At 41.2% G+C, this 118,711-nt stretch overlaps 6 protein-coding genes and 1 long non-coding RNA gene across 10 annotated transcripts; 3 read left to right on the forward strand and 4 right to left on the reverse strand.

Moving 5' to 3' along the window:
• Positions 1–533: 533 nt before the first annotated feature.
• LOC145430057 (uncharacterized) lies at positions 534–2,030 on the reverse strand. Its single transcript, XM_080304393.1, has 3 exons — positions 1,776–2,030; positions 959–1,059; positions 534–872 (listed from the first exon to the last, which is right to left on the reverse strand). The coding sequence occupies exons 1-3, from the start codon at positions 1,912–1,914 to the stop codon at positions 597–599; spliced, it is 516 nt and encodes a 171-aa protein (XP_080160519.1). The 5' UTR covers positions 1,915–2,030; the 3' UTR covers positions 534–596.
• Positions 1,920–17,816, forward strand: slc26a1 (solute carrier family 26 member 1). Of its 2 annotated transcripts, none has more exons than XM_026174184.2 (8): positions 1,920–2,073; positions 12,551–13,034; positions 13,122–13,328; positions 15,042–15,288; positions 15,393–15,624; positions 15,986–16,169; positions 16,650–16,937; positions 17,037–17,816. In XM_026174184.2, exons 2-8 carry the CDS (start codon positions 12,627–12,629, stop codon positions 17,616–17,618), a joined length of 2,148 nt encoding a protein of 715 aa, XP_026029969.2. In that variant the 5' UTR covers positions 1,920–2,073; positions 12,551–12,626; the 3' UTR covers positions 17,619–17,816. The 2 variants fall into 2 exon arrangements, with proteins under 2 accessions (XP_026029969.2, XP_026029968.2); XM_026174183.2 differs by lacking the exon at positions 1,920–2,073 and adding an exon at positions 7,921–8,054.
• Positions 17,817–25,829: 8,013 nt separating this feature from the next.
• paqr3b (progestin and adipoQ receptor family member IIIb) lies at positions 25,830–31,104 on the reverse strand. 2 transcript variants are annotated; one of them, XR_013910461.1, is made up of 7 exons: positions 30,908–31,104; positions 30,547–30,709; positions 29,102–29,257; positions 28,781–28,978; positions 28,539–28,629; positions 28,319–28,393; positions 26,165–26,292 (listed from the first exon to the last, which is right to left on the reverse strand). XR_013910461.1 is itself a non-coding variant. In XM_026174187.2 (6 exons), the coding sequence occupies exons 1-6, from the start codon at positions 31,102–31,104 to the stop codon at positions 26,150–26,152; spliced, it is 948 nt and encodes a 315-aa protein (XP_026029972.1). In that variant the 3' UTR covers positions 25,830–26,149. The 2 variants fall into 2 exon arrangements, 1 of the variants encoding a protein (XP_026029972.1); XM_026174187.2 differs by lacking the exon at positions 28,319–28,393 and having other exon boundaries at positions 25,830–26,292.
• Positions 31,065–52,580, forward strand: LOC113025926 (anthrax toxin receptor 2-like). Of its 2 annotated transcripts, none has more exons than XM_080304395.1 (17): positions 31,065–31,175; positions 39,519–39,590; positions 40,883–40,954; positions 41,060–41,141; positions 41,266–41,370; positions 42,075–42,143; positions 43,231–43,311; positions 43,409–43,469; positions 45,143–45,238; positions 45,988–46,057; positions 48,576–48,654; positions 48,845–48,940; positions 50,201–50,251; positions 51,141–51,236; positions 51,359–51,532; positions 51,613–51,693; positions 52,425–52,580. In XM_080304395.1, the coding sequence occupies exons 3-17, from the start codon at positions 40,890–40,892 to the stop codon at positions 52,461–52,463; spliced, it is 1,245 nt and encodes a 414-aa protein (XP_080160521.1). In that variant the 5' UTR covers positions 31,065–31,175; positions 39,519–39,590; positions 40,883–40,889; the 3' UTR covers positions 52,464–52,580. The 2 variants fall into 2 exon arrangements, with proteins under 2 accessions (XP_080160521.1, XP_080160520.1); XM_080304394.1 differs by lacking the exon at positions 31,065–31,175 and adding an exon at positions 33,992–34,305.
• Positions 52,581–53,508: 928 nt separating this feature from the next.
• On the reverse strand, positions 53,509–65,986 carry LOC113025928 (ras-GEF domain-containing family member 1B-B-like). The gene is made up of 14 exons (XM_026174188.2): positions 65,752–65,986; positions 59,878–60,417; positions 59,629–59,751; positions 59,088–59,225; positions 58,738–58,953; positions 58,486–58,560; positions 56,040–56,132; positions 55,782–55,884; positions 55,614–55,693; positions 55,359–55,454; positions 55,175–55,270; positions 54,860–54,983; positions 54,674–54,746; positions 53,509–54,563 (listed from the first exon to the last, which is right to left on the reverse strand). Exons 2-14 carry the CDS (start codon positions 60,409–60,411, stop codon positions 54,530–54,532), a joined length of 1,785 nt encoding a protein of 594 aa, XP_026029973.1. The 5' UTR covers positions 60,412–60,417; positions 65,752–65,986; the 3' UTR covers positions 53,509–54,529.
• Positions 65,987–81,721: 15,735 nt separating this feature from the next.
• Positions 81,722–87,812, reverse strand: LOC145429864 (uncharacterized). Its single transcript, XR_013910195.1, has 2 exons — positions 87,445–87,812; positions 81,722–81,940 (listed from the first exon to the last, which is right to left on the reverse strand). It is a non-coding gene; the product is annotated as an uncharacterized LOC145429864 (long non-coding RNA).
• A 2,604-nt stretch (positions 87,813–90,416) lies between these two features.
• LOC113025929 (chondroitin sulfate proteoglycan 4-like) lies at positions 90,417–114,110 on the forward strand. Its single transcript, XM_026174189.2, has 22 exons — positions 90,417–91,159; positions 94,337–94,500; positions 99,243–100,349; positions 100,449–100,859; positions 100,931–101,052; positions 101,707–101,815; positions 101,904–103,232; positions 103,342–103,434; positions 104,537–105,034; positions 105,140–105,268; positions 105,740–105,925; positions 106,006–106,188; positions 107,008–107,184; positions 107,402–107,600; positions 107,679–107,810; positions 108,959–109,137; positions 109,241–109,436; positions 109,528–109,699; positions 111,266–111,662; positions 111,773–111,925; positions 112,204–112,782; positions 112,928–114,110. The coding sequence occupies exons 1-22, from the start codon at positions 91,096–91,098 to the stop codon at positions 114,053–114,055; spliced, it is 7,707 nt and encodes a 2,568-aa protein (XP_026029974.2). The 5' UTR covers positions 90,417–91,095; the 3' UTR covers positions 114,056–114,110.
• Positions 114,111–118,711: the final 4,601 nt, after the last annotated feature.

Raw genomic sequence — 118,711 nt, forward strand, 5'->3', positions numbered from 1 at the left:
GTATCCTTCCGCCCATCTTAGAGCACGATCCCGTAATTTCCCTATGAAATAGGAAACCCGAGCGGCGTCGTCAACGAAGGTGCGCGGTGAGCGGCCGAATACCAGGTCGCACTGACGCAGGAACCCCGTGCAGCTCCCCGGATCCCCAGAAAAAGATTAGGGCTCTGGAGATGATGCGTCGCGAAAAATCAGCCCACTTTGGAGCGCGGAAGCCGAGGCGGGGGACGAAGCAGACGGCTGAGTGACTTGTGCGGGGACCGCGGGTTCGGGGGCGGGACGCGGCACGGGCGTGAGGTTAGCTTGTAGGGCTTCCAGGGCAGCAAAGATCTTAGCCTGTCCCTCACCAAGGTCTTTCTGCGAAGCCAGGAGATATTGAATGGATTGCTCGTGGTGACCTAGGATGGCGCCTTGTTTCTGAATGGCAGTCCGCTCTGCGTCTGCTGCGTCCATATTGTGGCCAGATCTTACTGTTACGGCCGAGAGGGCCAGGCAGTGGGTGTGGACTCAAATGCAGACACAGAGGGAGGCAAAACGGGCGTGAGCACAGAGTTTATTTACAGAGCTGAGCGAAGTTACAAAACAGAAAACTAAGAATGCTATAACCTATGCATGCTATGAACTGTGAAAGCTATGAGCGGAAAACTGTGAGGCAAGACTGTGAACGAGAAACTCTGAGGGCTGGATTCCACAGAGGGATCCGGGGGAATGGAGAAAGGGGGCAGCGGCTTGGAGGGAGGTGTGAAGTCAGCGTTGCAGATTTGGAGTGTCAATCGAGGAGGGAGTGTCCAGGGGGTTCCGGGTGAGGAGTGTCCAAAGCAGATCCAGAATAGGCTTGGAGTGGGGAGCTGAGCAGGGAGGCAGGCAGATGGGTCCTATGGCGAAAAAGGAAAGAAAACACGGTGAGGAGAAAAAACAGTAATCCAGAGTTCTCGCAAGGGCTTGGCGGCCTAGCACTAACATGTGTTAGCAGAAGATCTGGCAGGGGTCTGTCGTGAACGCTGGTCTTATATGCAGGTGACTTGATTGGAACCAGGTGTGGAAGCTGATTGGAGTCTCCGTCTGAAGGTGGAGCCCAGCAGAGTGGAAACACCCCGTAATCACCCGGACCATGACAAAAGCAAGAGAGAAGGGAGCTAAAACAGCTTGTTTCACATAGTGAATCACACTAATCACAACACTAAACTCTTAAAGCAGGAAATGAGCATAATTCTGCCCCTTTTCCAGATGATCATGAGAGGCACAGAATATTTTTATCTGTTATTTAAAACAGCGGTCCCCAACCCCCGGGCCTCAGACCGGTACCGGTCCGTGAGTCATTTGGTACCGGGCCGCGAGAGTTGAGGCTCAGGTGTGAAATGTATGGTTTTCAGGGTTTTTATCGGTTTTCAGCGTTATTTTGTTATCGTTTTTATCGTTTACTCGGTTTTCCTGGGTCTTTTCATGTGTGTTATGAATAAATCTTCTTTTTTTCGGTACCGGTACTAGTTTTATTTTGTTGTATTTATCCGCGACACCTTAAAGGCCAGTCCGTGAAAATATTGTCGGGCATAAACCGGTCCGTGGCGCAAAAAAGGTTGGAGACCGCTGATTTAAAAGACATCATTAATCGTTAAATTAATGACAGTGTAAATATGAGCTGTGTTTATGAGCTGAATAGGAAAGAACGGGATTTGTTTGTTCCCTTATGATAATACTGAAATATGATAAAATTTTATACTCAAAATGCATCATCTTTACTAATATGCACACACACGCACTAGCAGGAGCTTAGTTACCATGGTTTCCATCATCCACAGACAACGGTTCCTCTCTCTCACTCTCTCCTTCTCTCATATTCTCTCCCCATCCCCCCGCCAGGCTCTTCTCCACGGACAACAGGCTGCCAAGGACAAGAGGGGCTGCTGCTCCCATCATGCTTTGCAGTAGGAAGCAGGAAGAAGCCAGATATTGTCAGCAAGCAGCAAAGTGGACAACAGTACAGAGGAAAACAGACTGATAGTGAACGAGGAGGCAGGACTCAGGGAGTTATGGCCAGTGTTGCCTTCAGGACACATTCAAGCTCTTTCGCTCTGGGTAAGTCCTGCCTCACATTGCTTGTGTTTAACCAAGACTGTGTCCGAAAAGCATGATGAAGCATGTAGATGGTGGAGCAGGCTTGCAGACATATGCATGCTGCCGGTGGATTTAAAGGGGCAGTGCAGTAATCCTTTCAGATGGAAAAAGATAAGGGTCTTTACTGAAAGAGACAAACAAATGCTACAAGACTGAAGAAACTGTCACTTCAAAGACGAGTGCAATATCAACAGCGCAATAGTGACTGAGTGAAGATAAAGAAGCAAATTACCACATCTCACTGACAAATATGCCATTCAGTCTAGCATATAATGCATTGAGGGACACACCCACACACTTGCACACACAGAGAGACACAGTGTCCTTTACTGTGAATTTCAGCCCTATTTATTATCCCTTGCAGACTTATTTAGATAACAGCAACAAGCAGATAACAAACAATCTGTGCCAAAATTTGCATGTTTGTCCCTCAGGAACAATTAATCTGAAAAAAAAAAAAAAGCTACAGAATCTTAAAAAGTTTGACATATTCCAATTATGTTATCATTGCACTGTTTCACTGGAGAATTTCAACACCTGATTACATTTCTTTGGTCTTACTCTTGAAGGTTTTGACTATAACTACATCAAGTTTAGAGTTTTAAAAACTTCTTCAGAGCTCCTTTGTTGTTAAAACAACATATAAATACTATGATTTAGCCACCCCTCATTCACACCCCTGAGGCAGGGAGGACGTAATCGGTCATGTTTGTTTGTCTGTATGTTTGTTTGTTAGCAGTCTAGTGTGCTCAGTTTTTAAGATATGTTCAAACTTTGTCAGTAACAGCTCAAGCTGATTTAATTTTGGTGAAACCAATCAAGGTCACACCAAATGTGAAAATCAGTAAAAACATTATATTACCCACAGTGTTTTTATTCATTGTCTTCAAATTTAATGACAATATACTAGGCCGTGGGAGACATGAATACCCTGACGGGCTAAGCATTTGACCTTGAACTTCATTGTTAGTGAACAAGGTCAAAGTTCACCTAGACAAAAAAAATCGAGTAATCTATCACAAATATGGAGCGAGCATGTACAGCATGGAGAGAGCAACTCGGCTCCAATCACAGAGGTAAAGATAATAAAATACAACAATATGGTATGTAATGTTTCAAAGTCATGGGTCAGACAGCAACATGTTGTAATAAAAACAGACTAACGGCAGCATGTTGTAATAAAAACATCATAAACATCACTGTTTTAGTATAACTCTTGCCCTTCTGGGAGGGGCAGTGTGCACTCAGAGTGCTCTTGTGTCATTTTGTTTAGCTAAAGTGGGAAATAAGTACAAGGATTTTTCTAAAGGGCAAAATTACACGGAAATACGGTACATTATCCAAAAACAGAGTTTGTACATTGCTAACAAACTTGAAAGTCAGTATTTGGTTTGACCATCTTTATTCTTTAAACACAGCCTGAACCCTCTTTGGCAAGCTTTCTTGTAATTTCTTGAAGTCGTCTTCAGGAAAAGTTCTCCAGACTTCTTGAACAAACATTATAGCTTTTTAATTAATATTGACTGTCTTTTGTTCTGTTCTCTGTCAGCATGATCCCAAACTGCCTCAGTAATGTTCAGGTCCAGGCTGTGGGGAGGGAAGGATGATCTGATATCCTCGTGTTGGTGTTGTTCCCAGACCATCATGAAAATGTTGTTCCAGGTTCACCATTGCAAGTGACCAATCACATTGTTGTGACGTTATTCCTTTGCGTGCCAAGCCATTTGTGCATTTATGAAATTCCAATGTTGCAAGGACAATATCAATTCTGCTTACTGTTTATTAAAGGGTTAGGGTTAGGGTCAGGGTCAGTTGATCGGCGGACAGAGGCGGTTTCACGCAGCTTAAGTACAGTTTTTTGTTTTACGCCGGTTTTTCCCGAAGTCGCAAAAGTATGACGTCACAGGTGCCTTTTTGGTTTTGCTTTTACAGCTTTCGCGAAGCAGGTAACGCCTTGTCACAACTAACTTCTAGTTAGACTTGTATTTCTAACTGATCCACCTCATGTTGTGTAGCTTTCTTGATTTTATTCTTATTGGGCTACATGTTTATTTATTACATAGATTATACAGTACTCAAAATTCACCTTTTTATATAATTGAGTGTCTAATAATCTGGGCTGAAACCAATAAGAAAGTTACAGACTATATTTATATGAAGACTGGTTATACTTGCTCTATTTGATGTATTTTAACCATATATAGTACTTATTACAGAAGTAACACCTGCATACGTGTGAAGAAATTGCTTTGATTTTGCCACCCCATCTGATTTCCATGCCACCCTAAGAAAGTTTCTCTAGATCCGCCCCGGTGTCCAGTCTTTTTTCTTGTTTCTTAAGGTCATGAATGTCAGATACTGTTCATCTGCTACAGATAGTTTTAGGCCTGCCACTTTCTTTGACATTATTTGGAGATTGAACAAAAAGAAAAGTGACCAAATTGAGAATGTTTGTAACAAAGTTCCTAAAGATATAATTTAAAATTGGTTCTTTTTATGTGTAGAAACAACACTGGTTAGACTCAGGTGTGTTTTTTAAGTTTGAATGATTCAAATGTCAGTGATAAGTAGCTTAACAAACAAATCGGTTTCCTCTGAAAATTATCAGTGCAAAGATTGGATTGAAAGTCAGTGAAAAAGCAGCCAATGTTTAAAGAAGAACTCTGAAGGACCTTCAGAAAGCCTGCTCACAACCATTTTTAAAAATCACAAGAAAGTCTGGCTCCTTGGAAGCAAAATATAAAGAAATGAAGGGTTGCTCAAGAAGAGTTTTTTTTGCACAGCACTGTAATTGTCGTAACACATGTTTTATGTTGATTGTTAGCATTAGGTCCTGTACAGCTACATTTGGACATTTAACATTTATTGGATGCCAATTTATTCCTGTGGAATTCTGTGGATTTCATGTACTCAATGCATGAAGGCTCTGTTACCCTTGGCTTAACTCTCTCATAATTAATTCATTATTATTAGTAGTATTAGTATTTTATTTAACAGGATAACACAGATTCAAATAACCAATCCATGAACGCCACCAGGTATTTTGGAATCATCAGATAACCTGACGGTCATGTCTTTGAACAGCTTTAAACCTAGAGTCTTCTTACTATGAGATGACAGACTGATGATTTGTTTTATTGGTTTACTTATGTAACTATCATAAGTACACTATCAGTTTCATAAGGTTACTTAGTGTTTTCTTTATTCTACTCCATGGTAAAGTGCTTTTACCAATTGCTTTTCCCCCCATTATCGTTTTTCTCATTAATGATATCCTCGGGTTTGTTCAGTCCACATTTAGATAGAAATTCTTCATTCAAAATGGGCTTAATAGTTTTGGCCCCTCGTGCCCTGCCAAGCATTTATCTTCATATTAGAAACCCTCGGTCACAGGTGCAACAGAAACAGCAAAACATCCCTGGAGGCTGTTTGGATGTTGAATTTAGCTATGTGACAAAGTGTGGCTATTAAATGGTTTTATTAGCAGTATGTCATGTTCAGCTTTCTGTTTTGTCTACCCAATTGTATTGAGGTTTACAGTCCTACATTGATGTAATAAAATAGTTTGCAGAGTCTGAAATGTAGCTTTTGTTTGGGTTTTTTTTGGCAATTTCTGTGATCTCACCTTGGGGTAGATTTGCTGGGACATCCACACCTGGGAAGACTGGCAACTATTTTGAATATTTTTCACCTGTCAGTTTAGATAAATTTAGACACACCCGAATGTCTGTGTAAGCATGGGCCATTAATTGCCAATATTCCCCTTTTCATACTCCCAAGACACATACAGCAACTGAACGCTGGTACTGTCAAACTCACGATCTGTTAATCATTTGATCGATTAATCAAGGTCCTACGAAAACGTTATTTTTCCCAATATTCTATAAAATGTTTTTCTACTCTGTGAACTCAAATCACTTTTTACTACATTTAAGGTTCAACCATTCATACAGAACTTCTGTGCCATCAAACACCTGTCATATTCAGACTCTGTATCTTGTCCATGGAAACTTTAAAATGCAAAGCGAACCACTAATTTGATCAGAAGACTAGCTGAGACCAAGAAAAAGCGACAGGTACAAGCATCAATGACAATTGATACTGTGATTATCTGATTAGGTCAGAAACATCATTTAGAGCAGGACCGGGCTGGCTTGCAAATGCACGGCAGCATTAAGACAGCTTAAATATTGGACCTAAATTAGATTCACCAAGTGGATGTGTGAAAAGGCATCAGGACAGCTGTTAGCTGATGTGCAATAACGCTGAGATCAGTTGGTGTCCCAGGATTGTGATTGAGTTTATTTAATAAATGCTTAATGCCACACTTGCAGACTCTGTACAATGCAATTCACCAATGTTTCATAAACATCTCACATGCAAAGGCTTATTGGAATGAGCTGCTAATATAAAACAGATTAAGCTGAAATATAACAACTGCTCATCCACACGACCTCACACTTCACAGTGCACTGCCTTGGAATATAGTGATGAGGTATGAAGTGGAACAGCTGCATAGCTGTTAAGAAATGCTGGTTTAACCTGTTAAAGTGTAATAAGCTCAGTGCAAAGATACCAGGACTGTTTTCCTGATCGTTTTAGAAAGATTTTAACCAGAGTAACCGAGTAATTTCATTTGAGCCTGGAGCAACTCTCACAGTCCCCCATCAGGCGAGATCGCCTTTAAAAAGCTACTGATTCAATCAGTAACACAGCTACTGAGTCAGTATAGGTTCCTCAGCTTGTAAAGGGCTGGTGTGTCACAGTTTCTCTGCAATATTCAGTCAATGCACTAAAACAAAGTTTTCAGTGTTCGTGCGCACTGCTGCGAAATGTTAGGTTGGCACATTTTGACTGCTGAATTTGTTTTTCCACCTCCCAGGTGCCTTTTTGGTTTTGCTTTTACAGCTTTCGCGAAGCAGGTAACGCCTTGTAAAACAGTATGTATATGTTTATTTTCATCAAGATCTCTGACAAATGTAGGCAAAGTGTTGCCTTCCCTTCTCTAGTGACAGGGATTCACAATCTCTGTGGAAGATTTACATGCTAATGAAGCAATTTGACACCTGCAGTTGCCTATGACTTGAAAAAAACACATGTAAATTGGTTAGTAAGATACTAATGCCTTTTTATCCGGAAGCACAAATACCATATTTATTGTAAATCCTAATTAAATGTGCTTTGATGAAAAAAAAATACTACCATGTCAGATTTTTCTTTATATTACACAATACTGAATTATTTTTAAATGATTATATGTGTGTCTATTAAGAACTTTAATCAATTACCGAACCTTGTACCTTATAAAATAGCTGATATAACCTCAGATTAGATTAAGGTGCTAATTCATTAATACGCTATTGGTGCAATGTTACTCATTCTGTGTGTGCTTTGTGTTTTTTAATCCAGTCATATAGGAACAAATCATTGTTTAAATCATTATGCAAAGACCACTTAACTCACAGGTGACATGAGTTTATTTTAAGGAAAGCTGTTTCCCAGCAGCAATTCTCTGCTTGTCACACCTTAGGTTCTGTTTGCCTTGTAATCCACTCTGTCTACAAGATATATTTAAATACTATGGATATGTTGACACAGAGTCTAGGTCCATTTTAACATTGCAAACACAATCACGGCCCGAGCCATCCAACAGAGTGGATAAACACTGTGATCCAGTAAAAAATTGACTCAATTTAACCTCTTGCCAACAAACACACTTGCATATAAATACAAGACCCACCCACTCCCAGCTATCAACCCAGTAGGGAGGGAACAAAGCGCTGCTCTTATCTCACCATATACATTCAGCTCTCACATCGACTGGTCTGACTGCTTGCATGACATCTGAGATTTGAGGACAGGAAGAGAAAAATACACTCAGAGTTGACTTAAATATGACACAGTGAAGACGGCTATTTGTAGTTGTGCCAGTGACTCTACAGGTGAGTGCATTATTAAATTTCACTGACTGGAACTTTTCTATGAATTTGGATTTGGACGTAGAGGAAATTCTGGCTTTGAAAGCTGAGTTTGTTTTTCACTGGGAAGCACAGTTCAAAGTTGTTCTTTATAGTGAGAGTAGTTAGTCTGCAGGGAACAGATGTCTGTGTTATTTCAGGAGTTTTTGTAATTATTTATTCCCCATTTGCAAAGGTTTTGAACACCACAGAGAAAGGTGTTTTATTTAGTTCCACCCATTTCAGATTAGAGATGTTTCAGCGGTATTAATGATAAATTACACCTACTGCGCTAAGCTGGCATGGAGCGGTTGTGTGACAATTTAGCTTACTCAGTGTTTTTCTCTCTAGATCAGCGGTCCCCAACCTTTTTTGCGCCACGGACCAGTTTATGCCCGACATTATTTGCACGGACCGGCCTTTAAGGTGTCGCGGATAAATACAACAAAATAAAACTAGTACCGGTACCGAAGAAAAGAAGATTTATTCATAACACACGTGAAAAGACCCAGGAAAACCGAGTTAACGATAAAAATGATAACAAAATAACGCTAAAAACTGATAAAAACCCTGAAAACCATACATTTCACACCTGAGCCTCAACTCTCGCGGCCCGGTACCAAACGACTCACGGACCGGTACCGGTCCGAGGCCCGGGGGTTGGGGACCGCTGCTCTAGATGTTATCCTCGCTGTCATTTTTGACATCACATCTGTGTGAAACAATTCTGGAGCCTGACTTAAACGAGTGTAATGACTTGCAAAAATGCCGGTTCTCTGACTTGAGGTTAGCTTCAAAACAAGTTGCCTGCAGAAGGACTGTTGGCTTTGGAAGACCTCAGATTTAGTGCTCATTATGTGGAATGCCACATTTTCTATCTGTGTACTTTAGGTCACTGCAATACTATGAAAGTTTCTGCGTATGCACATAATATGCAGACCTGGCATAATTTAGTCACTTTTTGTGGTATACACAAATTTATATTTTGAGATTAAATGACAGCTGGGATGGACTCCAAGGTGAATTCTAAGCAGCTGAGAAGTGCTTTCATCACATGATTAAAGGCAGAAAACTTTGATTAGAAACGGCTGACTGTCACACCTTCAATCAGTTGGTTTCGGTGCTTTTCGGGGCTGACACTGAACTAAATGAACTAAATTTGTTTGGGTCCTCAGTGTGAGTTCTATTCCTCAAAGCAGTTAATCTTTACAGATTGTATCTGCTGGCGGGGGTGAGCTACCAAGCAAACAGCAAGCCAGCTCTTGATTTCTTTTTATGTGTTTTTTGTCAATGAGAACGGTCACAATTTATCTCCTGTCACTTCTATCAGTTAGAAACTTCAGGTGAGATTTATGATACCCACATGAACATAGACTTGTTTGTTGCTTCAAAGGAGCCGATTCTGTGCTGCCTGAACAGTTTTTGCTCGCTAAACAAAACTACCCAGAGACAGCGAGTTTAATAAAAAGCAACATAAAAGTTAAATATGAGCAAAACTAATCAGAAACAAAAACAGCAAATATATAAAAGATAAACAATTCCTATCAAGCCATTGACTACATAACAGCCAGCGCTGCCACAGGAAGTCTACAGTAAATCACAGCACATGTCAGCGTTCTGATGGCACAGACAGATTATATGTCACTTGGTTTTTTTTATGGTTTCTGAGACATGTTATCTTAGCTGCAGCGCTGCTGCTACTGTATTGTTGAACACCAGGAATGTGCTGACAAGTTAATATCTATATATAAATTATACTCGGTGCAACTGTAATGGCTTTTAAAAGCTAGTTGAACATTATGTGTTTACAAGCGACAAAGCTCTGATAATCTTCCCTAGATATTTAGAACAAAAAGGTTTTTTAAAAATTAGAGGTTTGGTTAATTTAACACTTCAGTAAATAGTATTGAGGCTTCATTCCAATAAATGTCAAGACCTATGCAGTCAAAATGCTGAGTAACTAATAAGCCTGTAAAACTGTGAAATCATAATGCTTTGCTTATAGGTCAGAGCTGATCCTGATCCTGATGACATTGAAGGAAGAAAAATCAAACATAGAGTGGCCTACTAATACACCTAGCTCAAAAAACCCTGTCCTCCACATAGTCCTCATTTATGAAATAGCTAGCCAGCGATAATGGACCGTCTGCTGCTTAAGAAGCAATGATTAAAAAGGGACAATACAGTTTAATTATGATTTATTGCAGCGGTCCCTCGAGTTATGTTCTAAAAATAACCCGCAATGAGTGAAATCTGCGAAGTAGCCAGTTTTATTTTTTACAATTACTATAGCTGTCTTAAGGCTGTAAAACCCCTCACTACACACTTTATACACTTTTCTCAGACAGGCATGAACATTTTCACACTTTCTCTCGTTTAAACACTCTCAAAGTTCAAACCTTGTAGAAAAATAAGTCCAGTATTATAGAATGAAACCAAAGGCATCTGCAGGTGACGACGTTTCGTCGACCTTTTTGTTTTTGTTGGGGAGAAAACTTACAAGCATACAGTACAGCACTTCAGAATCACACTGTTTAACCAGGTGAGCTATAGCAGCATCTGTATAGATAGTGGATAATTTTTTTCATTCATCCCTGTCACCAAAAACAGTACCTAAAGCATTTTTTTTTTTGTTTAATTTGACTTATTTTGAGTTAGTTATTGTATGTGGTGTAATAGTTAGCCCATCAACCACCTCGTGACCTTCTGTGCTTTGGGACAAATATGTTGCTATGCTACATTTAGACACTTTTGACCCAGTTTCACTGCAACTTGAAAACCTATGACAAATTTTAGAGTTAGAATTCATGTACTAAAGCGTAGTATGTATAGTGTTTCATGCCTACTTTAAGCTAGGTGATAATAAAAAGAATCTAGCAAGCTCATACTGACAATTTCAATTTTATTTTCATCATGGCTAGTTTTAGCATGCTAAACAGCGCAAAACACAAGTTCTGCAGGCATTTGGACTGCATGTTTGTGCAGTTGTTAGCTCTATTGTCTCACAGCAAGACATTCCCTGGTTCTGTGCTGAGATTGCATATTTGTCCTTAAGGTTTCCTCTCACAGTCCAGAGAAATGTGAGCTAGCTTAATTGGTGATTCTAAATTGGCAGTAGATTTGAGGCAGAAAAGTGCTTGAAGTGTATCAAATATGGTTAAAATATTGCTAAAATGACCTGATGATGTAAGTGCTGTTGCAAATTTCATTCATATTTGATCAAACGTTTCACTGAACAAATGTGTCAAAACACATTTGGATTATTGTCTGGGAATCTCACATATTTGGAGGCTATAAAATATAAGGATAAGGATAAGTCATACATGATAGCTGTAAGATTAGGCTTTGTCCTTTGAATCCCTGAAACAATTTTCATGGTAATAGTTTTTAAGAAATTTCACTAAAAATACCAAATGTTAACTCAGTGTTGCACTAGGTCAAAATATGAAATTCACCACAGTCATTAGGCTTCATCTACTGGGAGCTGTAATGGTTTGCACATGAGTGAATTCACTAAACTATTGGAATGTTAGATATGACGAAGTAAACTCAAATGAATGCAAGCTTCCAACTAGACAAACCTTAGTTTTCTCATTCATTTTCTTAACCCCTTACTCAATTTAGAGTTGCATGTGGGGCTGGAGTCTTTTCTAGCTATTATTGGGGGGGAAAGGCACTACTGGATAGGTCTATCCAACATATGGGCTTTCCTTTCCATTTATATTTCTCTTTTCCAAAACCAGCACCAGGGATCATTTTATAACGACTGCAGTCATGTTTTGTTCTGTGTTTATAAGGCCATTGTCAGTAATTTCCCATCGCTTTGGTCTTCAGTAACCTTGCCCCCACTCAACCCCAGCATAGCCACAATTAAAGAGTGTAGGGGTATAAGATAAGCTATGTTTCACTTGTGCCTTACATCATATCACAATTTAACCTTGTCCATATTGTATTTAAATCGTGTGTGTGTGTGTGTGTGTGTGTGTGTGTGTGTGTGTGTGTGTGTGTGTGTGTGTGTGTGTGGTATGTTTGCTTCTAGACAGTGAGGAAGTTTAACTTAATGGCACATCTTGTCATGGATTTTCAATGGAGCTAATTAACCCTTGCCCTGTTGTTAGTTTATTTACAAAGAAAGATAGTGTTAAGTTAATTCATAACCCCGAGTGAACGTTCTCACACAGAGCTCTGTATCAGCAGTTTAAAGGACGTGGAAGAATGCACAAAGAAAAAACATCAGCAAAATTACACTATGTCATCACAAAAACGTGGGACCGTTACAGAGAACAGCATTTGCATGTCATGAGAACTGTGACTTAAGGAATCCTTAAAAGATGGAGTCCAAGCTGAACTTTTGGATGAAAATGGTTTAAATGGACCATTCTGACAGCCGTCAACAAATTTGTTAGATCTCAAAGTTACAAACAATGCACTCAAGTAGGAATCACTGGATATAAAACTGTATTTGTCCCTCTCTTTCGCAGGAGCAAAGCTGACCACTTCATCGTCAACGCTTCCCTTTTCCTTACACTGTGCTCCCTCTTCTTCCTCTCTGAGACCATGGAGGAAGCTGCCAACACCACAGAAACCCCACCGGACATACCCATTCTCTTGGAGCGACAAGTTCGCCAGCGAAAGCCTGCAGTGTCAGTCCTTAAATCAAAGCTGAAGCAAGCTGTAACTTGCTCTGTGCCCAGAATCCGATCCACCCTGTCAGGGTTTTTCCCTGTGATGCGCTGGTTGCCTAAATACAACATTAAAGAGTATGTCTGGGGTGATGTGATGTCTGGGATGATTGTAGGTATCATCTTGGTACCACAGGCCATTGCTTACTGCCTGCTGGCAGGGGTGGAGCCCATATATGGCCTATACACCTCGTTTTATGCTAACATCATCTACTTCCTCATGGGGACATCCAGGCATGTGTCTGTAGGCATCTTCAGCCTCATGAGCCTCATGATTGGACAGGTAATAAATCAGAAACTGGTCAATCTCCCACGTGCATGTTAAGCATGCAGCTAAAGATTTTATGTTGTCATTTTCTTTTTTCTACAGGTGGTGGATAGGGAGGTGTTCAAGGCAGGTTTTGACCTCAGTGAGGACTCAGCAGTGTCTAATATTGATGTCCTTAATGATACACTGGGCATAAACCTCACAGTCACTAAAGTTCACACTGTGGAGTTAATGGGTATGCAGTGTGGGAAGGAGTGTTACGCCATCAGCATTGCTGTTGCTGTTACATTCCTGGCTGGAGTCTACCAGGTAAAGAGCACAATTGTTTTTCTGTGTATTCTGTTTTTCAAGCACCTTTGTTGGCAAGATGCACACACTGATACAGTGCTATGAACAAGTGTTGGCCCTCTTCCTGTTTTCTTATTTTTCTGCAGATTTGTTGCAGTTTCATGTTTCTGATCGTCAAACATATTTTATTATTATACAAAGATAACCCGAGTAAATACAAAAATGTAGTTTTACGAACGTTGATTTCACTTAATAAAGAGAAAAAAAGTTATTAAAATCTATCTGACTCTGTGCAAAATAGCAATTGGACCCTAAACTTAATAACTGGTTTTGCAGTCCTTTGCAGCAAGAACTGCAATCAACCATTTGCAATAACAGACAATGAGTCTTTCACATCACTGTGGAAGAATTTGGCCAACTCTTCTTTGCAAAATCATTTTAAATCAGCCACATTGGGGGTTTTGATCATGAATAACCGATTTAAACCTAGCTAAGCATCTCGATCTGATTTAAGTCTAGGCTACTCCAGAACTTAATTTTGTCATTTTCCATCAGAATTTTCTGGTAGAGAACAGAATTCATTCAGTTCCATCAATTACAGCAAGTCACCCAGATCCTTAAGCAGCAAAGCAGCCCGAGATCATCACACTACCACCACCATATTTGTCTGTTCTTTATTAAATGCGGATGTAGTTTTATACCAGATATAATGGGATTCAAACCTTCCAAAAAGTCCCCAAAATCTTTGGAATGGTCAGGATGTTGTTTGATAATCAGAATCAGCTGACTGGCCTGTCGACCGCACGAGCAGCGACCTGGATAAGATGAACCTTTGCGCTCTTTTTGGTCACCAGTGGTTTTCACTGCCCATGGATGCCATTTTTACCCAGTCTCTTTCTTATTGTTGGATCATTTACACTGACATTAACTGAGGCAACTGAGACAGTTCTTTAGATGTTAGTCTGGGTTCTTCTGTGGCCTCCTGGGTGAGTCATCAGTGTGCTCTTGGAGTAATTTTGGTAGGCCGTTCACTCCTGGGAAGGTTCACCACTATCCCAAGCTTTCTCCATTTGTGGATAATGGTGTGTGGTTTGCTAGAGTACCAAACCCTTAGAAATGGCTTTATGACACTTCCTGATAGATATCAATGACTTTGATTCTCAGCTGTTTATTTAAATGTATTTAAATTGTGGCATGATACATTTCATTTTTAGCTCTTTCAGCCTACTTCAGTTTGTCAGACAGGTTCTATTGAAGGTATTTTTTTTATTCTGCATTTTTCTTAGTAATCAGGTCAGGGTTTAGCTAATGTAATTGAACTTGGTTTTTCAAAAAATGGGCTCAATCACAGTTAATTCATGATTTAACAAGGGAGTAATTACTTTTTCACACAATGTATGCAGCCTGACCAAGTGTTTCATCCGACTACAGTGATAATGCTTTAATTAAGGATGGTAAAATAATACAGCACAGTTAGACGATGTGTTTCTGTGGAAGGGTCATTATTATGATGATGATCTCACAGCTATTGCATTAGAATTTTTCCAGTTTTCTGGTATTTATTCTTTTCCTTTTTGGGCTTAAATTTCCACACGTCACACTGGACTTTGGTTTCTATATGCTTCTAACTTGAACCTTTTTCACAAATCGATCAAAACACCTGCAGCCACTTAACAGACCAGCATGTTTTTTTTTTTACTCTCTCTCTCCTCTACATCCTTGTCTCCTCGGCAGGTTTTGATGGCAGTGTTTCGACTGGGATTTGTCTCAGTTTACCTTTCGGCTCCCATGCTCGATGGCTTTGCCACCGGAGCGTCCTTCACCATCCTGACCGTGCAGGCTAAATACCTCCTGGGTTTAAAGATTCCACGTCACCAGGGCTATGGCACAGTAGTCGTTACCTGGTTCAACATCTTCTCCAACATTCACAAGACCAACCTGTGTGACCTCATCACTAGTGCCATCTGTATCTCAATATTAGGTCAGTCACATTTGGATACGTATATAATATCAATATAATGTAACCTGGAAAAATAAAATTTTCTTTAACATGGATTTTTATTTCACAATACATTTTTATTTCAGTGGCAGCAAAGGAGATTCAGGAACGCTATAAGGATCGTCTGAAGATGCCTCTCCCCACTGAGCTTGTAGTAGTGGCCGGAGCTACACTAGCCAGTCATTTTGGAGAGCTGAACAGCCGTTATGGCTCTAGCGTTTCTGGTCACATCCCCACAGGGTTCATGCCTCCCCAGCTGCCCGGCTTTAGTCTGATGTCCCGTGTGGTGCTGGATGCCATTCCTTTGGCAGTCATTAGGTAAAGTGAAACCAGTTTAACAGCAGGTTGACTTTGCAGGAACATGTGCCTCTAATCTTAGTTATTACAGATACATATCAGTAGCCACATTATTGTCTGGGCGGGATGCACGACTTTGAGTTTTGACTGGGCTTTCCTTTCAAAACACACACACCTAAGGTCATTTCCACCTCTATTGTTTGTATCTTTTTTAAAGGAAAGTGGTATGGGAAGTTAGATTCTTCAAACTGCTGAACTTTCTAAAAAGCCTTCTTGATCCGTTAAATAATGTTTGATAAGTTGCTAGAAAACATGCTGACCTCAGGTGAGATGAATTTGCAAAACCTAAATATTCACCAAAAATATTATTTTTGTCTTGTAGTTTTGCCTTCACGGTGTCTTTGTCTGAAATGTTTGCTAAGAAACATGGCTACACCGTTCGTCCCAACCAGGAGATGCTGGCTATCGGCTTCTGTAATATCATTCCCTCCTTCTTCCACTCATTCACCACCAGTGCAGCACTGGCAAAAACAATGGTGAAGGACTCCACAGGCTGCAAGACACAGGTACATTTCTTCTTTGACCTGAAGGAATAGTCTAAAATCTCTCACTTGAAGATCTTGGAAAAAAGTGTTCTCACTACATTTAGTTGTGAAATTGCTGGTGAAAGCAAGTGACGTACTAAAAATGCCTTGGGGAATACCTTCTGAGTTGTAAGTCATCACTGGTGATAACCCTAACCCTAACCTAAATGGACTTTTTTGCAAAAAATGTGAATGTTTTTTGATGTATGTCCATTAGATTGATTATTTTCTTTTTTTGCTGATTGCCAAGACTTAGTCTGATTACCCAGGGTTAGGTTCATCACTGGTGACAGCTCAGACCTCCACGTTATTATCCTGCTCAAACTTTCCTGTGAGAGAAAACATTTTCTTGTAACCTTTTTCAAGTCTGTCCTGACGTCAAGTGTGCGGTGTTAGTATTTGTGTGGTAATTTGATTTCTTCATAACTATCAGCTCTGTCTGTCTTCTACCATCTCCACCAGGTGTCAAGTCTGATCAGTGCCCTGGTAGTCCTCCTTGTCCTCCTCTTCTTTGCACCTTTCTTCCAAGCTCTCCAGAAATGTGTGCTTGCTTGTATCATAATTGTTAGCCTTCGGGGGGCACTGAGAAAGTTCAGGGATGTACCGGCTAAGTGGCGTGCGAGCCGAAATGACGCCATCGTTTGGCTGGTTGCCATGTCAGCCACGGCTCTGATCAGTGTGGAGCTGGGCCTCCTTGTAGGAATAATCTTTTCCATGATCTGCTTCATCTTTAGGACTCAAAATCCAAAGGTAAGCAAATAAGATCATTTTAAATGATGATTACACTAATAATTGGAAAATGATTCAAGTAATTGTGAATAATCTCAACACTCTGGGGTTTGATGTCAGGTCTCCCTCCTGGGCCGGGTTGATGACACTGATTTTTACGAGGACTTGGAAGAGTATAAGAACCTTGTGGCACCATCTCGGGTTCAAATATTCCGCTTCCAGGCTCCTTTGTACTACGCCAATAAGGAGTCTTTTCTCAAGTCTCTCTACAAAGCTGTCGGAGTCGAACCCTTCTTTGAGCTGACCAAAAGGAAAAAGGCAGAGAAGAAGGCCAAAGATGCGTCTGCGAAGCAGGCCAAGGCGAACGGAGAGAAAAATAACGGAGATGTTGTAGTGAGACTGGTCCAAAGAGAATTGGAGTTTCACACAATAGTTTTAGACTGTTCTGCAATCCCTTTCATAGATTCAGCAGGCTTGGCTGCTTTTCTAGGGCTGGTCAAGGAATATAAAGGGATTGGCGTGAGTGTGCTCCTTGCCTGTTGTAACACTTCACTCATTGATACCCTGCAGAAGGGAAAATTCTTTGGTAAGAATGACGAAGACATGGGCAGCCTTCTGTTTCACACAGTTCACGCTGCTGTTGTCCATGCTAACAGGGCAGCTGCAGCCACAGAGGGCAGGTCAGAGGACTCTGAGGTGTAGGTGAGCCAGAGGAGAAAGAGAAAAGATGTGCCCGGTTCATTCCTCTGTTTGATTTCCCACTGGTATTGTGAAAAAATGTTTAGGCAGTATCAGTTTGGGCATTAGATAGCTCTATGATGCTTTTTATAACCCTTCTTTTTAGAAAACAGTGGAAAATATATTTTTAAGCTTTGTGCCTATTAAATTTGATCCAAAGCCTTCTGTTTCAAAGATATAAAAAAAATGGATTCAAGTTGGCAATGAGCAACGCAAGCCAGAGTAAATGAACGATATGGTGAAGACACATATCCAGTGATAAACCAATGAGACAGAAATGGCTTAAAAAATATAACAAATTTTCTGCTTTTAAAAGTAAAAAAAATTGTAAAGGTTTGAAATCCAACTTTACTACATGCATTTTTAAAATCTTTTTCAAGTGTACGTCATTATATTTTTTCCAAGTAAGATGAAGAAAATGTGGTCCAAAAAGAGCTGCAGTAGGTGTTCTCAGTCAGTAGCAGTTTCGTTTTGTTCTGTCAAGTCTTCTCTTTGCAGGAAAAGGAAATGAGCTGGAGGAGTAGCGACACAAACAAACACATAGCTTTTTAACTTTTCAGTGCTAATGACTGAATATAGACTTTTGCAATTAGTTTTCAGACAACAGTTTTACATAGTCTAGAGTTAAGTGAACCTGAATTTTTTTCAGGAGCTACCCCTGAAAAAGCATTAGTGACATCAGTAAATAAGCTGTTAAAGCAGAGCAAGCACTGATGAACTCTGAATCTGTGCATGCTTGCCTGTAGTGTATAACTGGATGGATGTTTGCTTTTTTTCATTCCCAAGCTAGTTTCCACTCAGTTTCTGGCTAATACTCTGTGTGCAGTTTTAGTACAACACACATGTGCCACAATATGAAAGTATTATTTATTGCAATGAAAGATAAGTCAGTTCAGTTTACATACCTTGAACCTCTTGGCCAAAGTCCGTAATGGCTTTAACCCGGGGTTGTAGAATCCAGATTTAGAGATTTATCTAAGTGCCAGCTATTACCTTGGACGTTAAATCATTCATAAAAGGCTGGTTAAAGTTTTCCTGACACCAGGAAGGAAAGTTATACGTGACACACGAGGACTATGTGCTTTTCTCAGTGTGGTTAGGTGAGGGTTCATTACAACATGCTAGTACTGTTGGACCGTTCCAATGGCCCAAATGGGGAAAAACCATGGAAAGAAATAGTAACATATGATTAAGATGTATATGGGGACTTTGCTCAGGTGAAAATTAAAACAAAAACTGGTGCCTTGAATCGACGGCAACAGGTGATACCATAAACGTGGACTGATTCACTGCCATTGATTGTTAAATTCTCACTCTCGTATCTTTGCTAAACCACAATTTTCCTTGATCTCTTTAAATCTTTCAATTCAATTCAGTTCAATTCAATAAACGTTATTGGCCCCGAAGGAAATTGGGTAATTTCTTTAAAATTTAAAAATGAATAATAACTGAGACTATCTATGTCAATAAAAAATGATATGTTAGGCTGAAGTGTTGAAAAACTGTCACTGTAATATGATGTGGACATGAGACAACTGTAAATTTTGAAAATCATCATTTTCATACATTTATGTTGTCATCTACCATTTCTAAGATTTTTTTTTTACTGGAATCGTGATAGTGACTTTTGTTTTTAGCAGGAGTTTCTTTGATTCTCGTCTTAGAGACAGCGTTGACGTTCAACATCATCAAATGTTTTTTAATGTTTAACACTTAGATTAAACCGTGTCTTTAGAGAAACACCTGTGGGTGTGATTTATTATTACAATTACTAATATTATTGTTAATTAAAATTGGTTAACAAACAAAAGGATGTCATATAATGAGAGACTACTTATCATTTTGATAGAAAAACATGTATTCAACCTACAATGGCCAGTACTTTATACTTCGTAACTGAGGAAGATCATTCTGAAGTTGTTTCACATTATAAAGATGCAGCTTTTTGCAGATTGGTGTTTGTGAGCTCTGCCTCTCTAACATGATTCGGTTTAAACCCAATCATATTACTGACCTGTTACAAAACACCCTTAATTGCAAAATATTCCTCCAGGTTTTTTTTTTTCCTTTTTAATACTTTAGCACTTACTTTTCAACCCTTTTGTTGCCCCTGTCTTTTTTGAGATGTGTTGCTGCCATCAGATTCAAAATGAGGTAATATTTTTTCATGAAATAGTAAAATGTCCCAGTTTAAACACTTGATATGTTTTCTATGTTCTACTGTGAATAAAGTATAGGATTTTGAGAATTTAAAAATCACTGTGTTTTGCTTTTATTTACATTTTACCACATGACACTTTTTTTGGAAAATCAGGTTGTAGTCACAGTAAATTTAGACCTTCATGCATTTACGTGTACAATTCAGACTCTTGTTTCATCTACTCTGTTTTTATCTGGATAGTTAGATACATAAGTATCCCATCTCCTTACTCTGCAAGTAGTAAAGAGACAGATACAAAATTCAATAGATAAAAAAAATAGAATAAATAAAGATGAAAACTGGAAAAAATAGCTGCAAAAAAGCAAAAATAACACCAGAGAGAGAGGGAAGAGACCCCACCATGGTGTGTGCATACAGGTATGTGTGAGCAGTAAGTAACTTTCTAGGACATATTTATGCGTATTGTTTCTGTCAGTTAACTCAGATTAGCAAACTGAGTCGGGATTGCTATAGGCAACCGGCCTCCAACGTTTGATAAATTGTTTTGAAGTCTCGTTGAGTATGTTATTTGTTCCATCTGATATATGCTTCAGGTCTGAGCCACTTAACTGTGGTACACTTGATTGCTTCAGTTAGAAATATTCCAAGATATTATTTAACTCTTGCATCACTGCCCTCTGGTAGCTCACCCGTCATCTATCTTGTGATACAGCCGTATTAATGTTAGTTTCCCATGTGAAGCATATTGCTTAAATTCATACTCAAAAACATCATATTGAGATGACTTTAGTTTGCTTCCCAGTTTGCAGTTTTATTAAAAACTCTTTCCTGTTTATTAGATTTAAGTCTTTAGTTGAAGATGCCAGTAGGAGTCTATGTAGGCTCTGTGATAGGGAATGTGAATTCTTCTTTTAGCTATTCAAACCACTTAAAAAGCTTGTTGTAGGTAAGCTAGTACATACTCTGACAATCTTTTGATTTTCTTTGCATCAGTCCATCTCAAACTGGAAATTGTATTTATTTATTTATTTTAATTGGGACAGATTGCTGTGAAATTTTAGCTTCATTTTTTTAAAAGGCCCATTCACCCACTTTCAGGCCTTTTTTCTCCTTTGAAATTTGAGACAATATTTGAACATAAATACTTGTGAAGTCAAAAGCCTGAAAATTTCACTGGACTATTCAGAATATATAATTTGGGACCGGGTACATAAACAATGAATTGGGGAATTAAACTACGGGAGAAAAAAAACCAAAACATTTAAAGCATTTAAAACAAAATAGTTGTGTTTCACAATAATGCAAAATAAAATGGAGAAAATGTTTTAATATGACATTCTTAGTCACATACATGCAGAAAATATGCAATAGAAATAGTTGGGTATAGCTAATATGTATCACACTAGTTATTCTAATCTAAATAGAACAACATTGTGGAGTTTCCATGTAATTTCAGGTGGTAGTAATTACAGGTAGTAATTACAATGGAGAAAATAAGTATATAAAATATAAAAGTATATATTTGAAAAGCATTTGATGCATGAAGATAACATTTCACAGCAATCATTATATATGTTTAAAAGCTGAACTAAAAAATGTTTAGGTGAATTGGAGATGGTTAGCAAATTTCCCACTTGTGGGACTAATAAAGATAAGATAAGATACGATAACTCTTTATTGTCATTGCACAGTCATACATAGTACAATGAGCACTACATATAACACAACACGACACGATATGACACATCACAATGCAACACAAACAACACAACACAGTATATTAACACTAAAGTGTACGTGTATTGCACACTGTTATTATTGCACATTAATTATTATTGCACCTTGTTATAAATATAAATATTATTATTGTTATTATTTTAAACATTGTTACCTCCCCCCTAAAAAAGTCCAGGGAGGTATCCAGTCAGGTCAGCTATTTGCATTGATCAGGGCTATTGCCCTGTTGTAAAAGCTGTCCTTGAGTCTATTTGTTCGGGACCTCAGCAGCCTGAACCTCCTGCCAGACGGCAGCAGCTTAAACACCTGGTGTCCTGGGTGTGTGCAGTCCCGTAGGATGCTGCGTGCCCTCTTGAGACAGCGAGTGCTGCACAGGTCCTTCAGGGAGGGAAGAGGATGTCATCTCCCCCTGAGGTGAGCCCCACCACCAAAGGTTTATCTTAACTGTCACACAGAAAGATGATTCGAGATGGAATGACTGTTTTGAGAGGGCACAATATCTTTTATAAATGCAATATTTCTTAGTGCAGAAATTTGGATTTTTTTCCTCTAGATTTTTAGGGTACTGTCAGTTCCTTCACCAGCACTCCCCTCGGGGGGGGGGGGGGGGGGACGCCTGAGAAAGGCGGAGCCTGTAGGGGCTCAGAGAGCTTTTTTAATAGTAAACCAATAGGTTTTGACACCAGGAGGTTTTGAGGCAGGCTAATGTTCCTCAGAGGTCTCAGAAAATACAGTGTTTGTTGTATATGTTGTATGTTGTTTTAATAAGACACTGTGTGTTGTGTGTCTATTTTAGGTATTTTTTAGATGTGTGTGCAAAACAACTTGAAACTAGAGACTCTTTCCAGCTCCTCTACATTCATGTTCAGCTGCGGGTTGGCTCTCTGACTTCTCCTAGCTATCAGCTATTTGGTCTTTTTTGGTATGTATTATGAGAATAGACACTGAACTAGCTTTATTCTCAAAGAAGCTCGTTTACATATAGGCTGTAGACAGTGAAATATAATGCAAACTACGGCATTAAAATGAAAAGTTCTTAAAATAAAAATTGACCGTTTCCAAAAATGCTGATCACTGCAGACACTTCTCTGTACAAACAGCCATTAGCTCATGAGGTAGTACACTCAAGGTTGTTATTTGCTTGCATAATGATCATACTTTGAAATATTGACACTATGTCTCATAATAACACCGCAGCAGGACTTCATCATACTGTTGCACACTCACACGTTCAAGTATATATGGGACACCCATCTTTAACCTATTAACTGTAAAGAAATGAAGAGTAAGCAGTTTGTCTGTTTGTACCTGTCAATGATTGAATAACTTTGAACCCCCTTGAAGTCTGCATTGCCACAGTTTCCACACGCGAGGCCTTCGGAGTTAAAATGTGGCTGAATTGGGGTCAATTATAATCCAGACCTAACTAACAAGGTAGTATCGTAAAATACACATTATTTACATCACACTGATGGAATTCTAAAGTGGGAAAGTGGAAGACGTATGAATGCATTGTGATGTCAGAGGTCAGAGGAGAATGGCTACACTGCTTCAAGCTGATAAGGACGTAACTATGAGTTAAATAGCCACTCGTTACAATTAAGCTATGCAAAGAGCATCTCTGAATGGAGAACCTGCTGAACCTTGAAGCAGATGAGTTACAGCAGCAGAAGACCACATCAGGTGCCACTCCTGTTAGCTAAGAGCAGAAACTGAAGCTACAATTCAAACAGGATCAACAAAATTGGACAACAAAAGACTGGAAAACTGTTGCCTGGTCTGATGAGTCTTGATTTGCCCTGTAGCATTTAGATAGTAGGGTGACAATTTGGTATAAACAACAACATCGATGCATGGCTTGTATCAACCCTTCAGGCTGCTGGTGCTGTAGTGGTGTGGAGGATATTTTTTGACACGCTTTTGGTCCCTTAGTACCAACTCAGCATCATTTAAACACCACACCTGAGTATTGTTCCTGACCATCTCCATCCCTTTATAAACACAGTGAGCCCATCTGCTGATGTGTCATACAACAAGGAATGAGGATTTATGCTGATGCTGTGAGGATGAGACATGACTTCTGACCAGGCAGTTCTCATCACGATGCCCATGTATTTAACAAGAACATACTTTTCAAGCTGCCAACTGACATGAATCACTTACATTGTGAGCTTTACCTGTGGAGACTGTGAATAGAGAGAAATAGGCACAAAAACCGAGATTTAATCCACATTTTCCACTGAACTCTGCATCATAAATGAGAAGCATTTGAATCAATGCTGCCTACTACTGGTTTTTATGAGACCTGCAGCTTCCTCGCAAACCAAAATGAGCTAATCTTGCACCTCTCTTAAATCACATCAACCTGCTTGGATTTTTAAGCAACTGAAGCACAGAAACTCACAAACAACTGATTTCCCAGCACTTTATTCATTCATTTATTCATTTAAAAATATCTTTTCACATAGGCACTGAAATAAATATTTCACATTGCAGTAGTCAGTGCCACCGCAGTAACATACAAAACACACAAAGGAAAAACACAACCAAACAGCAGTCCAAGCAGATCAAGCATTTAATGCCAAAATAAAGACACTTAAAAAAAAACAGAGTGCTTTTGAGTGCTGCCGTCATGACTGCAGCAGTAAGTGCTCTGAAAAGAAAGAAAGAAAACCACACTGGCCTTGGAGTGTAACAGTTTGATCATTTTGTCCTAGTTTAGGCTCAATTGTGGACCCACAGATTGTAGAAGTGCCATTACAGTACAAACAGATAATAAGGCAAACCTGATTGAATAATGCAAAAACAATACAAACCACCAAAAACATATAACTGTCCAAAAGTACATTAATTTGAAAAAGAAAAGGAAACTGACACACATCAAACTGGCCTTGTTAAAGCAACGAGGTGGCGGTTATCAGTATTTTTTCCTCACATTGTTGCGAGAAGCTTCATGATAAAAGGACTGATGGCTGATAACAGATATCTGCTACAGTTGACTGACCTCCCGGGCTCATCACTGAGTGTTATGTTAAGTGCTACTGCTCACAGCAAACTGTGAATTCATAGTCACACGTACCGCTGCTAAAGCGTCATTTCCTCAAAATTAAATATGAAGGAAGAGATCTTGTTTCCTCTCGTCAGACTCATATCAGCCACCACATTAAAACTCCTGTGAGTTGTGGCTGATCTGTTTTACAATAGGGCACAATATCAAAACTGGAAGCGTGCCAGTAGAGATAAATGCACAATCCTATAATTTGATCAAACAATTGCAATAGATAGACAACCACAGGTCACTTAGCACCTCTCTGATGAGCTGTGCTGAGTGAGGTGAACTGTGAGTAAGCTACAGCAGGACGACTGAAATCAGACTCCCAAATTATGTAAGATGAGACTGAAGACTAAAAAATATATACCCATCATCTCAATGATAAAAATGAGTTTAGCATTAAGATTAGTCTGTTTCTCTCAGCTGATAACAACAGCTTTGATTTTATATACTGGCTTTGCAACTTTGCAGCATTTAAAGTATTTTTTCCCAACATATGTGTTCAAATATAAAAAAAAAATACTGCAAGTACTGAGTGACTGTTTCTACCAAAGAGAGGTAACTCGCAGTACCCAAACGGTAACGTTCAGCTCCCTTGGGTTTTTCTGTCATTCCCACTTCTTAATCAAGACATTTCACACAGAACCAACAACAAAGCAAGGCAAAAAATAAACAAAATTAAAATAAATAATTCTTCCCACAGACTAAGAAGTAAGATTCAAAGGATTCAAAATACCTATTGATATTTTTTACCAACACTTCTGTACAAAAACTACAATCATAAACAACCATGAGAAAATGCTTTTATCACCCAAATATTTTCTACGAATACAAAAAATACAGTTTCATGCATTGATCTAATAGAGCTCACTGTTTTCTGTGCTTTAGGGGCTGAGTTAGTGTGGCCGACCACATCTAACATCAGCTCACAGTCCTTAGGGAGCAAACACAATCCCAGCACCAACCTCCACCTCCAGTGGCTCTGCTAAGCCGTGGGATGCAGGTACCCTCTCGGCATATTTATATATGCCTCATTATTAAAAAAACCAAAGTGTTCGATCCCTCCAGCAGAAGTTTAGAACTAATTTCAAGCTGAATTTAAGCTGTTCTGGGGACACCTGGTGGCCAAACATTTTACTGACATGCTATATGTTTGTGTCAATCGGTCAGCTGTCTGTAATCACATCCGCTCATTCTCCTTTAATGCATGCAGTGGCTGACATGATGTGTTCATCCATTTTATTTTATTTTGGACAGTTAAATTACAGTGAAGGGTGTCAGACATATTTCTTACTGAGGCTGTGCTGCTGCTCTAATCCCTAATGTGGACTTCAGATTGGGGAGATAATCTGCGAGTGGTACGCACAGGTGAGTTGAACAGTGTGACGGAGGGCGTACGATAAAGAAGCCCCTTTATTTCTACCGCCGGTACTCAGAAGTACCTTGTCGTTAGGTTGACAAGGTAGAGGTCACAAAAATACGGTTCTTCTTATTATTGTGTTGTTTTTAGGCAGCTTTACATTGCAGTTACATGATGAATTTCACTTAGCTCCCGGTGGTCTGCGCTGGGCAGGACTGGCTGTGTCTAAAGTGCATGATGTACACAGCCGTCTGATGCCACCAGTAAAACATAGCCACCACAAGTATGTGCCACACCTGGTGGCTGGCACCCAGGTAGTTCAGCTGGCCTGGAAAAAGAAAAAATAAAGTGTAAATATAATGCATTTATTAATTCTCATAATGTAGAACTGTTGTTGAAAGAAGTTCAATCGTTTAAAGGGAAAACAAATAACAGATGGATGGATGGGACGCGTACTCTGTAGCGGTCAGAGAGTTTAATGGCTTCATCGTACTGTAAAATGAAATGTCTGGTGTGTCGTTGTCATGGCGGTGTATACAGTACCCTCTTAATCATTAATATTTCTGTTTCCACATAAATTCACCATTTCCTGTTTAAGTTCATTAAGCAGTTTATTTGACTGGTAAATGGACTGATCCCTATACAGCTCTTTTCTGCTTAAAGCACTTTATATTTAGCATTTCAGAATCAGAATCCTTTATTAGTCCCAGAGGAAATGATGTGGTCCCAGCTGCTCCAAGACAGTAAGAACAGTAACTAACTCAACTAAATTAAAAAATACAATATATTACAAAGTTACAAAATAGCTTTAATTATAAATATCCCAGTTTATTTATATATATATATATATATATATATATATATATATATATATATATATATATATATATATATATATATATATATATATATATATATATATATATATATATATATATATATATATATATATATATATATATATATATATATATATATATATATATATATATATACACAAATTTAAAAACATATGGTTGAATTGATGTGCCTTTCTTATCATATTGACTGCCCAGAACAGACTCGTAGAAAATCCAGAGCATTGCCTGACAATTTTGGCCTCTAGTGGGAACTTTTTTCCCTCCATACATTGTGTTTTGTATAATCCACATGAAGATCAAACCATTCTTTTCAAAGACAGAGCAGTGAAGTTTAACAGACCATGTGTCTAGAATTATGAACATGATCTGAAGAGGCCTGCACACTGCGAGATCCCAGCAATCTTCTTCAGCAAACTTTATTGTACGCCACACTGCCTGATACCCGCTCGGGTCTGTCATGGTAAAACAAATAAGTTTCTGCTGCAACAAACCCGATTTCCTTCTTTGCTGGAATTGCAAACATTTTGTTTTACACTTACATTTACGTTCCTCCACTCCACTTAAGTTTGTACCAGTCTGTGTCCGTTGATCAGGGTGTCATTTCTTGTCCTACTGGTTAGTTTGTCGACCCAGATCTAGCAGCAGTCACACTGTGACATGTCATCTTACATTCCTGATACTCCCAGCTTACTTCCTCAAATGCTTTTTTTTAACTGTAGGTCTCAAGACCATTAAGGTCAACTTCAGTACTCTGTCACTCTCAAAGCAACTTCACTCTTTTAAAGCTGCTTATTTCATCATGTATCATGAAAATGGTTCCTAATGTGAACGGGCATCGGCACATAGGTGTGGTAAGGATAACAGCTGAGTAGCTTTCATTGTAATTTTCCACTTCTGATCATGTTTTGTGAATCGTGTGAGTTATGGCTAAGAGACATAAAGTAGGAAGATCTACGGCCTGAGAAGCCTCAGAGCAGGAACTTCATACCCAGAATGATGATGATAACAGTTTAACTGACGGAGAAGGGTCAGATCAGCTCCTTTTCATATGAAAATGGATTGCCAGATAGAGAAGTGTGATTCATCACTCCAGAGAACACGTTTCCACTGCTCAAGAGTCCAGTTTTTGCGTAACTTGCACCACTGCATGTGATGCTATGCATTGCGATTGGTGATGTAAGGCTCACCATGAAAACCCTTTCAGTGAAGCTCTATACGCTCGGCTCTTGAGCTCATCCGAATGTCACGTGAAGTTTGAAGGTCTGTAGCGATTGACTCTGCAGAAAGTTGGAAACCTCTCCACAGTGTGCACCTCAGCATCAACTGACCCCACTCTGTTAATTTACGTAGCTATAACGCTATCACTTCATGGCTGAGTTGCTGTTTTTTCCACTGGCTTCCACTTTGTACTCCTAACAGTTTACTGTAGAATTTTTAATAGTGAGAAAATTTCACGACAGGACTTTTTCCACAGTTGGCATCCTATCAGGTTACCTGGCCAGAGCATCCCATTCTTTCACAAATGTTTGTAGAAGCAGTCTGCATGCCTAGGTGCTTGCTTTTATACACCTGTGGCAATAGAAATGATTGGAATGCCTGAATACAATGATTTGGATGGGTGAATGCATACTTGAAAAGTTGATATCAAAATCGTTCACTCTGTAAAGCCAAAAGCAAACAGACACAAATGCTGCCGCAGACAAGCAAAACTCACCAGGAAAATATCGCTCAGGGATTTTGGTGACGTAGAACAGGAAGGCAGAACCAGCAATCAAGTACATTATTATAACTCGAGGCAGAAACAGCTGAAACAGAGACAGGAAAGATTTATTGTACACAGGGAAAATCCTCATTTCTGGGTTAAAACCATAGTAACAGCATCACAGCAGAAACGGCTTGTAATAAAGCTCTAAAACGATACAGCGAACATACAGCGCACAAGCTTTGTTTCCTGACCTGCACAACATCGGAGGTGAAACCACCATTGAGCCAGACCCAGTGGCAGGCAGGAATCGTGCCAACACCTGCCACGCAACAGAAGATTGACATCCGTATCCAACGCCAGTCATTGCTGAGGTAACGAGGGTGGACCTGAGCGCTGAAGACGGCCAGGATCAGGGACAGCACTGTCAGCAGGTAGACCTGCCGCCAAAACTGCAACCAGGGGAAGTAACAGACAATATAAAACACAGCGCAATATGAGCCTGAGGATCTCCAGTTTCATATCTTAAAGGAAAAGGAATTAGCCAGCAACCTGATACTAATGTTTGTGCTTACAGCATTACAATAGAAAGCGTAGAAGATCCCAGGTACATAGCAGCCCAGGATGCCAACAGAAATGCCTGCATAGTCCAACGCCAGCCAGCGGCGGCAAGTCTTCTCCGATCGATGACACGAGAACAGGTGATACCCCACTGAACACAGCATGCAAACCTGAGAGGGAAGCACACAGCACCAGATGCAAATGTTTTTCGACAATTTCTTTACGTATAGAGCATTTTTATGCATCCATCAAGCTAATCACATTTGTGACTACACGAAAAACTTTGTGTTCCTTTACCACATGGGTACATTATACCTACATGAGAATTACACTGACTAGTTATTCACTATATTAAAAGATTTCAAACCATTTGCGAGTGAAACTTACAACATAAACAAATACACAGCTAAAATGTCAAAATCCGCTATCTGTCAACAGGAACTCTAAACTTCACAGCTACTTCTATCTACACACCTGGGAAGGTGGCAGTGACCTGAGTGCACCTGTAGCAAGAAACATGAAACCTATGTTAATAGGTTTGTTCAGTCATGCAATTGCACAAAGCTACCCTGGTAAAATAAAACTGCTTCACAAACAATATCTGGAAACAGAAACATCTCATGCCAGCTAAAAGATTCATTACAAAAAATGCACAATAAGAAAAGAATCATGAGAAAACATTCATGAGAAAGTGCTTTATTTTTGCACAGAGAAGTGTACAGCTGCCTGATTAATGCACTGTCTGGACATGCCCTCACAGGAATTAAGGTGGATTTTTGCCAAGTTTTGACTCCCTGCACAACCTTTGCCCTGGTGGGTGGTGTCACCGTTTGCATTCATACTTGTGCACTGACGACGAGTGAAGCTGAGTGTTATACTTGAAGCAAATAAATAGTGAACAGCCCTCTCTTTAACTAAATGCAGGAAAGAGAAAAGACTTTAGAATCAGCTTGGGCCATAGACTGCTGATCAGGGAGCAACAATGGCAAAGAATGCCATGAGGATGACATGCAGAGGATTGGCATGACAGAGTAGGATGCTAGCGATAGGGTGAGATGGATTCAGGTGATCAGCCATAAGGAGCAGCTCAAAACTGTAGTTTTAGTCGTTTACTATACAAACAATGACAAAAAGCAATTGAACAACTTCAATCTCTATGCAAATATGAGGCAATCAAACTACTAGCAGGCTACTAGTTTACACAGCACTCTCTTTCATATACATTTTTGCTTAATGCTACAATCTGAATGACATGTGCATTTATCCTGTTTTTATGGTATTTTTATTCCTATTTTCAACATTATTTAATTATGTCATTTATTGATCTATGGTTATGACTGGAGGGATGATTATTTTTAAATCAAGAAAGTGATTTGTAATTTTGCAGCGACGAAACAAATCATTAAAACCAGCTCACAGGAAGCTCAAAAACCATCTTGCATACATACACACAACTTACCTGGAAACAGAAGAGTCCTATAGCGTAGATGACATAGTCTTCTCTGTTGGCTCCAGAAGCTGGCAGGACAGACAAGAGGTCGTTGACTCCCAGAGAGAAGAACAGCAGGAAACCCAAAAGGTGGCTCCAGATATTCACCGTCTCATTGGACAGAATAAAAATACTGCAAAAGAAATGTGCAGGATGTTTGCATGTGCATGGTTTATGTGCAAATGTATGGATATAATCACTCAATTTTCCCCCTTCTGGTCTGTAATGCTATATATTTATATCTACAAAGTTGGGCAACTCAAAGAAAGATAAATAACAGTAAAGGCCAGAGGTGAAATGCATAAGCTTGATTTTGCAGTATTCCCAGCACCTTTTCAGGCAGAGTTTGGAGGGCAGGTGAGCCCTGTAGCCGTCTGTGATGTAGGGGTTTTCCTTCAGGAAGAGGGGGATTTGTTCGTAAGTGTACAGTCGTATCCTTTGGGGTATCAGCACCGGCCAGTGCTGATAACTGCCCAGCTCTATGTAGTGGGCAGTCTTCAGCAGCTTCTGGGGCATCTTCAGCAGCATCTTGCTCGGGGCTCCTCTGGCGGTGTAAGGCAAGCTGAGGGAGGCTAAGGCTGCATATGGAAAAAGGAAAGGTAGGATTTATAAGGGAGTGTGCTAGGATGGTAAAACAAGTCCTCCTCTATCTGAAATCAGTGCTGACATTATGTTATATCTACAGGATCAGGGTTACCGTCGTTTGTGTGTGTGTATTCATCTATTCCCTAACCCTACCTCCTTAAAAGCTCTCAAATCTCACCACCACCAGCACCACATTCTCAGTTAAGTCCACAGGCTCTCCGCATATCTTTCCCTTATAACTAAACCCCTTAAAACAGCAAACTAAACACACTAGCGTGCCCGACTCGCACGTCAATCCGTTTGTTATTGTTGGGCCATGCTAGCTAATGCGCACGCTAGTCCGCTAAAGTGATGTGAAACGGGGTTACAGAACTCACCATTAGTCCCACTCCGACTTTCGATGTCCCCGTTCACACAGTTCAGCCATATCTGGATGGCTTTTAACCTGACACGTCAGTAATAATGTTACATTTTAGTGAACAGACACACTACCCGCAAAACCTGTCTTTCTTCTTTTGACGTTGATGGTAAACAATGAAACGGCACAATGCTGCCACCAACTGGTGGCTGCGGAGAATTTCACCCTGCGGTGTTTTATTAAACTTGAAATGAAAACAACAACAACGATGATGATAATAATAATTTGTGGAAATGTATCCTAATTACTGATGTAGGTTAATTAAGGCCTTGTTCTCTACAAAGGAATGCATTTCAAACTGCATCTTTTATTTTAGCGGTTTGAACACTTCCCAAGAGGCATCACGCCCAAGCATTGGTGGACCATTTAATTATAATGCGGCTTGTTTATTTAATAAGTTTGACTGGTGACCACACCTAAAAAATACTGACTTTTTGCTTTCACTGAGACTGTTGCACATTGTTTAAGTCTTACCAGCATCCCACGAGAAAAAAAAACCAAACAAACCAAAAACTACAGCAGTTATTTTCATTTTCTCAGATCTACAATTCTTACCCATGTTTGTAAATTGTCAAACATCATCCTACCATAATGCCTGAACATGACAAATCCTTTAGCAGCTGCTTTACGTTATTTAAAAATTGTGAAATATTAAAGCAAATAGCTGTTTTGTGATGTTGATATCTATTTGCTACAGAGCCAAAATCTCCAAGAAAGTGGTCTTGAGCAAGCCATGATCTTGAACGAAATAAGAAAATTAATGGATGGTCTTGAGCCTCCAGCCTTTCTGAAGGTCTTTTAGTCTTTCTTTGGAGATTGGATGCTTTTTCTTAATCTACTGCCTCTCCAGAGCTCAGACTTCAACATTATTGAAGCACTGCAGGATCATTTTGCTAGAGATCAAAATACAAGGCAGAAAACATCCAAAGAAGAAGCTGTGGAAGTCCTTCTGAAGCCTAAAGAACTATTCCTGAACTACAAGAAAGCGAAAGAGAGTTCAGGCTGTGTAGGAAAATAAAGGTAACCACACCAAATATTGACCGTTCAAGCTCATAAGAATTGTACAAACTCTGATTTTGCCTTTTATTACTGTATTTCAGTTTATGTTTGCATGTGTTTCGATAAGTCACTTCTTCTTTTTTCCCATTTCCAAGCAAAATGGGAAATAGATGATGGCTCGAGATTTTAGAAAATTTGGGGTCTCCACTATAACTTGAAACAATAAATAAAATCCAGTTTGAGTTGGTATTATCGGAGTATTGTCAGTAGGAGCATCTAACATCCAGAGCCCTGCTGTCTCCTCTTCCAACCACACCCACATAAAAAATAATAAAATACAAAAACATGGACCATGATCATGACCTAAACAGCCATCAGAAGAGAATAGATTCCTCTTCGCTGACGCAGTGACTTTGGTATGTTATTAGAGTTGCATTGTCATGACTTCATCCTCTTGAAAGTTGACACTAAGCCACAGGCTGTGAGGACATCCCTACAGAGAGTGCAGACACATGATTACAGCACTCGCTCACAAAAGAACTCCAGGAATGAATTAAAAATGTTTTTAGTCTCCAAGATTAAAGCTCCTGGGGGGCTGGTGTTAAAGACTATACAAGTTTATATATACTGTGTTGGAAAACAAAGTCTCCGTGTGTCGCTGAGCAAAGGTGGGGACTTAATTTCAGCACTTGGAAGGAAGATGCAAGTGTTCATGCAAAACAACAAATCAACCCTGCGCACCGAGGGCGTTGTGTTTGCATTTTCAATTGTTTCCATCTGGAAGAGATTTACAAGAGCACGATGCACTTGTTTGAGACACGAAGCATAAAGTTCATCTCATGAAAGGGTGATTTATGAGTCAGTTAGACCTGTATTACAACAAGACACGCCATTACCGATTACTCTTTTTTGCTAAATCTTGAAGCGATTTAAGTAGGAAGAAGAAGAGACTCGAGTTTATATAGTAGAAAAGGCTCCTAAAACAAGCTCAGCCGAATGTAATATTTCAAAATATGTTCTTTTTTTACTCATATCAATGAAAAAACGTCTCAAATACCCCAAACAGGAAGATCACTGAAGTTATCTTCAAAATAAAAGTTGTTAAAAAGTTTATCAGGAAAATGTTTTTGTGAATAAATATTTTTACACAACCGTCCTCTTTTGCCTACTCACCCTTTCTTTATTAGTGTCTAAATATGTAATGCAAAATAACTTCAACATGCTATCTCTTAGCGTCCCTATAAACTCTTAATTAATTAATAATATATAAGCCATTTTTGTTAACGCCCCCCGAATAAGGAATCCCGGAAGTGCAGAGGGAGGAAGCTCTCGTCTCGTCCCGAGGGCTCGTCTCATTGGCAGTAGTTTGACAGCGTCACTGTGAGCAGCTGTGCGCCCTGCCCATTTTATTTCATGATCAACATGCAGCTTCAAGGGGAAAATACCAAATGCCCTCTCACACCACTGATTCAACATGTGAGCAGGGATGAAACTGTGAAGATTAGAGACTATCCTTAACCGCACTGACTGGTTTTATTTTTATTTTATTTGTGTTTTCCATTTCCCAAACACGTTGTTGATATGTAGTCTGAAGCACAGGTTATGGATCGCATGTGGATATGCTGCAAAATCCTACTCCTTGCAATTGTTTGTGTGCGTTCGTCATCTCTGGAAGAAGAGGACGCTTCTTGCGATGGGGCGTTTGATATTTATTTTGTTTTAGACCGGTGAGTCATGAAGGCTAGCCTGTTTTACCCGTGCATTAATTCATTAATTAATTAAATACTTGCTACCCCAGGGCAGAGACTTACTCAGTCCTCTCCATGTATGGCTATGTTTAGTTCCTCCTCTGCTAGACTGCAGGAGTGACCACAAAGTTCACTCTTATTATGCTGTTATTCCCAACAGCGACAGATCAACCTGCTCCCCGCTTATTCTGTGTGTCTGCATGCACCAGCAGAATAAACGGACCCTTCACCTCTTCTGTTTATTCTGCCGCTTGCAAATGTAGTAACTTTTGGAAAACATGATGTAGTCAAATTCTGTCACAGATCTCTTTGTTTTTACATTTTATCCTTGCATCGGACTGTATTATTGTCATTAATGTTAAAAGTACAGTGTTGTGCGAATGTCTCGAGCCACCCCTCATTTTTCTTACAGTTTTCCTACTAGTTTTGAGCAGTAGATCTCCAGGCTTTCTGAAGGTCTTTCAGAGTTTCTCTTTGGACACTGGCTACTTTTTCACTCATTTTCAGTCCCATCCATGTCTAGTTTTCGGAGGGATGTGTTTTTTTGTTTGTTTGTTAAGCCACTTAACACTGATCTCAAGCATAAAGGGGGATCTAACTGAAGGGATGAACAAGACAGCCTAAAACAGAGCCACTTTTACTACTTTGTTACTAGCAACCTGTTGCAAAAAGATAATTTCCGTCTCTTTCTTTATCCGATTCTACAAAAAATGCAGCAATAAGGTGATTCCCAAATAACTTTTAACAAAAACTTGACATACTTCAGTTCGGTGTGCAGTGTGTCTTTAAAAAAATAACTAGATAAGAGGAAGCTTAAAAGCTATCCAGCAGACGAACAGTATCTGAAAGTCGTATCTTTAAGGAACAGAAAATAATCCAGCAAAGTCCTGATACAGAACCTGAGAGACAACCCTTCAGTCAGTGGATCTACTGTTCACTGAAGCCTCATCAGAAATGATCTCAGTGGAAGAGTGGCTAACAAGAAGGCATTCTTAACGAAGGGAAAGAGAGAAAAAAAAGGCTGAGGTATGCAGAATTATGCAAGAACTACACTGAAAATCAGTAGCAACAGGTCTTATAGAGTGATGAATCTAAACTTTTGGTTCAAATTTTTGTCTGTATATACAGTGGGGCAAAAAGGTATTTAGTCAGCCACCGATTGTGCAAGTTCCCCCACCTAAAATGATGACAGAGGTCAGTAATTTGCACCAGAGGTACACTTCAACTGTGAGAGACAGAATGTGAAAAAAAAATCCATGAATCCACATGGTAGGATTTGTAAAGAATTTATTTGTAAATTAGGGTGGAAAATAAGTATTTGGTCAATAACAAAAATACAACTCAATACTTTGTAACATAACCTTTGTTGGCAATAACAGAGGTCAAACGTTTACTATAGGTCTTTACCAGGGGCCCGTTCTTCGTACGTCGCTTACTACATCCAAGATCAAATGACACATCCAAGATCAAATCATCGCGCTAACCGTGAGCTCGCTAATCCGGTTCCCCGAACACACTTGCTGTTGACGATTACTACAGCTGGACGCAGGAATGTGACATCACTGGGCGTCGTAAAAGGGGCTACGCATCGATAGTAGAAACATTGATCGGCAACCCGCTGATTGGTCGGCGAAAATGTCGAAGGGGCGTGCTCGGTATTTTCCGGCAGCAGAGCAAGAACTCTTGAGTGAGGGATTTCAGGAGTTTCAGAGTTTAATTAAAACGCAAGAGAACACTGCAAAGGCTGCAAAAGCAAGGAGAGAGGGCTGGCAGAAAGTTGCTGACAAATCAAACTCGTAGGTAATTTAATAATAATAATAATAATGGATTGGATTTATATAGCGCTTTCCAAGGCACCCAAAGCGCTTTACGATACCACTATTCATTCACTCCCACATTCACACACTGGTGGAGGCAGCTACGGTTGTAGCCAGGCTGCCATATCGCGCCATCGGCCCCTCTGGCCAACACCAGTAGGCGGTAGGGTAGATCTATCATATGACACTATATTGTCCAATATCATATGGCATTATATTATATTATAATATGTTATATTATATCCCCTTTCACATTAGAGCCACAACAGGACCCACAAGAACATGGGAACAAGTAAAAGTGGAATACAGGAGTATTCTACAGAATGGTAATATTTATCTCTTAGATTGCTTTGCGTCTCTTGGCAAGGTAATACTGGCCTGTAATACTCTGTTAGTTTGTTCATAACAGCAACCAAGAAAAGGGCAGAGGAAAAAAAGACAGGTGGTGGTCCTGCACCCCCTCATCAACAAGTTGGTTAAGTAAATAATACCCTCACGGGAAAATCGATATCTCTCTATGAGCACACTGTCGCGCTGAGCTAAAGGATCCTGTCTGTCCCGCAATATACGCTGAATTCTGAGGACTCTCCTTATCAATCTTGCACCTTCCGCAATGGGCTGCTCGCGTATACGGACAGGACATGGCTGCGACAGACTTCCCAAATCCACCTTCGCTTTTATAGCCGTGGTCTCTCATCTTGATTACACGACGTAATTTACAATTACTACTCTGAAATATGAATTACATCTGTAATAATCACATACATGTAATAGAATGTTAATAGTACATTTCCCTTTTTTAGGAAATGACCTGTATGTATCTGTGTGAAATCAATAAATGGATCAGGTGCTGCATTGTCTTTAGTTACATTGATAATATTTATTTATGGTGAAACAGTGGTGGAATATCGCTGTTGCTTTCGTATAAATGAAGCGGACATACCTGCGTGGCCGCGATCTAATCCTGTTTACATAAAGTGAACCTGCTCCCGAGCAGGTTTACGCTTACGGCTCTGTTGCTATGACAGCAAGTCCCGGATGAGCTTCGGGGAACCGACTGATCCAGGATCACGCGAAATCGTCAACAATCTAATCCGGCTAACCTACTTAGCGAGGTACGAAGAACGGGCCCCAGGTTTGCACACACAGTAGCTGGTATTTTGGCCCATTCCTCCATGCAGATCTTCTCGAGAGCAGTGATGTTTTGGGGCTGTCGCCGAGCAACACGGACTTTCAACTCCCGCCACAGATTTTCTATGGGGTTGAGGTCTGGAGACTGGCTAGGCCACTCCAGGACTTTCAAATGCTTCTTACGGAGCCACTCCTTTGTTGCCCGGGCGGTGTGTTTTGGATCATTGTCATGTTGGAAGACCCAGCCTCGTTTCATCTTCAAAGTTCTCACTGATGGAAGGAGGTTTTGGCTCAAAATCTCACGATACATGGCCCCATTCATTCTGTCCTTAACACGGATCAGTCGTCCTGTCCCCTTGGCAGAAAAACAGCCCCATAGCATGATGTTTCCACCCCCATGCTTCACAGTAGGTATGGTGTTCTTGGGATGCAACTGAGTATTCTTCTTCCTCCAAACACGACGAGTTGAGTTTATACCAAAAAGTTCTACTTTGGTTTCATCTGACCACATGACATTCTCCCAATCCTCTGCTGTATCATCCATGTGCTCTCTGGCAAACTTCAGACGGGCCTGGACATGCACTGGCTTCAGCAGCGGAACACGTCTGGCACTGCGGGATTTGATTCCCTGCCGTTGTAGTGTGTTACTGATGGTGACCTTTGTTACTTTGGTCCCAGCTCTCTGCAGGTCATTCACCAGGTCCCCCCGTGTGGTTCTGGGATCTTTGCTCACCGTTCTCATGATCATTTTGACCCCACGGGATGAGATCTTGCGTGGAGCCCCAGATCGAGGGAGATTATCAGTGGTCTTGTATGTCTTCCATTTTCTGATGATTGCTCCCACAGTTGATTTTTTCACACCAAGCTGCTTGCCTATTGTAGATTCACTCTTCCCAGTCTGGTGCAGGTCTACAATACTTTTCCTGGTGTCCTTCGAAAGCTCTTTGGTCTTGGCCATGGCGGAGTTTGGAGTCTGACTGTTTGAGGCTGTGGACAGGTGTCTTTTATACAGATGATGAGTTCAAACAGGTGCCATTCATACAGGTAACGAGTGGGGGACAGAAAAGCTTCTTACAGAAGACGTTACAGGTCTGTGAGAGCCAGAGATTTTCCTTGTTTGAGGTGACCAAATACTTATTTTCCACCCTGATTTACGAATAAATTCCTTACAAATCCTACCATGTGGATTCATGGATTTTTTTTTCACATTCTGTCTCTCACAGTTGAAGTGTACCTCTGGTGCAAATTACTGACCTCTGTCATCATTTTAAGTGGGGGAACTTGCACAATCGGTGGCTGACTAAATACTTTTTTGCCCCACTGTACAGAGGAGGTCAGGTGAGAGGCACAACACAGAGTGTCTACAGCCATCTGTAAAAGTCGATGTAGTCTCTGTCATGGTTTGGAGCTGCATTGCAGCTTGTGGTGTTGGAGATCTTTCCAAAATTGATTGAATTATGAACAAAGAAAAACACCATCAGATTTTGAGCGACCACAAAATGCCACCTAGAAAGCATCTTATCAGCAACAGCTTCACTTTTCAGCATGACAAAGATCCCAAACACATAGCCAGTGGAGTAGAATTATACCTGGACAGAGGAAAACACAGTGTAACAGTATAAGCCATGGATTGGCTTCCCCAGAGCCTGGACCTCAACATTATTCAAGCAGCGTGGAATCATCTTCACAGAGAACAAAACAGAAGGCAGCCAACATCCAAAGAAGAGCTTTAAATGCTCTTTAAAGAAGCCTGGAGAACTAATCCTGAAGACTACTTCAAGAAATGATCAGACAGCCTGACTAAGAACAACTCAGGCTGTGTTTTAGAATAAAGATGGTCACACTAAATATCGACTTCAAGTTTGTTAGAACTGCGTTTTATACTGTATTGAAACATTTTCCTAGTAGAATATACAGAAAAGAGCAATGGTGCAAAGACTTGCACAATAATAGATTTCTATTAACTGTATTTTTATTTCTGTTTGTAATTCATATGTTTATGGAGTAAAATACTACACAAAATGCAGAATCAAACTATATATGTGTCTTATGCAGAAAATATAAAGCACATAAATAATTTCTGATTTATTGATTAATTGATGGAGCTCCCCAAGTATTTTCATATAACTCTAGTGCAGTTGTGAATCCTTGGTAATAAAGCTAAATAATGCTAAATGAAGTGATATTTTAGCACATTGTTTGGGTGCATTTGATTTTTCACTCGGCCACTGCCTGTTTTTGCAGGTCAGGCAGCGTGTGGGGACACTGGGATGAGATCTATGGATTTGTGGAGCAGCTCACCAGGAGGTTTGTTAGGTGAGTAGCTGTTTTCTGCCAGTATTAATAGCAAATGAATTAATATCTCCTCATTCTCTGTATAAAAACTTACAGAAAATAGTAAAAAAAACACTTAATGTAGAACATTTAAAGGAAGCTTTCGAGTGCCCTTCAAGCACATACAAGAAGTTGAACAGAGGAAACAGAGTCAGTGGTTCAAACAGTAGTGGCTAGCAGAAACTAGGGCATGCCTATTTCAGGCACTAGACATCACACAAGGCAACCAACTGCTCCAAAACCCCTCTGGGCAATAGCACTGAGGGTGTGTGTGATATCTTTAAGTTTAATAGCAGACTGCTAAATATAAGAACCAAACATGCAGCAGATGTTGAAGGTGGTGCCAACCACAACCGGCAGTCCTGTCCCCCTTTCACAGTAGAACAAGGCACAGGGATAATGGCTCACTTCCCCATCTCAAAACTCTCCCATGTTATTAACATTTATTAACTGATGTTTTTTTTTTGTATCAACCAGCTGCACCACTGTGGCACAAACCGCTTTCCCCGTCTGTCATCATAGCATAACGTGGTCCCGGAGACATCTACTGTAGCACAAAATAGTTTGTGTACTTTGGCAGGTGTTTAAATCAGGATCGGTGTGGACAGATTTCATCAACACAGGCTACATGAAGCTTCGCAGCTGCAAAACTTAGCGTGCGTAATGGTAAATTGTCTGGTTTGTCATTGGGACCGTTGTGCGTTCTTCGTCTTGCCGAAGACCAGTTTTGCGTGTAAAGGGCTAACCCTGTCATCAGTGAACAACCTGCTCTGACACTTGATTAGTAAAAAGATGGCAAACCCACGAGTACTGAAGCTGCTGAAAAATCTTTTCTCCTCCTCTCTCCACCAGTCATCCAATAAACTCAAACTGCTACCCCGTTTCATTATATAGTATTGTCAAAGAAGGGTGTGGTGAGACATCTCGTTGGCCTTGTGGCTGGTGTGCAAGTCCCTGTTTTGTTAACTAATGTCACGGATTGATATTAATGCGAGACTCTGTGTCTGCTTTGTCACCATCTTTGTGGTTTTCTGTGCGACGTCTTATAAAGTGACTCAATGCTGTTTTAATTGACTGTTAAATTTTTGTTTGACAGCATGTGTATCATGTGTCACTGCATGATAGCATGTGAGCATACAAAATGTAAGAAAGTGCTTGCACTGATACCGATGTGTTTTTATTTTAAGCAAGACTGGAATGCATAATCATGATATGATGCTAACATGTAATATACGTTTGTGTATTCACAAAGTGTGTTTGTGTGTGTGTTCCAGCCCCAGGATGAGGGTTTCTTATATCGTCTTTTCAGCTAGAGCTGTTGTAATTCTCCCACTAACTGGAGACAGGTATATATTTCCCTTTTCCTTATAATCCTTCTCCTCCGCTTCACTCAGACAGTAAATCTTTCTTTCTTTTCCTTTTTTTTGAAATTGAAATTGCTTTTGTTTCAGATCTAAGATAGATGAAGGCCTGGAGAAGCTGAGCCAAATCACACCTGCCGGTGAAACGTTCATGCACGAAGGTTTGAAAGCGGTACGCGCTCCTTTCTAGTATTGCAACTTCCTGCCATGCATTGTTTTCCTTACAGATGCTTCCTTTCATTGTTGTTTGTTATTTTGGGGCTTTTTTTAATTTAAATAATCTGTATTTTTGGCAGGTATCACAGCAAATGAAGTCACAAACTTCACCATCATCCAGTATTATCATAGTTCTTACTGATGGCAAGCTGAACATCTACCCGTATGAACTGAGTGTACAAGAGGTAACACACACACACACACACACACTAATGGCTTAGTGGAAGATGCTGTAAATGAGGAGCTGGATGAAATTTGAGAACCATATTATGTTGAAGGTCATGATGAGCATCCTGTTGAATTTTTCCTGAGAATACCAAATGTTCTTTCACGCAGGAAGGATTTGAAGACACTTGATGTGCTGTTTTTGTGCTATATCATCTCAAAATGTGGGTTGTGAGCATATAGCACAGTTTGTGAGTGCAGTGAAATCCTTTGGGGCTGGGGTTGTGTCAGGAAGGGCATCCGGTAAAAAAACAAAAAAGCCATATCAGATATGCAGAGTCATCCTCTGTGGTGGGGACCCCCCCTTGTGAATAAGGGAGTAGCCTAAAGCAGCTTTGATAGCATGGCTGTTTGAAGAAACACACAAATTCACATACTTCTCATACCCTCTTCTCTGTTTTACTCTGTTACAAATCTCAACCAAAGAAAAGTTGAAAGGCTCAGTTTGTTCCGTTTGTATCGTGTTGCATGAACCGGACAAGCTGCTGCTGGCTGGACAAACAAAACTGTTTGCTGTGAAATCTTAATCGTAATTTAAAATATACAGCATTTGCTGCGGCTGAGCTGTAACAATAAAAAACACTACTCTGATGTTTTATAAGTCACATGGATTCACTGTATGTCTGTAGAATCATGGCTTAAGTTTTCCTCTTGTGATTCCCAGGCTATGAAAGCCAGAGAGTTTGGAGCCAGAGTGTACTGTATCGGGGTCATGGACTTTGACCATAGCCAGGTAGGTGTGGGGGCTTCATTTTCTACCTCTTCCATACAGCACTGGGAAAAGAGAACACTCTCAAGGCCTTGATACTGTTGCTGATATTGTTTCTTGTTTAAACACCTTTTATTTGTCTTTCTGAGTAAATATACATGTCAGTGTGCGAAAGCTTCAGTGGGCTGTTGTTTCTGGCCCAGATTTATCGACACACCTCGACCCCTTTTGCTTATCTGTTCGTGTCAATCCAAAAACCTCCAAAGGGCTGAACAGCAAGCAGCTGTCAGGGATTTGTAGTTTGTGGTTCATGATACATTTGTTCTTGTAAAAGAAAACAAAAAACACTGAATACATTTTCTCAGGCAGCTTATGTGAAGTTATTATTTGTTGGGATAGGCTGTGATTTCTTCCTGTGCAAGTATTGAGCGGTTGAAAGAGACGATTGTGGTGGAAAAGAAAAAGCAGGAAATCTTATGCAGCTGCAAACTCTTCTACTGACTGCAGTGACTGTAAGCAATACAAAGGAGGGAGGAAAGCTGCTGTTCTGTTGTGGGTTTTTTTTTTTCGTGCTAATAAGATTTACAGTCCAATGCAAAATCTATAATTACATTTGCTGAGAATCATAAAATGATCTAAACAATATTTCAATTAATGTGGCATCTGTTGCTGAACATCCCCAGCCCTGTTTATTTCTGGTTGATGTTTCAGCAGTCTGAATGACATTCTTAATTTGTGTAACATGAACTAATACATATTTAAAGTGCTTAAGTTTACATAACATATGATCTGTAATGTCTTCAGCAGTCAGAGGGCATGGCTGATTTTCTGCCCGCTGACTGACCGACGATCTGTGGTCTAAAGGAGGAAGTAATTACATCATTCTCTAATTGAATAAGGCCAGGCAAACTTCCTGTCCTGCGATCGTTAAAGCAGCAGATGAAAGCTTCAGCCAGCTCCCCAAAGCTTTAATCTCCTAGTAGCAGACTTTGCCTCCCTAAATGCCCAAGCACAAGCCAAAAACCTCCCTGAGAAGCAGAAAGACATGAGAACAGAAATTTGAAATGCTTTTTGTATCAGTAATCTTTTGCTGTTTCCACTTTGGCCACAGCTTGCTGAAATAGCCGACGGCAGAGAGCAAGTCTTTCCAGTTGTGTCCGGCTTTCATGCTCTCAAAGACATGGTGAACTCGGTGAGGTTACGCTCCATGCAGCGACATGCAGTAACGTTCACGTGCAGGCTGTGGCATGGCGAGCTTATGCAGAGTCCTGTATCTCTGTATCTCACAGGTCCTGAAGAAAACTTGCTCTGAGGTTTTCACAATTGAGCCACTGAGTGTTTGTGTGAATGGTAAGTTTAATCAAAGTAGTCTTAATGTCTTAAAACTTCATGTAATTTTATCATGTAATTTTGAACAGGTGTTTGTGGTTTCGTAATGATGAAACCCAATGAGTTTGTTATTTTTGTCCAAACATATAGAGTTGCATGAAGAATATATATATGTATATATATATATATATATGGAATAATAAAGGAAAAATAACAAAGTCTACAACAGTAGGATCTTTAATCTTACATTACTTAACAACCTCAGTTAAAAATGATAGTCCAGAGACCACTGCGGGTCACAGCACATGTAGACCGAAGGGTGGCCCGTGGCGTACCATGCAACAGACGAGCTTCTGAATTGTTCCTTTTATATCACATCAGCGGTTGGGTGCAGGTGCTTACTAGGATGCGCTATGGGAAGAAGGCAAGCTGAAGGAGACAGTGTGATGCTTTGGGCAATGTTCTGTTTGTAAACCTTTGGTTCAGCCATGTAGATGTTACTTTCACACGTAGCACCTAGCTAAGCATTGTTGCAGGCTCTTGCCTTTTTCAGCAGGATAATGTGCCCAACCACAAAGCAAAACTGGTTTCAAGAATGGTTTAAGGAGAAAAACGAGTTCAGGTGTTGACTTGGCCTCCAAATTCCCAAGATCTCAATCCATTCGAGCAATCTGTGCTGGACAAACAAGTCTGATCCATGAAAGCCCCCCCTCGCAACTTACAGGACTGCTAACATCTACATGCCAGATACTACAGCACACTTTCAGAGATTGGCATCTATGGCTCAACAGGTCAAGGCTGTTTTTGCAGCAAAAGGGGGAACATCACATTGTTAGGCAGGTGGTCGTAAAGTTAAGCCTGATGGGTGTATATATAAGCTGGGAGCTAGGTAAACAACAAGGCACAGGAGGGAGCAGAAAAGCAGGGAGCCGACAGTCACAAAGGAGGGAAAAGAAGCAAGAGTACAACTTGAATGAGACACAAGAGAAAACATATTTTTTAAAGTGAAATGAGAAATAACCAAAAGGCACAGAAAGAACAAAAAACAAGAAGAGGGAGGACAAAAAGCATTACAGCATAGACAGCACAGAGGGAGGCAAAACAGGGAAACACTGAAGGAACTCAGCAGGCATTAAAAACACACAAATACTCAAGCACCTTTACTATGAAGCAACTTCAACATACCCAGGATCTTTTTCCATGATCTGGAGTCACTCATGTGATCAGTAGTCTGGCTAAGCATCCACACAAATGTGTTTATCATATTTAACTAATTTCACCAATCACAAACATGGACAGGTCTGCTTGCAACACCAATTTCACTGATTTAAAAAAAAAAAAAGATTATTAATGGAGAATTACTTTGTCAGTAGGCACTGGATAAAAGCATATCTTGGTAAGAAGTGAACTTCCTTCACTGTCAACCTGGATAATTACAAATCCAACTTAGTTTTCGTGGTAGTACCGCTCTTTGGAACCTGAAGTGAACAAAATCTTAAGGAAAATGTTCCAAGAATAATAATGAAACCAGAAGACTCAAGAAAGAAATCCAGGACCCAGGATGTGGCTGAAAGCATCGCCTCACAGAGTCACTTTACTTTGATCACAATGTTTCATGTTTAATAATTATTGTTTTGCTTTGCTGCCATTCAAGTGCACTGTCAGAGTAATGTGATCTACCTGATGTTTCCCAGAGTCTTTCAACGTGGTCCTGAGGGGAAGTGGCTTCAGCGGATCCAAAAGGATGGACAATGTACTCTGTTCCCTCACCATCAATCAAGTGACCCACAGTCAGTAAAGTACACACACTTATGATTCACACACCTGATGCATAGCTAGCATTTAGATGCCAATGCTAAGGATTCAGTCTTTGCATTGCTAAAGAAGTGAAACAGTATCACAGGTTCACTGCACGCTGATACTGTAAAGCACTCGAGGATTAAAGTGAAATTCTGAAGTGAAAATGTGGTATAGTGTGCAGATCTCTGGGGGCTGCAGTGGAAAATCAGAGTCATGATGTCCAGAAGCAAACAGTGGCTGCTATTTATTGACTTCAGTTGGAGAACAGAGGAGATATTATGAGAGCAGAGTGCTCATGAGCAGAGGGAGGGACGAGGAGGGAGATGATCTGTCTCATTAGTCCATTACCAGATCAATGGCACAGGGTGGAGTTACTGAGAGGACATGAGGAGATAACACAAAACTGTATCTGGATCTCTTGTGTTTACTTCTTTTTGCAGTCGAATTACAAATTTAAAATAGAATTTATTCAGTCAGTTTGTCACAGAAAACAGCCAAAAAGCTTAATGCTTCTTCTGTTTGTAGCGTCTCTCAACCTGTGTACATACCAAAGAAGTTGCACAATAACATTAAGATTAATTTTTTTTCTAATTTGCCATATGTAAAATTAAACGATGAATTAAATGATGTGTCTCTGCTACAAGAAACCAAAGCAGCTAATTGAAGTAGAAAAGTACGGACCTTTTTCCTCCACCTGTGTGGGCTTGCAGAGTTCATCTTTGCCTCCTCTTCCTTTCAGTTGAAAAGCCAACAGTAGTGAGAGATGGGTATCTGCTCTGTCCAGCCGTTCATCTAGAAGAGGTCGGACAGTAAGTCAACACACACGTGAGCACAAACACAGTGTGTGTAACAAAAAACGGAGCCTATTGGTACCTGTAATTGCCTTAAAAAGCCAAGAAAGAAAAATCCTTCTCTGGGTGTTGTTTCGTATGATGTGTACCTCAGAGTTTCTCTGAAAGCAGCTTGATTTTGACTTTTAATTAAAAAGAAGAGAAACTGTCATCAAAAGTGCCATATCAGGAAAATAATTTAAGGGGGAACTGGGAGGGTTTTCTAGTTTCCTTCTTTATTAGATTTATTTATATGTTTTTTTCTGGTTATATGCGATTTAAATAAACAGAGGCTTTTCAGGCAGTTTTTCCTGCACTTATCTCTGTGTGTGTCGCAGCCTGACGCAGAGGCCCAAATACAGGATGCAGAGGCACAGAAAATAAACAAATACTGAATCTTTAAGAGAAACTCTGAGTTGGAAGGGTAAGAAAAGACTAAACAGGATTCCAAAATAGGGCCTGAGAAACACAGGGAAGAGAAGGTGGGCAGACAGATCATCTGATAACTGACGAGGGGAAAGGCAAGACCACACACACACACACACACACACACACACACACACACACACACACACACACACACACACACACACACACACACACACACACACACACACACAGGAGATTAAAGAAAATATGAATGACACTGACGACTGAATGTAACAATGAAAACAAGGATATCTTAAGAAATAAAACAACAGTGGGGCAGGAGGAAAATCAACAGATACAAACATGATAGTATGACATCACAGAGAGTGGACAGAGCTAAAGTGTTCGATAGAAAGCAAAGGGGGCTAAAATAACTTGTTTCTGTTATATGATGAACTATGAGGCAGCACAAAAGGTCCCGTATTAGATAAATGACAATTATTTTGTATTTTGAAACATGCAAAGCTATAATGTAGAAAAGTCCCAGGATTATAAATATGGTTCTACACATGAATGTAATAGGTTCACTGTAGGTGTGGCAACATTTTCAAAAGCTGATGCATAAAGCCTCATTATGAACGCTAACATGTGTTCATAAACTTGTGCATGTCACCTCAAGGCACTTTAAATGGTAAGAACAAGACTTACAGTACATCCTTAATTTTTGCATTCATTTAATTAATGTAATTAAGAAGGGGAAGTAGCAGTCAGGTGATAATCAAATGCACTTGATTAACTGATTATTAGTGCTAGAAGTTCTGCAAGTTTGCTAGTCTGAAGGTGTGTGTCAACACAAAGGTCAAAATCCTGAGATGAGTGGACGTCCCAGTATATTCACCCCAATGTCAGACTGTGCAATAATGACAGCTCAGTTAGAAAAAGACTAAGCGATTGGGGCTCGTTGCCAGGAGAAATGCCTTCGTCTACAATAACAACATGCCAGCTCTGCTTAGGTTAGCAAAGTTGCATCTGGACAAACCACAAGATTTCTGGAAGAATGTGCTTTGGACAGATGAGACCAAAGTGGAGATGTTTGGCTGTAATGCGCAGAACCACGTCTGGCGAAAATCAAACACAGCATATCAGCACAAACACCTCTTACTCACTGTCAAGCAAGGATAGTGGTGGAGGAATGATGGTTTGGGCACTGGACCATGGCATCTTGCAGTCACTGAGTCAACCATTAACTCCTCGTTATACCAGAACATTCCAGAGTCAACGTTAAAGCCGTCTGTCCAAGAGCTAAAGCTCGGCTGAAATTGGGTCAATGATTGCAAGAAAAGCAGCAAAAGAAAAAGCTCAAGGTGTTCAGACTTGAGTGGCATGCTGTGTTGGGACCTTAAGAAGACTGTGCTTAAACAAATGCCCCCAAAACTTTAAATGAAGCAATGTTGTAAAGAAGTGTGGGTCAGAATTCTTCCACAACAATGTGAGAGACCGATAACATTATACAGATAAGAATTTGTCATTGCTGCTAAAAGTGGTTGTACAAATGTTTGTTGTTAAGAATCACGACGTGTACTTAGTTTTTTACAAGACTGTAGTTCATCAGCATTTCTTCATCTGACTGATGTTGAGATTTGTTCTCTGAAAATGCAAACAGGCACAATGTTTACAGTAAAACTGTGTCAAAGTGTTGGATGGACAGAAGTCGGGCTGACCAGCGTGGCATTTAAAGAGTGAGTGGTTGATTTGACTTCTACACTTCAAACAGTCAATCCCTCTCTCTCTACTTCTCCTCCTCAGCCCTCACAGCTGGAAAAGTCTCAGTTGGGTTGAACATGAAGTTAAAAAAGCATTTGCAAAAGCAAACAACCTTTAGAAATAAGGGAGTCTGGTCAAAACTTGATAAGAATATAAATGATGGTGACTCCCTATTGCAGCAACTCCTGGTTCTTTATAATAATTTGATGATTTGACACTATAATTATATTTAAATCAATCCATTTGAGACTACCCCACACACGTTTTACTATGATTCTAACTGTAAAAGTGCCAATAGTGTCACACTGAGCTCTGAACAGGGACTAGATCTCATGATGTGTTCTGTGATTCTGTTTATTCACAGATCAGTTGAAGTGCTGGTCAGCTTAAACCATGGAAAGTCCTACATCTACAGTCCCATGAGCATCTATGCCACAACATGTGTGAGTAACATTAATTCTGTATAACACGAACAGTTTTGAAGGAGTTACCTGCATGTATGATGTCACACTGCCCTCTGTTATTTAATTTAGATACAACACTTTTTTGTGTAGGTACAGGAGAGCATACTGACGTAACTGTGATAGATTACAGAATAAGATCAAATAATGTTGTGTTGTGTGTTTTCTGCAGTCAGATGGGACCTGGGTGCTCTGGTTCCTGTTGGCTTTGTTGCTGTTGCTGGGCCTGGGTTTGCTCTGGTGGTTCTGGCCTCTCTGCTGCACCGTGGTGAGCTTTGTCCTTGTGCATTTTTGTACAACAAAACTCATTTTGAAGGCAGTCGTTTTAAAAGCAGCATATAAAAAAAGAAATACAGAAGGACACAGGAACTAGTAAATGTAGTGAGGTGTTTGAGTCGGATACTGCAATTATGAATTGTTGTGGAATTGAATGTCCAATGAATGTAAAGTGAAAGGCACCAGTTTGAAATGGGGCCGTGTGCACTATAACCATACATGTTATTATTTGGTGCACTGAATAAGCTTAAAGCTCATTTGCATCTGCAGTCCCTCGGCAGGTTAAATGCAAAAGATCACAGCGATGAGATGTCGCATAAAGAGTAAATCACACCTGATGTCTGTTTATTTGTGTTTGGTGGCCATAAGCACCAAACACAAATAAACAGACATCAGTGTTAACAAGTCTGTCCATGTCCTGGGTCATGTGACCCAGTATTCTGAGTTTCTTGATGTTTTTGTTATTAGTTTCAGTCTAGTTTCATTTCAGTTTTTCTAGTTACATTCTGTCATGCCTAGGTTACAGTTTTAGTTCATGATTTATCAAGCTCCCCATCTGTCTCATCCTTGTGTGAAGTTTTCTGTGTCAGATTGTCATGTTAAGTCTTCGTGTGTTTATCTGTCATGTTTCATGTCCAAGTTTTCTTTGTTTGTCAAGTTCGAGTCAAGTCTGGGACTCGTTATGTTTCCCGTTTTATTTTGAAAGAGCCTTGTGTTTTTTGTTTATTGTATTTACTTTCACGTCCCCTGTCCTGTCATTATGTTAATTGTTGTCAGCTGTTTTCCCCATGTGACTCTTCCCTTGATCATTCCTTATGTCTATTTAGTCTGTGTGTTTCCGCTCAGTCAGTGTCAGATCGTCTGTTATCCTCACCTCATGTTTTCATAGTTTCCGTTATTGTGTCACTGTGTTTCACAGCCTGCCTAGTTACTCTGTGTTCATAGTTTTTTCATGGTTCTTTCACAGAGTGTCATAGTCTTTTTAGTTTACACAGTGTTCTTAGTCCCCTTAGTTTTCCCAGTTTCAGTGTTCCCTGGTGTTTTTGTCATGCCATCAGCCACAATAAAGGCTCGCTTTATTTTTGGAAACCTAGTTCTGTCTCCACCGTGTCTGCTCGTGGGTCTACCTCATCTTCACACTGACGCACACCGCCGTGACAAAGTCTGCAAGTCTTTCAGCAGATAGACTGCTTTCTGTCAAAGATATATGTCATTATTGTTTTGTATAAGATTTATGTTTCGTTTCTCGCAGGTCATCAGAGACCCCCCTCCCTCTCGCCCCCCTCCTCCCCCCCCTGTGATTGTGAGTACTCCACTGACTGTTTTTTTTAAAGCCGTATTTTCTTTTTCCAAGGACTTCATATCACTGAAGGGACGCTTTGATTTTTTTACCACCCGTTGCCATTTTGGCAGTAAAAGCAGTGAGAAAATCCAATTTTGGGAAAATACAGAAGGAGCGTAGGTGGAGCTGGGGAGAAGGAGCCGACAGAAGTGGTTTGGTGGCAGATTTTATTCATCGAGCATGAGTCAGAAGGCAAATTTCTCTCATTGTAAAATAAATAAATTTAAAAATGCAGTTATGTTTTTGCATGACAAATATCCCACCACTGCAGCTGAACCTTTGGTGTAAATCCACTGGATCTATAGATTATAGACTGATCAGCAACACAAAACCTTTCTCTCTGTTTTTAATTGCTTGATTTAAAAAAAATGGAAGTACTTATTACAACGAAGCTTTTATGCTTATTACATAAAAGTCTTCAGGCTCTCTTTGTGGATAAGCATCTACTGACTACATTCATGTACTTCATCGAATCCAATCATTTCCAATCATGGTGGCATAAATGTTTTCCTGTGTGAATTTTGAGAAGAAATGTATCATGCGGGTAGATTCCAAGTCCAAACTTGGAGTTATTATCAAAAAAATTATATTATCTCGTATGTACTCAAAATTTCAAGTTATTTTCTCAAACTTCTGAGTAATTCTGAGTTATTAAGGCGAAATTTCAAGATACTAACCTAAAATTTTGTCTCATGGTTGGCAGTTTTTTTTCTTCCAGTGGCTACACTGTTGCTCTTTAGCTCAATATAAAGTATTTAGCAAAGGAATGTTTTAGAATAGTATTATATAATTTTGTATTTTGAATATAATAAAACTTTATTCAAATATTTTAAAAAACTTTGTGTTTAAGGAGCCAGAAGAAGACCCTTTGCCCAAACACAGGTGGCCTACAGTGGATGCTTCATACTACGGCGGCAGGGGTGCTGGAGGCATCAAACGCATGGAGGTAAATTTAAAAAAAAAAAAAAAGGTTTTACTGCTAAGCTTTTGTTGTTGATTTGCTAATGTTGCTATAGTGAAGATGCAGTAATGTTAGCTGTCTCAGTCAGTTGTGCCCACATGTTGCAGGTGCGCTGGGGCCAGAAGGGGTCCACAGAGGAGGGATCCCGGCTAGAGAAGGCCAGAAATGCTGTGGTCACTATGCCAGAGGAAGTGGAGGAGCCCATCATTCCTCGACCCCCACCAAGGCCTCCTCCGGTTTACAACCCCTCATCGCACTCCAAATGGTACACCCCCATCAAGGTGAGATAACGATCTCTTTAATATTTAGGTCCTTTGTAAGTTGCCTGTTTTGTAATGTTTTTGAATGTCTTTGCCTTCAGGGACGTATTGATGCGCTGCTGGCGTTACTGAGAAGACAATATGACAGAGTGGCAATCATGAGGCCAACACCTCAGGACAAGGCAAGAAATATCAGAAGCATTATTAAAAAAGCTTACGAGAAACACGGCTATCAATTCAGCATGTTATCATATAAAAAAAATCTCATTACATCCAGCTGGACTGTCACCAGTCTGAGTTTTGCCAAAAGTATTCAACCATCAAATTGGTTAGATCAGTGATCCACCCTCTTGATCCCCCAGTGATTTGATTAGATAACAGATAATAATAATATAGTGCCAATCTTGCTGTTTTTTTTTTTGTGCACAACAGATAGATAACAGCTTGCTGTATCAACTCGCTTGTTATAAATAACAGTTTAAATGCCAACGCCTCCAGAGTGTGTCATGAAACAGCGCACATGAGCTACAGGCTGCTTAATGGTTTAGTTTAAGTCTTATTTTGAGACTTCACGTGGATTTACTGTATCGATCCTCCGTCAGCTGAGCTGCTGGGAGAGCTAGAAGCAACTTGGGCCTTTTCATCATAAATTTTGGGGGCTTTGAGTTCACGGTTTTAAAAACCTCCCAGTGGGCTCAGAGCTTAATAATGGATGTGTTATGAAAGGTTTATTGTAGAGTATTCCACTTTATTTTAAAGCAGTTTTTGTCTTTAGTGGTGCATCAAGGCTTGGGTGGGATAAATAAGTTGTGCTTTTTTACAGCATGTTGAATTTAAAATCACTTCACATTCCCACTTGACTGCGGTTAAATGTTTAAATCGGACTATGGTGTGTCTCCTTTGTTTTCTCCAGGGCCGCTGCATCAACTTCACCAGAGTTCAGAATCACTGATGTTCAAACACGAGGCTCAGTTTTCCCATTTTCATGCCAGTTTTGCCAAAGATGACAAACATGTGCGATCCAACATGAAGAATTACTTTGTATTGTAAATAAACCTCTTTATGTACATTGTGGCGTCACAGTTGGCTCTCTTTTTACCGTGGTAACCTATGCTGAGCACATAACCGGGTCAGAAGCTGGTTATGTTCCAAGTCATTGTTAAAAATTGACCGGAAGTGCTTCGTTTTCACAAAACCTTTTATTTACATTATGCTGTAAGTGTGATATAGAGTCTCTGCCGAAGAAATTCTGTACGTATGCAACCTGCTGAGCCTCATTTCACAAACAGCTCCAAATGAAGCACAGCAGCACAAGCTGTGTGCCTGACATAGTCACCAGAATTTGTATTCGGCTGCAGAAGTTTTTCTTAAATGTTTTGTCCTTAAATGCTGCAAGGTGTTCGTACAACACTAAAATTAAAGCTACTAGAACACAAATTGATTAACCCTACTATTTGTAATCTGTATTTTACTAAAAAACCCAAACTAAAGGAGTCTCCATGCATGAAAAGGAGCAGTGTTTTCATGATTCTTTTATTTGAAAGAAAATAGATCATTCTCTTTACACAAAGACCTTCAGTACAAGTACCCTGACTGATGACACAAAAGATACACAAAAAAGTAGCATATATGACAAATAAAATGACAAAACACAGCACTCACAAGTGGATTTCAAAGAACCACATCGCATATCACACACACACACACACACATCAACACAGCTGAGATGAGAAGAATAAAAATTCCTGTTTCTGTACACACACACACACACACACACACACACACACACACACACACACACACACACACACACACACACACACACACACACACACACACACACACACACACACACACACACATCAGTTTGCACTCATAATAGTGTTTTTTTTAATATGTAAACTGGTGTTTGATAGCTTAACACAAAACCAGCCAAAAAAAACAAGCTCCTGGCAGAACATCAAATAAAGTACATTTAAAAAATAAAAAAAAAAGCCTTTTGATACAAAATACGACTTAATACTATAGCATAGAAAGTTGCCTATATTACACAAGAACACACTGAAGTGCATTTTGATGTAGTCTGCATGGTTATTATGTTGCTGTCACTTACACAGTTTTGCATCACCACCAGAGTCAAAGTGTGCACATCACAAAATGCTTAGCACTGAATAGCACGTGGTTGATAAAAGCACCGTGTCAATGCACGCTGGAATAATGTTGCTGATGTACTGCCTCGTATTATGAGCTTCCATTACACAAAGATAACAAATGACAGTGCAAAGTGGGAGCTAATGGAGTGGATGTGGTGCAGGTTCTGCTCGAGGTGTTAGCATTAAAACTGAGGCATCCAACAAGACAAGCAGCAACACCACTTTTAAAAGCAGCTGTTAGCCCGTTATTTATAACGCAAATCGATGCAAGTCAGTCCTTTCCTTTGAGATTTCAAATCTCTGTGGTCCTCAGCAAGGACATCTGCAGGCAAGGAGCGTTAATGTAGCTTTGAAACTCATTTAGGTCCACGATGACTTCGTTTAGAGATGAAACCTTCCCTTCAGCGTGTAAGTCAATCCACAATATGAGGCCAGTGTGGCAACCGCTGGAGGTATAAACCCAGTCTGCAGACCTCTGGCCAGTCGTCTGATATTCTCTGAGCGCCTTGGAAGGGGCTGATTTTACAGAAGCAGCACAGCTGATCCAGGCTCTTCTTGAGAATCATTGGCTTCATAAATGATTTAAATCCATGAAGACTTGTTGGAAAAGAGGTTACAATAATAACATAAAATGGGCTTCTTTGGCACTGGATGAATTTTATGGAATGAGTTCTGTGGAGTGCTCCTTGTGATCTCAAAGCCCAAATACAGTAATATAGGCAGGATGTGGTCCCAGCTTGTTTTAAGTCCAACATCTTAACTGTGACCATAAGAATCTTCTGTGTCCATATTATAAAACGGAGAAACCTGTAGCTTTAAGACACCTGATTCAATTTCAGTCTTTAAAGCAGAGATTTCCCTGGCCTTAGGTCCGATTCTCTCGATGGAGAAGCGAAGATCTAAAATACACAAGATAAGTAACCAGTGTTATTACACTCAAAAATTGCCCTTTTTTGCATTAGTACAATGTTTGGGATATGTGGGTGTGTGCACATATGTCTACACCTACCGAAGTGACCTGCGACTGTCTTTCTCCATGTTGTTCTCTGGTCCTTCGCTCTCATATGAAGCCAGATGCAGCTCTGCAACAATAAGATAAACAATAATGGCTTTGTTTGTTTCCTAAAGCTGACAAACTATAGCAAACATTTGTATGATTGACATCTCCAAAACGCAGGGGAGACTGAATACTGACCGTCTTCGGTGAAAATGGGTGTTGTGACAAGGTACTGAAGGATTCGCCGCTCTCTGTCGAACGGACAAACAACCTGACGCCAAACCAGGAACTCGCTCACCTGTTTTGCAAGCTCCCAGAGTTTCTGTGGAGACAGATTGTACAATCGATTATAATGGGCAGATGAAAGAAAAGCATCATTAAGGAAAATGCATTGATCTTTTTAGCCACAAGGGGGAGTCACAACATCACATGTAAAAGCCTGAACTTGTACTGCTACAAATCTGACCGTTTTTAATCCTTTAAACAACATAATCTTCTGAAATGTGTCCTAACCTCAAAGTTGATGTGTCCATTGGGCAGCCTGCTGGCACAGCCTTCATTCAGGAAGTAGATGTCTTTAATGAGGAGACTGAAGAAAGGAATCACAATCTGGAGGAGAAACACACCAGCTCATTTACGTACACATTCACCACCTGGAGCTTTTTATTTTCAGAGTAAATCCCAGGTGCTCTCTCACCTTCTCCTGGCTGCTGTGTGCGGTCTCAGACCTCTGGGTAGCACCGCGGAGCGCAGTGCGGTAGTTACTGAAGTTACTGGATGGGTCCATCTGGTGCTGAATGAGAGCACACACAGGAGACGGCCATCAAACGCAAATCCGTGTAGGCATGCTTAAAGTTTGCACATGGTGAGGGTTTGAAATCCTGAGCAACTTGAAATCTTAAGTTTACATTACACTACACAGGATTCACTGCTGCATGCCAATTGTCCTTACCTCCAGAATTTCAAACTTGTCCGTGTTGACTTTATTCCAGGTTTTCTTCAGTCTGGCGACAGGACTCATGTTCATCCCAGCTGGACACAGAGAAAGGGTGAGTAAATGCAGAGCACTTACGGGGTCAGATCGAGCCAACGAGCTGTATGTGTGCCGTCAAATACTCACTGATGATGGCCATGAGAGAGTTGAAGTTTCCAATGTTGAAACACTCCTGAGCAACATCGATGAAGAACTCTATGATCCGCGCTCTGTGTTTCTTCTTCATCGGCTTAAATGAGAGAACAAACAGAGCAGGTCAGTACAAATTCAATATATGTACAAAATTATGCACCTTTGGAGTGTAGTAAGAATCTAAGAGTGGTTTGTAGTTCAGCTGTGCATTCAAAGGCGTTCCTTGGTCCAAAACGAATCACAACAACTTACCATACAGATCTCAGTGGCCACAAGATAGCTCAGTCTGTTGAACCAGCTGACGTAAGCTTCCAGGTTGCTAGTTTTACGTTTCCGAAAGAAACCCTGAAACACAAATTATGGCATAATTAAAACAAAGAACAAGTCTAGATCTGAGTGCATTTTTGTCTGTATTTCATTATTTTTGAAAGAAGTTAAACATTTAAAACTGTGAGTCACAGAAAGGACCATTTCGAAATTAAATGAGATCTTAGAACTTAGATCTCTTTCATTTTATGGACCCCTAAAGCTCTGACACCTTCATAAATTCCATCACTCACGTTCAAATGTGAACTTACATTAACCTCCTAAGACCCGAACTCTTCCACAGCATGCATTTTTAATTTCTCTTTGATATTTGGGCTGATAGGAACCCGATGAATGTAAAAACAAAGTATTACCAGATTTTTCCTTCTAAGAAAAATCAGAGCCACATATGAGGATATTCGTTTAAAATTTCGATAGAACACTAGCAGTATATTGTCCTTGTAAGTGGATATCAGGCCCTTGTAGAGCAAAATTTTGTATTTTGGTCTAAATAACCCAAAATGTGATGTCCACATATGTGGATGCCAGGTCCTAGGAGGTTAAATTATATCTGTACTACTTTCAGCTCATCATCTATCATTTTTAGCTAGCAAACGGTCCGCGGCATTTAACCAAAGCTTTTGGCTTATTATTTTAATGTTTGCCCTCTGTTTAAATTTAAGGCATGATTAACATTTGCATTTTATCAATTTCTGTAACTGAAAATTTCAACAGGTTATCCACAGCTTTAACCAACAATCTCTTATACTAGATTTTACCTAGCTATTTAAGTTTCCATTTAGCTAGTAATCTCCACCTTTTAGCATAATCTTAGCGAGCTATATCCAGTGTTTATCTATTATCTTTAGCTAATAATTCAACTCATACGCTAAGCTAGTTATACTGCCATAGCTAACACTTTCCAGCTTCTTCCATGCTTCTAAAGTAATTGGTTACTGTGTATCTGTTTTTCTTTTACTGACAATGTTTATCCACAGATAGCCAACAACTTCAACTACAGACAAACTTAACAATCTTTCAAATATATGTTTTCTATAGATCTTATCTATTTTAATTATCTAATAAAATACCCTTTTGTTATTGAGGTTTCTGCTCGGAGGTAGGTCTGCTCAAGTCTTTAATTAGGTTTTAATTTCCGCTTTGTTTTACTTTTTCCTCATATCAGTCAAGCTAATGTTTCCATGTACCTTTTGGCTACTTGTTGGTCTTCTATTAATATTTGTTCCCTGAGATTCAGCATCATCGGCATAATCTTCTTAAGGTTAGCCAATAAATTATTTTATAAATCAGAAATAGAAGGAGACAGACTGCTGCTCCTCTATAATTTCCTTTGCTAATGGATCCTGTTAGCCTTCACACCCACACAACCTCTGGACCTGCACTGAAGCCTGTGACGTGTCTGCTTGTTATTTTCATCTCATTTACATCTACTTTGGTGCCTTTTGTTTTTTTGTTTTTTTATAAGGACACTCTGTGGAGAACTTGTTTCTCAGAGGCCCTTTTATGTAAACAAACATTATAAAAGCTCTGTATAAATAAATTTGACTTGTCCGTGATGATGTAATCTCAGAGATTCATGGCTCTATTAAATGCTTACACAACAGCGACAGCCCACTCCACTCCAAACTTCCCCTTCTACACTTCAGGACCCCTTTCGCTGACTCAACTGCTCTTTTATACAAAGTGGGTCTTATATAACTGGCACAGCACTGGTTGGAGCACGGCTACAAACAGTGGGTGAGCACTTGTTCCCAGCAGCAGTGATTGAATACGACCCTTCAGCTCACTTACAGGTCCCTCAGATTCACTTAGACATATGCAAAAGGACTTTTTCATACTGTGTCTGAGCTATGTTAAAAATAACACTGCACAAATTGTTATCTATCTGCCAGTAGATTCTCTGATGTGGTTTCCAAAGCATATTTACTTCAACTGAAGCAGACCACAAATTACACCCAAAGCAGGCCTAGAATATACTTCAAATCAAAACAATAAAAATTGACTCAAAATAACTGCAATCGTCTGCAGTCCTTTGATGCTGATAATTATAAAGAGGTCATGTTACTGTATTTTCAAGCCGTCTTTACACAGTAAAACTGCACGCAGCAAGCCGTAGCTGTTAGATCTATCTGCTAATTGTGACTGGAATGAGATTCATTTATATGACTTTGCACAAGCTCCTCATGTCTCCAGTTTTATCATGTAGAAGTTCAAAAGGAAAAAAGCAAATAATGAAATGAAAAGTAAACCTGAGCCTGCAAGTTCCTGAGTGAGAAGATGGGAATTTTTGTGAGCTGTTTGTCCAAAACTCGATCTAAAACGCTGGAGGTAGAGCTAAGCTAAGCGTTTTTTCATTCAAACTCAATTGTACCTTATGGTTCTCCAGAGGATCCTTCATGGCAAACGTCTGGATGAACTCCTCGGGACCAATAAAACTCAGTCGGTCCTGAGGGCAGAAAACAGAACATAAAAACAATTAAGACAATGACAATAGCATAAGACAGACAATCATAAAAGCTCATTAATATAATCTACAGACGTGCTTTGAAGGAGTGAAAAAAATTTCTCTCTACAGAATCCGATAATAAGCACAGGCACCCAAGTTTTAACGCCAACTTCCTACCAGTTCAATGTGTGTAAGCTGCTGGGCGAGGACGAAGGGATCGTCGCACACGCTCAGTACGTCGCTCCGCTGAGCCGATGCTTGCTTGCTCTTCAAGGAAGCGGGACGCTCCATTGCCACCACATTGAGCGCTGCCACAGCCTCCTCGTATTGGCCGAGGGCAGAGAGGCGTTTGATAAGACGCTGGGTCATCTGCTGCATGGCTCGCCAAGAGTACTGCAGCGTGACACAGACAGCACAAATAATGAAAACTATGACAGGGAGGTGAGAATGAACTTGAGATATTTATGTTGAATTACTGCAAATTCATTGCATGAGAAGTTTTAACTACAGGAGCTCTGAACGCTAACCTCGTCCCCTCGGGCCACGTGAAGCGTCATGTCTTTCAGGCAGCGCATCATCCTCTCGTCCCTGAAGTCGTATGGAAACGTCTCAGTCCACTCGGTCAGCAGCTGCACCAGCTTAGGGGCCACCTCACGGAAACGAATCTGAAAACCATCAGATGGCGCACTAAGTGACACTCAGGCAGGCATGATTTGATTTATCTTATGAGTAAATCTCTCTCTGGTCAATAATCTAAACGGCATGGCCCTCATATCTTTTAAAACACGCAAGAGTAGCCACAGCTCGCTGTTTTTCTAAGAGCATATTCTGCCATTATTTATTTTATCTTTGCAGTTTCTGTTTCCGAGTGTTCCCTTGCCTGGATTTTATTTGCTTGGGCAAAAAAAAAAAACAGATAAATACTTTCTCTCAGAAAGAAGCATGTGGGTGAGCGAGCTTGTGGATTTTATAGTGGGTGGAAGGTTGTGTGGGAGCAGAGAGTGAGTGTGACGAGAAGAGAAGCAAATTATAGCCCTGTGTGTGTGTGTGTGTGTGTTGCCAGCCCACCTTATCCAGCAGGGCATCTCCAGACCGCTGCTGCTCCACACACAGGTGACAAACCCTCGTCATGAGCTCGTAGGGGGGGAGGAAGAGGCGTGAACTCAGCAGGAAAGTGAACACATACGACCTCTGATGAGGAGGAAAGAACAAGAAGAGAAAGGTCAACACAGCCAGGACAGCCGACCTCTTTTCTCAGACTCGTCTATTCTAGACCACTCCGTTTCTCACAAAAAGACCATGTTTCCTGTAACGTACGTCAGGGTAGTAGTCCACTGTGGGAACCAGGTGCTGGATCAGAGCCTCAAGAGATGCAGACACCAAGCTATTGTCATGGTAACACATCTCCCCGTAGCTGGTGGTGACGCCGTGTCCGTAAAACCGCGCTTTCGCCGCAGCTACGTTGTTGTTGTTACGACAGGACTGGTCGCTGCTGCTGCCGCTGCTGCCGCTCGTGTGGCGATGTGCGCGGCCTGGACAGGAAGTGCTGTGCTGGCGAGGGCTGTAAGGCTGCGGCGAGGAGTATGGGTTTTCAGACAGAGCGCAGCTGGTGTAATGATGCTCCTTCGCATTCACAGAGGAGACAGAGGCGCTCCGATAAGCCCCGCTGTGAGGCTGAGGTATGTCGTAGGGGTTCTCTCCAACCGAGTAGGCGCCGTTGTAGATGTTCTCCCTCGCAGGTTTCGGGACAGTGCTGCTCCGGTACGGGCTCGTAGGTTGTTGGTGGTTGGCATTGCTGCTGTAAGGGACGCAGGAGCTGAACTTCCCAGCATATGGCGTTGTTGGAGGCATGATGACCTTTACAAAACATACAAGGAGTAGGTTAGGGTTGAGAAATAAAGATTAACAGACTATTTATATGCAATTTCATGACATGATAATACATTTTCTCAGTCAGCTGAGAAATACATGATGGATAACATGCAATCTTGAATAAATGTTTTTCATAATTCACATGAAGATACATCTTCCAGCCAATTTAAAGATTCCCAATAAGCCAGATATGATAAACAGGCAACAGGGAGGGTTTCTTTTTTTTCTTTTTTTTAAAAAGATAATTTAGATTTGCTTCCTGAAACCTCATTCTAAAGCCAATCTTTCTGGAACTGGGTATGAAATATCCCAGGAAAATTAAGAGATGATTGCACAGCCTAAACAGGAAAAGAGCAACAATCAGTAGGTTTCCCCGGGTATCTGAAACAGTGGACGGCACAGGAAGAGGCCCAATAAAAATAAAACATTGCATTTAGTTTGTAGAAACAGAGGCTTTCAAAGTGACACTTTGCATTATTCAAACAAATCCTGACAAGTTATAATACCAGACATGTAGGTGTTGAATGAAGTAGAAAGGCTTCTGTGATTGAATTAAAGCAGATCTTTGTTTTCATTTTCTTTCTCCTTACCCTTACTGCAGTGTCTAAGTCCAATCAACCATCAAAAATTATAACTCCATTGCACAAGCCAGTTTTAAAGAATAATTATGATGCAGTTTCTTTCGTTGATCAGCTAATCCATGATTTCCCAAAGGTTTCCCAACAGTTGTCAACAGACCAATCCTTTTATAGTCAACTTGAAGTCACAAAATCGTGACTAGTGTCTCTTGCAGCGTCTTACTGCGTTAGCCTGCCCGTCTCTCTGGGAAGCCGAGTGTTGTGAAAATACGTTTAAGCAACTCCATCACGCAAAGGAAAGACTTAGGGATGTCTGTGAAAAGAATTATACTTAATCACATAATTTTATCCCTCCTCTGTCTATACTTTCTGGTTCTGAACACAAACATTTCTCCTTTGGAAATTTACAGCTTGGAGAAAGTCATTTGTTGGTGAAAATTTCTACAAATCAGCTTATACTCACAACAACAACCTGCCAGATGACACAACAGCAGTGATCCCCCCGCCCTTTGTCTTAATGGTTAATATAATTGGATTTGAGTTGGGTAAGCTGATCCCAGATCACCACCGAGGCGTGCTTTAACTCTGGAGCCATTTTTATCCTGCTACTGTTGTCTGTCTTGGCACCACATGTCAGCATAAGCGAGCCACACACAGTTACATATGAGCAATGCACATATACTGTGCCAGAAACAAAACCCTGCAGGAATCCAGCAGACTTTTGTTTGTCCATCACAGTGCCGACAGAGGAGTGTCTGCCTGAGCCAACATCTTACGCACACACACACCCTTGTCCACAATGGCGCCTAGCCCCATGCCGGTATAATCCAAACACACACACAAACAAATGATGGCTTGAACGATGCACACACACACACACACACACACACACACACACACACACACACACACACACACACACACACACGCACACATATACCACAGCGTTTGGCATGTTGCCAGTGTAAGCCAGTCCAGTGCCAAACCATCTTTTGAACTCTGTGATCTCAGCCTGCTGTTCTTCTTCTAACTTAGTTAGAGATTACGGTGTCTTTACCTTCCTCGAATTACAAACGCAATCTGGAAAAGCATGGCTGCGGTGGTGAAGTTGAGATAAGAGTCCTCTGAGTAATATTTACTCCAGTGTAGATGCCTTTTGTCCTTCTGTTTGCATTGGAAGGTGACCTTGTGCAAAGGGGGAAAACTAAGAAATTGGAAAACAATCCTGTGTTTTTCCACACGGACTTCCTGAAAAGTTGACCCTTTGAATAGTTGCGGTTTCCCCGCTGCTGCACTGCAATTGCACTCTTTCTAAATCATAGGTTGGACTCTCCGTGAATGACTTAATGATGGCATTGGGAGTATAATTTCATATTAAAAGCATTGTTTATATTCTCTTGTTTGTAAACTTTGAAGATTGCAGGCTTAAGAAGCAGACTGATGTGAATATAATAATACAGGAAAAAGCAAAAAATGTACAGTGATGTAAGAACATTTTTACCAAGAAAACCACTTTTGTACTAGACCGTTAAAAATCCTAAGGGCTTGCACGTCTGTGCATTTTCTTACCAGCTGGCATCGAAACAAGACTGCAGCGCCCATTGGCTAAAATGTCATGAAATGGTTAAAACAAATTGAACTTTTGATGGTGCAGCAGGAAAATCTCATCCACTAATGGATTTACACCAATAAAACGTGCTCGCGCTGCATCAACAAGACAAGCCAATTCGGCGGATTTAAAAAGGTCTTCTGTACATGAAAGCTGCCCATGTCTGGCTTTTAATGAATCTGAAGGCGTTGTCAGAATACTTTTTTCTAAAACCATTTAATGTGGTTTTAAAGAGTACACCTAGCAATGCTGTGCCCTACAGGAGGAGGGGGACGGGGCAGGGGAGGAGGTCTTCAACAATAGAAGCATTATCTATCCTGTCATGGCATTAACAACCACACAAAGACCCACAGGAAGAGATCAGAGCAGATCCCAGCAGATCAGACACACACAGCAGCTTTCACACACTCTGGTCTCCGCTGTCAGGTTATACGACGCCCAGCCTCTGCGTGAGCCGAGCCTGGGATCATTTTTACATCAGTCAAACCAGAAAAGCAGACTTTACTCATTCTTCTCTAAGGTGGGACCTCTTATTATAGCGAAGTCACAAATAATAATCTGCCAGGCTTAAACAAGGACAAGACTTTTTGTTTATGACTTCAATAAAAGAGCATATTGAAACCCATTTACTGACCTTAGTAGAGATCGCTTTATTCATACAAAATAAAAGCTACAAGATACTGACCTCAGAACAGCCTGGACCAACTGCCTTAGCTTAGATGAGACAGGGGTTTGTTTGACTCCTGCTTTTAAAAAAAAAAAAAAAAAAAAAACATCTAATAAAATTCGAAGACTTTAAGCAGCTGGTCAGTAGCAAGAAAACAACAGCCACGTTTTCTAAATTAGCACCTTGTCTTCTGCAAAGTTTATATACCCATAAAGTGTATACCCATAAAAATGGTTTCATGAGAGGAGCAGCGGAGTAAGCTGAAGGCAGAGCCTGCGCCTGATAAGAGGATCCATAAAACTATTTGTGAGAGTGTTAAGATGTCAATGTACTGCAATGCTATCTTACTTCTACTTTGTACCCAATGTACTTTGACACTAATGAGCTACAACAGACAAGGTGGGTGAGTGAGAGAAGCATGACAGTCTGGAGGAAACTCCTGACAGCCGGGATTATCGTTATCAATAATGAGGCCAAAGTTCAGACTGTGCTCATGACACTTATTTGTGGCTTGCGTGTACAAGAGTTAACCTTTTAAAGAGACGCTGTACAATGATGTCACTGATGATTTGTCGATTTACGTGGGAGGACTAGTAACTTCACCTCATAACATAATATCGTAGAAAAATAAGATGGCTCTCTAATGATTTAATGCTTCTTTTAATTTTTTATGATTGAGCACCTCAGAAGTCAGCAAACTGAACCTTTTAAAGATTATAAGACTGGACAGATGTTGAAATAAGTTGAAATAAAATACAAAATGTATTGCTGCAGGTCTCCCCTGCAGCAATACATTCGGTGTGAAGAACATTCTACTGCTCCTCCATGTCAGATTTTAATTTTCAAACAGCCCCATAAATGCAGCATGCCAATGGACCAAGATGCCTTCATGTGTTCTGCGCAGGAAAATTTTTTAAATGTGTTCATGGGGACATGACAAGGACTTAGGATACATCAGTAGTGAAAATCAAGACACATGCAGTGATTTTAAAGGGAGGATAGATCTGTTTTTTGGGTATGAAATAGATTTTCAAATCCCTTTAGGTAAAAATTGTCTGACACATTGACTTTGGGGGTTTTTTCAATTACAGAAAAAGCCTACTTGATGAAATTCTTTATATCTTTGTCCAGATGTTGTTTTGTTCTGCTTGGCCGTCCAAGCATCAGAAGCTCCAACCTATAGTGCTTCAGGATTGCATTCTGAGTGCAGGAAAGCAAAGTCACACGTCATCAAAGTACCAACCAAATTGCCAAACCAAAGTAGGAGGAAACAGCCCTAGTGTCCAAACAAATGTGGCGCAAGGAAGTGTGCAGGTCAGGGGAGGCCCACAGCAAAACACCAGAGGCTGGGACCCGGTGCCTGGTTTAAAAATCTGATAGATAGGCAAACAGAGCCAGACAAAAATACCAGACTCAGATCGACAGGAGAGATACGCACAACAGGGCTCAACCACTTATGAGCCTGTTGTCTTCTTTTATTTCCAAACACAATGGATTCAGGGATGCACTTTCATACAAATACACACACCTGTCTCCCGTATCATCTGGTAGGCTAGTACAGTATTAACCTACAGCCAGAAAGGATAAACACTACTACAAAGCTATATTAAACCTAAGCTTGTTTGGGGATGGAGGGGTTGACTTCCAACCTCTGCACAACACACAGATGTCAGCATTTAATTTTAACTTGGAGTAAGTTGACTTTGAGGTAGTTCCAAAGACTCAAATGTTGCTGGCACCCTTCAGACCGCCTCGGTTAATAATTAAATTAGTTTAGCTATTTAATGTGAGATTTATTTAAGCAGCTTCACAAGCTCACAGAGTACTGACATTCTTTTAAGTGCCTGTGGGTTTGTGTAGAAGTGTGTGGAGGCTTTTTCCTTGGCCAGCAGCACACACATTTTTTTTCTGCCATTCTTTCTTCTTTTCCCTACAGACACACTCACACAATCTGTTACACACACACACATATAAACCAGCCCAGCATGCCTGGTTAGCATGATGGGGTTCAGACTGAGTCATAACACACTAAAAGTAAAAGCTGACTGTGAAAAAGTCATGCTGTGCAAGCATGGTCCCATCGCAGGTGCTGGTGAGTAATGCTCGTTTGAGTCTGACAACCAGCCTAATTATATACTCCTATGGGTGGCACAACAACAACAACAACAACAACAACAACAGGTCGGGAGTGAAACTGGGCGTTTAGAGAGAAAATAGTTCATCAGATATAGATCACTTTAAAATATTATATGAAGTAAATACGTTTTTAAAATAATAATAAAAAAACTAGGAAACTTTAATCAACTTTTGCGCAAGAAAAGGCATTTCTATAACTCGATTATGCCTATGCGAAAGTTATCTATTTATATTTCAATAGCAAAAATGGTTTTATTATCACAAAATGAATAAATAGTAGTATATCGTTTCTCGAAAAATCCACATAAGCAACACTCCAAACAACTCACCTCTGAAACGGTGCTACTCAGCGTCCAAATACTGTGTCTCTGCCAGTAACCTTTGAGAAAATTAAAAGGAAAAAGGTTTTCCACGCTACTTCGAGTCTTTCTCACGTCGAGGAGACGCTAAACGTGTAACAAACAGGGAAATCTTTTAGCTGCTGTGAGTCCATGCAGTGCTCTTCTCCACTGTCTGTCTCCGCTCTTGCTTCATTGAGTATTTGAACAAGCAAAAGCTCGCAATAACCCACAAAGCCAGACGTATTCAAATGACTTCCACAGAGCCGGGAAAACTGACCAATCAACGCAAGGGGGCGGGTGGCGACTAGGCCCAATCACAGAAAAGGGGTCAAAAAATCAAAAATCTCCCAAGTTCTGATTGGCTGACTCCCTCTCCATCTAAGTTCTGTCTTTTCGAGTGAAGCCTTGCAGCGAGTGTTTTTGTTGGAGAGCTGAAATATGGAAGGTATACGGTTTCCGTCGGGAATGTGTTAGTGTGTGTGGCTTTATGCTGGTCTTAGTGACTTAAAATATAAGACAAAAAATCCCTGAATAGTGTTTTGTTTGTGTTTCTGTAGGGCTTATATATTTCATGAATTGGATAGTATGTGTTACTCAGAGCACTTGGTTTCACTTTTTCCTACCTGCCAAATGTTGCCATTTATTTCAGTACTGTACGGAAATCTGTGTGGAGTGGTCAGATTGTTTGCTGACATTGGCTCCTGTATTACCAATTCTCTATAGTTTGATACTTTCGATTCTTCATCTGGCATCTTGGAAGCAAAACCAGGGATTTTCCTGCATGGAGGAAAATCTTGGCTCCTCCCTACAGCAAAGGAGGAAAAAAAAATCACTGGCATTGTAACAATATTCTGTTAATTTCATTTTTGTGAACCATAATCAACATTTGTGTTTATTTAATAGCTGGGTACAATAGGATAATGTATAAATATTTGTCAAATAAGCTGACATGGACTACTTGTACATATGATCTGTAACAAGCAGCATTATGTAATCTTTTGCAAAAAAAAACAAAAGAGAGAAGAAAACTGCAAAAGTGTGTGGCAATGTGGCTGAGAGGGGGACTTATTAACAATTAATAACAATGTTGATCTCTCGAAAACTTTTGTTACTGATCACTGTCTTTCTGTTTGAGATGAAATATGTTCTTTAAAATTTGATTAGCCCCTATTTTAAACCTTCTCCTGGGATATATGAGACTATTCTCTGTTTAAAGTGTTCATGTCGTTCATTTAAAGGATATTTTAGTTTCTGTCAGCACTTCACTAAGAGATGAAAGAATTGTCAAACTTGGTTTCAAAGAGCAGAGGTAACCCAAATGTGTTATTTGACTCTATCAGTGGTATTGTCGCTTCTGGTCTACCTGCTTTTCTCATTTTCTTCAAAGGAATGTTGCAAACTTTCTTACTTAGCTGATCTGGTCAAATTATTTGACTTGATAAAAGCATCTTTCTACTGTTGCGACATTTCACCTGAATTCTTGTTCATAGGTCCCTGTGTGCTGTAATATACGTAACACTGGTGTCTAGTCAACTCCCTGCTTATTTTAAGAATATGGTTATCCACCCAGTTTAAAAACAAACAAACAAGCTTTACCCTTCACGTCTTAGCAGTTGCAGACCAATTTCAAAATGAGTCTTTTTCCCCCCTAAGATTTTAAAAAACAGCTAAAAAGCAGCTTTCATTTGCTCTATACAAATACATTCCACTGCTCGTTCCACTGAAACACCTTTTCTTAGACATCTTGATGTGAAATGATGCAGAAAAATGTTCTGTTTTAGCGATGCTGGACCTGATCTCTGCCTTTGATACTTTTTACCTTGGAGTGGGTCTCTTCATATCGGTCTGAACAATCCTTTTCTGTGGCTGCTTTTAGGTGCAAGTCCTCTTCCACTTTTTTTGCTTATGGTGTGCCACAAGGTTCTGTTTCGGGGACCTCGTTTTTTATGTTATATCTGCTCCCTCTTCAGCCCATTCTGAGTCCTTTTAAAGACATTTACATTCAAGAAGTTTTCTCCAACTTCATGAAGAGAAAACAGAAGTCCTTACTTGTGTACCTGACAGATTCGTTCCACTTTTGCCAAATCTTCTGTCAGGAACCTTGGAGTAGCTTTTGTTTTCACCTTTCACTCTGGATGTTCAGGTTTAAAATTACATTTCTGGTTCACTCTTGCTTTTATCATTTAAGAAATACTGGCAAGTTGATTTCCAACACGTCACGCTCTGAAATGGAAATTGTTATTCATGCCTTTATTTCATCACACCTCAGTCATTGTGGTTCATTGTTCGCTTGTCTTAAAAAAGCTTCCTTGGAACGTCTGCAGGTTTTTCAAAACACTACTGCGAGGCTTCTGACTCAGTTTTCTAAGAACTCACATGTCACAGAATTGCTAATTCAGGTTCACTTTGTTCCCATTTACTTGAGAGTCCATTTTAAGTTTCTGGTTTTTAGCTATTAGAGCTTCGCATGGACAAGCACCAGCATACATCAGTGAAGTTTTACATTTATACATCCTTAGCAGGTCCCTGAGGTCATGGTGATCATGGCCTGCTGGCTGTGCAAGATACAAGGGCAGAGTACATGTCAAAGTTTACAATTACTCAGTGATCACTTTTAAAAATCAGCTAAAAACTCATCTTTGTAAACTCACTTTTGGGTAACTTTTGTTCTTATGTTCTAGCATTAGTCTAGCTACTAACCTTTAATGCCTCTTTTAATCATTATCATGCATGTAAAGGTGTTATAATGAGAACACTTTTACTTTTACTCGACACAAAAGCCAAACCTGCAGTTCTGCAAAGCCCTTAAACTGCAGCTGAATTGACTAAATTTAAACTAAACACAGTTGTTGACACTCAGTGGTAGTATTTACTCAATCTCATACAATAAGATTTTGAAAGAATTTCACAACCCACAAAAGATTGGAGACATTACTCAACCCATGGCACAAAGTTATCCTTAAATTGAAGAGAAAACAAGAAAAATAACATTGTGATGTAACAACAGGAATACCACATGCAGCACGGTCAAAGAAAACAAAATTCAGACTTCAACAGAGTGCACCTTCTTCTCTTTTTCTAAATGTTTAGAATATACTCTAAATATATATACTACTCGCCCTCAAACGGTCAAATTTCCTCTGAAATATGGTAATTAAAGCAAGGTGGGTGCACTCCACAGCCACCCCCTCGAGGCACTGCTGCATCCACCTCAGCTCAGTCCGATCATTTTCATTGCATAAACGTCAAATTACATAAACACCAGCTTTAGACTTGCAGCACAGCCGGGCCTTCGGGTTGTGGGTGGCGCTCATTTTTTGATCACTGACGCCTCTTACATTCTGACACATCACCATTCAGGCAAGAATAGCTGAGTCTTTCAGGCTGCGGGGTCTTCTCATTTCAATAACCCAACTCCTACACCAGGCACCCAAGTGCACCGCTTCCGGCTCATCAGTTCATCTGAGACTGAAGCACAACTACGCTCTCATGCATGTGTGTGCACATGCATCTTTTTGCCTTGATACTTGACCTTTGCATTGCTCAGTGACAGCTCTCATTAGATTTGGCTTTGCAGTTGACTACTTGACGCCCACTGATGCTGGAGTGTTGTTAAGGAAGACTTCCTGTCAGAGTGGACGACGTCAATGCAAATACGATTAACCTGAAGAAGTGGTTATAAAGTGTTCAGGATTTGATTATTCAGTAAACTGGCAGCCACGTATCCTGGCATCTGATCATAACGTCACAAATGTCTTTCTGTTTTACATACACTGATTTTAGTTACCTAACTGTCTAAAAGTAAGTGACAGTGTGAGCGGACAAGCGGGATGCAAATGAGCTGCAGGGCCAGACTTAGGCCTGCAGATCATTTATTGGGTATTATTGGCCCAATAAATGATCTGCAGTGGTTTGTTTGAACATGTTAACACATGGGAAGATACATCAAATGCATAAATAAAGTGGATGTCATCCATGGGCTTCAAGAAAATTACTTGCCATGACATGTAGGCAGACAAAGCAACAGATGTTCCTCACATCACATTGACATCAAAATCATGATTAGGAGAACAGGCAAAGGTAAAATGAAAAGATTGGATTGCACGTCTTACAGGTGAGGCCCTCATTTCATGTAAAGGTTCATACAGAGTTTTCTAGGGCACAGTTCTGTGTGACCTGGGAGTAATTTCACTAAATAGTCTCAATTTACCCTTAAATCCGATTTAATCCTGCTTATTTGTACAACTTTTACAACACAAACTTTTACAAAAGCTATAATAACCACCTTCAAATGTGACCAAGAGAATATTATTTAAGATTAAATCATTTAAACACGTGTGTTCAAAAAAACATCGTGTTTTGGATTTCGGGGAAACGGTGACAGGGTTCAAAACAAGTGATGTCAGCCGCCACCAGAAGCAAACCTGTGTGTCGCACTGAGTGTGGGTGTGATTACGCAGTGACAGCTGGGTGAGATCATTACTGTTCGGGAAAGGGGGGAATAAAGAAAGGGGAGAGCTCAAAAACTGGGGGAGGGGTTGAGTATAATGGGTCTTGGGGGCAAATGGGTGGGAAGCTTTTATGGTGACATTCTTTCTCTGAGGAATGTGTGGAGTTGTATGCTGCAGATATATAAAAAGCAGGAGTTCAGTGAAGAAGAAAAGAATTTTAAACACGTCCTGTCTGTGTTTTGCACTTATGCTTGTGACAAGCAAGCTTGAAGACAGCAGAGGTTATAAATAGTGGTGATAAGTAGACTATATGAGGGGAGGGGAAGCGACAGAGGAGTGGATTGGGGGGGGGGGGGGGGGGGGGGGAGATGGGTTACTCATAGGCTTCCAGTAAGAGGTCTGACTCAGCTACTGGAAGCCCCTTGACCCTGTCTGGAGACAATATGTTTTCCAATTATCTGTGTTTTTAAGTATGCCAAAGGAAAAAAGGCAGAAAAACAGTGCAGCAGTAAATATGTAAGCTAAACTACAGATTTCACTACTTTCCCTTTTCTGGCTTCAGAAGTGTGTAGAATCTTGTAAACTGTGGAGAGTGCACATCCATCCATGAAGCTGTTCATTTTCTGCTGCTTATCCAGTTCCAAGTCCCAGTGCCGGCAGTCTCTGCAGAGCTGTACCACCACTCTCTTCAGCTGTTTTTACCACCAAGTTCCCAAGCCAGCATTGAGATATAATCTATCAGTGAATCCTGGATATGTCTCCTCCCCATTGAAATGTCTGAAACACCTCACCTGGGAGGCATCCCCATCAGATCCCTGAACCACTTCTCCTGCTGCAGATCTAAAATAAGTCCCCTCTAGATGCCTGATCTTCTCACCTTGTCACTAAAGGTCACCCCAGACACCCTTCAGGGGAAGCTGATATCTGCTGCTTGTTTTGGGAACCGCCCCACAGCCTGAGGCCACTGGTGAAAGCACTGGTGAATGTTGATCAACTAGTCAATCGACAGGTTTGCTGCTGGGTTCAGCGCTGCTGTCAACACAAAAACCCGTACGGTGTCTTTGCAGACGCTCCTTGGATCTGCCGTATGTTCAATCTCAAGACCTCTGATGTACTTGAAATGCTTGACTTGAGGAAACAACTCCTCCTTAAGCCGGGTGGAGCAGGCAATACACCCATTTCCGTCTGAGAACCATGGGCTCGTGCTCAGAGGTGCTGATGCACATCCCAGCAACGCTGCACTCAGCTGGAAACTGATTGCCTTCATTGCTCAGTGAAGACAATAGGACCACATAATCAGCAAAAAGAAAACCTTTGTCCGAGGGCGTACGTAGAAAACTGTACAAGTTTGACCACATTCTTACTGTGATTGTATATCAGCCCCAACAGCACGAAATCCCAAAGCAAACCCCTCAGGACACCAGTGTTTTAGTTTCTTGTCCTTTGCGCACAGATAATGAAGAACAACACCGATTGTATGCTTTTGTCAATCAGCCAAATCAACAGGCCTCAAATCGGTTTTAATGATGTTTTGACTTCTAGAAAGCACATGAGTATGTGAGTCACCGTTTAGATGAGCTGATTCACTCTTCATCATTCCCCAGTCCTATAAAAAGAAGAGAAACAAAACCCTAATGCATGCACCCCCTCCCTGCCACAAGTCCTGCATGGGCTCGTTGTCCCACCCCTCTCTCATACTGCGCCGTCCTTTCCTTGAAGTGATCCGTCTTTCTCTTAGACCTTGTGACCTTCAAACAGCGTTCCTATAGCGACGCTGAGACGAGAGAAAGGGGATCATTTTCACCCACGGGAACAGTAATGACAGAACCTGCTGATCAGAGACTCCATTATGAGTCACATGGCCGATCTGTGGAAACACGCCAACTTTTGCAGCATATGTAATGTCTCATTCTTCTGTTCATATTTTTTTTATTGGCCTTTAAATATTGAAAGAACAAGGGAAATGCAGGTGTTTGATTATGTAACGGATGACTAAGGTTCAAACGTCAGTCGTCATCTGTGTGTGCTTTCTCCTGCTGTCGAGCACAGTTACAAACGCCCGATGAGGCATTAAATCAAGAGAAAGGAAAATGACTGTCCCCTCATTCCCCTAACTTTTTGTGTTTTTGGCGTTTTCTACACTTGGCACGGATTTTGTTCTCACTGTTTGAAAATACACAACAGCTCATGAGAAAAAAAGGAGTTTTGTTGTCACCTGGTTATATAACCCATGCAAAAAAGAGGAAACCAAAATTTAGTTGGTGCATTTCCATCCTTAGTGTGAATCAACTGTTTTAAGTTGCTTAAATTAAAGATAAAGCAGCAAATTTGAGGGGTAAATTGCCTGATCTTTCAATGAGACTCCCCCATCTTTCTCTTTTGACCTGTCTGGCTCTTTCTGTGGAACTCTCTGCTGATGGATGGTTTAAAGACAGAGGGACTGTTTCCTGGATGTGCCCTCAACTTCCATGTCACACACACAGATATCCTCCTAGGATGGGAGGTACACATTTAAACACATGACCCATGTCCACACAGGCGCACCTTACATCCTTTTTCAGTAGAGAAGTTAATATCCTTACGCTGACCTACATTTGCTTATTGTTGTTATTGTATACCACAAGTGTCTGATAAAATGTCTGTGAACATAACAAATCATTCATAATATGCGTGTGCACACATTTTAGGCAGCTTATAAAAACACAGCATGTACCTGTGAAAAGACATGGGAAAAGCGGATGAACCCACGTTACATAATTCTCATCAGGTAAAACGTTCTGCCAAAAGCTACAACGAAAAAGTAAATCAGTGCACAGATAATTATATGAAATGTGCAACAGACTTGAGCCACCATTTGTTTCTTAATATTTGGTTTAATGGGAAATGGGTGCAGTGGTTCATTGAAACATGTGCAAACGCACATGGAAATACAGCATTTAGGGCAAAAACAGGTCTGTACAATTTTAGCAAGCTTGAATATCAATACGTGGTTTAATCACCTTCATTGTTCAACACAGCCTGAGAAATCTATAATTTTTCTTTAAGCAGTCTTCAGGAATAGTTCTCCAGGCTTCTTGAAGGACATTCCAAAGCTCTTCCTTGGATTTTGGCTGCCTCTTGTTCCGTTCGCTCTGATGCTTTCCAGATGGTAGGATCAAAGTCTGACGGTACTTTTCTGCATTCAAAATTCCACCAATTTTGAAAAAATCCCCAACACCACTGGCTGAAAAGGGGCCCCAAACCTTGACAGAGCTTTCACTCTGTTTTACAGATGGCTGTAGACCAGGGGTCTCAAACTTACGGCTCGGGGACCATTTGCGGCCCACGTCGCCCCTATTTGCGCCCCATATATTGACATGAAAAACTATAATGCAATTTGGCCCTTGAAGTTACTTTTTCTGTTAGGGAGAATTTGTTTGCTGTTGAGTGCAATATTAAAATAAAAATTTTAAAAAGCAGAAAATTCTTTAATATGAAGGTGATATGAGCAGAGATACAAACATGTTGAGGAAATGACTGTGTTAGTTCAGTGATTTGTAAAGAAAATTTTCACTAGCAGTCAAAAATGTATGTGTACATGTGTGTCTGCATTTTTATTTTGTTAAATATGGTAAATGGCCTGTATTTATATAGCGCTTTTCTAGTCCCTAAGGACCCCAAAGCGCTTTACACAACCTGTCATCCACCCATTCACACACAGGTGATGGCAGCTACATTGTAGCCACAGCCACCCTGGGGCGCACTGACAGAGGCGAGGCTGCCGGACACTGGCGCTACCGGGCCCTCTGACCACCACCAGGAGGCAACGGGTGAAGTGTCTTGCCCAAGGACACAACAACCGAGACTGTCCAAGCCGGGGCTCAAACCGTCAACCTTCCGATTACAAGGCGAACTCCTAACTCTTGAGCCACAATCGCCCAAGAACAAAATTATAGCAGAAGTGCTGCCATGTGTCTGGCCAGAAAGAGAGTACCAATGTGTTTATTTGGTTGTTCAATGAAAGGGTTCAGTTAGTTAAGAGTGAGAAAAAAAATTGTATTTGCAGTTTTGTCTTGTTATACAATATTTGAAATTTAAAAAAAAACTATTTTCTGAAATATTTGTGGGTGCTTTCTTGTTTGTTAATTAGTTTTTTTGTACTACTTGAACACTAAAGTCACCCTCCAATGAGACGAGTGTGCCAGCAGTGGCCCACAGCTCATTTAAGTTTGAGACCCCTGCGACAGACACTCACTGTGGGACCTTCTTCCTGATGTCCAGCATACATATTGATTAACATTTGAACCAAAGATTTTGAATTTGGATTCATCGCTCTAAGAGACCCCTTGATGTTAATTTAGTTGTTGTGTAGTTTTGTATACCTCAGCTTTTTCTCCCATTTCCCTCCCTTAAGAACTACGTCTTGACAGCCATCCTACCACTGAGACCATTCCTGATGAGACTGTAGTGAACAGTAGATGGATCAACTGAAGGACCAGAAGCATCTCTCAAGTGCCCTGTTAGATCTTTGCTGCTCTAGTTCTTACTTTTTAAGGACGTGACTTTCAGATATTGTTCATCTGCTGTTGATAGTTTTCTAGATCTGCCGCTGCTTCTTTTGGCTTTCTTGACCAGTTTCCTCAACATTTTTAAAAACACACAGCACACACTGCTAAGATACACCAGAACTGGCTAATAGAACTTTGGGACTCACTTTGTTGGTACAAAATAACAATTTGTTGCCTGTCAAACAGTTTTATCTTTGGCGTTTTTTAATTGATTCAGCTAAAGAAATGGGAACAAATTATGTTTTTGTGACAGTCTGCTCATAACAAAGTGCCTAAAGATATAGTTTAAAATTGGTTTTTTGTTAAGCTGTTTGTTTTGTGTGGACACAACACTGCTTCATCCATTGAGTTGCTCCTTTTTTCTGTCATGTGAAGGCTGTGTGCAGGCAGGAGTGGTAGTAGGAGGACCCATTGTGCAGACACTCAGAGGTGGACAGTAACTCCAACTCAGATTTATTGCTAAACTCAAAAGGTAACAAATTTGCAAATAAACGTACACAGACAGAACACACAGCAAGAAAAGGGCAGATCACAACACAGACACAGAGAAATCAGGGAATGAGTAACAGGAGGGAAACACAGCTGGGGCAACTCAGGCCTAACCAAACAGGGGAAGCAAAACCAGATACATTAACATAAGACATGGACCTTCAAAATAAAACAGGAAACAGACTGAACTTAGAGACACAGACTCACAAGCAGGCACTGTAACAGAGACGTGGGAACAGGGCAGACACAGACATTGACTGGACACAGAATAGAGGGAGTATGGAAACCCAAACCTGAGAACTACATAATCAAACATCAAGAAGAACTGGGGAAAAATTAGAAATGCAAAACAGAAACCAAAACCTTCACAAAAACAAACTAAGATGAGAACACCAATAAAAAGGTACAAAACTGAAACCACTGGGTCAACAACCCAGGTACCCTAACATTTTCTGCTTGAATCATTCATGGGTGAATGATTCAGACATCAGTGATAAGTGGCCTGACAAACAAACAAACAAAAAAAACCCCATTCTTCTGAAAATGGTCAGGACTGGACTGAAAATGAGTGAAAACATTTTGAAAGCTCTGAGAGCTCAAGACCAGTTTTAAAAGATTACAAGAAAATCTGGCTGCTTGGGAGTAAAATATAAAGAAATGAGGAGTGTCTCAAGACTTTTGCACAGCTGACCTTACACTGACCTTACTGTCTGTTTTTCCACTACAGATAGGTAAGATAACATTCTCAGTGTTGACGATGCCTCTTCTTTCTTAAAGTGCTTTGTCATTAGGTTTTCCGTGTGACCATGACAAACAGCACTGATTTGCATTTCTTTGGAATCTTATTTGGGGAATTTTGCAACAACAAGAAGAAATGTATAAAAATAACAGAGTAATACAGCTTTGTTTTCAAAGAAAGTTAGTTGTGGCTTTATTCTGCACTCTGAAGGAGGTCACATTTCTCTCCACTCACTCACTTTCTCTACTTGGTTTGCTTGCTCTCAATTATCCCTCCTCTCATGTCCCTGTTTACTATCTAATTAAAGCTGACGACCCATGAAGCCTAAATATTTAAAAGGAGGCAGTAAACACATATTCAAGTAACCTTTTTTAAATACACAGCGTAGGCACTTCTGCTTTTCTTTCAGCTCCATATCGGCACAAAGTGCCCACTCCACTACCTCCTCATCTTACCAATAAACTGTTAACCCAATAGAGGTCTGAGGTGGGTTGTAAGCTGCCCACGCTCTTACTAAAAACAAAAGTAAAGATACATCTGGGAGTGAGCACAGTCTGTGAATGGTTTGATTTACTTCTGTAATTTCACTGTAGCTCTGGTGGTTTTACTGTAAACCACTCCTACACTGTCTGCAGATGTGGCACTGGATTTAGTGGGAGGGAATAAATGTCTGTAGTGAGTGTGTGTGTGTGTGTGCTTTGCTTCATGTTCAAACTAAATAGGATTCTGAGGAATTTTCTGTTTTCAGAGTGTTTTTAACTAAAACTGAATTTACTACATGGGATTATGAATCAGTCACAGTGACTCAGATACTCTAAAAACGACCTGTAGACTCACTGAACTCTGACCTCGAAGAGCTTCAGAGGAGCTATGCAGAATATAGTCATGTTTTGAAATAAAGAAGAGTCCAGCAGTCTGGACTATTCTATTATGTCCATCTTGCGTGCTGCACAATAACATGTAATATTTAGTATCTACTGTTATCTACTGTTAGCTAGTTTATTGTGATGGTATTGTATTTACCATGTTGCTCCTTTTTGTTTGTTTTCTCTTCTGTTTTTTCTTATCTCCATACAGGTGATCCAGGTGTTTTGTTTGTTTTTCTTTTTTTTTTCTCTTCCCCCCTTTCTCACCACCTCTTCTCCCCTCTGTTTTTCTTTCTCTCCCTCTCTTTCTTTCATTCTTTCTCCCTGTCCTATCCCCCAGTCATGTCTGTCCCATCTGTAACAACCGAAAATCAAATAAAAAAAATACATAATTATAATAAAGGTCAATCAAATGGACCAATATGGCAAGTCCACGATGATCCACTTGGTAAAGTAAATCCACTTGGCATCTTTGTTGGCCTTCAGACAACAATTCTGATGGCTAAAGATCCAAACGGGACAGGCAAAAGAAGTCTCCACATAGTTCATTTTCAGAAATCAAGCTTTAATGTTTAAAATAGGCTCTATTGAACCCACATTACAAACTGTTCCTTAGTAATGTTAGTGAGAAGAACAAAAGCAAACAATCAGCACTTAAAATGGAAAAACAAACAAACCCCAGTCCCTTTGGTGAACATGAAAATGAACTCCTTTCATGCTTTGAGAGCAAACAGCCAGGGACACTGTCTATGTCAGTGGTTCCCAAATGGAGTGGTCGAGGGGAAATGGCGAACCATTAGGTAAGTGAAGGGATTTTGTGACAGCTACACTATTGTGCAGAGCAGACTTGATCACACCTTTTAAACAGGAGTGAGTTCAGGTGTGAAGCACTCTCACCTGCCTGCAGCAGAACTTTGGCCTTTAAGCTAAAACAACTGTTTGACTGAGTGAAAAACTGCGTTTCAAACCAGCATCAGCCGGTGTCAGTCTGTACAAATAAGTCACACTTAAAGTGGATTCTCCTGTTTGTGCATTGTCTCTCATCACACACGCACACTCATTATGTTAATCATTACCTGGATATCAGATTGCATACTCCAACAGTCTTAAATATTTCACATGGACAATATTAAAGTTAGGAATTACATTTATAATAAAAAATGTATATCAGTACACACTAGTTGTCAGTAAATAAATCTTTTTTTCTTCTTCTTTTTTAACTCTGTGAAGGGGAGTCCATTGCTGTTGTTAGATGGTCAGAATTATGAGTGTGACAGCACATTAAAAAAAGAAACAAACTGTCAGCAGCCAGAACAAGTAAAGCTTTTGTTTCTTTGGTTTCAGGTGGTGTGGGGGATCTCACAAACCCTCACATGGGATTTATACCTCTGTAGGTATGTTGTAAATGCAAACCCCTGTGAGACCCTAGGACATAATGTACACACTAACCTCGCATGGGCCTTCCTCATCAGTGTTGTTGATTCCTCCTATGCATCTCCAGCTACTTCATCGTTTCAGTTTTTCAGTTAATCAGTGAAAGAATAATACTCATTACCCATATATAAATAATAATAACCAAAGTCTCTGACATGTCAGCAAATTCCCGCAGAGAGTTTGCCAAACCTATCAGAACAGACATGAGAGACTCTTCAGAGAACTGGAAAAACTTGTGGGACAATTATGTTTGAATTAGATACAAAAACTGAGCACAACAAAGAGAAGGGACCCAAGAGGGGGGGAAAGAGTCCCAGCATTTCATTTGTTTCTATCTTGGCTGGCAAGATAGAAACAAATGGCTGCTAGAAAGCCACAGATTCACAGCCACAAGGTATTTAACAAAGAATTCACCATGAACAAGCATGAATGCTGCTAACAGCTCTGGCCACTTGTGTAGGTTATGTTGTAGGCTCTGCAGAAACTCACAGGAGGCATCTTATTCAGATGCCTGAACCACATTACCTGTCTTCTTTGAGGAGCAGCCTCTTTAGTCCAGATGACAGAGCTCCTCACCCTATCTTCAAAAGAGAGCCCAGCCATTTTGTAGGAAACTCATTTCCATCACTTGGGCCCCAAATCAAATTTTTTGGGTCATTACACAGAGTTCGTGACAATAGGTGAGGGTAAAAACGTAAATCAACATCTTTGCTTTTATGCTAAGCACAACAGATCCCCTTTGTGAAGCACCACCTTTGGTGGATGAGGGGTTTGTTTCAGTGGTCCCATCTGGGGCAGTTTGCTCCTAGTGGGGTCTCCCAAGGCAATTTGGTCCTGGGTGAGGAGCCAGACAAAAAGTGGTTCAAAACCCCCACACACAATGACCGTTAGACCAAGGGACTACTCTGCCCAGGACAGTGTAACCAGGGTCCCACCCAGGAGCAAAGGCCCGGGCTTCTGAGCGAGCACCTGGTGGGTGGGCCTTAGCCCATGAGGCCCCACCAGGCATAGTAGAGTGAAGTAGCATAGGTCTGCTCTCCTGTGAGCTTACCAACCACAGGAGGGACCACAGAGGGTTTGGTGCCTCGTCGACTCGGTGACAGTCAGAAGCAGGGCCCTGGCGGTCCTATCTCTGACTTCCAAATTGCAAAAATAAAATTTTTGGAGTGTGTGAAACCGTCTTGTGGTGATTGTTTTGCGAAGAGAGAATTTGCAGGAGTCATTGTGATGCATCGTGGAGTTCAAGAATAAAATAATTTGGTGGTAGAGTCCAGTAACAGTGATGGCAGTTTAGCTCACTGGGAGGAGCAGGTGACAGTATGTTGCATGGCTAAAAGTGGCAGGCAAGGGTTTGACCCCGGTCCTTTGCCACGTGTCTTCCCCTCTCTAGTTTCCTGGCACTCTTTACTGTATCAAATAAAGCCAGAAAAAATATTTTTAAAAAGAGACCAATAGCAGCGTTTAAAGTGGGCTGATTATGATTTTCCTTATTGCTGTCATACTCTTGAAAGAGATGCAAAGCATATTCATGCAATGTATTCTACCAGAGTCTGGAAATTAAAATATATATTTATCAGTGATGCTGATATATTAGTGTGTTTGTTTCTTGTGATGTTGAACGTAATAAGCTGGATTCGTTTTGTTTTATGCTACAGCATTTTCAAATAAAAAAAGTTAAAATGATTTGTTGTATTAATGCACATTTTTCTTTGGCCACTTTCGTCACCGTGACCCAGAATCTTTATACTTTGAAGAAAGTAGGACGGCTGCTCACATTCCTCACATTCTTCTACATAATAAGATGGCTATATTCATTGTAGTGACCAAATGTACATTGTCTACACTAACCGGGAAGAATGCAAAGGAATCTGAGGGCATTCTGGACTTTCCATTGTGTACCACCATGGATCAGTGAAAAACAAACATATTTTCAAGCAGGGGCTGTATTGTTTCTCCATATGTTGTTGTGCTGCAGATGAATTCAGTGTCCAGCTGAGTCCAGCTAAAAGCGTTTGTGCTGGCCTTAAGTTGCAGGTGCAGGTTCACAATCAAACCCCGGGGAAGGAAATGGAGGGGAGGGGTCTGAGTGTGACACAAACAGGAAACGAGCTTTGTGTTCCTGCTTGCTCCTTGGTGCACACGAAAGGTTTATTCCAAACTTTGTGTTTTTCCAGGGTATTTTGTGGGCTTTGCCAGGAGCTTACATAACAAACACTAGTGGGAGATATCAACTTACTAAAGCACTAAAATCTGTAACTGACCAAATTTTTAGCTTCACTCAGACTTATGTGAGTGCAGATCTGAGTTACTAATTAGTGGGAGCTCTGGGCAAAGTGCCATCAGTTATTCAGGAATTGGCTCCTTATATAAAAAATCCCTTCTTTCAGTTTGTTGTTCATTAGATATGGGACACCTGTCCTCCTTGGACTTGTTGATGTGTGATGACGCAAGCCTTTGTAGTGTTGTAGGAAGTTCTCTGGAAAAGAGTATGAAGCAATAACAAACCCGAGAGTTTCAAATCTGCAAAAAACAGCTTAAAACCACAGAAACAAACAATCTTATTTCAAAGAAGAGGGTGAGCTTATTACTGAAATGTGATCTCCTTTTAATAATTAATATTCACAATGACTTGGCGGTCTGTGTGCGTGTTTGAGAAAGAGGCATGTCCTGCACATTGTGGGAACAGATCGTTCCCCTGCACAGGAAAGACGTTAGGAGCAACAAGGGTGTTGGGAGAGGAGAGGGAGGGAGACCGGGAGAGTGACGGGTGGGCTTTTCAGGGAAGAGAGGAAAGGAAAGGAGAACACCCTCTCGGCCACACAACAAAACCTTTCTCTCTGTCCCTTCCCCTCAACCCCTCCACCAACACGTGCAAAGTGTTTAACAGTAAGTGCACTGCAGCGCTGCACGACAACAAATAGTGCGTCACTAACGAGTCACAGCAAACATTCCAGTGCGTCTGCATTTTGTTTGCTGTCCACTTACTCCCGCCGTGCTAGATTTAAAACGCGTCTCGAGGCAGTTTGTTGTGGGAGGGGTCATGTGTTTGTTTGTCTGTGATGTTTTCCAGTTTTGAAAGTCAGTGTTTGTCACTGACTCCTGCACAACATAAGGAATACCTGAAATAGTTTTTGCCTGAGTTTGACCTTAGAAAACGTTTCAAAAAAGAAAAAGAAGAAGGTTTGGCATCTGCACAGGGTTTGTGCAAATCTGTAGTAACTAATACAAAAATAAGAGACTGTTTGTGGGTTAATCAATTTTGCAGTTTGACCGTAGCTGTTTCATAACAGAAATATATCCTCCATGTCTGGTGGAAACATTATTGTCAAGATTTCAATAAGGAAAAAAATAAATTCCGCCAAGACTGCCAAGAGTCTCCGACTTTATCCAACTAGATTCAAAAGTGTTTCATAAGAGCGAAGATAGCGTCAGTTCTTAAGTGAGTCTGTAATCCTTTGGTTAGGTTTAATAGTTTTCACATGGATAGCTGTACAAATGTACATAAGGTTTTCATACATCAGCAGTGATTTGTGACCTGAATCTGGACCGTAAACAGCTCTTCTTTTAACGCCAGCACCAAAGGGTGGGAAGGATTTGCTTGTTTTTGGAGTGAAGTGCCACTTCAGCTCCACTCATGGCAGTGATTCGTTCCTGTAGCAAAAGACAGACACAGAAGTGGGACGGGAAAGAAAGAGAGAGTGGGGAAATCAAATTATAACTGAGCTATTTAGCATTTGCACAACCTTTAGAGGTGAAGCGAACCTATTAAATTATTGCATAACAGCGACGCTTGCTATTATTGGCTTTAATAGGGCAAAAAACAATAACGTGTACAAAAATCAACATTTTTTGTAACAAGTGGGGCATTTCCACAATGTTTCACATCATAAAAACAAATGTTTTTACTACTACATTAGTCAGCAACTTACAATGTCATTGCCAGCCACATTTCGCCTGTCCAAGAAAACCAGCAAAATACTCTTCAATCATTAATCCAACCATTAGCATTTTAAATACATTGAATGTGTTGGAACTCAACTAATGTTACTTCCCTTGTGTCTCATTCTGCTTCACGGAGCCGGGGAAACAAACAGGCCAGACTAGACCAGGAAAACAAAATGAAAGACTCTTTCACAAAGAGCATATGTAGCAGTCCCTTTTCATTCTCAGGTTTCTGAACACTGCTGTTGTCAAAGCTCCTGGAATCTATGTGGTAAGCACAGAGACCGCAGACTGTATATAGATGATGGTCACAGTGTGATGTCACCCTTTGGTTAGAGAAATCCTGTTTTGAAGCTTCATCATTTTTTTCTAATGTTAACCCATGTTAACACTATAAACATGCACTAACACAGAGCGTCATGCAACAAAGAAGCTTGAACTTATACTGGCTGACATCATCCTTAAATGGGTCCCCACTGCACCATTACATAGCAAACAGATGCCTGCATCTATATTATGACCCTAATGTCAGAGAACCTTTAATATCATGGTCCTCGGGTCTTGAAACCAGAGTTTGTTTGTCACGATTTATGATTTTGGTCTTCTGTTTATAATGTTTCATATTTTCTGGTGCATTTTTTACCCAAAGTTCTTTGCTTTAGATGATAGGTTCGCTATGTTTGCCTAGTCTTGTCTTTCTGTCTTTCCATGTCAATTTTACATGTCTGTCATCTGTTTAGTTACTTCCTGTTCTAATTTGCTGGCCTTTTGTGCCTTGGGCTTTCCAGTTTAATTTTCTTTGTCTCGTTTGTCCTGATTTGTCTTCTTTGTGTCGCCAACTCTTTGTGTTTCCTAGAGGCAGGCAGATTGATCCAAATATCGTTAGTATTGTTACTAATGGTGGTATTGGGATGGGACCAATATTAACGTGGTAGAATCGATGCTTTGTTTCTATCCTCTAAGTTCATATAGCTCACTGAATTGTGTGTGAATTGATATACCTCAAACATGAACATGAAAAATATCTGAACCTTTTTGCTCAGTATTGGTATTGGCAATACTAACCCTGTATTTACTTGGTATCATATTGATACCACAATTTGCAGTGTCGCATTGCACAGCTGTGTACCCGTCACCTCATTACATTTGTATAAATTGTCTGTGTTGCCCATTTCCCTTCTACATGTTCTCTCTCATGGTTGTGTGTCTCCCTGCCCTGATTTTTTTGTTTCGCTCTTTTCCTGTGAAATACCAGCAACAGGGCTGAATTTGGAGTTCATTCCCTGTCTCCCGAGTCCTGCATTCACATCCAAATCCTGCCAACCACACAGCCGTTTATCACATTTAAGACAAATCCGGAGCAGCGATGGCACAGTCAGCGCAATAAAATGACAGTTTGACGAGGCAACACAGTGACATTTTTTTAAATAAAAAAATAAATCAAATGACTCCCAGATTATTGAGGATCAGCTTTACAATACACAGTGCTGTTTAGCTCATAGCTGTGGTCAGTCACTCATTTGTCTGATGGAGTCCCAGCAGCTCTCACTAATTCCCTCATATAAATAATACAAACCACTCTGTGCCAAACACACGCTGCTGAGTGACAAGAGAGAGGCAAAATTTGTGACTTAAGGAATTAAAACAACAGCAGATCACCAACATTTGGTTGACCGCACAAGAGCTGAATGCGATCTTTGAATCTGCTTTGGGCATGGCTTACATTTAAAAACAAGACCGGTCCAGGGCCGCATGCTCTGCCAAGGCTGGAAATTTCTTTTAAAGTGAAACAAATCCCTGGATCCAGGATATCTGGATCTGGATTAGTTTGTCATATTTTCTTAAGAACATGAAGATGATATATTGTGAAGATGTATTGCAAAATGGCAAAGAAAGCTTCCAAAAATTCCTGGATCTAGATTAGGATTGACTCCATGACGCCTTAGCTGTGCCAGACTCTGCCTCATCCATAAATTTTGGACAGACAAACAAAACCAAACCAATCAAATAACCTCCTTGGCAGAGGAAATAACGTTCAAGTGAAAATGTTGCATTTAAGTTTTGCTTCTGTTAATATTTTAGTAGATTAAAGTGCTGCTGAGGTGCACCAAAATTCACTTTGGAGTAGAACTAAGGATACAACAGTTATCAGAATACAACTTCTGGTTCATGGAGAGCATCAAAATGTGAATAATTTTCACGAAACCCAGTTGTAAACATGAAATTAGACCACTCTGCAGACAACAATAGCTGATTCATATCTAACTCACTTACTTTCTTGGTTCAGTTTGACCTTCTGACCCCACTTTTTGTCTCAGATTCTCAGTCGTGGCCTCCTAATTAGTTCAACTTTACAATTGGCTCTTTCATACTGAGGCCCTCGCTGTCTTCCCAAGCTCAGTGTTGTTTTTCAAAAAAAGATGCGACACCACGGAGCTGTTGTACTAGTTGTGCTGGTTTAGGTGGAGATAAAGGAATCTGTTAAAGGAAGGTCTAAAAAACAGTGGGTGATGGAGCTTGTGTTAATGCATAGTGAAGAGCTTTGTGCATTCGTTGATGCATACAGTACTGTTAATCTTTTTGATGGTGCATTTATTTTCTTTAAGTATGCCTACTTTACTATGTTACTTCTTTGCAATGTAGTCATACACTGATTAAAAATCATGACTGTATCTTGAGGGGAACATTCACTTTCAATTTCTCTAGCCCCCTCCACATTATGTGCTAAATTCAGTTTTAGCTTGTTTAGTATTTTGGGAAGGTTTTCAGCAGCCACTTGTGTAAAAATAGCTTTTGAATCAGAATCATTTGCTGAGAAAATGTATCACCGTAGCTAAAGAAAAGATCAGAGGAAAGTTTCACTGAAAGAAATCTGATGTTAACTTCACATGTAATGCATTTCCTTCTTTTAAACTCACAAACAAGTCTTGTTTGTTTTTACAGACTCCAGGCTACAACACAAGTGACTGAAAGCCAACCAGCAGCAAAACTGTGGCAGCACGTCACACTGTTGAGCTGCAGTGTCCTGTACGTGTCATCGATCACATGTTCGAGTATTTTATGTTATCGTAAATGTTTGCTCGGTGAGATAAAGCGATGCTCCGTGTCTGCTAGTGACAGAGTCCAGCTCCTGCCTTTGTGCAAAAGCAGAAGCAGACTATGTTTTGCTTAGAAGTCTTTTAACAAAGTTAAATTATCTGATCAGCTGCAGGGTCAACTGGTGGCAGTGAGTCAGGCGAGCAGCTGCCAGCAGCCATTGTGTTTGGAGCGTGACCTTTGTCACAGTGATGGAGAGGAAGAGTTAAAATGAGAGCAAAACAGTCCTCGTCTGAAAGTGTGAAATTGTGAAACAAGGGAAACAAGCGGCGCCTACGTGTGTGTACGTGTGTGTGTACGTGTGTGTACGTGTGTGTGTGTGTGTGTGTGTGTGTGTGTGTGTGTGTGTGTGTGTGTGTGTGTGTGTGTGTGTGTGTGTGTGTGTGTGTTTCAGTGAGTGACAAAATAACATAGAAAGAGAAAGAGCAAAGAGGTGCATGTGGACCATAAGCCATTTATGTAAATTTCTGCACGCATGCAGCTCTAAAAGTGTATACCTGTGCTTCAATGTTTTCTAATGGGCTTTTTTGTAAAAGCAAGCACCAAATCGCCTTTCACATGGCAGTTTATAAAGCTGAACATGGAAAAAATAAACAACACAGATGACCAAAATGTCCCCTTGCATGAGCACGTTTGTTCCATTTCTTCAACTTTCTTACCATTTTGGAAAAAAAAATGTACGCTCATTTCCTCTCATCCCATCCCATCCTTCCTCCTCTACAATTTCCCTTCCCATCACTCATCACTTTGAGCGCTGATCCGGCAGATGTTGCCCATCTTTATTTTCTCAGGACTTTGAGAGGAAAGCACTTGTAAGGTGGGATAGCTGGGCCTCAAGCTGGAACTCAAGTCTGTTCATTTTAAATGTTAAAACTATCGAGAAGCATAGGTGCACCTTGCTAGTACTGCCTTGGGCCCCATTTTACCTTCAGAACTGCTTTAATTCTTCACGGCACAGATTCAAAAGGTGCTGGACATTTTGGTCCATATTGACAAGACAGCATCACACAGTTGCTGCCATGATGTCAATCTCCCGTTCCACCACATCCCAAAGGTGCTCTACTGGATTGATATCTGGTGACTGTGGGGGCCATTCGAGTACAGTGAACTCACCGTCGTCTTAAACAAATCAGTTTAAGATGATTTGAGTTTTTGGGCATGATGTTTTATCATGGTGGGAGCAGCCATTAGAAAATGGGTATACTGTGGTGGACATGGACGGTGACGATACTCAAGCAAGCTGTGGTGTTTAGATGATGCCTAACTGGTGTTAAGGGGCCCAAAGAGTTCCAAGACAACATCTCCTATATTATTACATCACCATCAACTTTTGATACAAGCGTGGATGGATCCTTGTTTTCATATTGTTTGCACAAAGCTCTACCATCTGAATATAGCAGCAGGAACTGAACCTTATTCCTGCTGCACAGCAAAACCAAAAAAACAAGGTTTTTCCAATCTTCAGTTGTCCAATATTGGTGAGCCCAGTTTCCTGTTCTCAGCTAACAGGTGCTGCTGTCGCCCATCTGGTCCAAGGATTAATGGGGGTTTTGTGTTCGGAGATGATCTTCTGCATATCTTGCTTGTAAAAAGTGGTTCAGTTACTGTGCATTAGCATAATATTCGAATATTAGAGTTGTAGTTCCTTATTAACAGTATCCTTGATTGTCTTACATTCATTTTCCCATCTTTGATCACTGCTATCAATGCCTGTGTTTTATGATGTACTTTCTTCTCTGTAAGTCACACCTCACTTCACTTTCACACACACACACACACACACACACACACACACACACACACACACACACACACACACACACACACACACACACACACACACACACACACACACACAAAGACTCTAAGGTGTCCCCGAGCAAAGGCAGCAGCTGGTCTCAGCATCAAGTTGCATGTTTTGGCAAAGAAATATCAAATATCTTAAAAGTTCCCCTAAACATTTGAAGAGGTGCCTTTAGACATGGAATACACACACACACACACACACACACACACACACACACACACACACACACACATGCACAGCACACACACAAGCAAAGTGTGTTAATAGTGTGGTATATTATTTGAGCCAATGATGGAGAGAGAGCACTTACCATAATAAATGACTGATCGAGCTCTAGTCTATCCCCCACACACACACCACCACACCTGAGCTGTGTTTTGTTAAGTTTTGTTAGAAATGCCATGATATTTCAGGCAAACTGCCCAGAGAACAGGAAAAAACCCTGCAGGTTGTTAATTATCCACCTCCTGTCTGAGCGAAAGAATCCCGACCTTCTAAATCTCCTTCTGTCGCTAATTTTCCCCAGCATTCATCTTTTCTTTCTCTCCCTTCTTATGCAACCTGTTCATGAATACAAAATGGATGTGTCACTCAATTATTGTTTTCATACTGGAAATGGGCGAATGGCTCAGGCCAAGGTTTACACCAGAGCCCACACAAGGTTTTAAGCTTCCTTCCATTAACTTTATTTTTACTCCGGTATCAAAACAGTGAGTCATTTATCTTCCCTGCATAGGTGCATAATGTGCTGCACTTTTTCTTCTCTTGTAGTAGATTGTCCCCATGCAAGCAGAAACCAATACAAGTGCAAGCACGAACACACATGGCAACTTTCTGTTTTCTTTACATGTTCATTTATAAACATTGTAAAGTGGTGACTGCGTAAGAAGCAGGGTTTGAGTCTCTTCCACCCAGATGTGTGATGTGTTTTTGTTGTTTTAGTTGCTTTTGGGGTTAAATCAGTCCCAATCCTCTATCTCTTCCAGCTCCGTGCTGTTTAGCTTGGAACCAGGTGGTTCCTGTTCTCTAACTTGTGCAGTACAGTTATGTAGCTGTTCAATCTCAGAAAACCGCCCACATTTCAGGTCCTTAAGATAGATTTATATGAAATATTTGTACGACATGTTGCCTGCTTTACTGCGAGCAGCGGAAGACTGAATTGAGTTTATTTTTCAGCTAATCTCTTTTGTATTAAAGATAATCTTTTGCCGTTATTTGTACTTTTTGTCTTTATTCGAGCACTTCTCCTCCCACAACACCACAGTTTGTCCCAGTCCTTTGATTGACTCCAGCAGGGAAAAACAACTGAGTTTGCACTATGACAAATCCCCGGCGTGCCGAGTTGTGTAAATCATCTTTGTAAAAGTGAAAACGAAACGCACAACATCTGTTTTGATTTGTAAAACTGCATATAACGCAAATATGGTAACTCAGTTTTGATTGTTGCTTTGATTTCTGAATATAGATTAGTGAAACTTTTAGTGCAGTCAGAAAAAAATGTTACATTTACCAAAAGAAAAGCTGTGTGGTTAAAAACAAATAGGATTGAGGATGATGGCGTGATGCGCCAATCAGTCTGAAACAGGGTAAATCTGGACTCCTCAGCCCACATGACCCTTTATCTTTGCTCAAGAGTTCTTTATGCTCCTGAGCAAATAGACAGTGAATCAGTTTGTGATACTCCTGCTAAAATATATCTCAGTTAATAGTGATGTTAATGAACTTTAATAAACTTTTCCCAGTTTTTTTGTTTTTAAAAGATTTTTTCCTGTCATCAGCTTCATTAAGTTTAGCATAAAGTGTGAAATTAGACAAAAATAAAGACTGGTTTGATCTGCTGTCTGCTAGCTGAGCTTTAAAAACCTTTACAACCTAAAAGACAAGACAGTAATCCTCTCAGCGTGGGATCCAGGCTCATTAAAATAGTCCACTTCTCCTGTCCTGAACTGTGACCCACTTTGGTTGTGACCCTTTCGGTTTAAGAAACCAGGCTGCAGAATGTATTATTCAGTCTGCTGGGAATTAAACCTTGGGAACCTGGGAATTTTCTGCCAATTATCCAATCTGGGGAGAGATACGTGGACAGGTTGCTAGTCTATTGCAAGGCTAAGACAGAGAGCTCATTCATGCTCTCTGTCACAAGTCACAAGTCTTTACCCAAAGACTGGACCGAGAATAATCTTGATTTTTGAGTCAAAATATAACATAATTTTACAAAAGCCCATATGAGCCCATAATCTCATCAGGAGTCTTTACATTAGTCAAACAAACAGCCCATAGACTTGTATAGGACCAGAAGTATTTTTGTAACTGCAACTGTCGCCATCTGGTGGCCTTCAGATAAAATGCAGCTTTACGGCACTTTAGCTTGACTCTTCTCTTCTTAGCACTTACAGCCCAATCTCAAAATTACTTTTTATTGCTATGATTTTAGAAAGGGTCGTGGTTCTATCTAAGTTAACCTTTTCTGCTGCTGCTTCTAAGTTCAGGTCCTTTTCCACTTCTCTTGCCTACGGTGTGCCACAAGTTTCTATTTTGGGACCTTTATGGTTTCTGCTATCTGCTCTCTCTTCCACACATTTTAAGCACAATTCTTATCACTGCTATACAAATGACATTAAGTTGTATTTCTTTTTAAGATATTTATTAGCTACATATCTATTATACCTGCTTAGACTCCATTAAAAGTTGAAAAGCTTACAATTTTCTCCAACTTAATGAAGAAAAAAACTGAAGTCTTTGTGTCCCCAATGGATTTCTTCCACTTTTGCCAAATCTTCTGTCATGAGCCTTAGAGTAACTCCTGACTCATCCTCACTCGGGATGCTCATGTTAAAGATTTCTGGTTTGCTCTTGCTTTTATCACTAAGTTAACTTCCAGTGTGTCACACTCTGACATGTAAATTGTTATTCATGCTTTTATTTAATCACACCTCAGTTATTATAATTCATTGTTCACTTGTGTTCACAAAACGTCTTTGGAACGTCTGTAGGTTGTTCACAATGATTCTGCGAGGCTTCTGACTAAGTCTTATAAATACTCACATGTCACACTGTAGCTAACTGATCCCCCAGCCTGATTTCTGTGGGCTCAGTGATCCCTTTTAAAAAGCAGTTACATTTTTTTATAAGATTGCTTTTGGCTAACTTGTATAAATAAGTTTTAGCATTTCTGTTGTGAAGCACTTTGTGATATCTTTAAATGTTATGTTCACTTACTTTAGCACTGGCTTCATTTTTTCAGAAGATAGTCAGTGTTTTATATTGTCTATGATGGTGCCTTGAAGATTTCCATGAACTCTAGCGACTGTATCAGGACATCTTAAAAAAAATAAGGCCGCACAACTATAACTCAGTTATCCTGGTCAAAGAGGTTTTTTGTTGTTGGTGTTGTTGGTGTTTTTTAAGTCACCCCATTCCGAGTTGTTGTGAAGAAAATTATCAACAGAGGCCAAACTGGATTTGCAATGGAAACATGCTTTTTAATGATGTAAAGTCGGGCATTTAAACATGGGAGCCGTAAGTGGCGCCTAGAGGTACTGCAGTTTTCCCCACTTGCACATTGGTCTCATTTTTCGGCTCTTGAGGTTGCCCCATCTTCTGAAAGTACCTTCTCATTTCCCCCCTCCATCTCTGTCTCCATATGCTGCAACAACTCCCCCTTGTGTTCCCGACTGATACTTACACACACAGGTCTCCTGAATTTGAGGGGAGGATCCGAGGGTGGAGCTCCACCTCTCTGCGCTCTGCTCACAGACACAGGTATGGTTTTTTGTTTTTTTTGGTCTTTTTTTGGAGCCAAGTCTGTAATCCAAGGCCAGCAGCAGAGCATGAAGAGATTGTCCTGACGTTGTCAGTGTTGGGAGTGACATGGGCAGTAAAGATAATATGCTGCATAGTCATGCATCCAGATGTTTCGCTTAACCAAGATGCAAAATAGATTTTAGGAGCCTACATAACCATGGGGAGTGTTTTGGCTGATGTTTTTCTGCTGCTGCTGGTCTCCACCGGACACGTTTATGGAGGTAGGTTCCTGCAGAGGAAAAAAATACTCCTTATCTTAAACTAGATGTAAAAGTTAAACCTGGCATTTGTTTCAATACATTATAGCAACGTGATACATTATAGCAACGTGAGAAAACTTTCACCTTTAGATGCATGTGAAAAATAATTCTTAAGGGTTCTTGGCGTGTATTTTATACATTACTGCTGCGCTGAAATGATTTCCATCATTATAGAGACAAAAGAAGGTTTTGCTGGTGTTATTTAGGCCTGTTTATTTTTTTTACAACCTTTGATTTACTTCAAATGGAACTGGCAGTTGGTTGCTTATTATCTAATCCTGTCTAACATTGCAGACTGGTGACATATGGCATTATGATGGATTATATTTGGGGGAGAATGCTTGCCCTTATGAATTTGCGGCAACATGGTTAGTTGAGCTGATGCCAGGAATTTTACATTTTTGGTGGTGGTAATCCTCGCAAATACAGCTTTGATCTTAACTCTTAAGCTCTTCTCTGCAATGCATTTCTTTGTCCAAGAAAACAATATGTCATTTTCTCCACTACAGGTATCTGCCACTTAAATATAAACACTTAACAACATTTGGAAAGTTTTTGTATGCGTGCAAAACTTTCTAATGGTCACCAGCTTTGCCTCGGGCAGTTACACATGTCTCTGTACCACACCTGCTTGTCAGAGCACATAAGTGACTTGCATTCACATTGGAGATGTCTGCGAGTGTAGGAAGATTATTAATAATCCAATGTTCACTGCTATCATAGAGGCAGATTAGGGATGCATGGACAGACGTGGGTTATACTGACAGCGGGCTTATAGGCTTTATGCAGAGCAGCATGCTGGGCCAGTCTGCTGACTGAGTACTTCACACTGCAGCACGTATAGTCAATAAAAGCTTTCATAGCAAAGTTTTCCCACTCAGAGATAAGAAGGGATTTTAAGAAAAAAATATTAAGCCACTGTGACATATGTTACAGTGCAGACACATAAATGTAAATACTTTTTCTCATTCTAAAATTTTGTACCAACATTACAATTTCCCTACATTTACAAAATATACATGAAAAAAATAAATTCTGTGTTAAAGTTATTTACAGCAAGCACGCGCAAAAACACCTAAATGTTAGATGTGTAACCAAAAGCACAAAAATATGTTTAGAGACCAAATACACGTCTTAACAAAGTTAATAGACCACCACCCAGAGTAAGATTTATGCCTAAATTAACATTAGCATTAGCACTCACCAAAATCATTTTTGAATGTGTCTGTAACTGTTAGTCCACCAGTAAAATATAATTATTGTTTTTTTCAAACATTTTACAAAAAAGCTGAAAGAAATAGTGAAGAGCATTCTTATTATTTTTTCAAATTTAGATACCAAATTACAGTTTTTACTTGTATTGCTGTAACAGAAACAAATTCATTTTAGTGGTTGAATGTTGTGCTTGATCAATTTTTGACTTTTCTAAGAATTCCAGTGTGTCAGCTCAAATTTGCCTATAAAAAGTGAAATTAGTTTGTTATTTGCTTAATAAACACAAGTTATAAGTTTAAACAAAGTTTTGATAGATTTGTTGTTATGACAGGTAGTCTAATAGATTTGTTAATCTTAACTAATTAATAGTTAAGATTATACAGGCCTGGATTGTTAATATTTTTCCTGTGCGATGTGGAAACAAACAAACTTTAATTCACCTTTAAAATGCATTGATTTTTTTGCCACCCTTTTTTGTCATATAAATTGTCCCTTTATTTCCATTTTGTGGTCACTGCCTCTGCAGTGTTGTGCTGTCTGCTTTTACAGAGCTTTGAATCATTTTTAGTGTCACCAAACTGCAGCTGCATGCATCCAGACACATGGCTCTGACCTCTATCCATTGAACGTCACAGTTTGCACAAATGGACAGTCAGAGAGCGTGTCGCTGCTTTGTAGATCAAATCGATGATGCTAAAGACACTCGTACTTTTTTGGTGCTCATTTATAGTTAGTGGTAGATATGCTGGCCTCATTGATAGATAAAAGTATGCTGTAATTACATGCTTATAAAGCCAGAGACGGGCAAGCATCCTCTGTATTTAATTATAAAGATCATTGGACTACAGGTGAATAAAAACAGAAGTAATGGAAATGCTTCTTGAATTTTTGTCAGCACTAACTCATGGCTCATGAATATCAAATACTTTATATATGATCTATATAAAATGCTGATGTTGTAATTGAAAGAGATCTGCCACCACAACTGTTTGGGTTTAAACTGTAAGAAACAAATGTTTAAAATTGTGGGTAAAATTACAAAATAGTGTATTGCATGGACTGTCTTGTAATTATAAAGCAGTTTTTGTCATTCACAGAAATAACTATTTAGAAATTATTAAAAAATAAGTAAATAAAAACCTCAAAAAACAAAAACCTCAAAAAACAAAAAAAACCAGGAATTTCTTTGGAAAATCTTTTTTTTTCCTTTTACTGTCATTTAATTTATCTATAATAACTTTGGTGTAGTATGAATGGCCACGGAGATGGTTTTTATCATTAGAAAATACTGTGATGCCTTTTAAAAAGATGAACTTCTGCTTTAACACTATGCTTTACTGTGTTTAGTGCAAATATAATCATGCTATCATGCTAAAATGTGAAAATCCTAGCATGTGCTCTGCTGTATAAGTACAGATTTACTAAGCCACAGTCATGCCTCACTTTGTCTTTTTGACATCTGTCATGCAATATAGTGCACATATTGCCTTGATTAAAACTCCTTCTAATGTATATTTTCCCCATAGTTTCCCATTGAAGTTAATGGTATGTATTTTGAACTAAAAGACCAATCTGCCAATCTGGGTCAATGGTGGGGTCTAATGACGTCTAATGACGTCTAATGAACCCCTACAGAATGCATTAGTTGTCATTAATTGACTTCAGATAGCAGGTACAGAGTGCACATAGTGACAGATCAGTCAATGCAGGTTAATGGAAGAGTTTTTTCCTGGTAGAAGGTCTATAATCACCACCAGATCGCTATGAGGGCTTCCTGTATGGTAGCAAATGAAATTAAGCTTAATCCTGAAACATGGCTGTCAGAGCATCTTTGATTAACTACACGATGTTTTAGTGATTTCGTGACAGCTCAGGCTTCAATTTATATCTGTCTTTTTTGTTGTTGTTGTTGCACTGCTGCAGTTTCATTCTACGGAGATGGCTACATCTACCTGCGGACAGTTGAGACGTCCATACAGACGTTAATCCATGTTCGATTTCGAACCTCCAGTCAGTCAGGGCTGCTGCTTTTGGCAGCAGGACACACAGACTTCATGCTTCTGGAGCTGATCTCTGGGTACCTGCAGGTAGGAGGTTATAACACAGAAGAAACTAATCTTCTTTATCTCAAAGACACAAAAAATGTGAGACAAAGTGTATCACTGTGAGACAAGGTAAGATAAAGGCTATATCCATTTCAATAAAATGGCTACGGATTAGTGAAAACTGTCCAGGGGCCGACGTAAAAAAAGGGAAAAAAGGGTAAAAATTGTCCCTCGGGCCATTTTAGCTCATTAAATATGCTGGAATTTACTATCCAGAAGAAGACCAGCCAGAAGATTAAACCCAGAAATCTTGGCGTCAAATTGCTCAGCGAGTGGGGGGAAAAGTAACCCCCCCGGCACTGCTTTAATTCCAGACAAGTTCATACACGAGTGAGGTTAAGACAGAAAACCACAATAGCTTAATAAAAATACCAAGTACAAGTCACTGGTGCTGTTAGAGAGATCTCAGTTGCATTTCTATTTGTGGAAAAGCCTTCATTTTCTTCATTTTGTTTTTTATGTACACACATACAGTGGGGCAAAAAAGTATTTAGTCAGCCACCGATTGTGCAAGTTCCCCCACTTAAAATGATGACAGAGGTCAGTAATTTGCACCAGAGGTACACTTCAACTGTGAGAGTCAGAATGTGAAAAAAAAATCCATGAATTCACATGGTAGGATTTGTAAAGAATTTATTCGTAAATCAGGGTGGAAAATAAGTATTTGGTCACCTCAAACAAGGAAAATCTCTGGCTCTCACAGACCTGTAACGTCTTCTGTAAGACGCTTTTCTGTCCCCCACTCGTTACCTGTATGAATGGCACCTGTTTGAACTCATCATCTGTATAAAAGACACCTGTCCACAGCCTCAAACAGTCAGACTCCAAACTCCGCCATGGCCAAGACCAAAGAGCTTTCGAAGGACACCAGGAAAAGTATTGTAGACCTGCACCAGACTGGGAAGAGTGAATCTACAATAGGCAAGCAGCTTGGTGTGAAAAAATCAACTGTGGGAGCAATCATCAGAAAATGGAAGACATACAAGACCACTGATAATCTCCCTCGATCTGGGGCTCCACACAAGATCTCATCCCATGGGGTCAAAATGATCATGAGAATGGTGAGCAAAGATCCCAGAACCACACGGGGGGACCTGGTGAATGACCTGCAGAGAGCTGGGACCAAAGTAACAAAGGTCACCATCAGTAACACACTACAACGGCAGGGAATCAAATCCCGCAGTGCCAGACGTGTTCCGCTGCTGAAGCCAGTGCATGTCCAGGCCCGTCTGAAGTTTGCCAGAGAGCACATGGATGATACAGCAGAGGATTGGGAGAATGTCATGTGGTCAGATGAAACCAAAGTAGAACTTTTTGGTATAAACTCAACTCGTCGTGTTTGGAGGAAGAAGAATACTGAGTTGCATCCCAAGAACACCATACCTACTGTGAAGCATGGGGGTGGAAACATCATGCTATGGGGCTGTTTTTCTGCCAAGGGGACAGGACGACTGATCCGTGTTAAGGACAGAATGAATGGGGCCATGTATCGTGAGATTTTGAGCCAAAACCTCCTTCCATCAGTGAGAACTTTGAAGGTGAAACGAGGCTGGGTCTTCCAACATGACAATGATCCAAAACACACCGCCCGGGCAACAAAGGAGTGGCTCTGTAAGAAGCATTTGAAAGTCCTGGAGTGGCCTAGCCAGTCTCCAGACCTCAACCCCATAGAAAATCTGTGGCGGGAGTTGAAAGTCCGTGTTGCTTGGCGACAGCCCCAAAACATCACTGCTCTCGAGAAGATCTGCATGGAGGAATGGGCCAAAATACCAGCTACTGTGTGTGCAAACCTGGTAAAGACCTATAGTAAACGTTTGACCTCTGTTATTGCCAACAAAGGTTATGTTACATGCTCCACCTGGAGACTCTGTTGTCCTGCTGGGAGACTTCAATGCTCACGTGGGTAACGACAGCGAGACCTGGAGGGGCATGATTGGGAGGAACGGCCTCCCTGATCTGAACCCGAGCGGTGCTCTGTTATTGGACTTCTGTGCTAACCACAGTTTGGCCATAACGAACACCCTGTTCGAACATAAGAGTGTCCATAAGTGCACGTGGCACCAGGACGCTCTAGGCCGTAGGTCGATGATCGATTTTGTAATCGTATCAGCAGACCTGCGACCATATGTTCTGGACACTCGGGTAAAGAGAGGGGCTGAGCTGTCAACTGATCACCACCTGGTGGTGAGTTGGATCAGGTGGCGGGGGAGGACGCTGGACAGACCTGGTGCACCTAAACGCGTAGTGAGGGTGTGCTGGGAACGTCTAGCAGAGGCCCCAGTCCGCGAGATCTTCAACGCACACCTCCGGCAGAGCTTCAACAGCATTCCGAGGGAGACTGGGGACATTGAGTCCGAATGGACCATGTTCAGCGTCTCCATTGCCGAAGCTGCTGCATTGAGCTGCGGCCGCAAGGTGGTGGGTGCCTGCCGTGGTGGTAATCCCCGAACCAAATGGTGGACACCAGAGGTGAAGGGAGCCACCAGGCTGAAGAAGGAGTCCTATCGGGCTTGGTTAGCCTGTGGGACTCCGGAGGCAGCCGACAGGTATCGACAGGCCAAGCGGAATGCGGCTCGGGCAGTGGCTGAAGCAAAAACTCGGGTGTGGGAGGAGTTCGGAGAGGCCATGGAAAAAGACTTTCGGACTGCCTCGAAGAGATTCTGGCAAACCGTCAGACGTCTCAGGAGGGGAAAGCGGTGCTCTACCTGCACTGTGTATAGTGCTGGCGGAGCGCTGCTGACGTCGACTGAGAAAATTGTCAGGCGGTGGAAGGAATACTTCGAGGACCTCCTTAATCCCACTGACACGTCTTCCGAGGAGGAAGCAGAGTCTGGGGATGAGGGGAATGACCCGCCAATTTCCGGGGGCGAGGTCACTGAGGCAGTTAAACAACTCCTTGGTGGCAGAGCCCCTGGTGTTGATGAGGTCCGCCCCGAGTTCCTGAAGGCTCTGGACGTTGTAGGGCTGTCCTGGTTGACACGCCTCTGCAATGTTGCGTGGAGATCAGGGGCAGTACCTGTGGACTGGCAGACCGGGGTGGTGGTCCCCATCTTTAAGAAAGGGGACCGGAGGGTGTGTTCCAACTACAGGGGGATCACACTCCTCAGCCTCCCTGGGAAAGTCTATGCCAGGGTGCTGGAAAGGAGAGTTCGTCCGTTAGTCGAACCTCGGATACAGGAGGAACAATGCGGTTTTCGTCCTGGTCGCGGAACACTGGACCAGCTCTTTATCCTCTCCAGGATACTTGAGGGTGCATGGGAGTTTGCCCAACCAGTCTACATGTGTTTTGTGGACTTGGAGAAGGCATTCGACCGTGTCCCTCGGGGTGTCCTGTGGGAGGTGTTGCGGGAATATGGGGTGTCTGGCCCATTGCTACGGGCCATTTGATCCCTATACAACCGTTGCAAGAGCTTGCTTCGCATTGCCGGCAATAAGTCGGACTCGTTCCCGGTGGGTGATGGGCTTCGCCAGGGCTGCCCTTTGTCTCCGGTTCTGTTCATAATTTTTATGGACAGGATTTCTAGGCGCAGCCAAGTGGCGGAGGGCTTTCGCTTTGGTGGCCTCAGAATCTCATCTCTGATTTTTGCAGATGATGTGGTTCTGTTGGCTTCATCGGGTGAAGGCGTCCAGCTCGCACTGGAACGGTTCACAGCCGAGTGTGAAGCAGCGGGAATGAGGATCAGCACCTCCAAATCCGAGGCCATGGTTCTCAGCCGGAAAAGGGTGGAGTGCCCACTCCGGGTCGGGGATGAGTTCCTGCCCCAAGTGGAGGAGTTCAAGTATCTCGGGGTCTTGTTCGCGAGTGATGGGAGAAGGGAGCCGGAGATCGACAGATGGATTGGGGCTGCAGCTGCAGTAATGTGGACGTTGCACCGGTCCGTCGTGGTGAAGAGGGAGCTGAGTGTAAAAGCGAAGCTCTCAATTTACCGGTCGATCTACGTCCCTACCCTCACCTATGGCCACGAGCTGTGGGTAGTGACCGAAAGAACGAGATCGCGGATACAAGCGGCAGAAATGAGCTTCCTCCGAAGGGTGGCTGGCCTCTCCCTTAGAGATAGGGTGAGAAGTTCGGCCATCCGGGAGGGGCTCAGAGTAGAGCAGCTGCTGCTCCACATCGAAAGGAGCCAGCTGAGGTGGTTCGGGCATCTGACAAGGATGCCCCCTGGGCGCCTCCTGGGTGAGGTGTTCCAGGCATGTCCCACCGGGAGGAGGCCCCGGGGCAGACCCAGGACACGCTGGAGAGATTATATCTCTCGGCTGGCCTGGGAACGCCTTGGTATTCCCCCGGACAAGCTGGAGGAGGTGGCTGGGGAGAGGGAGGTCTGGGCCTCTTTGCTTAGGCTGCTGCCCCCGCGACCCGACCCCGGACAAAGCGGATGACGATGGATGGATGGTTATGTTACAAAGTATTGAGTTGTATTTTTGTTATTGACCAAATACTTATTTTCCACCCTGATTCACGAATAAATTCTTTACAAATCCTACCATGTGGATTCATGGATTTTTTTTTTCACATTCTGTCTCTCACAGTTGAAGTGTACCTCTGGTGCAAATTACTGACCTCTGTCATCATTTTAGGTGGGGGAACTTGCACAATCGGTGGCTGACTAAATACTTTTTTGCCCCACTGTATTTAACATGTGATGTGTGATATTTCGGCTTTCCTTGCAACTTTTTTGAGTTTATGAACTTTTTCCTTTTTCACCTTCCCCCTTAATCCTCAGGTGCGTCTTGATCTGGGCTCAGGTGAGCATTCGTTGCACTCAGAAAAGGGCATCCATCTCAGTGACCTGGCGTGGCACACTGTGGATCTCACCCACACCCGCCATAATATCACTATGACTGTGGACCAGAACTCCCACACCGGCCTACAAATACAGGGACCAGATCTGGAGCTCGGTGTGGAGGATGGACTCCTTGTTGGCGGGACAGCTGGATTAAAACATCTCTATCTTCACAACATCTCCTCTGGGTTTAGAGGTTGCATGGACGAAGTCGTCTTCAATCAACATGACTTACTGTCCAGTCTCAGGCCACATTCTGGGTACAAGACCGTCCATGAGGTATCTCTGGGCTGTAGTCCACAGTTTTCTGCAACAGAAGAAGATCCTGTCAGTTTTTTCAGCTCAGAAGCGTTCATGTCACTCCCACCGTGGGATGTGCTTCAAGAGGGAGTGTTTGAATGTGAACTACATCCTGCTGCAAAAGAAGAAGAAGACGGCATTGTCCTTTATAGCTCTGACAATCAAGGAGGGTTTGTTGCCATTGAGATCGTACGTGGTCATCTGGTAGCTTCGGTAGGAGGTGGAGAGGGGAGTAAAACTGAGCTGCATTCTTTAACAAATGTAAACAGCAACCACACCTGGTACACCATCCAGCTTCACTTGTTGCCTCACAGTGTTCAGCTGAAGGTAGGCAAAGAGCTGGTGAAGGCCAGTCTGAGCCCAGAGATTCAGGTCCTCCAGCTCACGGGGCCTCTCTTCGTAGGAGGGCTGGATGAAGCAGCTTGGGGACAAGCAAGGCGAGCTCGACTGATTTCTGTTCCATCTGGAGGAGAAGGAGGAGGCTCCTTTAAAGGCTGCCTCAGTGAAATCAGGGTGAACACTCAAAAAACAGGCCTACCTCATGCCACAGTCACCAAGGATGTCACTGTTGGCTGTAGGACAGGGCAGGCTCCACAGAGAGCAAGTCTCACCAGCCCAACAGATCTTCCTGGGGTTGATATCACAACTGCACAGACTAACGCGAAGAGGAGCCCTAACTTCCTGATGCTGAGGAAACTAGAAGTATCTGAGGGAGGCCGGGCACCTCTTGAACCAAAACACATAAAGGTAGTGCTGATCTGTCTTTTGAGTTTAGTGTTTTTTAAGTAATTGTGAAAATAAAAATAAGCAGCACCGATATATAATTCTCTTTGGACTCTTTGCCAGGTGAATTTGGACTTCCGTAAACTGGGCATTCATCCATCCCAGTTTATGTTCCGCGTTGAGGAACAGCCTGTTCATGGCCAGCTCCGGTTGGACCTGAGTCCAGACCCCGACAGGATTTTGGACGAGGGCCAGGAGAGGACCATCACGATAGGAATTGAGGAGAAGGACCGGACGTTCAGTATGCTGGACCTCTGGCAGGGCAGGGTGATGTACGTTCACAGCGGCTCAGAGGACCAGAGTGACTTCTTCACATTTTCAGTCTTCTCCAGCAATAAGAAGGAGCTTCCTGTGTTTCTCAAGGGCAACCGTCTGCACCAGTTCGAAATTAGCATCAGTGCTGTGAACGATGCCCCTGTGCTCAGCCTGCCAGAGGGAAACTATTTTACTCTACTCGAGAAGTCCAGACGACAGGTAGGTACAGCAAAATGTCTGAGTAATTATACGTGCAAAGATCAAAATTAATGCATTCACAATTCCCCCAGCTGACTACAGATGTGCTGAGAGCGCTAGACCCTGACAGCAGTCCTGAGGAGCTTGTTTTCAGCTCCCTGGGAAACCTCAACACTGAGGCTGGATACCTTGAGCATCAGGATTACCCTGGCAGGTTGGTGTTACGGCTTATAAAGCTTTAATGGGGCATTGCAAATCTTTTTAGATCCAGATACTGAGCTCTTTTGTGGAAGTGGCTGTTTGTGTATAATTAGTGTGGTCACTTTATACATCAGTATATTTTGCAGCATTACATAAACATTTAAGTCATTCCTAAACAGTTAATGTAATACTTTTGTGTTACCCCTTGCATTAAGGCTGAAAGCCTGCCCTTCAGTCACATCTTGCATTTGCACTCTCTCTTGTGTCTTGACAAATTTGACCAAACTGGCAAAACTAAAATTATATCAGTGCTGATTATTGAGAACATGTCTCCCAAATTTTGTTTTTCTGATGATGGGATTTTGTGTTAAAGAGTCCTTCCAAAAATTCCTGAGCCCAGATGTGGAGAGTATTTCTTCAAAGCTGGGCCAAGCCCCTCATCTGGTAAAGTGTTTGTTGGTAGGATTTTTTCACAGACATTGCACCAAGTGACAAAAACGAATTGAACCAATTTGTTTCATCCACTTGTCTTGGATGAAGTCATTTGAGTTAGTAAGCAGTATTATTCTAATTTTTTCCCGTAGTTTTCATCTTTCTACAACTTTTAACTAAAACATTTTTTGTTGTTTGTTTTGACCTCCAAGGTTTTCACCTTCTTATCTTCCAGGCCCATCAACTTGTTCTCCCTAAACGATCTAGAGGAGGGTAAGATCAGCTTTATCCACACAGGGGTCTCAACTTCTAGGCTGGCTCTTAGGGTTAGTGACGGGCAGAAGGTGAGTAAAATAGCAGCTTGTCTTTTTTTCTCATCTTATGTCTTATCCTCTCAGATGGTATTTTGCCTCTTCCCTCTCCCTTTGTCAGGTAAGCAACACAGTAGTTTTGAGGATAATAACCGTGCCACTCGAAGATAAACTGGTGAACAACACCGGACTGGAGGTGAACCAAGGCGAAGCTTCAGTCATCACCACCAATCACCTTGCAGTACAAGTTAATGTGGCTGACCCCACAGTAGAAATCTGGTATAATGTTACAGAGTTCCCACAATATGGCGAGCTCCAGAGGTTACACTCAAGCGGCGAATGGAAGCCAGCGACCTCTTTCTCCCAGAAACTTCTGGAAAAAGAACGGATTCGATACCTCAGCACCTACCGTGGCTTACAGATGCAGAATAACATCACAGACCACTTTAAATTTAAAGTCAGTATCGGTTCCCTGGCTAAACAAGAGGCTGTTTTCCCCATCGCGGTACGATGGATTCACTTCAAGATCACACGGAGTAAGATGGAGCTCAATGGCGTTCAGGCTGCTGTTCTCACTCCCGAGGACCTCCATGTGATTTCTAAGGGTGTTAAGCTCAGTGAGAGTGACCTCCATTTCAGGATGGTAACGGTACCCAAGAAAGGTCAGCTTCTCCTCAACAACAAGGCCCTACAAAGGAACTCAACCTTCAGCCAGAGGAACATCAGTGATGGTTTGGTAAGGTACGAGCTAATCAACCGGCAACATGACGACACGAGAGACACGTTCAGCTTCCAGGTGTTTTCAGCTCACTCCAACTCAACAACTTACGACTTCAGAATCAACATCAAAGCCGAGTCGACCACCGTCACTATGATAAGCAAAGGTCTCTCAGTCATGGAAGGAGGGAGTAAAGTAATCACCAGAGATATTCTGTTCACTCACACAGCGAGTAACCGGGAGGTCCTCTACAACATTATAGAGAGCCCCAGGCATGGGCACATAAGGCGGATCAACCTCTCCAACTCAACTTCAATTAACGACAACATTATGGCATTCACGAATCAGGATATAACTGAGGAAAGGATCATGTACGTTCACGACGACAGCGAAACTAAGCAGGATTCTTTCACATTTCAGATAGTGGTTTACAAAGCTCACAAACACACGAACAAGAAAGAGGACAGAAATGGAGAACAGCACACCTTTAACATCTCAGTGCAGCTCGTCAATGATCAGAGGCCCCTCAGGGTTGTGGATAAAGTTTTCCACGTGGCACGGGAGGGCCAGAGATTGGTGACACTGAGTGACCTGCGTTATCGTGATGATGACTCAGAATTCGAGGACAGCTGGTTGGTGTACACACGGAGGGGGATCCCCATGGGAGAGTTGGTGCTGGCCAGTGATCCTAGCCACAAGTTGTATGAGTTCACACAGCGAGACCTCGAACAGGTAAGAGCAATAATGGTATCTTTTATAGTTTGTATATTTTTTATAAAGCCTGCTAATGCTTTTTTTTTTATCGTTGGTCATGATGGCCTCCTGCTTTTTCTCATCTCAGAAAAAGGTGCTGTTTGTCCACAAAGGAGTGAGTTTTGGGCGTTTTGTGCTTTTCGTATCTGATGGGAAGCATTATGTTTCAACGCTGTTGGAGGTGATTATTCTCTTTTTTGTTTTGTTTTTTTGGTTTAATAACAATGACAGGAAGGGTAATGTTGCAGTCATGCTGAGGAAACTTGGTTGCCCACAAAGTTATTACGAGCATGTGCAATGTGATCTTGTTGCCATTAAATCGTTGTGTTGAAGACAAGGACCAAGTCTGCGGTGACTGGCAGTCAGTTGCTGACTTCAACAGTGACAGGGATAAAACATCAATAACACTGAGTCAGTCTGCCAGCAGTTTATAATTGATTGGTGTTAAGGAATTTTTATTGTTTTAATTGATTATGCTTCAAATGTTATGTTATACATATTTCACCAGACACAGCTTTCTGTTGAAACAGGAAGCTGACCCTGTGACGCTGACAAGAGATCAGTACAGAAATACATATCCGCAGAAGTTGACTTGCATTATATTATTCTTAGAAATTGACCTGCAACACACATACTCTGTGACACACACACACACAGCTTGCATGCAGACAGACATCAGGACCTGCGTAACAGGAAATGTGATTATATTTGCATATTGACGATGTAACCTATAAAAATAAACGAATACTTCAGTTCGGTGTGATTTGCTCTGAGCTTTTCACCTGTGCAGCACGTTAACCTACACAAGTGTCTCATTGTTGTTTATTCACCTGACTGTTTGTTAACTGTAAATCTCTGACAATTGGTTTCAATTTGGCAATTGCACACAATCTATTTTCAAATCTGTTTCTGTTCGCAAGCACAGAAATCTACATTAAACAGAAATTATTTTTAACTGCAAAATTACAAAGGCACTTCCTCTGGGAAACCAGTTGCTTACTTGCAATCTGAACTATTGATTCGGGCAACTATTGATTTTTTCCGAGTCATGTGATTCACTGTGATTGAACCATTAGGCCCATGACTGGCACAAATATAAAAAAGCTGAGTAAACCAAGCAGTAGAAATCTGGCAAAGATTCAGATTAGGCACTCACTATAAATTCCTATGTGATGTGATTTATTTCATTTCTATTCATACCGTTTACTTGAGAAGACACTTTAGTGTGAAAATAATGAAGTTCATGTTAGCATGATTGGTCTTCTTTTTGCTGTGGGGTGCAGGTGATGGCGCAGGATCCTTACCTGCAGGTGGAGAACAACACAGGCATCATGGTCCAGCAGGGTGGGATCACGACCCTGACCTCTGCTAACCTCAGTGTCTTCAGCAACCTTGACATCAGAGACCCACACGAAGTGACGTTTGAGGTCTTCATCCCACCTAAACATGGCGTGATCTGCTTTATTGACAGAGAGAGTGGGATTATAACAGACGCAGATGCAATTTCAATATTCACCCAGCGAGACTTGATAGCAGGGCGCCTGGTATATCGCCATGATGGCAGCCACAAGTTGTCGGATAGCTTTAATGTGACAGCAAGAGCTAGAGAACGGAGCACAGAGAGGCAGGTGGAAAGAGGGAAGAGGGAGGTACATCTAGACATTGGAGTTTCGGTAAAGATTTACCTGGAGAGTCATCAGAGGCCACCAACAGTCAGAAACAACCGGCCAGTGGTGGTGGAAGAGGGACAGAATATCTCTATAAGCAGGAACAACTTAGAGGTAAGCAAAACCAAGATCCTCACATATGCAGGTAAATTCTCTGATTATAAAATATGTTTAGTTTCATATTCAGCATCACTTTTGTGATTTTCTTTTTTTAACCAGGTGGTCCATGAAGACAGTCAGCCCTCAGAGATAGTTTTTACTGTGCACAGTCTTCCCACAGTTGGCATCATTCAGAGGTTGTCCACTGACAACAAGCATCAACGCATGAATGGAGGACAGCACTATAAAGTAGGTACCTCCATAAGAGGCATTTAAATGGAAACTGTCTGACAAAGTAGGCTAGGAGATCTCAAAAAGCAACATCATGGCACAATCTAAAGGAGCTCAAGTACAGCTGAGAAACAAAGTCACTGACACTTAGTGTTTGGTAAATGGACTGATTCTTATATAGTGATTTTCTACTCTCCCGCAGTACTCAAAGCGCTCTATATAACATGCCACATTCACCCAATCACACCCATTCTCCCATGCTCTGACTCTAAACGGAGTGCTTTTTCTAATAACATTCACACACCTTTACACTCCGATGGACGCATCGGAGAGCAACTTGGGGTTAGTATCTTGCCCAAGGATACTTGGCATGCAGACTGGGGGAGCCAGGGATCGAACCAACCTTCTAATCAGTAGGTGATTTGTGATATTTCGGCCTCACAATGAGGCTGCAGTCAAGGGGTCTGTTCACTTTCTCCCTCCATGCAGGGTATCAAAAAGCAGTCAACACCCACATTCACCCAGGAGGACTTGAACCAGGGCTTGGTCATCTATCAACAGCAGACCACAGGAAGCACCAATGATTCTGTTCTGTTGGAAGCAACCAATGGGGTGACAAAGGTTGGACCTATCAGGCTGGAGATTGATATCATCCCAATCCTGCTTCCTCTGCAGGTAAAAAGGTCAAACGGAGGTCAACTTACCAAACCAGAAAGCAGTCAGTCACTACTTTCTTCTACACATTTTTTGTTTAGGTGTCCGACTTGACCCTAGATGAGGGGTCTTCTATGCCGCTGACCTCTGACATCATTAAAGTCGCCAGCCATCACTTCTCTGGGATGAACTTCCTGTATCAGGTCATCAATCCACCACGACATGGACATTTGGAGCACAGCCGCATTCCAGGGATGCCTATCACAGCTTTCACACACACTGAGGTTTGACCGAACCCACTCAAAAACCAAGTTTGATTACACACGTAGCTCTTAAAGACTGAAAGACTCCATGTGTTCATCTCAGAGGCATCAAAAAGCAGGAAAAGACCCTTTTTTACTAGAAGGGCAATCAACACAACCATGTGTTACAACTTTGAAAACATTTAATAGGCTCTTTTTTTTAAATAATTTCTCACAAATGGAGTAAACTAGGACACAGGAACAGTTGGTCATTTAATGGGTTCATCTCATGGGTGACATGGTGCTGCAGTGGTTGGCACCATTGCCTGACAGCATGAACATCCTGGGTTTGTCCACTAGCCAGTGAGACCTTTATGTTTGTCTGAGTCCTCTCATACTCTCTCACAGTCCGAAGACATGCATATAGGGTTAACTGGTGATTTTACATTGGCTGTAGGTGTGAGTGGTTATCCTGCGTCTCTTGCCCTATTGTCGCATTGATTGGCTCTATTCCAACCATGACGTTGTATTGGATAAGTGGAAAAAAATAGATGTTTTCTTCTTATACCCATGTTCTACCTGTTCACAAAACTTGTATAATCTTCATGGCTGATACTCAGGTCAAACATCCCTGATCAGGTCATGTATTTTGCAAATAAAATCTAACATGAAATATACAAAAGATACACTTTCCGTTGACCTGCTGACCTTGAGCACAATCACCCTACAACAATACCTGGCAGATTTTTCCTTAAATTAAATGTAGCGCTCATCTTTGTGATAAAATGCTTCATACTATGATGTGAGCTATCATTTCATTGGATTCGTTTGTTCCATTTTCCACACAACATCTGTTTTTAGGTGGAACGGGAGTACATTTCCTACATCCACGACGGCAGTGACACCCTGAGAGACAACTTCACCATTGTGGCAAACCAGACAGAAACCAGGAAACACAGCCTGCCGTGCGCCGTTCACATCAACATCACACCTGTCAATGATGAGACCCCAGTGATTACAACCAACCACGGACTGAAGGTTGGAAATGCCCACACACTGATAAGAAGAGCCAACACAATTGTTATTTTCAGCTAAAATTATTTCAAAGACACACTTAAATCAAAAAGTCATGAAAGAGCTTTTTTATTAGTGCATATTAAAACAAACAAAATGTATCTATGTAACTATATATCTATATCTCTTTATAGTCATGCTGAGCCAAGCTGACTTGTCGTGTTTCCTTTCTGCTCTTCAGGTGTGGGTGGGTTCTGTTACAGAGATAACCACAGGCGATCTCAGTGCGGAGGACACTGACACTCCACCTGAGGGGCTGGAGTTCATAGTGACACCACCCAGTAATGGCCACTTGGCTTTGAAGAGCGCCCCCTCCAGACACATTCTGAACTTCACTCAAAGTCACATAGAAAGCAAGCAGCTGGTGTTTGTGCACAATGGTAAGCATGTGTTTCTGTTTTCTAAAAAGACCTTTGATTCAGCAGAGGAGTAGACCACATGTTTCTGTCTGTCTGCAGGGGCGCCGTCGGGTGGCTTTCATTTCCAAGTGAATGACGGCCTCAACTTTGCTCCTCGTCAGATCTTTAGCACAACTGCTCATTCTCTGATCCTCACCCTGCAGAGAAACCACCCGATGGAAGTCTACCCAGGTATACCTGCTCTTCCAGCTTCAATAAATCAGTAAATGACTAGATAAATAAATAAAGTGACTGATGGTTTTGAAGTCACATCTTGACCTGAAGTTAAAAAGACCCTCTGAATGGCCTCTGTACTCCACAGTCACCACATCTCAATCCAGCAGAACACCTCTGAGATGTGGTGGAACGGGACTTTCAGAAAAAAATCTCTAAGAAATGTTTCTAGCACTGTGGTGAATCTGTGTCACAAAGAATCAAGGCCGCTCTGAAGGCACAACAGTGACACGCTGATGTAATACACTGCAATGCCGCTGGGTGGCCTCGCTACTCTAAACCACAGTGCCTTATGTTCACACCAAAACCTATAAAGCACATGCGTACAGTGACACCTACTCATATGTACAGCATTTATTCTTATATATAACCACACACGACTATTTTACTTGCTTTGATGAGAAAAATTACAACATTTTGCAGTCAAGTAAAAAACAGTTTATAAAAAACGTGTTGAGAAAATTGGTGTTGAAACTGGGAATATAGATTTACTGTTAAAGGCTAAACGGTTACAGTGCTTCTAGCACATCAGTTAAAACTGCAAGAACTTGATCTAATGTGGCACTATTGGGGGGAAAAGAGAATTTGTGGCTCAAGAAAAAGTAAAACATCTCCTCCTGATCTCTCTTTTGGTTATGCTGCTATTTTAAGAACAATATGAACTACTTAGCTACAACTTTTCCGCTGACAATCAATGGACAGTCAAAGGAACGAATGAGCACAGTTAGACATTCGAGTATGAAATTTTTGTTTGATATATTTGTTTTACAATGTTATGTTCGATCTCAGGTGACAAATATATTTGAACCTTGGCTGCATTTGGCACTTTGACTCAGTGACAGGATGTCTGTAGACTAAACACGCCCTACAAAGGTGTGGGGTGGGCTTGGCGTGGGTTATTGTGTGGGCTCATGCCACAACACACATGACATCTGGCCCATATTAGGTGTAGACTACTCCTGAGTGAAATGTACAGCAAAGCAGCAGATGTTGGTCACGTTAAGGCCAAACACTCTGGCATTGTTGACGCATGGCGTCACCTGCTACTAATACATTAAACTCGGTAGATTCACTCCTTAGCATTACTTTTTTTGTTTATCCTGAAGGCTCTGTGACACCAATCTCAGACAAGGAGCTTCAGGCGGTTACTAACATTGCTGACGGCAACATCAGGAGGAACCAGTCCGTGGTCTTTGCAGTGACCTCTCCTCCTAAACTCGGCCGCCTGGTCCGACGTATGCCGGACAACTCCACAAGAAATGTTTCCACCTTTACACAGAGCATGGTAGGGATGTGTGTGTCTCCATGTGTCAGTGTTCGCTTTTTCTAAGAGGACTGACTTCTGAAAGAAATTCTCTTTTCCCTCCTCATTTATTTGGCTCTCTTAGTTGGATGATGGCGTTATCCTGTATGATCAGAACAAGCCAGAGTCAGTGGGATGGTCAGCTGCAGACACTTTTTCTTTCACGGCGTCTTTGCCTCCTGCTTCTCTTCCTCCACACACCTTCACCATCTTGATCTCCTACCAAGCCAATGAACATCATGACAGCTCTCAGCACAAGACCAGACTAATAAACAATGCAGGTACTATCTATGTTTCAAACTAATAAATATCATGTGGCAAGAAGAATATAATATAAGGGTGACTACATTTATGTCTGTATTTATCACTCAGGTGCTGTGGTGGCTGAAGGAGGCAGGGTGACAATAGACAGGTCCAAGCTTGATGCCTCTAATCTCCTGGGAAAAATCCCAGAGTCCCATCGGAAAGACCACCACATCATGTATCGTGTGATTTCTTTGCCTCGCTATGGGATTTTGTCTATTCGAGGACACAATCTCACCAGGTACATAGCTGCTCTTATTTGTCATGAAATGAACTGAAAAACAAAATTAAAATCAAAGGAATGTAATACCATATACAGTGCAAAAGTAAATATATATATATTCAATAAAAGATATATATCATTATACAGCTGGGATTAGTTTACATATACTATATCATGGCCATAAAAATTTTAATTTGAAATCATTTTGGATTTTCTCTAATCCACATGGGGTCAAATGTATACTCTTAAACATGAACATACACCCCTGTATTGGGTTAAATGTCCTTTATACCTCAGCCAGATGCTTCTGGTAGCCATCAGCAAGCTTCTGGTATAATTCTGACTGAATATCTGACCACTCCTCTTGGTAGAGTTGGTAAAGTTCATTCAAATTCCTTGGTTTCCACAAATTTTAATCGGGTTGAGGTCGGGGCTTTGAGAAGGTCATTCCAGAACCTTAATGTTAGCCTGCTTTATCAATTTTAAAACCAGTTTTGAGGTGTTTGGGATCCTGTATTTGTGTATTTGTCGTGTTAGAACCACCCAATCACGTCCAGGTTTTAGCTCCCTAGCTATTGATTTGAGGTGAACTTGAATACTTTGTAGGTGTTCCTCCTTCATCATGCCAGCCTCTTTGTCCAATTATATCATTGCCACTGGCAGTGTGATGCTACTGCTACCATGCTTGATAGTTGGCACCATAATCATAGGTTTCAAAGCCCAGCCTTTACTCTTCCACACATAGCTCTTGGACAAATAGCTCAGTCTTTGTCTCATTTAACCATAAAACCTTTTACCAGAAGCCATTTGGCATGTCCATGTGAACAGATGCAAATGTTAGTTGAACTTGAAGGTGTTGATTTTTGAGCAGGGGCTTCTTTCTTGCTCTACACCTTCTTAGTCCAAACTGTCTCATTGTGGGCAGCGACGTCGGCATTCAGCAGTTTCCATTCATGTCAGGCTTGAGTCTTGGTGGTTCCTGAACATTTTAACCAATTACCTCTCATTTGAGGGTGACAGTTTGGGTATTCATCCAGACCTTGGCAAAGTAGTGACACATCCAAAGAACTTATACTTACATACAGTTGTTTGAACTGATCATCTTGAACTTTGAAGTTTTTTAGAAATGGCTGCAAGATAAGATAAGATAGATCTTTATTGTCACTCTTACCAGAACAATGAAACACAGTTTGGCGTCTCTCCATTGGCAGCTTGTAGGTGGGTTTCTTTGTTGTTTGTTTGGGGGATTTTTTGCAAGTGACCTTCCCAACTTGTGTAAAGCTACAGTTCTTCTACTTAGATCTTCATTGAGTTCCTTGGATTTTTCCATTGTCACAGAGTCCAGTGACTGCTGCCTAACAAATCCTTTTTATGCTGGCAAAGAGAAATTACAATTTATAGTGAATCATGATCACTTAGGAGAAGTCAATAGGCCTCGGCCTTGTCAAGTTAAAAGACAATGCAGAACATTCAGCGCCACTTATTATTCTTTTCTTGTGTTGATTTATATATATAAATACATGCATCCATGTAAATATGAACAAAAGTATCAAATATGGCTTTTGGGTTATCGTCTTTTCTCAGGAACCAACCAGATTTTTCACAAGTCACCCTGAACAAGTTTGGCATCACATACTTCCACGATGACTCTGAGACCACAAGTGACAGCTTCACTTTTCGGGCCTGGGTGGCGCCTTTGGATCTCCCCTCTTCTTCCTCCTCATCATCCTTGTCGGCTTTTTCCTCTGACTCCTCCTCTTCTTCCAGCTCCTTTTCCTCTCTGTACTCTGCGTCATCATCTCCCTTTTCATCACTAGACACAGTTTCTCATCATCACGTTAAAGACACCACAGGAGTGACAGAGATGTTCAACATCACAGTAACACCAGTCAATGACCAGCCACCACTGATCAGAAGCAGGGCTCCCAGTATGAAGGTGGTAGTGGGGGAGAGAGTCGTACTTGGACCCAGCAGTCTTCAGGTGAGTAAGTGCAAAAAGGACAAGTATAAATTTAGGTAGAGCTGCAATTTATTTTTACGTCTACAAAACTTTTACATCATTTCTTAATCCTTCACTTTTTCCATGTCGAGGTGGAGGACCATGATACTCCTCCAGAGGAGCTGCACTACCTCGTGATAAGTAAGCCCAACAATGGCTACCTGACGCTGGGGGAAAGACCGGAGCCGGTGACCTCATTCACCCAGTACGACGTCAACCACGGCCGGCTGCATTTTATACAGCAGGTGAAGAAGGTTTACTGCAGCAGTGAAGCCTAAACATGTGTCAGTGTTATGTATTTAGAAAAAAAAAATAGCGTCAGACTTACATTGTTGTAATTGTGATTGTGCAGAGATTTAAAAAGTGCTGGACATGGTTAATGCTCAATATGCCTTATTTTTGGCTAAGTGGTGCCATTATTCTGTGGTAACAAAGCAGTGAATAAAGTTCATGTTTATGTTTTTTCCACTACTAATTCCTGCATTGTGTCTTTTGTTCTTCCTTTCAATGTTTCCTCCCTTAGGGCGACCCCTCAACAGGAGTTTTCTACTTCAACGTAACAGACGGCCATCACCGTCCACTCTACAAGCTGTTTAGTTTGGAGGTTATTAAGCCCTCGGTGTCCATTGTGAACAACACTGGCCTGTCGTTGATTCAAGGCCGGACCGCGGTGGTCCTGACAACCAATCAGCTTGCAGCTCAAACCAATGGTCAGAGCCGGGCCACTGTCTCCTACACTGTCACCACACCCCCTCGCCACGGACGCATCGCTATTAACGACCAGGAGGTCACCACATTCCGCCACGAGGACCTCCAGTTTGGACGCGTCGTCTATCACATGACTGATCTCAGCGAGTCCGAGGACACCTTTCAAATTTCAGTGTCAGCCTCGTCACCTGGCATTAATTATGGAAATGTAACAGCAACGGTGAAAGTGACCGTGCGGCCTCTGATCTACCTGAGAGAGCCAGTTCGAGTCCCCAGTGGTATCGCTGTGAAACTGGGAAAAGCCATGATTGATGCCTCAGAGCTGGCGAGAATCAGCCGAGCCAACCCGGTCTTTGAGGTTCTCTCTCCACCAAAACATGGAAAACTAGTCAAGGTAAAGCCATTTGTTGTAATGAGTCGGGGTTAGACGGTCCCTTTCTCCAACTGCAATGTCATAAAACTACAGTATGTCGCGTGTCTGACTGGTTTGCTGTTGACTTTCTCCTCTGCTATGTGTTTTCGTGTGTGTGTTTGTGTAGATAACATATGATCCTAACAGAGCGTCAGAGGTCCTGAAGTCATTCACATTCAGAGATGTGGTGCAAGGCCGAGTTGCCATCGAGGAGAATCTTAGTGACAGCGACAACCAGCTCCACAATAATGAATCCACGCTCACAACAGCTCAAGTCCACGCTCCCGCCACGCCTCTTAATGACTCTTTCAGCTTCCTGGTGAGGTCTGGAAACGTCCAGCCAGCAAAGGGCGAGCTTCACTTCACCATCTTACCTCATCACCAGATGCGCCACGGTCCTGGTGGTTTCAATAAAATAGACAAGATAGGTCGCGAACACACAACAGCCCGTCTACCAGCACACAACAGGACAACTGCCGGAAGAGCAGGACGGGAAGGTGGACGAGGAGGCTCTACAGCACACGGTGAGGTCACTGTGGGTTTGCACCCCCACATTTTGTCACACCACAACAGGACACACCACAAGTTGAGGCCTCATAACCGACTGGGGAACCACACACGGAATGGGAGTCCTGGAGGGAGGTCAAAGAGCAGCGTAGAGGGAGCAGGAGGAGGTCACAGCCATGCCCCCCAGCCCCACACTCCCTCCATCCCAGAGAAACACGGTCCGGAGAACCCTCCCGACACCCAGCTGATTCATGTCGAGGTTCTGCCTCGTCCTGCGTCGGACCCCCTCCTCATTATCCTTCCGCTGCTAGCTTGTTTGCTTCTCATTATAATACTCATAGTTTTGATCCTGGTGTTCCGCCATCGCAAGGAAAAACAAGCTCGGCTTCGACTTGTCCAGGCACTCGCTGCAGTGCCGGTTCCCAATGAGGACAGCCCGTATCTGGGCAGGCCAGAGCGGAGTGTGGCTATGCCCTCAGTTATGGTCACCCCACTCGGCTCTGCAAGCTGCCCAACTTCTCCCAGGGTGCCCACAAGTCCCCGGAGGAGTCTGGCCCCTGGAATGACCTTCTGGGGGCCATTTGAGGCTGATTTAGCTGGTGGTGATAGGAATATTAGAGGCTGTAACAGTAATGAAAGAGATAATAAAACTTCTAGCAATCCACTTCCACGTACTACAGGATTCAGGACCTCTGTGAGATCTAGGTCCCCGACTCCAACTCTAAAAGAGGGCCAGTACTGGGTTTGAGGGTAGTAATGCTGAAAAAACTGTGCCTTAGAGGTGTGTTTGTAGTGTGTGTGTGTGTATACAGTGGGGCAAAAAAGTATTTAGTCAGCCACCGATTGTGCAAGTTCCCCCACTTAAAATGATGACAGAGGTCAGTAATTTGCACCAGAGGTACACTTCAACTGTGAGAGACAGAATGTGAAAAAAAAATCCATGAGTCCACATGGTAGGATTTGTAAAGAATTTATTTGTAAATCAGGGTGGAAAATAAGTATTTGGTCACCTCAAACAAGGAAAATCTCTGGCTCTCACAGACCTGTAACGTCTTCTGTAAGAAGCTTTTCTGTCCCCCACTCGTTACCTGTATGAATGGCACCTGTTTGAACTCATCATCTGTATAAAAGACACCTGTCCACAGCCTCAAACAGTCAGACTCCAAACTCCGCCATGGCCAAGACCAAAGAGCTTTCGAAGGACACCAGGAAAAGTATTGTAGACCTGCACCAGACTGGGAAGAGTGAATCTACAATAGGCAAGCAGCTTGGTGTGAAAAAATCAACTGTGGGAGCAATCATCAGAAAATGGAAGACATACAAGACCACTGATAATCTCCCTCGATCTGGGGCTCCACGCAAGATCTCATCCCGTGGGGTCAAAATGATCATGAGAACGGTGAGCAAAGATCCCAGAACCACACGGGGGGACCTGGTGAATGACCTGCAGAGAGCTGGGACCAAAGTAACAAAGGTCACCATCAGTAACACACTTCAACGGCAAGGAATCAAATCCCGCAGTGCCAGACGTGTTCCGCTGCTGAAGCCAGTGCATGTCCAGGCCCGTCTGAAGTTTGCCAGAGAGCACATGGATGATACAGCAGAGGATTGGGAGAATGTCATGTGGTCAGATGAAACCAAAGTAGAACTTTTTGGTATAAACTCAACTCGTCGTGTTTGGAGGAAGAAGAATACTGAGTTGCATCCCAAGAACACCATACCTACTGTGAAGCATGGGGGTGGAAACATCATGCTATGGGGCTGTTTTTCTGCCAAGGGGACAGGACGACTGATCCGTGTTAAGGACAGAATGAATGGGGCCATGTATCGTGAGATTTTGAGCCAAAACCTCCTTCCATCAGTGAGAACTTTGAAGATGAAACGAGGCTGGGTCTTCCAACATGACAATGATCCAAAACACACCGCCCAGGCAACAAAGGCGTGGCTCCGTAAGAAGCATTTGAAAGTCGTGGAGTGGCCTAGCCAGTCTCCAGACCTCAACCCCATAGAAAATCTGTGGCGGGAGTTGAAAGTCTGTGTTGCTCGGCGACAGCCCCAAAACATCACTGCTCTCGAGAAGATCTGCATGGAGGAATGGGCCAAAATACCAGCTACTGTGTGTGCAAACCTGGTAAAGACCTATAGTAAATGTTTGACCTCTGTTATTGCCAACAAAGGTTATGTTACAAAGTATTGAGTTGTATTTTTGTTATTGACCAAATACTTATTTTCCACCCTGATTTACGAATAAATTCTTTACAAATCCTACCATGTGGATTCATGGATTTTTTTTTCACATTCTGTCTCTCACAGTTGAAGTGTACCTCTGGTGCAAATTACTGACCTCTGTCATCATTTTAGGTGGGGGAACTTGCACAATCGGTGGCTGACTAAATACTTTTTTGCCCCACTGTATATAAGATATGTGTCTGCTTTCCAGGGAACACCAATGGTCACCTAAGGCACATCCAACATGTTCTTTTTGGAAAGACGACAGTAAAATGTGCAATGGCCATCACATTTAAGTTACGTTGCTAATAAATATGACTTTGTTCCATTAATACTGTCTTGAAATACCCATAATCCGCGAGGTGTTACCCACTTTTAGCATTTGTTTCTAAGATGTGAAATACTCTTCTGAGTAAAGACAGAGGAAATTATTGCTTAAAAAGCTCTTCTTCCTTTTTTCTTTTTCTTTTCTTTTAAAGATTTCCTAGTTATAAGCAATGAACACAAACTGCCCTGGGTCCTTCTCAAGAAAATTACATCTTATTTTCCTTAAAGCAAAGAGTTGTTGCAATAATACATTTTATACTGAAGGAGGAAGTGAAACGGTTCATTTCATTTAATGTGAACCACATTAACAGCAGCTATATTTTGAGTTAGCACACATATAACTGGTAATGGAAGTCACTCACCCACAGCTATTGCACGCTGTACAGATGTCAGGTGTTGCTTTTTTAAAACATATTACGTCAGCCAGTAGATCATCATGTTTGTACATACGACTAAATGTACTGTAAGCTATAACACTCATCCCACATGTACAGACACAGGCATTATTCCCTGTCCTGTACTTTCCTGTGTCCTTTTTCTTACTACTCCTGCTATGTAACTGCTTCTATGATCAATAATGATGCATTGTAAGATGTACTTGTCAATTCTGACCCCTTGTATGGCTGCATCTGTTTGCCACGCACTGTGACAGTTTTTTTAATAAAAAAATATTTCTTAAATACCCATGCTGTTTGTGCAAATCTAAACATGTTACGCTATTTTTTAGTGGCATTTCTTTTTCCTTTTATTTCCTTGTTAATGGCCAACACCAAGCATCTATGACAATAAAGTTGCCCATTTTAATACCAGAGTATTTAAACGAATGAAACCCCAACAGACAACTGACTGACTTTATTAGGTACACAGATTCAACTGCTCGTTAATGCAAATATCTAATCAGTCAATTACAGTTCGGCAAATCACTGCATTTAGTTATGTAGACATGGTCAAGACAACATGCTGGAGTTCCAACAGAGCATCAGCAGATGTCGCAAAAAAGAGGTAATATCCAGCAGGCATCTCTGTGGGGGAAAAATACTGTTTATGCCAGTCAGCTTTGAGCAGAAGGCAATAGTAAGAACCATTCGTTATAACCAAGGAATGCAGATAAGCATTTCTGAAGAGCAGATGGGCAGCAGCAGCAGAAGACCACACTGGGTGCCACTCCCATCAGTTACAAACAGGAAGCTGAGGTGACAATTCACAGAGGCTCACCAAAATTGGACAACAGAAGATATTACCTGGTTCTGATGAGTTCCTGCTACAAAGGAGTATTAGTGCCGCATTTTGAGAATAAAGTTGAAAAAAAAAAGAAAAAGCAGCCGTGGCAAAATTATATTTTTTTCTTAATGTGGCCTTAATACTCTGTCACACCCGGCTGTGACGTTCAGATGGCAGAGCCAGGATTTGTTGTACACAACATGAATGAGTGCAGAAAACTTGTTTCTCTACATGTATATCTGTGCCCAGGCATGCACGTGACAAGCGTTAACACCATAACATACACCAAAAATTCTGAATGCATTGCACTGTAGAATTCCACGTAGATTCTTAATCTGGTCACATGCATAACATCTGGGGTGAGTCAAATTTTTTGTATTACCGCTCCACAACCCTCATCTCTGACCTTTAAAACTCAATGAATCAGGCAGCGTTTAGAGAGCAGTACCCCAGAAAGGTCTTGTTTTTTTTTGTTTGTTTCTTTTGCAGGTAAGTCTGAACGCATTCTGAACAAAGCACAATTTCAAAGTAAAATCAAGACTGAGTGGAGGGGAGAAAGAGGACAGTCTAAATAATGAAGGGCCTGCAGTTGGAGTAACCTGATCTGCAGTCTTTGAACTCTGGTGTCAGATAGCAAGGAGTGAAGTGGTCCCTTCACCAGAGAAAACAAGAGATGAGAGACTTTTCTCTAGGAAGGGTAACATCACTCTAATCACATTAGATTTGGTAAATTCAGTGCACTCATCAAGCAATTATGCCAATTGTGTTGTTTTTTTGTTTTTTTTGTCTTGCATAATCAGTGAACAGAAACAAAAACCAAATCAAACATGCTCTTTCATGCCTGTTTGTGCAACAGCTGTCAGGTAACGTGCATAAAGAAACATACTTCTGATGGGAGGAGATATTTAGTATGAACCTGTTCCATGAACGGGCAAGAATGTGACAGTAAAGTGCCAACATATGTCCCCTCCTTAGCACAGTCATTAGTGTGGATATGCAGTGATGTGCATGTTAACCCTCTGGTTAACTCTGTCTTAATGTATCTTGGGTGATTAAAGCAAAAGTGCAAAGAGAAGTGCAGCTAAAGTTTTTCAGGGAGTAAATACGTAAAGTAATAGATTACTGTTTTAATGTTAATGTGGACTGTACTTTTCTGGCTTTTTCTGTTCTAACTGTATTTGAATTTTGATACTGAAGTCACTGTGTTGGTGTAACTGAACGCTACATGGGCTTTCAGATAAAGGAACATGGACAGCTGTAGAAAACATGGATGAGAAGTTGTTTAAGTTACACCATTTGGTAGCCTGATTCAAAGAATCACAGGTAGTGGGTAACCATACAGTAGTGTCTGCATAAACAAGCCTGCATTGTTCCAATTCAGAGGTCACGTGGAAATCAGTTTGGGCAGAGCCTCATGTTCACCCTCTGATAATGAACTTTACATCATTTGAACTTACAGTACGTCAACCCTTGCATAACCCTTTATAGGTCACTCATTGAAATGTTTGGAAATTCAAGTTGGTCTATATTGCAAGTTTTTTATTTTTTGATAACGTTTCCACATTTGTAATTTTCATGGTCCAAATCAAGGTCAGTGAAGCAGCCACATAAATTACCATATGGTAAG

The sequence above is a fragment of the Astatotilapia calliptera genome, chromosome 7 (assembly GCF_964374335.1).
Source record: "Astatotilapia calliptera chromosome 7, fAstCal68.1, whole genome shotgun sequence".
In the NCBI taxonomy this organism is placed as follows: domain Eukaryota; kingdom Metazoa; phylum Chordata; class Actinopteri; order Cichliformes; family Cichlidae; genus Astatotilapia; species Astatotilapia calliptera.

Excerpts from the sequence above, each read along its gene's own strand:
- LOC145430057 (XM_080304393.1), bottom strand. The coding sequence starts at position 1,914 with ATGATGGGAGCAGCAGCCCCTCTTGTCCTTGGCAGCCTGTTGTCCGTG. Across the intron at positions 1,060-1,775 it reads TGTGGATGATGGAAACCATG|ACGGAGACTCCAATCAGCTT; the intron begins GTAACTAAGCTC and ends CTCCACCTTCAG. Across the intron at positions 873-958 it reads CAGATCTTCTGCTAACACAT|GACCCATCTGCCTGCCTCCC; the intron begins GTTAGTGCTAGG and ends TTTTCGCCATAG.
- slc26a1 (XM_026174184.2), top strand. The coding sequence starts at position 12,627 with ATGGAGGAAGCTGCCAACACCACAGAAACCCCACCGGACATACCCATT. Across the intron at positions 15,289-15,392 it reads CATCTGTATCTCAATATTAG|TGGCAGCAAAGGAGATTCAG; the intron begins GTCAGTCACATT and ends TTTTTATTTCAG. Across the intron at positions 15,625-15,985 it reads ATTCCTTTGGCAGTCATTAG|TTTTGCCTTCACGGTGTCTT; the intron begins GTAAAGTGAAAC and ends TTTGTCTTGTAG.
- paqr3b (XM_026174187.2), bottom strand. The coding sequence starts at position 31,104 with ATGCTGCTGAAGATGCCCCAGAAGCTGCTGAAGACTGCCCACTACATA. Across the intron at positions 28,979-29,101 it reads ACGCTTTCTATTGTAATGCT|TTTTGGCGGCAGGTCTACCT; the intron begins GTAAGCACAAAC and ends CCCTGGTTGCAG. Across the intron at positions 28,630-28,780 it reads TCACCTCCGATGTTGTGCAG|CTGTTTCTGCCTCGAGTTAT; the intron begins GTCAGGAAACAA and ends TCTCTGTTTCAG.
- LOC113025926 (XM_080304394.1), top strand. The coding sequence starts at position 34,181 with ATGGATCGCATGTGGATATGCTGCAAAATCCTACTCCTTGCAATTGTT. Across the intron at positions 43,312-43,408 it reads TCAAAGACATGGTGAACTCG|GTCCTGAAGAAAACTTGCTC; the intron begins GTGAGGTTACGC and ends TGTATCTCACAG. Across the intron at positions 45,239-45,987 it reads CATCAATCAAGTGACCCACA|TTGAAAAGCCAACAGTAGTG; the intron begins GTCAGTAAAGTA and ends TCTTCCTTTCAG.
- LOC113025928 (XM_026174188.2), bottom strand. The coding sequence starts at position 60,411 with ATGCCTCCAACAACGCCATATGCTGGGAAGTTCAGCTCCTGCGTCCCT. Across the intron at positions 58,954-59,087 it reads ACGTGGCCCGAGGGGACGAG|TACTCTTGGCGAGCCATGCA; the intron begins GTTAGCGTTCAG and ends GTCACGCTGCAG. Across the intron at positions 58,561-58,737 it reads AGCTTACACACATTGAACTG|GACCGACTGAGTTTTATTGG; the intron begins GTAGGAAGTTGG and ends TTCTGCCCTCAG.
- LOC113025929 (XM_026174189.2), top strand. The coding sequence starts at position 91,096 with ATGGGGAGTGTTTTGGCTGATGTTTTTCTGCTGCTGCTGGTCTCCACC. Across the intron at positions 101,816-101,903 it reads GGGTTAGTGACGGGCAGAAG|GTAAGCAACACAGTAGTTTT; the intron begins GTGAGTAAAATA and ends TCCCTTTGTCAG. Across the intron at positions 112,783-112,927 it reads AACATGGAAAACTAGTCAAG|ATAACATATGATCCTAACAG; the intron begins GTAAAGCCATTT and ends GTGTTTGTGTAG.